The sequence below is a fragment of the Mauremys mutica genome, chromosome 18 (genome assembly GCF_020497125.1).
Source record: "Mauremys mutica isolate MM-2020 ecotype Southern chromosome 18, ASM2049712v1, whole genome shotgun sequence".
Lineage (NCBI taxonomy): Eukaryota > Metazoa > Chordata > Testudines > Geoemydidae > Mauremys > Mauremys mutica.
In genome coordinates this window covers 10548883-10654059 of record NC_059089.1, presented here as the reverse complement: position 1 = coordinate 10654059, position 105177 = coordinate 10548883, and the positions used below count along the sequence as shown (strand labels likewise).

Below are 105177 nucleotides of genomic sequence, written 5' to 3'. Positions count from 1 at the left end.
TGCTGCACAACAATGGAGCATTTTGGCCAAATCCTCTACGCTTATGAACGGTCAAGGGATTGTTAATGGGTCATGCTGAGAATAAACAAAAGAGCACAGGAATGTATATTTTATTGGTTGCTGAGGGCGTTTATGAGGAATATGCAACAACTACAGCCAAGTGCATTAGGCGATCACGTCTCTTGTGATCCTTTCTGACATTCTGCAGGTAAATGGCATTAGCTTTGCTGTTCAGACAAAGATGGCTTGTTATTTAATCATTAAGCAATTAGTGTCCACTGCCCAGATTCAAGTTCTGAGGCCTTGGTGCTATTGCTTTCCCTGTGAGCACCACAAAATGTCCTGAGCCAAGATTTTCAGTTTGGGCTCCTAAATCTGTATTTAGGTGCTCAAATAAGTGGACAGATTTTCAAAAGTGAGGCGCACGCAGCAGTTTCTATTGAAGTCAACAAGGGAAAGAGGTATGGAATAAAGCAGCTAAAAGAAACAAACAGTAACTGGAGAATCTTGGTACCTTAAGGATCATTATTTTTTCAAATCATAAATGTTGATTTTTATGATTTCACAGCAGGGGTTTCCTAGGACACTAGATGCTCAGAATTCTTTTCTGTAGGAAGCTGGTTTTTGATTTTTGTACAAGAAAAATCAATCCTATCTCATGCCTGCTGCATATAATACACTGTCTTAGGATGGAAAATTGCCAACATTCCCTGTAAAAGAAAAGGCTGGTGGTGTGTTTGGGGGGGAGGGTGAGAGTAGGGAAATCCATTAATTTTTAACCAGATACAGATGTGTTAATGTCTCTGATTAATAAAAGTCTCTACAATTCAAAAATATTTTAGAATTACCCAGTATTAGCCGCTGTTTTAGCTGATGGTGTCCAGCAGCGAGGTGCTAAGGCAGAGGTTGGCAAACTGCGGCCCGTGGGACTCTCCTGCCCAGCCCTTGAGCACCCGGATTGGGGGGTTAGCCACCAACCCCTCCCCCCGCAGCCTCAGCTCGCCGTGCCGAGCTGCCAGCCTGCCCCGGTGCTCTAGACTGCGGTGGCGTGGCTGGCTCCAGCTGGGGGCGCATTGCCAGGCTTGGTGCTCTGACTGGCATGGTAAGGGGGTGGGAAGCAGGGGGGTTGGATAAGGGACAGGAGGTGCCAGGGGGTGGGCAGGGAGCGGGGGGGAGTTGGATAGACATGGGAGTCCCAGGGGGCTGGCAGGGGGTGGGGGTGTGGATAGGGGTCAGGGCAGTCAGGGGACAGGGAGCGGGGGGGGGTTGGATGGGGGTGGGGTCCCGGGAGAGGGTGGTAAGGGGACAAGGAGCGGGGTGGGGTGGATGGGTTGGGAGTTCTGAGGGGAGCGGATAGGGGGAGGGGGTGGGGGCCAGCTGTTTGGGGAGGCACAGCCTTCCCTCCCCAGCCCTCCATACCGTTTTGGAACCCCGATGTGGCCCTCAAGCCAAAAAGTTTGCTCACCCCTGGGCTAAGCAAAAGCTACCACCTATTTAAACCAGAGAATTGTTTTCTGTCCTTCAGGACAGTTCCCCTATCTTTTTGTCAAAGACTTGAGAAGATTGAACCTTTGCAAAATCCCCTCCAGCCCTCTCCCTCCCCCCACATTATTTTTTTCTTTTTAAAGAGTTGGTGAAATGTATTAATAGCTTCTCCTGAAGAAAAATACAAAAGAATTGCTTGAAAAAACCCACACATCATTTCAGGACCAGGGGGGTGTTGAATAAGATTTTCACCTGCATTTGTCACATTCTCCACAATGGTGGTGTGAAAGTCCCACAGTTAGCAGCCCTCCTGCTGGGAATACCTGAAAGGAATCCCCTAATCCACAGAATTGTAAATCCACTAATGTGAAACAATTAACTCTTTTACAAGTATTGGACAAGGACACTTCAGGCTCTGTAAATAGGGGAATAAAGACTATAAATTTAACAGTTGCATTAGCTCATTGGGCCTGATTCTGGTCTTCCTAACAATAGAAATCAACGAAGTAACACCCGTGACAAACTATGAGAGGAGATAGCAGATTCAGCCCGATGAGTTCCCCTGTTGTATGAAGAAGCCTCTTTTCCTGAGCCCCTCCAATCTTATGAAGTGAGAAATGTCGACGCGCAGTGATTTGAATTTACACATATATCTGCTCCCTTAGGAAACAATATTCCCCTCCCTTCCCCCATAAATTGATTGATTTCCTAGAGCCTGCAACCCGTTGGGGGCAGGGAGGTTCGCTCCCTTGTGCAGCCAACGCGAAGGACTGGCAATACTGTGTTGACGCTTTTGTTTGTCTTTGGCAGATGGCGAGGCTCTCTGTTTATCGCTATTATTATATATTTGTTTCGTGGTAGCACCTGAGCCCTCGTCACCGACCAGGACCTCATTGTCCTTAGGTGCTGAACAAACCCAGAACAAAAAGATAAGTCGCTGCTTTGTGTGTTTATTCTCTTTACACATTCACATAGCTTGTGCTTTGCCCACTTATCAGGTTATACATCAAATTAGAAGCTTATCATGGGCCTCCGAACTGTAACCAGCAGTGCTGAGTGAATGGTTTAATTTGTACAATATAGAACTAAATTAATTAAAGAAAAACAACCCCCACCTACCACCTCCTCTTTTCCGGGAGCTGCTGCTCTCCAGTACAGGGTGCTCACTAGAGAGGGGTGCAACCAACAACATGCAAATTGTGACTCACTTGATGCAGAGTCAGGGCTTAGGGTCCAATATAGAGGTAAGGGCTCTTTGCAACATTCTGGGCTCTGGCTCATACTTGAAACCTCCTCTCGCTTCCCCACCCCCAAAGTTTAGGAGTGTTAGAATCTGGAATGGGCCCCTCTCTATTAGGCATCTTTGTCCCCTTGTTCCGTCTCTTCACACCATCTCTATGGTCTTTCCGGGGTGAGGAATGAGCAGGTACCAGTCCCTGTGACAGCTGCCATTCTGTCACTGAGTTATGATGTGAAACAAACATGTCAGCCACCAGAGACTCAGGCTAACCCCATCTTCTTTTCCTTGTATCCTCTCCTAATCACCTCAGGTTTGAATTTCTCTGGCCATCTGACCTCACCAAGAATTCACTGGGAGAGGAGAGGGCATTAAAGGCAGGCAGCTCTTTGTGGCTTTGTGCCTTTCTCCCTTTCCATTAAGAAACTCCCCATGAATCTTGACAGTTCCCTTTCTACCCTGCACAAGAGAAACTGGCATCTTCTTAATGTAGTCGGTGTTTACACAATAGGGTTGTCCTATCCAAAACGAGTAGCTCTAGAGGAGTGGTTTTCAACCCTGGGGGTCCACAGACTATGTCTACGATTTCCAAAGTGGGCTTCACCTCCATTTTAAATTTTTTAGGGATCGACAAATTTAAAAAGGTTGAAAACCACTGCTGTAGAGCATTGCTTGGGTAGGGCTTGCACAGAAATTGCACCAGTTTCATTAAAGGTCAAGTGATTTAGTGCAACTGTGTGTGTAGAGCAGGACTTGGTATTATAGGGACAAATTCTATCTCTTCCTATGCATGTGTCTACAATTGTGTTAAAAGGGCCCACTCTAGATTTACACCTGAGTTGCTAAGAGCATGATTGGGTCCATGTTTTCCACCATGATAATGTAAAGAATTTCTATAGAATTTAGATGTGTCTTGGTAACAAAATAAGGGATACATTTGTTTGTGAATTTGTCTGATGAAACTTAAGAAGACCCGAAAGATTATGCACCAGTTGGAATTTAACACAACGGCCAACAATGTGCTCTTGGTGTCTGTGCTGTGTGCACAGAGTTCCAAAGCTTTTGATTCAAGAAAGAATTGTTCAAACCGGAGTCCTCTGGCCAATTGCTTGTTTGAGTGAAATCCCAGATTGAACTCAAGTGTTGAGAGATACAGGCAGATTTTCAGTTTTCCCCAATTTGGGGCACTACCGTTTTGGGGTTTCCACACTGAGATGTCTTCTGCTTGATTGTCTGTGGAGCAGAGGACTCCTTGATTCCCTAAGACGCACCTCTGAACATTGGGCCCCAGGCCAACTCTACCTTGCAGACTTCTGCCGGCATAGCTGTAGTCAGTCAAGGGTGAGAAGAGGTGTGATACCTGACTGACACCGCTTTGCTGGCAGAAGTCCCTAGGGTAGGTGCCGTTGTCCTGTCAGAGCTGCGCTTTTACCAGTAGAGCCTGTTTTACTCCTGGAGGTGGTTTCACTAAACTCATACAAAGCACACAGCTTTGCCTGTATAAGCTAAACACCGGGAGAACTTTACCAGTGAAGTGCTCCTAGTGTAAACATGGCCTAAGGTGTCTTAAATAGAGCACCCAAAACTGGGGACACCTGAAATCTGTAAACATTTTGTCCTGAAATGAATAACTGCGTTTTCAGGGACAGTTTGGTGCAATTCCTGTCCCACAACTGCAGCAGTTTACTCAGTTGCTTCTTCCATCTTTTCAGAATCAGAGGGGTCGCCGTGTTAGTCTGGCTCTGGAAAAAGCAACAAAGTCTATAAGGTGCTGCAGGACTCTAACAGACGTATTGGAGCATGAGGTTTCGTGGGTGAATCCCCATTTCTTCAGTTAGTCTATAAGGTGCCACAGGGCTCTGTCATCTTTTCAGTGTGAACTTGGTATTGCAGGGGGCAGAGGTTCCTGAATTGCCAAAGTACTGGGAGTGTTTTGATGGGGCTGCTGCCTTTTCTGGTAGCAAGAGGCTCTTTATTCTTTGGGTCTGGGAGATGAAGACAGTGCCCCTAGGCAGGGATAGACACCATCACATGGATCATCAGAGAGAAGGGCATCTGTGCTTCCAGAAACAGGAGGTAAAGAAAGGAGCAGGCTGGAAATGAAGATGACTCCAAGCTCTGCACCTGACTCCAAGCTCTGCACCTGCCTGAATGCTGCTGCAGTTTTTCCCCCTCTGATTGTGGTGCATGGTGGTCAATCCCCTAACGCAGTCTTTCTAAAAGCCCCAGGGCAACCCCCGTGCCTTCCAGGAGCAGCTCAACATAGCCAGGTAAAGGGGAGAAAAGGGATGTATTCTCATTCTCACCTTGTCATTTCCTTGGGGGTCTCAGCAAAAGCAGAACTGCTATGCAATACCAACCGCTGGACCCTAAATAGGCTACAGCTGGGTCTGCTTCCACTGAGTCCAAAGGAGAAATGGTTCAGCCAGGAAGGAAAATTATCAGGATGCTTGTTTCATGTGTTTCAAATGTGGCCACCCAAAAGGGAAACAGCTGAAAACAAAAGCCATATCCTGTGCTTCTCTGAGCTGCTTCACCACCATTAACGGGTAAAGATTCACAGCTCCCTGGACAAGGAGATATTGTATCCGATTTTTAGATAGGGCAACCAAGGCACAGACAGGTTAAGTGATTTACCCAAGGTCACACAATGAGTCAGAGGTAGAGACAAGGATAGAACCAGGAGTCCTAACACCAAGGCTCCCTGCTCTAATCACTAGACCAGTCTGCCTTCTCCTATCTATAGCTAGAGGCAGATTCGAATGTTCTCTGCATTCCATGTGGGTGGGAGGATCCTATGGGTTTGGGAAACACAACCCCCCCTCCCTAATCCAAGACTGGCAGGGGGGCCACACTCCATGCATCAGTCTTCTCAAGGTAGGTCTCCATACAGGGTCTAGCTTGAAGCCCAATGCGGGGCTATTTCCCAGCTCTGGAGGAGTTTCTCTTTGTCTGAATACTCCTCAGCCAGGCCTGCTGGGGATGGCATCTGGCCCTGGCTCACCATGATATTTCTGCAGGTCGATTATCTTGCTTTTCGAACGCACTGGATCCTACCAAAAAGGCAGGTATGGAGAAAAACAGCCCAGGGCCCTTTCCACAGGTCTGGTCGCTTAACCCCTGCCACACCTCAGCAGCTGTGAGCACCATCTCTCTGGCCATGAGCAGATCATATGGGCCACATGCAGCTGCTGACGGCCGGTTTGGGGTTCTGACAGGGAGCTTAGTCATTGCTACCCCTCCTTGACAGTGCTCATGGCCTTCCCCCCGCCCCAGGATCAGCCATTTCAAAGAGACATAAAAGGCAAACTCAAAAGGCTTTGCAACTCCCACTGGGTTCTTGCATTGCACGGGCGTGTAAGTAGGCCCGTCCTATGCGACACGGCGGTGCATCGTCCCTGGGCTGCTGCTTTCCCCTCCACCGCCTTGCTGGAACCCTGCAGAATCCCCAGCGAACGGGCTGGAAGGGGAGAGGAGAAGGCAACCCACGGATCCTTTGCAGAACACAAGACGCACAAAAGCAGAAGGCCACAGGCCTGAGCGCCCCAGCGTAACTAGGCCCCGGAGCCCCATGCGGGAGGAGAAGGAGAGATGAGAGGCAGGTTGCTGCCACCCCATGGCAGCACGGCAGAATGAGCAGGGAAGGCTGCAGTCAAAATAAAAGTCCTTCCCTGCCCACGCCTTCTCGCAACTGGCAGGAGAACAGGCCTGAGCCTTGCCAGCCGCCCCTCCAGAGCAGGCACGCAGGGAGTGGAGCAAACAAAAAAAAAAAGGGTGGGAGCCCAAGAGAAAGGAGCTGCTGGAGGGTGGTTGCTCCTGTCTTTAAAGGGAAGGCAACCCCCAGGGCTGTGCATCTTCCCCGGCCTAAGAACCAAGTGTAGACCAGGGCCTGTAGAGAGCACCAGGAAGTGAAAACACTCTCTTGCAAAGGGTGCTCGGGTTACAGGGATTTTAATACCTCCTTGCGGTGTGAGTGGACTGGGCGCATGGATCTGGAGGGCCCACTCTTTGCTCGGCCCCCAGGGAACCATGAGCTTCCTAACACACACTTCAGCACACCCATGGTCTTTTGTTCGCTAAGAGAAGGACATGGAGCCTTAATGACCTGACAGCTGTCAGTTCCGCCTTGGCTGTGCAAGGGGCGGGGGAGAAGGGAAGCCAGCTGAGAATCAATGCAAATTGAGGCTAAAAGCAGAACATGAGGGATACTGTGTCTGATTCCCAAGAGCACAGGGATCATCGGGTTACGATCACAGTGGGATTGCTTACGCTTCCTCCTTCTGAACCGTGTTTATGGAACCGTATGAAAGCTTCAAGGGAGGGTACAGTCAAATCAATTGAACCGCTGGGGCAAGGGGAGACAGTCTCTTCAGATTAGAGAGACATTGATCTTTGCTAATTTCTTCTTCTAAAGACCCGAGTACTCCCTTCAAAGTCCATAGGAGTTTTGCCATTAACTTCAGCAGAAACATGTATTTCTGCACAACTCAGATCTGGGTCCAATAACCATTTATATGCTACCGGTCTTATTACCAGATAGAGTTCTTTCATTATGTTATTGGCTCTACAGAATTCTCTCTCCTCCCCGACCCCCACAACCCTCAGACCTTGTAGGTATTTAACACAGGGACTTATCTTATTGGGGTGCCCTGCAGCTTGTAAGGCATCTGGTCACCTTTGGTTCTCATCTTATTGTTATGTAGGCCCAATAGGACCTTGCAGGTATCAGTCTCTTCTGCCACTGCCCAAACTGCAGAGCATCCTCCAAAGACGATTCTCTGTGAAAGCCGCATGCAACAAGGGTCTGTCCTGCCTCATCCAGAGGGAAAAGTCTATGTCAAAATTAATCAAGGAACCAAAGGCTACATAGAGAAGACATTCTTGAATGGCCTCTACACCACTGCTACAAGCCTGGGTGCCAGTCCAGAGGAAATGGACTTGCTTATTTATGAGCCTAAATTCGATCTAGTTGGTATTACTGAAACCTGGTGTGATGATTCACATTATTGAAGTGTTAAAAATCAATCGTTATAACCGATTTAGGAAGGATAGAGTGGGGAAAGGGGGAGTGGCACTCTACATCCAAAAAGGCATTACATGTTTGAGTCACTGATAACTCAGAAGACAGTGATCTTGAAGGCCTATGAATCAGTGTCCTAACATAAAGCACAAGCAGGAGGTCTCAGTTGGTGTTTGCTACAGACCAAATCATGCTAGGGAACAGGGGAAAAAAGCAGTGTGATCATGGGGGACTTCAATTTGAGTAACAGATGCTGGAGATCTCATGTTGCCAATACTAAAACATCCTCGGAATTTCTAAACATGATCCTAACTCCAAAAGTATTGCAGCCAACACAAGGAATTCTATATTAGACTTTTTCTTCACAGATCAAAAAGAACTGATCACTGAGCTAAAAAAATAATGGTAGCTTAGGTACAAGTGATCAGGAAGATCACATTTATAATGTGCAAGCAGAATAAAGCCCAGACCAGTAATATTTATTTGATGTTTTTATAGGGACAGTTTCACAAAGTTGAAAACAATTATGAACCAAATCTGCTGGGAGCAAGAATTTAATTAGAAAAATGTGAATAATTAGGAATCATTTAAGAACATGTTACTATAGGGTAGTCAATAGGCGAACCACAGGCCAAATCTGGATGCATCCGCCGAAGTGGGTATTCACCCACGAAAGCTCATGCTCCAAAATGTCTGTTAGTCTATAAAGTGCCACAAGACTCTTCACTGCTTTTACAGATCCAGACTAACACGGCTACCTCTCTGATACTGGATGGTCGGACACTTTTGAATAGACTGCAACATTTTTTAGTCACTTGTTATTGCAATGTGAAAAGTGTTTCTCTGGAGTCTGATTCTTGACCAAGAAATTTGGACCCGGACAAAAAAATAAATTGACTACCCCCTACCTTAGGTGCCCACAAAATACAATAAAAATGAAGACCGTAGTAGTTAAAAAACTGACCTGGTTGAGCAGGAAAGTGAATAGAGCAATATAACAAATGGAAGAAAAGAGAAGTTGATAGTAATGAATATAAATCAGAAGTTAGGAATTGTAGAATTGTAGAAAACTGATAAGGAAAGCAAAGAGACACAAGGAGAAAGCTATGGCCAACAGAGTTAAAGACAATAAGGAGTTTTTAAAATATATTAGGAACATAATTAATCCTGACACTGGTATTGGTCCATTACTAGATAGAAATGGTAGAATTATCAATAATAATTCAGAAAAGGCAGAAGTGTTCAATAAATATTTCTGGTCTATATTTGAGAATCAAAACATAGTATTTTCATTTCATTAGTATTCTCAGCAGGATGCGAAACAGAAACTCCTAAAGTTAGACATTTTAAATTCAGCAGGTCCAGATAACTTGCATCCAAGCATTTTAAAAGAGTGGACTGAGGAGATTTCTGGACCATTAATGTTGATTTTCAATAAGTCTTGGAGCACTGGGGAAGTTCTAGAAGACTAGAAGAATGCTAATTTTGTGTCAGCTTTAAAAAGGGTAAATGGGATGTGTGACATTCTATAGCTTGGGGGAGCATCCTGGAACCCCATATTCCTAATTTTTTATAATCATGATCTTACCTATAAAGCATGCCTTGTAAGGTATCAGGTTATGATCTGCTGAAAGTCATTTCTCTATCCATATAGGTATATCATTAAAGCATATGAAGTTATAAGAATTGTGTTGTATGGTGGTCACTAAAACATGCTGTAAGTTGGGGAATCAGCCAGATATTAGCTCCCCAGAGGCAACAGCAAGAAAAATAACCAACACCTGGGTGGGGTATCAATCAACCCATCAACAACCATTGTCCAGCAAGGGAGCTACAATGCAATGACTCACCTGTATGAGGCCACACCAGGGGAATTGCTCAACGTTGCTGGGAGACTCAGCAATGCCCCCAACATGCCTGAACTGAGGGTATAAAACAGAGTGGCCACATGCTTGGCCCTTTCTCCTGCCCCAACCTACGCTGCAAGCAACTAAGACAGTGAGAAGAAGACAAGATTCCAACAGAGGAGATTGAGCAGTTTTTCTCACCCCACTGGATATTGCAGTCCTTAGTGTACAGATTTCACCCTTGTAATCTGCGCCAATCTAGTTGTTGCCCAGTCTAATAGGGCTGAGAGTTTAGACTGCGTGGTTATATCTTATTTCTTTTGGTAACTAACTGACTTTTTGCCTATCACTTAATGTCACTTAAAATCTATCTTTTATGGTAAATAAATTTGTTTTGCTGTTTATCTTTAGCAGTGAGTTTGTATGAAGTGCGTGACAAATCTGCTCAGGTTTGACAAAGGCTGGTGTATGTCCACTTTCCATTGATGAAGTGGTGAACCAATTAATAAAACTGCATTGCTCGTCTTGAGCAGTGCAAGATGGTATATTCCTGAGGTACAGTGCTGGGAACTGGGGGGGGGGGGGGGGATTTGGCTCTGGTGCCTTTCTCTGTGTGATTCATGAGTGGGCCTGGGAGCACATGCAATCTAGCTGTGCGTGGGGCTGCACATGCTGTTGTGCTGAGTGATCACAGCACCTGGAGGGGTTTGCTGCTGGTCATGAGCAAGACATTGTGAGAGACAGCCCAGGCTGGAGAGAGTTCAGGGGTACAGCAGCCCCACGGCCCCAGGCTGCTCCCCAGGGGGATCCCGTCACTGGATGACCCGAGTAATTATAGGCCTGACATCAATCCCAGGCAAAATAATAGAGCAGCTGATACTGTACTTGATGAATAAAGAATTAAATTAGAGTAATGTCATTAATGAAAATCAGCATGGGTTTGTGGAAAATGGAGCCTGTCAAACTAACGATTTTTTTGAGGTGGTTACAAGTTTGGTTGATAAAAAGGTAATAGTGTTGCTGTAATAGACTTCTGGAAACTGCTTCACTTGGTACCACGTGACATTTGGGTTTAAAAACTAGGATGCTATAAAATGAACACAGCACACATTACATGTATTAAAAACTGGCTAACTTTTAGATCTCTTCCCACCAGGCCCCACCTCTTCACCCCCCTCCCTCCAATTAAAAAAAAACAAAACAAAACACAGACATCCAGGATTGTCAAATGGCACCTGGACACAATAGCCAAAACCCGGACTGTCTGGGTGAAAACCAGATGGGTGACAACCCTACATGAAGCTAACAGCTTGGGTGTCGCCTTCAGGTGCGGACCCGCATTACATTTGAGCATTATAGGCATACAATGAACCTTCCACTACCGTCCGACCCGAGTTAGCTCAATATAGTCACACACACAATTAAAATAGCCCAATAACTTTCCAGTCACATACTGTGTTCATAAAAGTGACACATCTCCGTGTTCAGAACATTATTACAGGTCCACGTCTGTCACAGATACCTGCCTATCATACGGTGGCTTTGGGAAGTTTAATAATCCTTGGCTGAAAAGGTTATGCGAGGGCAAAGCAGGATTCTGCCTGTGAAGGATGATGTGAATGAAAGATGCTGTAGCCTTAAGTTACACTGTACAGTGTTGCAGATGTTTTCCACATATTAAAATTTATAGCTTCTTCTTTCCCCCTCCCCTGCTAAATGCACAAGCCATGAAGTGAAACATTATGGCTGGGGATTGCCTACGAGCCTGACAGAGTTAGCTCAGCTCCCACTGACTTAGTTTTAATTTAAACGTAGGTTTCTTTGGACAACCCCCGTCACTGTTTTTGCAGACTGATATCTTTGCCTTGTTTGGACGGAGACATACCCGTCACTCCCAAGGCAGTAGGAGCTCTGAGCACGGGCCCGGCTCTTCGAAGCTGGCCACCCAGAAACAGACGTCAGGGCTGGAAGCATGGGCTGAAGTGGCCTGTGCAAGTCCCCCAGTGAGTCTCTGGCAGCGCCACAAATAAAGATCGGCCTCCTGCTATCGGGAACGAGGGCCTGCAGGTGAGCCTCGGACTAGCTACTTTGATCTCTAGGCAGATGAATGAACCCGCTAGATTACAGCAGAACCGCTTTGATGGGCTGATCCACTTGATTGGTCATACTCAAGTCCAGCAGCACCAGTAGGTCATCGGCTGCTCACCACTTATGCCCACAACTGCGATTGCTCCTGTGCCTGCTTTGTTCCCAGCCCTGATCAGTTCCTGGCTCTGTCCTTTGGCTCGGAGTCCTGATTCTGGCTTTGACCCTCTGTGCTGTTCCTGGTCTCTAACTGCCTGCTGCTCTGATCACTAGGCATGACAGCCCATGCCCCAGTCATGATCTAAGCCCTATGCACTGGACCATGCCGCTCACGTAGAAGAACATGTTTTTGACTGTTGTGGAAGCTGAAAGTGAAGCAGCTATGCCAGGCCCTGGCATCCAGGCCCAGGGCTAGGTTGGTAACTCTCCAATATCTCAAGTGACAGGCAAAGTAAGATCAGCAGCTAGACCAACACTGGCGCTGGGCATTTAATATCCAGTCCATTGGCTGTACCTTCAGACAAAGTCTGCTTTGAGAGAAACTGAAACCATTTCCCCCCCCGCCCTGAAAATTCTGTCAAATCAAAAATGGAAAAAAAGAAAATCAACCCAAGGTGTTTCAGGTGGGCTCAATTTCCCGCCTCCCCCCTCCTCCAGATTCTCCCATTCCAATTAGCTCGAGTTGTAAGATTGACCTGCTGCACCATCTACCTGTTATTGGTGCTGGTTCCTACAGAAGACCCACTAGCAGACCCCAGTTGAGGGATCCCAGTGGAGCGTATTGGAATTTGCACCACGGTTCTGTAACATTTTACATATGGTGCGCAAACCACCACCGTACGTCCGCTGGAAGATGGCAGGTGGGAAATTCAGTGGGCACATTGTGTGTTGGCTCAAGGCCAATCTTACAAAAAACAAGAATTTTATTTACACATAGAATTGGAACAATAGTTACATTTGTTAGTTTAAAATCCTGAGGCAAAAACGCTGTGGTGAGTGTGTGAAACGCCATTCATTTAAATTATTTTTTTTTTAAACACATAAATGTGCCAAAGTGCAAAGCAGTACAGAACCATCAGAAATTCTGTTGTACAGAATCCAAAAAAGGGTAAAAAGGGTCACTGAAGCATTAAAACCATGAGAATTGCTGTAACAAAGGACCCAGGAGTGTTTCTACTACATTTTTGGGGGGAGATGGGGGGGTGATTCCAACATTTTCTCCATCCTAAGAGGTATTTTAAAATAAAGCCCCTTAAAACACACTCCATATATTCTAGGTTATTCTGGAGGTTCAGGGATCTTCCCCTCTCCCCGGTCACTAGCAGAGTATATTTAAATTTACAAAACTACTGAAAGTTCAGTACAATAAAAAGCGTTTTTAAAATGCAGTGCCAAGAAATAAAGGGTGTGGGGCAGGGGGAGCAGGAGAAGCAAAATCCACACACCCAAATTAAAGGGGAAAAGATCAGATTATTTGAGTGCACTGTTTCCCTAACAGCTTAAGACGAAGAGATAAGGTTAAAAATCCAACTGCCATCAAGCCAGCAAGATTACAGTTTGAACAGACAAAGGGGAGGCGGAAAGCAGGGCCGTTCTAAATGCACTTGGAAGCATGCACATGGTGAATAACCAAAATTGCTCAATCAAGGAGGAGAAAACTGATCTGTGAGATGAGGACATCTTCCCTTCCCTCCTCTCCCCCAGATGTGTCCCTCACACACAGAGGGAAGTGACAGGTGCCAAAACAGTGTTTAGCAGAACACACAACATTGAAAGTGCTGGAAAGATGGAGGCTCCACAATTGGATGGCAGGACGAGAAAAAACAAAGACAAAAGGAGGCAGCAAATAAAAAAAGGACAGATGAGCTATTTTTGGTATTCTCCAATAAATGCTCAATATAGAAACAATTAGCTTGCAAAAAAAATCACTATGCCCCTACCCTCTCTATTTAAAATAGAACCGTTACTTAAGAAGTTTGCTCTAGGAATTTAAATGAATCACAATGCACTAGGGTGCCATTCTCTGCCCAGAAAGAGCAATGGGCAAGGAACAATCTTTGACCGGCTCAGTTATGGAGTTCAGAGACCGGAGCGGAAGATGACCAAGGTCCTGGATAAAGCTATCAGAATGGAAAGCGATTGAAAGGATTGGGACTGATGAGAAAGGAGACAAATAAAAGGGTACAAGATAAAAGTAAACTAACAAACGGGATAGAGGTAGTAGATCTTCTGTTCACCCTTTCCACAATAGAACAAACTGAAGAATGAATTCAAAATGGATAAAAGGAAATAGACTTTTTCGACACAAATGCCCATTTACCCAGTGGAACTCACTGCCACAGGATATTGAGACTATGACTATAGTAGGATTGAAGACTGGATATTCTTGTTACCCACATAAATGCCCAGAGTTCTAACAGTAAAGATTAAACAAACAAGAATCTTGAAAGGGAGCCAACTCTATTTGGAGTCAGGAGAATGCTTCCCCTGGGGTCAGGGTTATCCCACACATGTGGGCTGCAGGGTATCTCGCACCTTCTTCTGGAGCATCTCTTGGGAGACAAAATATTGGACTGGATAGACCATGATCCAGTCTGGCAATTCCTATGAACCTTGATGCTACTTTAGAAAATGCTAAGCTAGGTTAGGGTGTCATCCAGGGGAAACTTATGATCCAAACTGGCTCCCAGTGATTTCAATGGCAGCTTTGCTAGTGGGCTCCAGTTAGGGTTGCCAGCCCTCCAGGATTATCCTGGAACTGCCAGGAATCAAAGATTAACCTTAAAGAGAAGGTCATGTGATGAAACCTCCAGGAATTCATTAACCAAAGTTGGCAACCCTAGCTCCAGTGGAACAGGACTAGGCCCTAAGCAGTTATAAACTGGAGCAGCAAATAGCCTTCCCCAGGAGCAAGCGCCCCTCCCTGGGAACACTCGAGGGGAGTCTCACCCAGGTTACCTGCCAATTTTTTGATAGTCAGCTTGCTGCTGCTCAACCGGGGCACCCAGCAAAGTAAAGGGTCCCATAACGATGCATCGAGAGGCGTCGGATTTTCCTGGCAGCAGCCAGGAGAGATCAGATTCCGCAGCACCCCCCAGTGGAGCGGGCAGGTGGAGACGCCGCTCAGCAAGGGGACGCCACCTGCAGCACGTTCTCTGCTCCTTACTGGGAAAGTGGAGACACATTTAAGGCAATGGGGCTTTTAAACTAACACAATGTGCTAGAGGAACTAGTTGGGGTGAGCAAGCTCCAGCACATGGGAAAAGCCAAGTGAGACGAAGGCCCAGGCCAGATGTGCTGACACAGGCAAAGCAGGCCTCTTGCAGCTGGTCTGGCTGGAAGCCTATGCCAGATGTCACAGGTAAGAGGCATGTGCATTATTTAAAAGGGAAAACTAGGACGACAAGTGCTGGCTGAGTAAGCAGGAGGGCTCAATTCTGCAGGGGCTCTGGTGCCACAGTTCAATCTCACGGTTCAGCTAGAGGCAGGAGGCGCCACCAACACAGGAAGAGCTCATTGAGCACCAGCAAAGGAGCTGCATAGGTAGAGAGAACCTCTCTTTCCCTCTGTGGCCAGAGAGGAACAGAGCAAACAGCTATCCTCCCCCAGCCCAAGCCTGCTTTTCCTCCCCACAGGGCCATCTCAGACTCTGCTGTCACCCCCATGACATTTCAACCCCACTGAGCACACAGGGGGTGCACGGGAGTTCCACAGCATGGCATTTAGCTCACCAGCTGCAAACAGCTCTGCCACCGTAGCCACCAGCCTCGTGAGCAAAGCAGCACCCCCACATATACACAGCACAGTTATCTTGGGTCACAGGAGCCCTTCAGCTTCACATATCCCCCCTGAATAAGGAAATTCCCTTGGGAGTCGCACTGGATTCATCTGTTCAGACACAGTCCTGCTGCACAGGGATTTGGGTTCAGAACCAAAGCACTGGGCAGAGGCAGCTCATACTGCCTTCTTCCAAACCCATAGCTAGAGAGAGACCTGGGGCATGGCCAAAACTCCGGTTAATCCAAAACTCATTCAACTCTATAGGTTTCTTTCCATTATCTTTGTTGTTTGTACAGCACCTGGCACAAGATGATGCAGCTGGAGGGCTGCAGCCGGTTTACAACCAATGGTTAGTGGGTTGGTTCCCCCCCCATACATTTTCTAGGAATGTTGTCCCTAGGACTGATTAGGCTCCAACCTTTTCTCTGAAGTCATGGCTATTCCAGTTCCTGGAGATGATTTTCCTCCTCTAGTTTCCTAGCTTGTCTTGAGCCTCCACACTAAATTGCAGAGAGCTCTGACTACACCAGGGATCAGACAACACCTGCTGGCCATGTTGATGAACTGTATGTTCTTAGCACAGCAAGGCACATAATAGAGATGTGAAATAAATCTAGCAGCTACTCCCCTCCGAGCTGATCCAAGCCAATGGGAGTTGAGGGAACTCAGCACCTGAGGATCAGACTCTACCATATTAGAAAGGTAGCTTGAGGGCAGGCAATTCACTAGTGACTAGGAAACACATACCCGCCCCCCCGTCGCAAAATCATTAGGCTACAGAATGAAGAGATGTGTCTGCAAACATCAGACCCTTGCTGGAAGTGCAGAACCACTCCTAGGAAAGCACACACACACACACCCCCCAGCCGTTAAAGGGCCATGCACATCCCCTGTAGGGTGACCAGACAGCAAGTGTGAAAAGTTAGGACAGGAGGTGGGGGTAATAGGAGCCTATACAAGAAAAATACCCAAAAATCAGGACATCTCGTCACCCTAATCCCCTGTGATCCCACGTGCAGAGTTCTAGGCCCGTGTACATATAGAAATCATTTTGCAAGAATCACTCCATTTTTCTCAGAATAATTTATTAAATACAGCATTAAAATTTTATTTGTTATGAATTCAGTCATTAAAAACAAGTTTGTATTTCATATATTTATGGACCTGGACAATCATTTTTATAAACTATCGGTGCAGAGAGAGACCGACCAACAGTGCCAGCGCTGCTAGGGAATGGTCATTTCCCCACCCTCCCCTTCCCCCAAAGCAGTTCAGCACAATTAATGACATTTGCACAGAAAAGCGAGCGCTGTCCCCCAGCAGCCAGCCCTGGGTTAGGTAGGGGCAGGTGGAAGCAGGGGTGATGGAAAGGTTTCGTCTCTCAAGAATTGGCTTCGGCTATTGGGTTCACAGCTTGAGACCCTTTATCTCGGGTTCAGCTCTCACAGGCGGAAAAAATGGCTGCAGCTGTAGGTGATCAGCATTTCTGATCATCACCCTGGTAGGCCATCAAGATGGGCACCCTCAAAAAAAGAAAGGGGGGAGTAGAGGGCCTCTGGTGGAAAAAAAAAGTTGCCCCTAAATGCCCCTAACCTCTACCCCTGGAGCATGCACATTTGGTTTGGTTTTGCACTGCAGCTTGTAAAGCTAGTTTTCCTTATGAGCCAAGGAACCCTACTCCAGTGGCAAATCAGCCTTTTCCCCAGGACAGTACAAGCTTGTGGGGGGAGCTGCAGACAGCTTTGGTGTGGTGAGAAGCAGAAGCAGGCCACAGTCCAAGGGGCCTTCCTGGCACTCCCATCGGCTGCACAGCAAGGCTCTTTGGGAGGAGAGCATTTCGTGGTACAGGGTTATTTCAAAGGGCAGAGCTTCTCCATCAGGTGCCTTGGGAGAGTTCAGAGGTAGTGTGAGACGCAAGTTTGAAGCATGATTGTCAGTTTCCAGCTGGCTGAGAGTGGGAACGAAGAGGTTACACCCTCCAGCTGATTTGACGGGCATGGCAGAGCTTATCCCCTTTATACCAAAGTGCTAGAGCATTTACAAGGGACAAAGCCCGTAGGGTGCTGCAGGTGGTGCTCAGAAAATCCTATAAGGTTTTTATAGACAATTCTATTCCTGCAAGAGACCTCCAGAGACTGGCTTTAAAAGTGCCATGAAAAGGTATTAAATTGTATAGCACGGGCCCCTTCCCCCCTCACTGCCAGGGGCTGTCCCCACTATGAACCCCGCTAGGGTTACTGATGAGGGCTTAGGTCAAGGCCCTGGCGACAGCAAGCCCCCATCTTGTCATGTGCTGGCAACGTTTTCGCTTGCAGCTGTTGGAAGCTGGCCAGTCACTTGGCAGCATGGCACTGCTGAGAGCCTGGCTGTAGGCCTTTTCTACCCCCTCGCTGCTGTGGCAGTACCTTCCCGAGATCTCCTGTGATTGATTTGGTGTAAAGTGGGGGTGCAGAGCAGGTAGGAAGGGCTTTGAGGAAGTCAGCTACACCAAAGGCCCATGTGGAAGGCTGACTAAGGCTGCTGAGTCCAGTCCCGATTAGAAACAGCACTCAAAAAACCCACCACATGAAATATATCAAAAGAAGCCACACGAGCCCGCTATTGCAGACAGTAGAGAACAATTCAGTAGCATTTTCCATAAGGCATCACAGGTGCTTCAATAATAAAGCAGTAAATAAAGTGTTGGATTACAGTACAGGAACACAGACCATTGTGCAAGGTGTCCCGAGGGCAGGCAACGTCTCTGCCTCACTGTGTCAGGAGAGCAGGTGTGAGGGGGCTGTACAATTCCCTCCCCCCCCATACACACACCATGCCCCACACTTCTTCTCACCGCTCGATTTCTTTAAAAAAGGACTTAAAAATCTCAGCCCAGGAGTAGCCGGTGGCCCCAAGTGGAAGATGCTTTGCTGCCAAGTCTGGTACCGCACAGACGGGGGGCCATGGTGCCAGCACTGTCAGGATTCCAAGCACGGGGCTAGTTGCCATTGCTGAGGCTGGAGTTGGCGCTGCTGCAGCTTTGTTCATAGGAAGGGGGGGCCTCTATGGGGGGGGGGAGAGAGAGGAGGGAGAGAGAGAGAGACACACACAAAAAAAAAAGTTTAGGAGTCAGATTGTACAGCTTACTTTGAAGGTTTCCTTCCCACCACTCTGCTCCTCCAGCTAGGGCCAGATCCAAAACCCACGGAAGCCAATGGCAAAAAAATCATCTCCAACTTTCCAGGATTAGAGCCCATAAAGAGACGCACAACTGAGTGTCTGTGTGGACAAGCTGCAGTTCATGCCCTGACAGGAGCAGAATGGGAGGACAGAGGAGCCAGGAATGACCTTGTGGACCAGAGAACACCGGAGATGCAGCCCCCAGCCCTGCCATCTGACCTGGAAGTACATGAACTGGTCACTTGTGAGGCTGTAAAGGACAGGCTGTAGCTACTGAAAGACTCATACCCCTAGAATGTGTCTGTTCATGCAAGAAAAAGAACTTTCAATTAGGCAGCCAGCCACCAACACAGGCACTTACACAGTCCTTCAGAGCTCTTTAAACGTTGAGCTTCACAACTCCCTGATCTGGTAGGAATTAACACTCAGTTATACAAGTGGGAAAATACTCAGTTTTACAGGTGGTTCCTATCTGTGTTTGACACGTGCGTACACAAGCACACCGTGTGCCGGAGATCAGAGAATTCTAGCAAGAGCGTCCATTGGTCTGTGCCTGCAGTTTTCCTCCTCCTGCTCCAAACCCAGGGGATAAGAGAAGGTGCGCACCAAACACCTCCCCAGTTCCTTTATTTCTGCCAATCAGATATAATCCGCAGAAGAGGGGAAGGAGGGTGGTAGTGCAATACTGATAGGTTCTTTGAGATGTGTGGTCCCTCCAGTAACAGGCAAGTAGCCTCCATTATTTCTTAAAGTGTGCATTCCTAGGTATATTCCACACAAGGGTGATTGGTAAACTGTGTTTGAATCAGGTGTGTGCGCGCAGGGGTGCAAGGATGCAGCTGGTATAGAGGTTGAATATTGCAGGCCCTGCTTCATCTGCAGACAAGGCTTGGACCAATGCCTAATGTTTCACAGAACTATGAATGGAGCTCCAGGTTAATGTCCAAATGAACGCAAGAGTCTTTCATGCTGAGAGCTGCGAACCACATTCCCTCCACCAGGAAAGGGATTATTTATGCCAGGTTAACTAGCTGGCATTTTGATTTGCCAATACAAACACGTAATAGCTGAAGGTGGAGAACAGGTCTCCATCCTCCATTTTTCTTGGGACTGATGGAATATGGGGAGTAGAAACCTTTCCCTTGGTACGGAGGTGGCACTTGTTCCACAGCCCCTTGTTGGATAAAGAATCTCCTCTTGAGTGGTCACTGAAGAGGAACAGGAAGGGGAGAGGTTTTTGACAGAGTAGCCGCAGTGGATGATTTCTAATATCCACTCGTCTGTTGTGATTACCACCCAGTTGTGGGCAAAGAGGACGAGGGGGCCACCAAATGCTCAGGGGGAAGAAGTGGATGGCATCAGTAGGGGTAGGAGGTTCTTGATCATCCCATCAAAAGTAATCCCTGGGTGGTGGACGTGCTGGAGTATTTTCAGTTGTAGCACAGGGAGATAATACCTACGTCTTTGTATCCTCCGACGTTTGCATGGTGGTTCGAAAGGGTGCTGGTGGTGGAGGAGGCAGATTTAGCTCATGCACTTGTGCTCTCTTTGGGGCACGGGTGTAAATGCCTGGGGAGCAGAGGATTGTCCTAGAGTCCTTCAGTGTTTGTAGAGACTTAGACTTCACACTAGATAGATTACACTCAATGGGCAAGTTCTCTAGGACATTCTGAGCCTCCTAGGGAAACCCAGAGGAGTGTAGCCAAGACTCATGCCTCACGAGTATTCCTGTCTCCATCCCACTAGATGCCATGTTAGAAGCATCCACGGCAACTTGAAGGGATGCTTTTGCCACCAATTTGCCATCCCCATTAAGTCTCCAAATCTTGAGGAAGATTTTGGACTTCAGGGACAAACACCCAGTAACTGTTGAAGTCATTTTGCCAACAGAGCCTGGTAGTCAGCAATATGAAACAGAAGGCTGGTACAAGATAATACCTTCCTCCCTAGAAGGTCAAGCCATTTAGAGCCCTTGTCCACAGGTGCTGCTTTAGGACGCTGCAGCCTAGATCTCCCGGAGGCTGCTTGTACCACCAGGGAGTTGATTGCTGAATGTGTGCAAAGAAACTCCACTCTTTGGCTGGTACAAAAATCTCACCTCTTGCCCCTTTTTGGGGTGGTGCACAGGAGGCTGGAAAATGCCATGCTACCCTGGCTGGTTCCAGAATGCCCTCAGTTACTGGGAGGGCTACTTGGCTGGAAGCAGAAGGCTGCAAGATGTAAGAGAGCATCTTGACCACTCTCTGCAGGAGCTCCTGATATTGCCTGTGGCCATTAATGCAGGGTTAGGGAAGAAGGGGCAATTTGCCCCTTCGGTGAAGGAGAGAAACACCCATTGGTACCTCCAGATCCAGCTTGAATTTCTTCTCTCTTCTACCAACCAGCTCCATTGTGTAGTGTAGAAGAGAGTCAATGGGACTCTAGATACCCTGGAGCCATCCATAAGTAGGGTTCCCATAGACCTGAACAGGTCCAATATGAAGGGCTAACCAGTTGTGGGGGATCCCAAGGAATCTCAACTATCCAAGGGACTGACTGTATGTATCTGGGTGGAGGATGGACTCCCGATCTTTGAGTCTGTCTGAACTCCCCTCCATATGTGGGGATGATGGTTCATCTAGAGCTTCCAACCCACCTAGAGAGAAAGCTGGTTCCTGTTCAACCAGCAGAGCCATCTGCACTGGTGGGTAAAGCTCCTGCCTATGGACAGGAGAGGGGAGCATCTCCATTTCCTCAAGGTTTCCTCCTCCAGTGTCAAAATGTCTCAAGACCTGAAAGAAGGGGAGGGTGAAGATATATACTACAGCAGTGGTCACCACCCAGTCGATCCTAGAGGATCTCTGGTGGTGTAATGGGGCTGCTGCTAAGGCAGGCTCCCTGCCTGCCCCAGCCCCATGCCAGTCCCAGAAGCAGCCAATGCAGCCCCAGGGGGAGGGGCGCAGGGGTCTCCCTCCATGCCTGCAAGCACTGCCCCAGCAGCTCCCATTGGCCAGGAACAGGGAGCTGTTGCCAATGGGCGCTGCGGGGGTGGTGCTTACAGAGAGGGGCAGCGCACAGAGCCACGTGTCCCCACAGGCTGCAGGGGCATGTTTGCCCCTTCTGGGAGCGGCATGGGGCTGGGGTAGGCTGGGAGCCTGCCTTAACCTCGCTGCCCCATCAACCGGGAGCTGCCCGAGGTAAGTGCTGCCTGGTGGGATGCCGCACCCCAATCCCCAGCCCTGAGCCAGCACCCCAAACCCCCTCCTGTACCCCACCACTCTGCCCCAGCCCAGAGCCCCCCTCCTGCACCCAAACTCCATCCCAGAGCTTGCACCCCTCACCCCCTCCTGCACTCCAACCCCCTGCCCCAGGCTCAGCCCGGAGCCTCTCCCACACTGTGAAGCCATCGGCCACAGCCCAGTGAAAGTGAATAAGGGTCGGGGAGAGCGAGGGAAGGAGGGAGAGGGGAAATGGAGTGAGCAGGGCGGGATAGATCCTGGCTTGCCCTTAAATTCAAGTGATCTTGGATGTAAAAAGGTTGGAGACCACTGCTCTACAGGGAGGTGTAGGGTTTGTTTTGTCTTGAAGGACGAGGTGTTCCTGTAGTTGGGACTAGCAGATCTGGCATGTCCTTAGTCCAGGAATGGGCTGGTACCATCAAAGAGTCTAACTGAGAACTCAGATGGTCTTGGTGTGCTGATCCTTAGGCTTATCAACTGGAGACGTTGTCAGTACTGGCAGATCCTTTCATCTTCACGCCTTATCCTCATGATCAGAGGGTTTAAGCTGGCTAAAGCCTTAGGATCTGGGCACAAGGATTCACTTGACTTAGACCAAGTCAGGGAGGGATTCCTTCTTTTGGGAGCAGACCTGGAAGGACATCTGTCCTTGTACTTATGAGTGCACCCCTTACTCTCATGAGCAGCCCTAGCTGATGATTATTTGGGTTTTGCAGCTCTGGAGCTCTTGCTTGGAGGGCCGTTGCTCATTGGTGGAAGCCGATGTACGGTGTGTGGGGGAGGGTAGAAGGAGTCTCCCTGGCCTGTACCTGAGGTCTCAACCATCTCCATAAGGGGTTTTCTCAGATGGAGATCTCCCTCCTCACAAAGGCAGCACCGTTGTTTGATGCTCACAGAGAAGGAACAGGGATAGAGATCCAGTTCTTCAGCTAAGCCAAACTTACTACTAAAAGACAAATGACCACCACCAAGACTACATACAGCATATTTATAGGTTTTGAAGAAAGACGAAACACAGGGGTATCTAAGATTCCGAACTCAGGCCATGGGGTGGTAAGAAGGAACCGGAGAGGTCTCCATCTGCACCGACTCTTATCCCCTCAGTTCGGAGCACAAGGAGGGCATCTGCGCAGGTTTGGACCGACCAACAGACACTATTGGCTAGAAATCTCCAGTCTCAGGTGCATGGCATGTGCGCAATACACATAGGGACCAGCCCTCAAAGTAGTAGTCATGGTTTTGCTTACCTGTGCAGTGGTTAGATTAGTACCCCTAGATCTTACCCCCTCTCCCTCCCAGTCAATCAGCATCCTCTCACTCCCCTTGCAATTCATCCATCCCTTGTTTGGCCTCAGAGAAACAGCTTGGGTCAGTTACACAGCCAAGATGCTGCCTAGTGCCTCAGTTTTTACCCTGGGTGCGAAGGGTGTTCTTATTGCCTTAGGATATTGGTTTGGTCTAAACCTGTTCTCTCACAGACCCTGTATGGACAGTTCTGGGATAGGCAGGGTTCCATGGATTTTCTCCACAGGTATAAAGGAGTTCCCAAATTCTTATATGCTGGACCATCTCAGACACGTAGAATTTCCCCTCTGAGCCAGACCTAATGCCCATTCACATCAAAGGAAAAACTCCCGTTAAAGTAGCTTTTACAGCTCTGTTAACAACTGCATCAGCATGGGCCCAGACATTTACACCATCCTGTTGGATCAACACCATCATCTTTTACAAAGATCTTCTCCACTTCCACAGCTATCCCCAAGATAATGTTGGCTGTGGGTAGGTAGCGTCACTCATTGTAGACATGTGACATGACTGTCATGGCTATAAGGGATGTGGGAGGTGGGATCCTTTACAGAGGCTACTGGACACAGAGACCCTGTGGTTTTCCTGACTGACCATGTGGCCTTGTCTCCTCCTACATGGCTCTCCCCGTGTCCTGGCCTGGCTCAGCCGTCATGGAAAGAACCACTAAACCACATGGCAGGGGTTCAACCACTGCTCTGGAAGCAGCAGGGTAAAGGGACAATTCTATACTCCTAATGGCCGCTAGATTGATTTCCCCTCAGAACCTAGACAGTGGCTCTTTCAGAGCTCTGGGAGGGAGCGCTCACCATAGGGGTAACCCCACGTGCTGTACTCCGGTGGCAAGATGAGAGAGCTGGCGGTGGGAACCGGAACCACTGTCCCCTCAGCATAGTAAGGGACCGTCGCTCCTGTCGCCAAGCAAAGTGTGGGGTGGTTTGGGGAGGCAGTCTGGTCTGAGTCCAGCCTTAGGTCCTGGAAGCTCAGTCCTGGAGCGTAGCTGAATGTCTGAAATTGGGAATGGCTTTTGGTGGGGATTGAAACGTTGTCCATTGGGTGATAGCCACTGGCAGCTTCCTCCTCTTCTGGTGGGGCGGACGGGACCACAACGGACGGAACGTGCTGGACAGACCTCGCTGGGGTCAGAGGAACCCGGTTCACAGCAATGTTGCCGATGTAAATAGGCAGAGTGACTAAAACCTCTGGCGACTTCAGGGAAACCTGGGGAGAGGGGAAAACAAGAGGCATCCAAGTCGGTCAATCCAGGTTCTGCCAAAGCACCAGCTGCTCCAAACACAGGCAGTTCCACCCATGGAGCAGAGACTAACGACACAGCTACAGCTCTAGGCCCAAATGTACCAGAGCAGGAGCGAGTTTCTGGGAGGTCCCCAGTCTCGCACTGGAGAACCCACATGGTCTTGTTTGGTGCCTTCTGAGAGCTCAGGGCCAAATTTCCAAGTACTCAGGATCCCATGCACAGAGCTCTGCTGAAAGCTTGGCCAGAAGCATCACCTTTATGCCTCTCTAGCCGGCTAACCCCAGACTTGCTGAAGTGTGGAGTGCTCCGTTAGGCTTGCTGCTGAAAAATGCGACGTAAAGCTGGGCATCTATGGGTGGGGAGTGTAGTATTCACCTGCACCAAAACTGGGAAGCGGACTGGAGCTCTGTAACCCAGGGAGCTGCAGACACACACACACACCCCGGACTGCTCAGCAGTCCGACAAGCAAGTCCTACCACATGGGTGTCTCCTCCAGAGCAGATGGTGTTGACTCCCAAGAGCACAGTATAGTTTGGAGAGCTTCCCCCAGACACAAACTCCTCTGGCTCCACCCTCCCCAAGGACTCTGGCTGCTCTGGCCCAGCCCACTGGAAGCACTCACAGGTGTTCGGCTGTTAGCAAGGGGCAGGGCAGTACTTACTTGGATATAGTAGTCAACATGTATGAGGCTGCAGCCGTGCAGCACAGACTGCGGCAGCGCGGGGACAAGGATCTGCTCCTTCCATTCCGCGTGCTTCCAGGCCTTCACCCCCGAGCCCTCCACCTCCGCAATGGTCCTCAAGTCATAAATCCAGCGCTTGGATTTATAAGCGACCTTCTAAAGAGAGGAGCGAAGACGGGATTAAGCAGAAAGATCTCTACAAGGTCCATTTCACTAGGCTTCCAGCATTGCTCAGGGCTGCCAAGAACTAGAAACCCCTTAAGCATTGCTGAGTGAGAGTAAGCAGAGGTCTGGCATGACGGACAGCAACATGGAGTTTCTGCCCAGTTTTAATTATGTGACAGTCACCAGCTTGGCGGACACTCTGGAGATTAAATCAAGGACTCCAGAGCTGAAAGCATGGACGACTACAGCTCTCTAGCTGGTGCTGCAAGAGACTCAGTGGAGCAGGCGCAGAGTGGAGGTGAGGATCTGTAACCCTCTGCCCGCTCACTGAGTTACACCTGGACTGCATTCAAGGGGGCTTCTCTCCTCCCACCATGCCCAAGTTAATTCTGCTTCCCCTCTAAGGGTTTGGTTTCCACCTGACCCCCAGGCGCACAGTAGGTGGTGGTGGGAGGAGAAGGGAGATGCACAAGGACTTCGAGTTTAGCAGGTCCCCCCATTGATATTATCATTGCGCTTAGCAGGGAAAGCAGGTCTTCAGACATTGCTCTCAGCACCTGTCTGGATGTGGTGCCATCCAAGCCAGCCCAGCCTCGGTCCCAGACCCTGCCAATGGCTCGTACCTGGAGGAGGCTGGCTACCACCGTGCCAGTGTCCCGGCCAGACTTGTTCTCGATGTCGGTGCGCAGCTGGATTGCCTGCCCCACAATATACCCTTTGAGGTCCGAGGTGGCGGTTAAGATGATGTTTCCACTCTTCACCAGCTTGTAGTTGAACTTCTTGGTGATGGACGTGGTGTTGGGTTGCTGTGGGAGGACAGCAGGTGGTCAGATGCGGGGGATCAAGAGGGAGTTTGCAGTTTTCAGATGGTCAAAGGGAATGAGGGTTTGTTCCTCCCCCCAAATCCTAAACACCTGGTCTTCCAACAACCGTGGTATCCTCTGCAGTTGGAATGAGGCTGCAAGTGCCTCTGGATGGATGTATTTGTCCACATGTGGGAGATGTGGACGAATACAACGCTATGAGCTACTGTACCCCACAGATCATCTTCCAGAGCAGGGCAGACTTCACTGGTCCCCAGAAAGCTGTGCAGACCCCAGGGAAACGAACACAAAGCAGCTGCCTTTCCCTGTACATGCGATCCAGTGATCTCCAGGGCCAGTGCCCAGGGAGGGCGAGTCTGTGCAGGCCTGGAGCATCCTTCTCACACCAGCAGTGACACAGCCACCCCAGAACAAGGGTCTGTTCATCAGGAAAGATTCCAGGCTGGCAGACGCCAGATGGTGTCATTAGACCCAAAGGGTCATTACAACCACCCCTAGGGTAGGGCCGGTTACACGCTCCCCCAGGCCTACACCCAGTGGGATCACCTAGAAAGAGGCTGGTTCTCATGCAGGTCTCTGCAGCCCACGCATGCAGGTGACTGCGATAGCCAGTGGGGCAAGGAGATGGTCCAGTCCCGTCCATAAGCTATTTATAGCCAGTACAACGTACTGGAAAGACACAGGAGGAGCAGAAAGTGGGGCCGCCCAGTGACCCCACACTGGCAGCTCCTCCAGCGCAGCTGCACTGTCCCCAGCCCTTCCATGCAGCTGCGTGCCCGGGTCTCCTGTCTGGGGTCTGAACAGCAGCTGGCGTGAGCCTCGGTTGCCAACGTTTCTGAAATAAATATTCTCTAATGTCAGAGGGAGCTGGTTTGAAGCTCTTCTGCTGGTGATTCTCAAAGCAGGGGCGACTGTGAGCCAGCTATTGTTCCTCTGCTCTGCCGTGTCCACCCACTGGAAGCGCTCCCCTCCCCACCCACATAACATGAGATGGATCATGAGGAAGGGAGGGGGAGATCAGGGGCCCCAGGCTAGGGGAGAGGTGGGGTCACACAGGGAGGTCATGTGCCCCCTCCCTTTCACTGGGGCAGCATACTGGTAAGAAATGAAGACTACTTGCACCACTGGTGCTAGTGGAAACAGGCCCATGGGATTTACAGCCCAGACCAATGATGCCCTGCAGAGCTTTGGGTGACAACGCGCTCACCCCTACTGCATCTCATCCCGTGCAGTGCACTCCATGAGCAACCCTCTCCTCCAAGCTCGAGTTACTCCCCTGGCTTTGTTTGCAGGGGCACACTGGATAGGGGGAGCGGGATGCTTGGCTTCCCCTTTATTCCAATGGGAAACGCTCCAGGGTGCGAGAGCCTCTCGCCCGCCCCCTTGCTGCTCTCTTACCTCAATGTCAGGGATGTCATTCAGGTTGAGCGGGCAGAGAATGTAGAAGACCTTGTTGCACTTGTGGTCCTTGGCGAATCGGGGCGTATCTATCACGGCTTTGACCTGATGAACCACCTTCCCAAAAGGGCCTTCAAATGACGTGGGGGCTGATGCTGGATTCACAGGGGAGAAGGCAGTCAGACGAGAACGCCTCGAGCCATTGAAAGGGGAGCTTGGCCTTACCCACCGAGCCTGAAACACTTTCCTGTGGCTCAAAGCAAGAGAAGAGGCCAAACCTTGCAACTATTTGGGGGTTAGGGTCTCCCAAGTGCATTTGAGCCTGTGCGTGAACAATCTGCGACCAAATTTGGTCCATTGGGATCATGGTTGCCTCCTTTTTACTGTAGGGGCAACCTGTGCCATGCAGCCATGGTGTATGGAGAAGTAGGGACAGCACTAACTCCTCTTATTTGTACTATGGTAGTGCCTAGGCGCTCCAGTCACCGACCCGGCCTCACGGTGCTAGGTGCTGTACAAAACAGTGAACCAAGACGGTCCCTGCCCCAAGGAGCTGACCATCTTCCTCCCACTCTGCTCTGGAGAAGTTTACAGTTCAGTGTTCCCACCAGTGCTCCCACCAGCTCCGGTGAGGAGGTGGGGTCGCTAATGCAGGCAGACTCCAGCAGCTTCCAGCTTCTTTTACCACCGTGTGGGTTAGTTAATATGGCCGTAGAGGCACTAGAGGTTCCCAGAGCCTCAGCTGCACTAGGCAAAGAAGAACCGCGTAGTTCCTTTTCGGGTGAGCCAGCAGTGGGGTCAGGAGGCACGACTACAATGCAGCTTCCATCACCACCACCACCACCAGGGGTGTAGGGAGCTGAATTTGGCCCGTTGAAACACAAGTCAGGGCTCCCATCAGTACTACAGCTCCCGAGGATTAGATTCTCTAATGGAGACAAACCTCCAGAGGGATAATTCCTTAAAGGGCCAGTTTACTCAAAGTTGTTCTAAAGAGTCGGGGTCAATTTAAGACCAACTCCAGCTGTGCATTGAGAGGCTGCCCTGAGGGCCGCACTTTAATCGAGGTTACGGTCTAACTGCTGGCGCTCACCAATGCTTAATATGCTCTTAGGCCTGGACTAGTCCAGGAGAATAGCTCTGGTTTGAAAACATTGGCGGACGCGGCCTTAAAATGTGACTTTGCACCTGGCACGGACACGCTTTAATGCCATCAAGAGTCACTAGCTGTTTGTGGCTGATTCTGGGCTCCCACCAGTGTCTCCAATAGGTACAAAAGTCACATTAAAAAAAAAAAAATCACATTAGCCAGCCAGCTCTGAATCCTCACCCCGTCTCCTAGCAGAGGCAAGGTCTTAGCAGCTTGACAATAAAGGTCCTTTCCCCACTTGGCCAGCATGGGATTTTTACCATATAAGCCAGAGGAGAGAAGAGTCTCTCTAGTCACTAAGTTTTCACAACCCTGAGCCCCAGAGAGCATCCCAAGCAGTCAGCAGTATCTCCACCGTACCTGGCAGCAGGAACTGGAAAGGGAAGCTGTGCTCGCCAGCTGTCAGAACCCCTGCAAGAGACCGAGCAAAAGGCAAGTGAGACAACCTGGAAGCATCCTGGACACTAGTGGCCTGAAACAGGATCTCAGTGCATTAGCACGAGGCTCCCCCACAAGACAAACTGCCAGCGGAGAGCACGTGCACAGGACTCATCCCCACAAAGCCTTCCTCTCACGCTCAGTGCATGCAATAGGCCAAGATCCATTTGCCTGTCTAAACACTAGCAACAGGGGCGATATGGGGCACGGTCCTTGGGGCAGCAGGTGCAGTGGTCAGAGGAGCACGGTCGATAGCTATTGGCTGGCCACAGGTGACTGGCGTGGGACCCAGGAAGGAGATGCATGTGAACAAGGCCAGGATGTGCAGCATGTTCTGCTGGCTGTCCTGGGCTTGGGGAAAAGTTCGGTGGCGTCAGGCCAGTATAATCTTAACCTTCCCCACAAGGAGCCCGTTTACCTAGATGGGACCTAACTCCCCCTCCTTCAGCCAGGTTGCTTTGCAGTCTCTGGCTCTCATCAGCCATGTTCCAGCTTTGGCCCTACTGAGCCCCATTAGGATTAAAGGCAGAGTCCAGATTCAGACTCCGAGACCCTAGGGTTTTGGTCCTGGTTTTTCGAAGACTTGGCTGAGATCTCACCAATATCGGCTTGAAAAGGACTTCGGTGCAGTCAACTGGATTTGTCCCACAGCCAAGTGCAAGGATCATACTGTGAACAAGGCCTGTAAGGCAATAATCAGGCCTAGAGACTGCAGATCCTAGACATGATCTTTGTGCTTTCAGCACGGCAGGCAGTCTCCCCTCCCTCCCTTCTGCCTGGCACCTACACCCCAGGCCCTCACCTGAAGAGCTGGATGGGCTCCGGCAGGGGTGCAGAGAGCCCTGAGGTGCAGAGAGCCATTGAACCACCCTGCATATAATGGAAACCACTTCAAGCCAGAGTGTGCGGCAGCCCCCTCAGCACCCCTAGTTCCAGCACCTATGGCTCCTGGGTCCCCTTTCATCCTTTGGAATGGGAACAGAATTCAAAAGACTGTGGCATGAGAGAGAATTGCTGGTCTGGTGGTTTGCCTTAGCAGTTACGGGTATTAAAGACGCTTGGTTTTGATCAGGGATTGGGAGAAGGATTTAGATTTTGTACCAGAGACTTTGTTTTATTTGGTTCTCCGCTTCAGCACGTCCTGCCCCTTTTCCAAACCCACTATTACTTTAACTACAGTGGCCAAGCAGCAACTCTAGTTAAATGTCTTTGGGCCCCTTTAATGGCATTGTAACCTACCGTGAGAGCACTTTGCAATCTGGAGAAACAAGCAGCAAATAGCGGCTAAAGCAATTAGCAAATCCTGCCTTTTACGTTTACAAGCCAACTGCAACGCTCTGTGGGCAGTTCTCACTTCTAGATTCTAACCTAGTTCATCAGCAGTTGATAAGTTGTAGTTAAGGGCAGATAAGCGATACTGTTGTACTTACTATTTAATCTCCAGCAATAAACAGCAAGAACCAAGAGGGTTTTACAGAATGGTTGTTTACATGTACACGTGATGTTTTTAATTGGCAGCATAGCTAGAGGAACCTGCTACCTATCAACTGAAGCTGTGCAGGTTCTGCAGGTTACTTCTACCAGCAAACCAGAGCCAAAACCCAGAACTGAGCGAGCTGGTTTGTTGATGCAAGAAATGGGCTACAAGACAGCTGCCCGTCACTCTGTTAGCACAACAGTAGGAGCCCATTTGTCAGCAGACTAAGCAGATTAATGGAGGCAGATGGGAAAAGAGACACGGACAGCAATGGAGTCTCTCTTCCCCGTTTGCAGGGAGACATTTTTGCAGCACGGAATCCTGTAACAGGGTTGGCCACTTCCTGAATGCCTGTTTGCAGTGAGGGTGCCTCTGTTCACACCTGCTTCTGTTCCTCCCACCCCTTCGGGGCCACACCAGAACTGCGCACGGACGTCTCTCCAGGTCAGCACCACCCCTGCCTGGAGCCAGTTTAACAGAGGGTTCGTAACAGTCCTCAGGCCCCCAAACCGAAGTCCATCGCCGCACAAGAGTCCAGACTTCTCACGACCAGAGGCCATCTTCCTATCTAGAGTTCAGCCCTAGCTCAACTCCCATCTAGGAGCCTCCTTTCGGTCACAGCTCCCTTGGTCTCAGGGTCTTTTTGCAGGAGCCCTTCTCCCTCTCGACAATTCCCTGAGCTCACCCCTTACTGCTGCTTCTTTGATCAGGGACAGCGAGCCCCCCTGTTACAACACCAAACAGAGGTTTCACTCACACCCCAACGTTGGAGGCGTTTGGATCAAGGTCTGCCCAGTTGCAAGCTTGGCTAGGAATTCTGTTTTTCATTCATGCAGCCGAGTGGTGGGGGCTGTGCAAGGGGGTGGGGGGAGGAAATCAGCTGCACACACGACTTGGTACATACAGAAACCAACAAGCCTCTCTGACTTTCAATGGAAAGACACACAACGTGACAAGCGTTAGGATCTTAATTCCTCCCAAACACCTCACGACTGAACAAATGTCTAGACACCTTATTCTTTAGAACAGGAAAAGGAATCATCCATTAGACATGCTGTTATAGGAATGGTTTCAGTCCTCTCCCCCCACCCGCCACTCCCAAAAAACACCTCCCCGCCCCCAGGTGCAGGCTAAAGTCTAACAACTAGTCCAGTCACTAGGTGGTGTTCTGTAGCCACTCTTCAGTTGCAGGCTTACTCAAGCCGTTTGCTGGGAATTACATTAGGGGGTGTCTGTGTGGAGTAGATTTCTCATTTCCTTTATTTGCCCAGCACTGGCACACAGCTACAGGAAGTTCAGACCAATCCAAGATAAAGATCATGCTATGAACTTGCTGGACTGAAGCTATTTAAAAAAAAAACCTACACACCACCCACTACGACTCTACCAATGTAATTCACACAGAGTGGCTGAAGCATAGACCTGGGTGACAGGAAACCTTATTGCCAATCCCCAGCTCTGCCGACTCACACACCAAGCCTCAGGCAAATTATTTCACCTGCATGCCTCAGTTTCCCTACATGTAAACAGAGTAATTATTCACCTACTCCACTGGAGTGGTTGCAAGGATTAGTTATTTGCAAAGCACTTTGGAGATGCCAAACTCTGTATCAAGCGTTGATTGCTACAGTCAAAACCTGCAACTGCTGTCTTGGCTTCTCAGCCCTAGCCACCCGGGGCTGAAGTGTGGTTGCAGCATCAGACAATTAGCTTTACTATTCTGTAAGCTTTCCAAAGAGGATACACAGGAGACAACACGTGGCCTTCCTCCGAGAGGCACCTGTGCCCAGAAGGGTTTCCAGTGGCGCACAAAGACTATGTATGAGAACAACTGAAGTGTGTGTGGCTGGGGGGAGAGGGGGAGGGGATGAAAGTCTGGCCTTTTGTGCCCTCCCGTAAGATGGAGGCTGGCTAGCTAGCTCCTGTCCCGGCTGGATGCAGACCAGCCCACCCTCGGGACAGCTGCACTTCCAAAGGCTGTACTGAATCTTGAAGTCAGTTACGCCCATTGCTGCTGCTCAGCCACCTTTTGTTCTAGTTTTTGCAAGCGATCAGTGCAGCGGAGAGAAAGGGAGCTCGCATGGGTGGATCTCAGCCTGCCTCAGGAAACAGACAGGTGAGCCTTAAGGTACCAGTGACATTTGTGATGCTCCCATTACCAAGGGTTCACTGAATAAGAACTCTATTTGTGCTAGGTTTCAGAGTAGCAGCCGTGTTAGTCTGTATCCGCAAATAGAACAGGAGGACTTGTGGCACCTTAAAGACTAACAAATTTTAGCATGAGCTTTCGTGAGCTACAGCATCCGAAGAAGTGAGCTGTAGCTCATGAAAGCTCATGCTAAAATAAATTTGTTAGTCTTTAAGGTGCCACAAGTCCTCCTGTTCTATTTGTGCTGTTGCCTGAAATTACTTTTCCAGCCCCTCCGCACAGAACAGGTCACTCGCTAGTCGTTATTGCTCGAGGGTGGGTTTGCACCATGCTTGATAAAGTCACGGGTGTAGGCTCAGTGAGGTAAGCAGGGCCATCCTGCCGCAGTGCCCCCAGCCCTCAGAATGCCACCCTGGGCTCTGCCAACCACAGCATCCCCTCAAGTGAGCCTTGGGAGACAGAAGCTGCCTAGAGGCTGATAGATTGAGGCCTGGCTACGGGCTATGAAGACTAGGGCCTGGTCATTATGCTGCACCAGAAACCGAACGCGAAGCCAGTGGAACGCAACATGCTCTTGAGTCTCCGCTTTGTCAAGCGGAGAGGCTGCAGGCAGCCAGCAGCATCTCCCCAGTTCAGGTTTGCTCACCAGTGACCCAGGTGAGAGTTGCTCCACCCTGTCCCTGCTCTGTCCTGCCCATGCACAGCCCCCTCCTTCTGGCAAGGGTAGGGCAGCTTTACGCCAAGAGACCCCCTGCTGGGTGCACGTGTATGCGGGGGTGCAAACTGGAGTGTCTGAAGGGTTTCAACTTACATCCCCAGGTAGAGCAACACGTATCCACGCCTTCAGGCCAGGCTATCAGCAGCTAAGCCACCACAGAGGAATGAGCCCAGGCTCCTGGCTGAATGGAGATGGAGCCCACAGTTCTCACCACTGTTGAGTGCACATCAGGAACAGCAAGAGGCTGCAGGTCACTGATGATTGAAGGATGCACCCTCACTAGAGGGAGGTGGATGTTCCTAGTGGATACTGGCTCACAGGAAATAAAAGCCACTGCACCAGCAGCTCTCCCTGCTGCCAGACAAAGCTCAGGGCTGCAATAGCAGCAGGTGTTACAAGGCAGAACCAGGGGTGCGTTAGCAGAGCAGGCAGAGCCTCAGCTGGGAGTGGCTCTACTGCAGTCTAGCATTTTCAGCAGCACTCAACTGAAATCATAGAATATCAGGGCTGGAGGGGACCTCAGGAGGTATCTAGTCCAGCCCCCTGCTCAAAGCAGGACCAATCCCCAGACAGATTTTAGCTCCAGATCCCTCAATGGCCCCCTGAAGGATTGAACTCTCATCCCTGGGTTTAGCAGGCCAATGCTCAAACCACTGAGCTATCCCTCCCCCATGTCAGTTTGGGGAGAAAGCAGGTGGGGTTTATGCTCCAAAGCAAGGAGTTAAAGGTGCATCTTCACTACAACCCCCCCTCCCCCAGGGCAGCAAGGCTCCAAGCTGGCTCTGCTGACTCAGGCTCACACTATGGGGCTAACAGCAGCAGTGCAGCCATTCCCGCTTGGGCTCCGAAACCCAGTGCGGGGAGCGGGTCATAGAGCCCAGGCTCCAGCTCGAGCCACATCTACCCGGCTATTCTTAGCCCCACAGCACAAGCCCCAGTTGGCGGAGCTGGGTTACGACATTTGTTGCTGCAGGGTGGGGGTGGGTTTTTTTTTGCAGTACCCAAAGCCACAGGTTTGGCAGGAAGCTTCAGGAGGTTGTGAACATTCCAGGGGACCCTGCTTGGCAGATATCGCAGCTGTCACAGCGCAGCGGTTCCATGGCACTGGCTTGCTGCCTCTCCGCCTGGCGAGAGTGGGGTGTTTAGTAGTCATGCCGTTCCTCCCAGATTCCTTGTTCGCTCTCCTTGGGGGAAGAGGAGTGTCCCTTCCTCCAACGCACACAGAGCAGGGAGACTCATTCTAATTAGCTGCCTTGTCTGACCCATTTGGGGAACAAGCTCCATCCTGCACTACTGCCACAAATCCCCCATGCCGTAAGTGGGTGCAACTCCAGCGACCTCAGTGGAGGAACACCCCCCTACTCCCCCCCCCATATCAGGGAGGGAGCAGAGTTGGGAGGCAGGGGTGGAGGAGCAGCAACAGGCTGTTGCAGAGGAACGTACGAGGGTCATCGCCACTAACTCCGTATAGCCTGGATGGCTGGAGTCCCGTGACTCACCAGCCCACCTCATGCCGGCATGGCTTAACTTCTGTGGTCCCTTCACTGAAGCCTCCATGAGATGGGAAGGGGAAGCATCAGCCTTCTTCACCCTGGTGGAGGATGTGCATTAAATAACCTGCCTAAAGGGGATAAAGCTTTGCTCAGGCACTAGTAGACAGTGCGAATGCGATACAATACTGGCCACTCTTCTGGTTTATTCTTGTTGAAGGCAAGTCCATAGTACAAGGTAGATTTGGGCAGATGCACTCTTTGGAATCCCACTAGAGGAGAGGGAACAGTCCACAGCCCTGTTCCTGGAAGCAGGCAGATTGCTCTCCTCTTGTTGGCACCACACTGGTGAAGAGGCCGGGGTGCCTCCATCCACCCTCTCTGCCAGGAGGAGAGTCCAGGGTCAGTGGTGAAGAGTTTTGTCCTATGCTTTGCTGCGACTTCTACATCTCACATCCACCAGTACAGCTCAACCAGCAGCTGTCACTCACCGACTGCCAGGCAGTCAGTCTGATGGACCTGCTGGTAGGAGGAAGGCCTGGATGACAAGCACCGCATGGATCATGAGAGGTGGGTGTGGGGGAGAGACTGACACCTCCATTCTCCGCCTAGCTCCCCCAACTGAGGCCTTTGGGCACCACCATAAGGTAACTGTTCTGGATCTTACTTGTATTAATTGTGCTCCCTGCAAAAGTTCTAAGAGCCAATTTTAATGAAAAAGGTTTTCCCTTAGATACAAAAAAAGGGGAGGTTTCCTCTTTAGTCTGCAGCCTGATGTTAAAAGTCTTGTTACACGGAACCAGCAGGGCTGAGAGATGCGTTTCTAGAGCAACATGACAAGCACCCACATGCTGTCTGGTACAAGAGCGTTTTAAGGGAAGCGGTGTGCAGTGTCAGTGTGTGTGTGAAGCTGGTTTCTAAAGCAAAGCCCACAAATTCAACCCCATTTCTTCCCCCTCCCACCCATTCTGGCTTTGATACCCAGAGAGTCTCCTCTTGAGACACTCTAGTCTGAATGATCCTGTTCTTACTCCTAACAGCAGCTTTAAAATAAGAACTATGGAGAGGAAGGGGTTGGGAGAGTTACCACCCTCAGCAAGTGATTAACTCAGGATTTCCAGAAGCCTGAACAAAGGGTGTAGTTTGTACAGACACAAAAGCTTTTCCTGAAGTTTACATGCAGCTAAAAATACCTCTGAGAAAGTCATGATGCAGCAGAGGCAGCTGGATTAGCAGGGCTGAGTGATGAGGATTCCACCTGCAGCAGCTTTTCCTCCAGGTTGAAGAGCAGAACTTGTGGCCTTTGAAACTTCTCCCCTACAGACTCCTGAGGGGAATAAAGGCTTGTCTACACTACAGAATTAGGCCAACCTACAGCCACCACAGTAATTAAATTGGCTACTGATGTCCACACTACCCTGCTTCTGCCAATGGTGCCTGTCCTCACCAGGAGCACTTGCACCAACAGCTGGAGTGTGTGGGCCCTAAGTTGTGCAGGGCTCACAGCTGGACAATGCAGCTGTGAGCCAGGCACGGGGCTCTATTTCACAGCAGGGAGCCAGCCAGCAGTGACAGTGTCATGGCTGGTATTAGTTCACATTTGGTCTCTGGCTGGGCTGACAGCTGGAGATCACAGGCTCTGGGGCTGACAGCTGGAGCCCCAGACCAAATGCAAAAAACCATCAGCAGCAGCCATGAAACAGACAAGGCCCCCCCGTTCCAGTTCTCCAGCACAAACCACAAGGGACCACCAGCAGACTCCAGTGCCCTGCCCATAGTCCTCACACCACCTCAGGAGCTAAAGCGGTGCTATTATCCCCACTGTACAGATGGGAAACTGAGGCACAGTGAATTTTTCACACCCAAGCAATGCAGATTAAATTTTAAGGGTAGACCAGGCCTACTGGAACAAGAACATACCAGTGTACTGGAGCCTCTCCCCGCAGGGCACCACAAGGACCCATGTGGCACCAGCACACCTCCCCAAGGCCAGGTGTGAAAACCACAAACTTCCTTGTCTTAACTTGAAGACTTTTTAAAACCCTAATGAAGGCACAACCAGTCTTCACCTCAGCCTCACTCCAGTTGCCCTCTGTCCACTTTACTCCCTGTGTCTCTCCATTGAGAGACCTCTGTCCTACCTACACCACACCCAATGAATTAAGATCACAGCACTAGCCTGCTGTCCACAAGCCATCGGTCTGCTCCCGTGATCTAGTCCTCTCCACCTCTTTGCCTTTTCCTTATCTAGGTAGGCCCTGTCTGCATGGGGAAGTGTTACCAGTTACACGGGTATAGACAGACCAGGGGACCTCCCCAAGTGTTAACACTTCTCCAGGTAGAAGACTGACTTTTTTTTGGGTTAGTTTAAAACCCCTTCCCAAGCAGCATAAGCAAGCAAATCCCCAATCAACCCAACCCCCAAAACACTCTTGTACCAGAGTAAGATTCCACACGGGAGACACACCAGCATAAGTGTAGGAGTTTATATTAAAGTTCATACCTTCTCTTCACCAATAAAAAGAAAGGCAGAGCCTATAGACAAGGCCTTAGATGGAGGGCTCTTTGGGCAGGACGGCCAACTGCATGTGTGATTTGTACTGCAGTATGGGAGACCCATCACGGACCAGGATCCCACCGTGCTCATGAGCAAGCAAACAGAACAGAGATGATCCTTGCCCCAAAGAGTCTTGCATCTAGAGACAACAGGTGAACACAGAAGAGAGCAGAAGGAAACAATGAGACACTGCTGGTCAGGAGGACAGGCGAGTTCTACTACTCTGAACGGTGCCCAGTAGTACAACGGGGCCTCAATTCTGGTCCCTACCATAACGACCAACCCAAGTCTCTAATGCAGCGATGCTCGGAGCTCAGCGGTTCAGGAGCCCAATTAGCAATCAACATTGCCCAGAAGACCCTACAGCAGTAGCTGGCTATTGTACTATAAACAGTATGACAGGCAAATATTTAACCAATATATAAAAAAATTCGCACAGCAAGTAAGTTAAGAACGTAGTGCAAGCTGATAACTTCATTAACAACATAGTAAAAGCATCCTGATTTAATTAACCACCAATCACCCAGTGTTTTAATATCATGTGCTGCAAGGAGCCGCAGGAGACACATTAGAGCCACGTACAGCTCCCGAGCCTCAGCTGGAGCCTCACGGAGCTAAAAACGTCTTTTCATCCCAAAACATCTTTGGGGACACAGGGTGCAGCACAGCGTCTGCATCTGTTCCAGTCCATGGCCTGTTCCTCTATTCAGCCCAGCCTGATCACGTCTCTGCGTACGATGGACACTGCTCATTGTAGGGAAGGTTTGTAGGATGTGAGCGCCTACCCCTCTAGGGCTGAAGCCGCCAGATATTATGAATACTGGCTTCTGTAAAGGGCTTGGTGCTCCGACAAAGAGCACTAGGCAAGTGAGGTGGGTTTCATTACCCTGATTACAGACGGTGAACCTATGGCACAGGGAGGTGAAGTGGCCATCTAGTCAGCAGTCGGCTTCTCAGTCTTACTGACCTTCATTATATCTGCATCATGTTCTTTGGCATTCTATCATCTGTTTGTCTTCTACAGGGTCCCCACCACTAATCTCTTCAAATGCAGCCAACCCCATACCTTGATTTTGCATCCTACTCTCCTCTTAACCCTGATCTACACCCCCAAGGTTGGCGTAACAGCTCTAACCCCTGGTGTAGATGTGGCCAGGTCAATGGAAGAATTCTTCTGTTGATCTAGTTACTGCTGCTCAGGGAGGTGGCTTGCTGCAAATAGACAGGAAAAACCCCTTCTATCACTGCAGGGCTGCACCTGCATAGTGCTGTAGTGCCCATAGCGCGGACACGCCGGTCTTCATTCCTCTGAGTCACTCCACTTTACACTCGCCATCTTTGGAGGAACTCTCCTCTCTACTGCTTCCAGCCTTCTGAGGTCTGCTTCAGGCCACAGAGGAGTGGGGAATCAAACCAGCGTGCTAACGTTTTCCACTTCAGTACCAAACCAGACTGTTTAGCCATCCACACTTGTGTGTCTGATTCCGTGCAGCACTTGTGGCGAAGGCTCACCAGCTTTGCACCTGATCTGGACAGAGCCACCGGGACTCAAGCTTCCTAGGTCCACACAAGATTCTACTTGCTCTGCAACTTCATCGCAGCTGCCTTTCAAGCACTTCCTGTAGCGCTCCCTTTCCAAGGCACAGCCACTCGGTCGTCTTGGCGTTTATTTTAAGCCCAAGGCAACGACACCGATTTTCCAAGTTAGTGAGGAGTATTCAATGCTGCAGAAACAAGAGCTGAAGAGGTGCCGGAACTATGGAAGGGACATTTTGATGGAGCTGACCCCGGCAGTTTGTCCAGGTGCAAGCATTCTAGACATGCCAGATGAACAGGAAAGCTTGCATGGCAGGAGAGATATCAGCACTGAGCCATGGTCAGAGGAAAAACAGCCTCTAATGTAGATGCACTTACTGGGTAATGAGGATCTAAAACAGTTTATTTTAATTCAGTGAGTTAACGGTTTAAGCACATCTGCATTAGAAGTTTGCTTTGATGATTAAGCTGGACCAGTTTAGTTATGCTGGTGAAAACAAAACCCACACGTGCACCCCACCCGAGAGCAGACCAGCTCTTAATCCACTAGCCTTTGCAAAGCACCAGACCCTTGAATGAACGCCGTTAGAGGAGTATTACGAAAGGAGGAGGCCACCTCATGTACAAAGCGCACAGTGACAACAAGGGGAGTATGGAAACAGAATTCCAGGAGATCACTCGCTCTCTTAAATGGGTTCCTGCTACAGCCACCTGCCCTCTTCCCCAGGCAGGACCCTATGCAGCTCTCAGGGTTCACCTATATAGGGATTAAAAGACCTGCGGCACAGCCATGGCTGGCCTGGGCTCATGGGGCAGGAAAAAAAGTCTGTGTAGATGTTCAACCCCAGAGGCTGAGCCAGAGCCAGCTGACCTGGGCCGGTCACAGGTTCTCTCTCAGTGTAGACATACTAACAAACAATGACTTAGGGCAGGGGTCGGCAACCTACAGCACGCGAGCTGATTTTTGATGGCACGCGGTGGCGGGCTGAGCCGCTCAGCCCACCACCGCTCTGGGGTCCCCGCTGCAGCCCCACTCCCCTTGCTTCCGGTTGGAGTTCCAGTGCAGGCCCCCTGCCAGACAGGGTCCAGGCCTCCGGCCCTGCTCAGCCCTACCCGCCACCAGCTCCACTCACCTCAGCTGCCGATCTGGGGTTCCCGCCACTGACCTCCTGCCAGCCGGGGTCTGGATCTCCAGCCTTGCTCAGCCTGCTTTCCGGCAAGCCACCTCGGGCTCTGCTCCAGGCCTTGGATCAGTGCTCTGCAGCCTCCCCGCTGTGGTCCCCCGTCCCCAGCCTGGGACAGTGAGGGTTGCACACGAGGGTGCAGCGCAGAACCCCCATTTTAAAATTGCTTACATCAGACCACACAGCATCTGGCCTTGTGCCTGCCTATTGCCATTTCCCCGCCCCCGAGAGTTGAAGGGAACATTTGACAAAATGGCAGCTCCTAAGAAAGCAAAGCTAGATGTCTGATCATTTCAGTCCGCTTGGACAGATGCATTTGGATTTATCGAAAAGGACTGTGCTATTTGTGCTGTTATAAAAGTGTTGTTTGTCGCACATCAAGTGTTCGACGACATTTTGAAACTAAGCACGAGACAACCTTGACGAAGCAGACAAGACAGAAATCGGTCAAAAAAGGCAGTAGCAGCCTATGAGAAGCAAAGCAGTGGTTTTAAAAGCTTAAGTGTAAGTAAAAAAAATCAAGCTATAGAAGGAAGTTACAAGATTGCACAGTGCATTGCAAAAACGGAAAGCCGTTTACAGATGGGGAATATATAAAAAAGTTTCTCAGCAGTTCAGAGATTTTGTTCCATGATTTGCTAAATAAAGATACAATCATATCTAGACTAAAACTGCCCACCTCTGCCAGAACAGTTGAGAGACGCATAAGTGAAATGGCAGAAGACATTAAGGAAAAGCAGACAACTGCATTGAAAGACACAACAGCAGTGTTTAGTGTTGCAGTTGATGAGAGCGTGGATATAAATGACGTTCCATGTTTGGCAGTTTGTTGCAAGATATTGTGCTTCTGATGAAATCCAAGAGGAACTTTGTTGCCTAAAACCCCCCTTTTTGTGCTATGCAGGGAAGATATACTGGAAAGTTTTGTAAACCATTTTGAAGAATGAGTTGACAACCTCAGAAAAAATAGTGTGTGACACAGGGCCGCCCAGAGGATTCCGGGGGCCTGGGGTCTTCGGCAGCAGGGGGCCCCGCTTCAGCAGTAATTCGGCGGCGGGGGGGTCCTTCCATTCCGGGACCCGCTGCCGAAGTGCCCCGAAGACCCGTGGCGGGGACCCCCTGCCGCCGAATTACTGCCAAAGCGGGACCCGCCGCCAAAGCGCAGCCCGGTCTTCGTCGGTAATTCGGCGGCGGGGCCCCCCCACTGCGGGTCTTCGGGGCACTTTGGCGGTGGGTCCCGGAACGGAAGGGCCCCCCGCCGCCGAATTACCGCCAAAGGCTGAGCTGAACTCAGCGGCGGGTCCCGTTTTGGCGGTAATTCACCAGTGGGGGGTCCTTCCGCCCCGGAGCGGAAGGACCCCCCCACCGGCGAAGACCGGAAGCGGAAGAAGCTCCTGGACCCAGCCCCGCGAGAGTTTTCCGGCCCCCCCCGGAGCGAGTGAAGGACCCAGCTCCAGGGTCCCCGAAAAACTCTTGTGGGGCCCCTGTGGGGCCTGGGGCAAATTGCCCCTCTTCCCCCCCGGCGGCCCTGGCGTGACAGATGGTGCTCCTGCCATGGTCGGAAAACAGAAGGGATTTGTAAAGTTACTTGAAGTTAAAATTGGCTGTCTGACAGTCAAATGTAACTATCATCCAATCAAGAAAACCTGTGTGCTAAAATGTCTAATTCAGAGCTTAATAATGTGATGAATACAGTGGTGAGAATTATGAGTTTCCTTGTTGCTCGATCTGCTTTGACTCAGACAATTTCAAACACTGCTAGAAGAGATGGACACTGCTTATAACGACATCCCACTTCACAGCAACATTCGGTGGCTAAGTCGTGGCAAGGTTTTGGTGCAAATTGTAAACAGTTTTGTGCTTTTTCTGACAAAAAGGCCTTGATTGCATCAAAACTACCCCGTACCGGATGATGACAAATGGCTGCGTTAGCTCCCGTAAGCTTCTAACGGGTATCACTGCTCACCTAAACAAACTCAACCTCGGTCTCCAGGGTACAGGGCAAACAGTCCTGGATCGTTATGAAGTCTGGAAAGCATTTGTTGTGAAACTCGCAGTTTTCCAGGGATATTCAAACTTCTTTCTGCTACTTGCGCTGTCAATGTCGATGAGATTGGAAAGTACATGCAAGAACGGGAATCAATTTTGAGAGACTTCAAGATTTCCAGCGATTTGGCCCAATGCTTTCTTTTCTAATTAAACCTGAAAAGTTCAACAAAAGCGACTTGGGTTTGTCTGTATTTCAGTGGATGGGTGTTGAAGATTTCGAAATGCAGCTCATTCAGTTAAAAAACACTCAGAATTGTGGACACCAAAGTTTGTGGATCTGCAGAGCGCACTTGAAGCTACTGAGAGAGATCATGGAGCCTGTATTCTGACCTGCTGGATGTCCCTGCCAGTGAAATTTAACTGTTTGAAGAAAATTGTGTTTGCAATGCTTTCAGCATTTGGATCCACATGCCTGTGTGAACAGGTATCATCATACATGAAACTGTCCCTCTCTGAGCCGGTTAACAACTGATCACTCAGAAGTCTGTGTGCAGCTTGAAGTATCCAAATACGTGCCAGACATTGGAAAACTCAGCAAGGAAAAGCAGGGCTGCTGGGGGGAGGGTGGGGGGCAGTGGGGCAATTAGCCCCAGGCCCCGCAGGGGCCCCACAAGAGTTTTTCGGGGGCCCTGGAGCGGGGTCCTTCACTTGCTCCAGGGGCCCCGGAAAACTCTCACAGGGTCCAGGCCCCCAGAGCTTCTTCAGCTCCGGGTCTTTGGCGGCAATTCGGTGGTGGGGACCCCCGGCCGCCGAAGACCCCAGGTCCCTGGAATCCTCTGGGCGGCCCTGAGGAAAAGCAAGGGAAAGTATCATACTAAACTGATTATTTAAAATAAAATCTGCATTTTAATTTAAAGCTTCTGAAACATTTTGAAAACCTTGTTTACTTTACATAGAACAGTAGTTTGGTTATATAATATATAGACTTATAGCGAGACCTTCTAAAAACATTAGAATGTATGGGCTTGGCTACACTTGCAAGTTGCAGCGCTGGTAGAGGCTTTCCAGCGCTGCAATTAGTAACCGTCCACACCTGCAAGGCACATCCAGCGCTGCAACTCCCTGGCTGCAGCGCTGGCTGTACACCTGGCCAGGTTGAGGTGTAGCGATTGCAGCGCTGGTAATCCAGCGCTGCTCATCAAGTGTGGACACACACCAGCGCTTTTATTGGCCTCCAGGGAATAAGGAGATATCCCAGAATGCTTTTAACTAAATTACTCTTTGTTTTGTTATGCAGCCTCTCTTTGTTTTGTTGTGAACTCCGATTGGAGCTCCGTTGAACTGCTTATCTAAAAAACAAAACACTGATCACAGCAAACAGGAGCTATCTGTACCTGGCTGTGAACGATCAAATGAGAGGCAAGCAGTTTGCTTGACAGAGAAACAGCATTGGATGCAGGCTGATGGCAATTAAGACTAAGGGCTCGCGAACATTTTGTGATTTTTAAATCCAGGGAAGCTAACACACAGTGTTGGCTCCAAAAATCCACTCTCTATCTTTCCCGCTCCCTGTCACAGTACACCACCCTGCACCCCCCTCTTTTGAAAAGCACGTTGTTGCCACTTGAATGCTGGGATAGCTGCCCATAATGCAGCACTCCCAACAGCGCTGTAAATGTGGCCACACACCAGCGCTGGCCCTGCACAGCTGCACGACCAGCGCTGTAACTCCCAGCGCTGCAACTTTCAAGTGTAGCCAAGCCCTTAGACTGGCATGCGAAGCCTTAAATTAGAGTGTATAAGTGAAGACTTGGCACAGCACTGCTGAAAGGTTGCCGACGCCTGACTTAGGGTCTCTGTCCAATGTGATGAGGGCCTGATGTGCTCATTACACTTGCTGCACTGGCCACTTGCAGTGGGAGGCACAGACTAAAGGCTAACGACCCAGGGTGACCCCATCGTCCACTGGCTGCCAGAGCAATTGAAATCTCATGGCCACTAAGGACCCCCACATTCCCAGAAGAATAAAAGACTGTCTGGTCTTTAGACATACAGGCACCAGAAAAGAAAAGGGGCAGGGAGAGAACCTTTGCATCACCCCTTAAACAGCACCGACTCGCAGTACTGATGCAGCTAAGCAGGGCTGATCTAGAGGGGAGACAAGGGGTTTAATACAGCAGCCAGAGGACCAATGACAACCCTACTCGCATGGGCCCCCTCCCTTCCAGGGAGGGAGAGGTTACAGTGCCTTTTGTCTGGGTGACCAGTTCAGACTGGTTTATAATTACATTAAGCTCCTGTGTTGTGGTGGTTTCCTGGTTACAAACCACTGCGCTCCTGGACAGGAGATTAGTCTGGCAATGCAGGTGGGACAGGACCAAATCATGGTTTAGGCCAGTGGTTCTCAGCCATGGGTCCATGGCCCCCTGGGGGCTGCAAGCAGGTTTCAAGGGGTCTGCCAAAATAAATCAGAAAGCAGGGCTACAACTGAAGCCTGAGCCACTTAGCTTTCCGAGGACCACTGTGGCATGGGCCCCAGGGAACTGCCCTGCTTGCTACCCACTGATGTCAGCCCCATGTGACACAGGTGGGCTGTGGAGTTTATAGCATGTTCAGGGGAGGGAGCACATCTGAAAGCTAAAGGCAGAGAACCTCTGGTTTAGACCATGATCCCAAGCCATCCTATATACCTGCAAAGCCCTAGGCTTGAGCAGTGTCTGAAGACAGGACTTGGTTCCATCTGCCAGACAGAGCACTGGGGACTCAGGAGTCCTGGATTCTTTTCCCAGCTCTGCCACTTGCCTGGTGGGTGACCTTGGGCAAGTCACTTCACTTGTGCTTTCAACTGTACCTCACCTTCCCCACTCATTTGAGAAATCATGGAGAGTGCTATATACAGGTAGGTATTGTTATGCCTGTTAGGCATGACTACAGCGTAGCTGCGACTGTTTTTCCTCATAGTGTAGATAGGACCCAATATGATAAGAGAAGCCTTTGAGAAGGCTTATTAGCAGGGGAAACTGGCTAACCAACTTTAACTTGAGATTCATTGTTAGTATCAGCAAAAACAATGAGGTGTCCTTGGGGCACCTTAGAGAGACTACAATTTATTTGGGCATAAGCTTTTGTGGGCTAGAACTCACTTCTTCAGATGAAGTGGGTTTTAGCCCACAAAAACTTATGCCCAAATAAATTTGTTAGTCTCCAAGGTGCCACAAGGACACCTTGTTGTTTTTATTGTTAATTAAAAGCAACCCCGACTCCTATGCAGTACAAAGCTAGTGCAGGCCAGACACGCCACCGGCACCTGCCCATTGCTTTGGGTATCATAGGACTGGAGGCAGCGTTCCCTCTCATTCCCCCCACCCATGTGTGCAATGAATTTTGTTACCTTCACCAATATGGAGGGGATGCGTGACAACAAAATTCACATGGTGGGGTGGTGCCCAGGGATTCCGAGTGTGGGAGGGGGCTCAGGGCTTGGACAGAGGGTTGGGGATTTGGGCTCTGAGGTGGGGCCAGGGATAAGGGGTTTGGGGTGCAGGCTGCCCCAGGGCTGGTGGGGGGGGAGAAGAGAACCAAAACGAAAGAACACACTCCAAGCACTCTCCTGCCACAGCAGCACTGGGACTGGGCAGAAGAGGCACCCCTCCCCCCAGCAGATCTGGGCCAAGGCTGGGTCCAGACCAGGGGAGGGGCACCCCAGCCATGGGAGGTTTGGACTGGAGTTGGGGCACCCCTCTCCCAACTGGGGAGGTTCCCTGAGCACCTGTACACAGGGTGCCTGGAGCCAGCCAGCAAAGGAAGCAGGCGCTTGGGGTGGCCAATGGAAAGGGGCAGCATGTCTGGGTCTTTGGCGGCGGGTTACTCCAACAGGGACTGAGGGAAGGACCCTCTGCCGAACTGACACCGAAGAACGAAATGGCATGGCTAAGCTGCCCCCGAAGTGTCGCAGATCGGGGCTCCCCCCCCCCCCCAGTTCGCCGCTTGGGGCAGCAAAAATGATGGAGCCGGCCCTGCCTGTACGGCCCTTAATAGGCTGCTGCACGGCCGTGCAGCTTCCAGAGAACTTAGCTTAGAAGTCATGTTAGCATGTGCATCACATCACTAGACTGAGACCAGATATGGCTGAAGTGTTTCATCCTTGTATGTAGATAGAGCCCAAATGGAACAGAGCCAGGTCATGACCTCTAAATTCAGGCTTCACTGTGTTGGAGAGGCCAGGGGCCAGCCCCCCCCCGCCACCATGGGAGAGGAGGCTGTTGGAGACAGCAGTTAGCACGGCATTCTCCCACCAAATGCATAAAAATGCTGCCGCTTTAAACAAAAAACAAGAGACTTTCAAGACTACTTGACAAACAGCAGGCCTGGCACTATGGTAATTTCTCTCAGGCTACTTATTAGAGAATGATGCATTAACACGCTCAGCCGAACCCTCCGGAGAGCAAGAAATTACACAGTGCCTTTTGTTGGTCCCCCTGCCGCCCATCACAATAGCACAACCCTCCTGTATGCTGTAATTAGCCTTCCAGCTCCAAAGATTTCATTAGAGGAGAGAGGGGCTCCTGCAGGCTCCTGATATTTACAGCGCTGTTAGCACGGCTCCGTCCCAGCACGAATTCTCTCCCAGGTCTGGTGGATTCCACTTAAAGCTTCTTGCTTCTCTGTAGGCATCAGAACTTCAAGCTTTTGGCAGGGCCCAGAAAGAGAGGAAGGAGCCAAAGTTGTGCTGTGTTGCACGACACTAGGGTTTTTGTTCTGGGTTTGCAAGGTGCCTGGCACCATGGGGTCCAAGCCTAGGACTAGTAATACAAATAGGACATCTCAGCAAGAGTAGCAGCTCTCCTCTAGGTTACTATAATCATGAGAGAGTCAGCCAGTGGCCTCCCACCTCGCAGGCTTTCAGATTAAACGTCATCTGCAGGTCATCCACCTCTCCTTACCAGGCTGGTAAGTTGCTTGCTGCACCTTACTAAGAGGTCAGGGCTTGCTGAACCCCTGGGGCTTCCTTCCAGGCAGCTATAGCCCAGGCGGCAACTTAGTGGCACAGCTCATCAACATGAAGACAGACAGCATCTCACCGGCCCCTCCAGCACCGAGCAGGCTCAGCCCCCTCTGCATGTTCTTCCCAGGCCAGAGCTGGAGGGAGTCTCCAGAGGTGCCACTCTGTTCCTGGTACCTGGTGAGGCCGGTCACCATAGTGAAGGTTTTAGGATGGGAGCTGCAGTCCCAGAGTGGATAGCTGATATCAGACAGTATGAAACCACTAGCCTTTGTGCAGCCTAGTGGTGACGGATAGCGTGATACAGGGGAGGGTGGCATCTTTACCTCCTTTTTTGAAACAGATGGGGAAATGTGAGGCAGGAGGAGATGAAGCAACCTGCCCAAGGTCACCCAGTAGAATCAGTAGCAGAGCTGGGAATAGGTCTCCTAAGCCCTAGTCTAGTGCTTTAACCACTCAGCCATGCTGCCTCCCATGCTGTTGCTCAGAGGCCTTGGGTGCATGTTAGATGAAGTTATTTCTGAGCCCGGAACAGAGACCCCATGCCATTCAACAGCCAGTCAGCCCGCCCTTTAAAACCTACTGAAAACGCATTATACTGAGCTTGGAGACACTGCTCTAACCCCCCATCTCTCGCTTGGGTGGCATACCCAGGTCAAGAGATCTCCTCCAGGGGAGGAGCAGCACATGACAGGCTATCAGGGCACTGGGCATGTGTGGGGGGGCTCTATGCTGCTCCCCCTTGCAGCTGGGGGTGTGAGGAGCATGGCAGGATGGAAAGAAGCTGTACCACTGCAAGAGACAATTGAGAATTGTGCCAGCCAGCAGCATAGGCAGAAGCCAGGCAACAAAAGGGGATTTAAGTCCACCTGTGCCTTCACACCCTCCCCTCTGGGCTGGGTTGTCTGTGCTCTGTCTCTCAGGAGATGCAGCACCAAATCTGCCCCATAATACGGGTGCGAGGTAGGATTTCTCCAACCCTGCACTGCCACAGAACATCCCCTTGTTCGAGGCGTTGTAACGACCTAGATCAGACTTGAGCTGCCATGAGATGGGGAAACTCTGCTGACTCAAGCCATTATCACTTCCCCTGGAAGTGCTCCTGCTCTTGAAGGGGGAATGGTTTTTACACCTGCTGCTCAGAACGGGCACATGTGGGTGCACAGATGTCCTGCGCATCTGCTCCTCCCCGCAAGAGCGAGCCCAGAATCACACCTGGACAGCAAGTGGCAGCTGCAGTCCTCTTGGGAATCTCACAAGCAGGCAGCTCTATACGGGCTGCCCAGCTTAATGGGACCTGCCAACAGGCTTCTACTGCCATGATGGATTCACTAAATACCTCCGATATTGCTGGTTTATCAATACTAGTGCGCTCACCCCCCAGTGCTCAGGGTGTCGTACAAGAGCAACGTCACCCATTTAATACACACAACAGGAAAAAAAAACGAGAGTCCAAGTCGAACAGACAAACCACAAAAGCCAAACCACGTGGGAGAGTCTGCAAATGCTCTCTCTCCTCACTACTGAAAGCAGACATTTAACTAAGCTCCATTAAAGGACAACATTGTAGTCAGGAGATGACCTAACTCAGTGTGTACTCAAGCAAAGAGCAGAAACCAGAGAGACCTCGGAAAGCCGCCTGCCCAGTTCCATTCCAAATCACCGGGGTCACTCACCAGTTTCCAGGGGCTTTTTATGTGAAAAAGCCGAGCCCATTAAGTCACATGTTAGTGCAAACAGGCCAAGGCTAAGAACGCAGCACGTGATCACATACTGAGCACATGGCTCTTCAAACCACAGCAAGCCACAAGCCCATTTCTGACCCAGAGGTAGCTACAGAATGAGGGAGTTCAACCCTGCTTTGTTCTGGTGAGATTTTAAGATAAATAAATTCCAGTGATTCCCTCTCACACCCCCTCCCCTAAGCAGAGGAACATTATCTTGCTGTGAAAGACGGAACTGGCTTTTTAAAAATAAAGTTTACACATTGTATTTAACAAGCATCTTCCCCGTCACAGTTCAAGAGCTTGTCTATGCTGTTTCTTTACTGTTTTAACTGCATTTGAGACAAGTATGGAGTAAGCCAGCAGTTCTCAACAGGGGGTCTGCAGCCCCCTGGGGGTCCACAAATCCTTTCTGGGGGCCACGGAGCCCCACAGCTAAAACCCCGAGCCCAAGCACCTCCTGATCCCTGGTGCCCCCTGTGGGGTTGAAACTAGGAGCAGCAGAGCTGAATTCCTGAACCCCAGTGCTCCCCACAGGGCAGAAGCCCTGAGCCCATGGGAAGAGTTGGGGGTCATTGCTCCCCCCACCCACGCCACCTCTTCTCCCAGCCCCCTGGCCGGGTCAGAGGCAGGAAGCCAGAGGCAGAGTAGTGAGGCAGCTGCTGCCCTAGCTTCTGCCATGGGGCAGGCAGATGCAGGGTTCCCTCATCTCCAGCTACTGCTGGGGGCTGAAGCTGCTCCTCAGCTCCCAGCCACTTTTGCTTATGCAGCTGCTAAGAGCCGCCTCGGCAGGGGACCCAGCTCAGTGGCTGGCAGAGCCCTCTGGGAACAGAGACCACAGGGGAGCTCCCTCGGCACCCAGCCCCCAGCTACCCCCCGCCCTGCACCCTGAGCTACCCCCCCGCCCTCACACAGCCCCCAGCTACCCATCTCCCTGAGCAGTTTTCAAACTTTTTGAACTGAGCTGCCCACTTTGAGTTCTAATTTTTGGTTACGCCCCACCCCCCCAATCCCCACTGCTCAGACAAGCTGGCTGGCCTGCTGCGGTGAGTGGTGGGGGGGGGGGGGGAGAAGAGAGATGGCGCTCCCTCCCCAGACCACACTCTGGAACTGGCTCAAGCCCTGCTAGCTCCTGAGCCTCTCTCCCCCTCCCCCGCCAAAAGAGTCCTGAATGCCCCCCTGGGCCTTGGAGTTTTTAAATAGCCTGTTGTGGGGGGCCTCAGAAATGGAAAGGTTGAGCTTCTCACCCCACCCCCCGCCCCAGTTTAAGGTGTACCTCCCTGTAGAATGGATGCAGGGTTACACTAGTCTAAAAAGGTGCTGTATAGCAACATACTTTCCATGCTATTTGAGAGAGAGTATTTTTATTTCTCACAATATTTGGGTCAGTGCGACCACCTCCCCTTCCCCTCCCCGTGCCCAGTGTGTTTAAATTAGGCCTAAAGCTCATGGAAATGAGATTTTCAAAAAAAACAACCCAATTTAATTAATAGAATCTCAGGGTTGGAAGGGAGCTCAGGAGGTATCTAGTCCAACCCCCTGCTCAAGGCAGGACTAATCCCCAGAAAGATTTTTACCCTAGTTCCCTAAATGGCCCCCTCAAGGATTGAACTAACAACCCTACATGTAGCAGGCCAACGCTCAAACCACTGAGCTAAGGGGGGAGGTGGAGGTTGTGAAAAACAAAGAAGATACCAGGCTACTTACAATGGCCTCTTCCAGACTGCAGGCCAGTTTCAATGGTTGGTTTTGCCGAGTTGTTGCAGTTTCCCTAGCAAGGTGCACAAAGGCAGGGCGGGGGGGGGGGGGGAGCTTCCAGCTGACAGCACCAGTGTTCCAAAATATTTGTCCAGTCTAAAATCCACAAGCTTGGGGATTTTTTTATTTTTTTTTTTAAACAGGGGTGGGTAGGGAAGAGACTGATTGGAAGTGCAGAGGAAGCCAGGGACTTTATCTACCCTAGGGAGCATCTCCCTGAATTCATGTTTTCCCCCTTCTGGTCACTGGTGGGGGGGAGGGAAGCATGTGGCTGAACTGTTAGAGAGAAAACAGTTCCATGAAAAACAGGCAAGATCCGTTTGCAACCTGGCCTTGCAGCCCACCTGCTGGGTTTTCTCTGAATCGGAACAAACATGCTGTCAGGCTTGATAAACTGGCTTCTTGCAAGAGTGAGAAGTACTAATGCTGGCGAAGAGCCAGATTTCCCCATTGCTTTGAATGCAAGTCTCTCATCTGCCACCCACCTCCAGACAGGGGGTGGCACCCTGACCTCCTGGCCTCACTCAGGAATCTGGAATAAAAATCAAAAAACAAAGCTGAGGGGAGCGGAGCGGTGGTGGAAGAGAAGAGAGACAGGTTAGATGCCTTGATCAGATCACTTTTCAGCCCAGAAACACTCCAGATTAGCACCCAAGTGTCTCAGGCGGGAGTGTGGGTTGGGCAGGAGGGAGACTTTGGAAAGTCTTGTCTCTTGGTTGCTTTCCACCTCCTGCTGCTTCACCACATTCTCCCCAAACTGCTCCCTGGTGTGTGGGTTTCAGAGGGCTGGGAGTTAAGAGACAACTGGTTAAAGGTCAAGGAGCTTTTACACAGCCCAGCGGCCTGCCCGGCTTGTGCCTTTCCCAATGGAAACAATGCGGCTTTTGTCAAGGGATCCCCAGAGATGGGGGTTATTCCGTAGCAGGGCGGGTAGCGCTGAGCAGCAGGGTTGCAGAAAGAGCTGTGACAGGGTCCTTGGACAGAAAACCGAAGCTGTTTTAATGAGACGATACAGTGTACAGAACAAAGGCGCAGCTACAGCCGTAAGACGAGCTTTCCTCTGCTTGTTCGGCTTTCGTTAGCAATGCAGGGAACTTCATTCATTTTTTGAGAGGCCTGAACAGTGATATTGGAAACCCAAACCTGAGCATCAGCTCTCCCAGCAACCCGGACCCCTAATAGTGTGGGGCAGGTGGAGAGGGGAGCAGAAGAGATGCACAGTTTATGGTGTAGTTACCACTCTAGTCCTTAGTCCCAGAAAATGTATGTAAATACATGCCCCACCCCCAGCTTGCATTTTTGCCAAATTCTGGCAGGGGGGAGGGGGAGTTGGACATTGGCTGTGCAAAGTCAGCCAGCCCAGAGAAAGAGGAAACATTCCAGAGCCAAGAATGCCTTCAGGGGAAGGCTCCCCCCCATCCTGCCTGCCAACTCCAGGGCCTCGGTAGTTCTAAGTGCTATTCCCTTGGCTGAAGCTAAGCTCCAGCCCAATTTCCCCCTGCCCCCCATTAAACTTGATATTCCTTCCCTCAGCCCCTACAGCAGTGGCTCTCAACCCCCTTGTGGCCCATGGGCCACTTGCAGCCCAGTAGGCACATAGCTATGGCCCATGTGACATCCTCAGGGCCACACAGGTGGCATACATATTGCGTGGATGTGGCTCCCATAACCGAGCTGCATACGCAGCCCACAATGGTAAATAGGTCGAGAACCACTGCTTTACGGGGAGTGTGACAGGGAAGTGGATGTCCAGGCTTCAGCCTCACATGAAGCCACCACTATGCTCCTCCAGAGCTCCAGCTGAAGTCCCCCCCACCAGAAGATGGAGATTCAGGCTCAAGATCTCCCGATCCAAGAGATGGGTACAAGAACTGCAGGGGCATCTTTGTACATCACAGGGGAGCAGAGCGCACAGGCTGCTTGTCTGCAGTTCCCTTTTAAGAGCTGGGCTGTGAACTGACGCATCTAAAACAAGGGCAGGACCATCCTAGGCTACTCAGCTGTCCCTTCTAGGGCTTCTTTTTTGCTCATCAGGAATAGCTTCTTGTGCACTTCAGCATCCAAGAAGGTGGGGGGAGGGTGTTCCCTCCTGACAAGGCACAAAGCATGAGATTGTGGGTTCTGGGTATGCTTTCTGGTGTGTCCCGAGGCACTGTACCAAGAATAACCCATATTTAGAAGTCACACACCTTCCTCCAGCACATATGGAAGAGAAAAGCAGCCAAATGAAAATTGGAGATTCCTTATAATATAGGCATTGTCCTTCGGACACCGTCATGCTGGACCTGCATAGGTATCAAAATAAAAGCTGTATGGCTCTTACTGGTGCACCCACACAGAGGGGTGAGGTAACTGGAGACACAGATGCGCGACTTAAAGGGGGAAGAGAAGACATCAACTTGCCTAAGCTTGAGAACTTGGGACAGCAGAGCTCACCAAGCGAGTTTACTGCACGGTCTGAACACACAGAGCCAAGATGCAAATGGAAGGATGAGCACCCAATGCCAACCGAGTTCCATTCTCTACCACCTTGAGGTACCAGCTTCTCTTACAGCTGCAGAGCTTTTCTCGGCTGCAATCCATCCTCCACCATTGCCCAGGTAGGATGACTAACACAGTGAGTCTGCGGTTCTAGCACATACCATTCATTTAACAGTGAACGCCCAGCAAATGCTGCCCTTAGCAAAGATCCTACACAAAGAGCTGTTTGTCCTTTCTCCCTCCCCCCACCCAGCCATGCCCAGAAGATGGTGAACCATTTCAAAGGGGCCTGTAACTCATTAGTTTGCCTTTGGCAGGCAGTTGGGAACGTCGCACTACATAGCAGGCTCTCACAATGATTAGACATTCTGCATATTCAAATCTACCGTTTGTTTCCACAGGACTGTACCTCAGCTGCAAACCAATGGACCAGGAGACAGCACCTGAGACGGAGGTCAGTAGATCTAGGAGTTGGAAACCACCGCCTGCCTCATCAGAAGGTCTGCTTGGGAAAGCAGGACAGAACAGGGACAGAGTAATACACCAATGGTGCACATGTAACACCAACAGACCACGGTCGTCGGTGGGCGGGATTGAACCTGGGACCTCTGGAGCTAAATGCATGAGCCTTTATTGCATGAGCTAAAAGCCACACGGCCCTTAGCAGCTGTAGAGCAGACTCATTCTCTCTTCCCCCCACCCCCCCAAGTGGTCTTGGTGCCCTTATATGGGACAGAGCAACAAAGATTCATACCACCTGAATGCCAGAGCTTTGCCAACCTAACTCCTGGTGTAATCCTGGCTAGGTCAATGGGGGGAGGAGGAGAAGAGAAAAGAGAACCACACTTCTCCTGTGGATTAAACTACAGTGATGGAAAAACCTCCCCATCTCTGTAGGAAGCATCTACATGACAGTGCTACTGCTGCAGTGCCATAGCACTCAGCATAGCCAGGGCCTCTGTGTCTGACACTTCCTGGGTGACAGCAACTCATGTGCCACTGGGGTTTTGAGATGCAAAAGGCAATAATACAGTTGGAGGTCACTGACATGACAACCTGGTACTCAGCTGTGAATTTCTATTTGAAATAGTACTAAGCCTCTTCCCATAATTGTACTACAAATTTGCAAGACAGCAGAGTAAGTGACAGGTGTGTGGGGAGAGAAGTGAAGTGACTAATGACTGCTTTAGAGTGCAGTTGAATAGCAATAAATAGCTAAACCATCTTATTACTCAACAGATCTGCTCCCTGTGCATTTTTGAGACACATCTGCTGACTTTACTGACAAAGAACCATTTGCTACTGCTTTTTACTCCCGCTGGCCCTGCAGAACCAATACAGCTACAGGCGAATAAGCTGCATTCTGTTCATCATGCATCAAACAAAACTGGTGGGTAAGTGCCAACTGCAAAAAAAAACAAACAAAAAAAACACTACACACACACACACACACTTACTTCCTGGCAATTGTAGGCAAGCCTCAAAGTGCCCAGCTTGACCCTCAAATCTCAGGTGGAGTCTGCAGGGCTGATATTTTACACAAAAATCCACCCTGTGTTATCTGAACAGGTGTGTAACATTTAACTGTGGACCACTAAGATAACAGAGCTTTACAAATTCAGTCATTTTTCAGTTTATGAAAGCATGAACTCAGATCAATAATATTTTTATTTATGAATAATGGTACCTAGTCTAAGACTCTCTATAAAAGTTTCCTGAGGCTTCATTTAAAAAAAAAAATGCAGCCATTTTAAAAAGGTGGACTTTTTGCTGAATTGTTTGTTCCTGTTCTAGTGTGGAAAATAGATGGACACTTTCTTGCCAAGCTTTGTACTGGAGGATTTTGAAAGACAGATGCTGGCAGGGGAGACTAGTGCCTAGCACAAGTAACATGCTCTAGGGAAATGAGCAAAAGGGACGGGAGGCAGGAGGTCAGGAGTGCTACATTCACCTACAATGACTGCACTGGCCTCAGTTCTATGCTGTATTTAAAAAGCACTGTACAGCATTACTTATGCTTGAGGAATAGGCGAAGATCACTGACCGACACTGGTCCAATAAAAGACATTACTTCACCTACCTTGGGACCAACACAGCCACTACGACGCTGCAAACAGTGACACACCCACGATTACACAGCAGAGTCCACATCTGAGCTGAGTTCTTACACCCAGGTCTGTGTCTCATGCCCCATCTGCCAGTCCACGCCACCAGCTCCATGCAAGTGGCTTGACCTTTTTCACCTCCGTTTCCAAATCTCTAAAAAACGGGGATAATATTCAACTCCTCTCTATGTAGCTGAGCACGCCTTAAAATGCATCAGATTTCACCCTTGGCAGGTATCAGAGGGGTAGCCGTGTTAGTCTGGATCTGTAAAAGCAGCAAAGAGTCCTGTGGCACCTTATAGACTAACAGACATATTGGAGCATGAGCTTTCGTGGGTGAATCCCCACTGCGTCGGAAAGGCAGGTATTCACTAGCTGTTTTTTAGCTGCCTTGCTCAGACAGTCCTTTCTACTTAGCCAATCAAGCAACAAATTGTAGGAAAGCCACCAAAATTAGGGTTTGACTTTACCTTTCTCTAGCACCTTTTGGTGGATCCCAAAGCCCCTTACAAACACCTAATTCAACACAGACACCCCTGCGAGGTCTGTATTAAGCACACAGAAAATAAGGATGAAGTGAAAGACAGCCCATAAGGTCTGTTTTCACAGGTGCTGAGCACATCCAGCGCCCACTGTCTTGAACTGGAGTTTAAGCACTCAACACCTCTGAAGATAAATCAGGTCTTAAGTGAGTTGTCTGTGGCCAAAGCTTGGGACAGACTCCAGGGAGTTCTGACTCCCAGCCACCTCCTATCCTCTTATCAATGTTAGCCAAGACTTTAGAGATTTTAAGGGCACTGGCTGGGCTTTTCAGAAGAGCCCCGGAAGCAGGGCACCCACACCTCAGTGGCCAGCTAACTCTTCCGCTGCTTTGGAAACCCAGGCTTAAGTCTTTGTTCACTCTGAAGACATTGAAAAGTCTGAGCTTTGTCATGACTTCAACAGTCCATTCCCCATCTGTGCCAGGGATTTGCATTCCTTCCTCCACCCCCCAGGTTAGTGCAGGGGAGCCCTAATTTAGAGGCTCCAAAGATCCCAAAGGCCACACCGTTTTCATCTACTTTGAGTGAATCAGGACAGAAGCACCCGTATGACTGTTTCTCCCTTGACAATGATTTAAAGATTTCACCCAGGGAAGTTTCACAGGCAATGCATGCCCCCAACGGACAGTTCAGTCTCCCCCCTAACACCCAGGTGGAGGCAGCCCATGCTTTATTCCAGAAAAATAGGAGGATGCCTGATGGCATTTGCTTTTTTTGCCTGAATCCCTCAATTAAACTTCTGGGGTTGGGACATTTCAAAGTCCCATAGTCCATGCGGCTCACTTTCCCTGTCCGTCACCTAGGCTGCTACATGGTTAAGCTTTTCCAGAGCAGCAGACAGTCATTCAGACACAGGATCCTCACAGAAATCATTGGCATGAAAAAGAAAAAAAAATTCACCACGCTCCAATACTCAGACTTGAAAGTGGTTACAGGTTAAAGTGACTTAAATGGAGTCTGAAGCCAGCCAAAAGCCGTACAGCCCAAGCGCAGAAAGCATCCAGCTTTCAACTCACTCAGGGCTGTTTTACCTGGAGTGCTTCATAAAGCCCTTTGGGATTCCGCAGCCCAGATACTCACCAGCCTGGCGTATGCACTGTCTGGCTTTGTTCTGGGCCATTTCCAAGAGAGACGGGGCTTTTCCTACTCCCCCTCCCATGCTGCATGCGGAAAACAAAAGTTGTGATTCAACCCACTCCTCCAGCCTATTGATCTGTGTGGCAACCCAACAGGAAAGTAACCCTGATGGTTCCTCGTCACCCCTGGGGTCTGGGCTGCAGAGATGTTTATCCCAGGAAACACTGCAGGATATAGCTGGCCTTTCCCCAGCATGTGCTAAAAGCTCTGCTTGCAGACTGCTGACTTAGCAAAAGCTGTCAGTCCTGTTTTACTGCCTCTTACCCATCTCCTACGAGGAGACGAAACCTCTGAAGGCCCATTAGTTTGTTTCCTTGCCGCACACACTTAAGTTACGACTCCATACGCTGCTGTGGCAGGTGAATGCTGGTACCGATCGGTTTCAATGGAAGCCTAGATACAGCGTGAATTATTTGTGGTGTTCTGACCTATTTACCGGCTGAAAGGCGGCATTCATTCAAACGCAGAGTCCCTGGAGCACACCCAAGTCATCCTGACTTGTGGCAGGAGCGAATACACAGCTCCTCTCACTGGGTGCGCATCTGCTAAGCAAGGGAAGTGTTGCAGGGACTTCGTTCTTACAGTCCTAGCACAGCTGCTCTCGACTGAATTACTACAGTGCACCCCATCCCTATGGTTAGGCCAGAGCACTCTACGGTTCCTGAAGCATCCTTCCTATAAGGGCCAGCACTGAGGCGGCAGGCAGGGCCTTTGTAGTTTCTAAAGACATGGTGCAAAACTGGTACAGCTGCAACACCTGTAGACTCTGACAGCACCAGACAGTTGCATTGGTTTTAACTAGACATGAGCTAGAAACCTTGGCCCAGAGGTTGCAAGCAATGTTTGAAAGCCACATGCGGCGGGTGCTGTGTTGTACTGCATTCCAAGACCTTTCTGCATAGCGTAGACAACCCCTAGCTGCAGTGATGAGCTACCAAAATACTAACAACCGGTTCCCTCCTCCTCACCCCATGAGGGGTCATGCCCCCCCCCGGGGGACTCCTGCCCCATCCAACCCCCCCATGTTCCTTGACAGCCCCCCCCGACCCATGCCCTATCCACCCCCTTTCCCTGTCCTCTGACTGCCCCTTGCCACCCCATCCAACCCCTTCTCTCATTCCTAATGGCACCCAGGGACCCCTGCACCATCCAACCACCCCTTCTCTCTATCCCCTGACTGTCCCTGGAATCCCTACCCCTAACTGCCCCTCACCGCCCATCCAACCCCTGCTCCTTCCTGACTGCCACCCCGGGAACCTTGCCCCCCTTAAATCCCCCTGTTCCCTGCCCTCTGACTGCCCTGACACTAATCCACCCCCCCAACTCCCCTGCCCTCTTCCAACACCCCCTCCCTGCTCCCTTACCATGCTGCCTGGTGGGGGACTGGAGCCGCGCCGCCTGCCCGCCCGGACCCGGCAGCAGGAACTGCGCCACCCACCCGCCCGGACCCGGCGGAGGCTGGGCAGGAACCCCGCTGCCCAGCCTGAGGTTGCAGCTGGACCCTGGGGGCAGGAGCCGCGCCACCCGACCCCAGAGTCTCGCCGGGATCGCCGCCTGGAGCCCTCCTCCCGCTGGCACCCCCGCCCCAGCTCACCTGGTGGAAGTGCTGCTTCTTCTCAGCCCTCCCAGGCTTCCCGCGCGAACAGCTGATTCGCGGGAAGCTGGGGAGGGGGAGGAGAAGCCGGAGGAGCTTCGGATGAGGAGGCGGAGTGAGGTGAGCTGGGGCTGGGGGAAGGGCAGGGAGCTGCTAGAGTTTTAGTTAAATTTAAAAGCCCTTTTGGAACTAGTTGTTCCTCCAGGAACAACCGGTTCTAAAGGGGGCTTCTAAATTTAACAACCGGTTCGCGCGATCTGGTGCGAACCAGCTGCAGCTCACCACTGCCTAGCTGTCTTGCATATAGCCCCGCTAACATGACGTCACCTGTACTCTGCATGCAGCTGAGCCAGTTTCAACATAGGGGTATTTCAGGAAATGGCGGCATTAGGTATCTTGTTGGTGCACACATGCAGAACCTGCATCGTAATAAAACACCAGCCCAAAAAAGGTATCCAAAAGGGAAGGACCCTTCCTACTAATCAGACACAGTTCTCCATTCACCCACATCCCCATCCCTTGGGGATCTTACCTTTATCTGCCAGCGAGAGCGTGCTGTTAAAGTACTGCTCCTCTACAGTCCACGCGGTGTCATTGGCCTTGTTGGACACGCCGCAAGAGCCAACACAGCTCACTTTGATAGCTAGAAGAAAAAAATGCACATCTACATCAATACTGCAATAGAGTTTTCAGTTGTCTTCCCAGGCCAGTCAAATAAATTCCATCTTGGGTCTCATCCCGCTGCCTCCTGTGGGCTCTCCTCCTCCACTGAGACACAGCCAATTTACCTTTAAGTAGAGCATCCATGCACTAGTTGCTGTGACAGTGCCCCTTTTACACACACACACACACACACACACACACACACACACACACACACACACACGAGAAGAGAGGTCAGTGGCTCTCAGTTCAAAGGGTATTTTCTCCCTTTACTCAAAAGTTATTGCTCTAAATGCAGCCTCTCTCCCCAGCAAGCCAGGGCATTCTCTAAGCTAGTCTCATCACAAGCCTCTGGGTAAGATTTTTCAACATCATCTAGGAGCTCAAACCTCCTAGAAAAGTCAGTGGGACTTGGAGGGGGCCTTTGAAACTTTTATCCCGTCTCCCATTTCTCTCCGGCTCCCCTCTTTTTCTGTTCAACTAATCCTCCTCAAACACACCCACACCAGGTAACTTGTGGTTTCAGCCTCAATTCCTGTGCACAGGCAGAGCAACCACTGATCCAAAGGTGGGTCGTTCTCAGCCCCAGAAGGACCCGTTAATGCAGCGAAGGGAGCAGAGAGCTGCAAGAGCTCCACAACCTTTGAACACCTCAGGGAAAAGGGCTTTGTCTCCTGTCGTTTGACGAGAGCCAGATGCACCAAGCCCACCAATAGCTCCCTCTGCCCCTGCACAGCAAGGTCAGGTCACACACTAACCTAGCAGTCATATGAAGAACGGAGAACCTGGGACACCATCTGGCCTACCCGTTCTCAAAGGGGCAGCAACGTCACTCGCTCAGCAGGACACAAAGCCAAACTGTTTAGGGGACGGGAGCCGAGATGGTCTGTATAGGTACTGACAGAACTCACTGTCCTATCTGAGCATCTCACTAACATTAGTGGATTTTACTCTCACCACACACCTACGGGAGGAGGGGGGAAGGGTTGCAGAGATGGGCAATTGAAGCACAGGTAGCTGAAGAAACATCAAGGTCACGCAGGGACTCTATGGGAGAGCAAGGAACTGAACCTGGGTCCAAGCCCACTCCAACAGCCTAGCTGCTAGAGCAAAGTCACCCACCAACTGCACTGTCTATTTTGTGATCCACACAGGGTCCAAATTCATGGGGGCTCCCCCAAGGTCACAGGCCGGTGTCCTTCTCCTTGCCCCACCGAGGGGCCACCAACCACCTGCAGCAACGCTCGCTGCCCCTGCACTGCAGGCCTAATCCCAGCCCAGAAGGGAGGCTGAGGTGGGTGGGCTTGAGCAAGTGGCATTGTGACCCTGGAGCCCAGTTTGAACCAACTGGGGAGCGGGAGGAGGAAGAGAATCAGGGCCAGCCCCGTGGGACAGGAGTTGCCACTGGAGGGAGTGTGCAGGATGGGCTTGCTCTCCACCCCCCACCTCCCTGAGGCCACCTGTCTGCACCTGGCCTATGACCCCCCCCCCCCCAAACCTTCCCACCACCCAGGAAATGCTGCATTACACCATCCTTCCCACCCTGGTGGTTCCGAAATCACAAACCTTCCCTTTCTAGGAGGGAAAGGGAGTAGGGGTGGAAAAGTCTCATGCAGGCAGGTTAACGTTCAGCACAGCACCAGGCAGGATGGCTGGCCAGGCTAAGCAGTGCAGCCACACAGAAAGTGGAGTCGGGAAGGAGCCTGGGTCCAACTGGTAGTGCCTCACACCATGCCCCAGGGCAGAGCTTTTTATGACCTTTTCACCCAAGGCAGAAATCCTCTTTTGCTAGGCTGCGGGGAGGGAACGTTGAGAATTCTTGGGGGCAGTAAGAATGACTGAACGCTGCAATTAGAACGAGGAGTCATTGTGGCACCTTAGAGACTAAAATTTATTTGGGCATACGCTTTTGTGGGCTAAAACCCACTTCACGGGATGCATGCAGTGGAAAATACAGAAGGAAGGTCTATATCCAGACAGAACATGAAAAAATGGGTGTTGTCATACCAACTCTAACGAGACTAGACTATTAATGCCACAAGGACTCCCTGTTCATTTTGCTGATACAGACTAACACGGCTACCACTCTGAAATCTGCAATTCTGGTGTCTTGAAAAGCACTTTGGAGGGGGGAGGGAATTTTCCTCACTGCTGATCCCTTACGGCTCACTCACACGCCAACAGTTCAGATGGCCGGAAGACAGTTCCCTGGCAAGCGAAGTAAGCGGCTGGTGTTTACCTTGGCCTCTTGAAACAAAGGCTGGTGCTTTGTGCCTTTTGTAAAGAGTTTTCGTCAAGTCAAGGGCCATTGTGTGGAGTTTCAGGAAGGGCTGATCAGACACTAGGGCAGTATATGCTGAACCCCTCCCTCTCACCCATAGGGTTTATGGATGGGCCTATGTAGGGAGTAGACCCTGGGCTTTACCACACAGCTATGACTGGCCCAATTTGGTGTTTAGTACATACCAATTGATCTCACACACCCCTCAAATCCTGGAAGGAAGTAACCATGCTGGAGACATTCTCCTCAACAGGATTCTAGAAGAACAGCTTCACTTGTTCACAGCTACGCTCGGAAGTCCCCAGCTGCACTAAGGACGTAACTTGATCTTTCCCAGATTATAGTATAATTAGATCCATGTTTCTAGACCAAGCTTCTGGGCAGTATCTCTGAGATCAGAGACTCTTTAAACCAAAACATTTTCACTTTGGGCTTTTGGTGGTAATGCCTTCTGGGCTGCTCTGACAGAAGGCATCAGGCAGAGCAGTTAGTCCTGCAAAGTCATAACGGAGCTGGAGTCAAAATATGGCTTTATATCCTGAACCATGGAGAGAGAGACAGACAGATGTAAAACTAGCCTGTTACACAGAGACTGTCCTCCTACAGTGGGAGCGCTACCTCTCTGCTGGGTGGAAGGGTGGGCATGTAGACCCTGATACAAGCTGATGGGACCAGGGTCCTCTCCTGGTTCTCCTCTGGTTCCCTGGCAGCAACTTTAGTGCTTTTTTGGGGTCCTCATCCTCCCCCACTCTGAGGCTTCCAAAGCTTCCACAGGGTTCCTCCTTTGGCAGCCTCTCTGGGTGACCCACTGATTCGAAGTAACTGAAGCCACTAAGTATCTGACTCAGATCTACCCAGCCCTACCTGAGGTGTCTCCCTTGTGAAAGTAGAATGAATTATATTGTAAAAATAAGACTGGATTAAAGAAATGCTGTACTTTAAGCAGAAAAATGTTGAAATATAGGTGTCAGGAAAAGAAACATTAAGGCATAAAAACAAACAATGAGCCCACTTGAGTTAATGGTGAAACATTAACCAGAGATTGGTAAAACTTAATTTCCTTACTAACTGTGCATGTCTAGCCCAGGTAAACTTATCAGATTCTGCTCCCTGTGCCCTTAAGTTTGTGCCCTTATCTGTATAAATAAGATAGTATCAGAGGGGTCGCCGTGTTAGTCTGGATCTGTAAAAGCAGCAAAGAGTCCTGTAGCACCTTATAGACTAAAAGACGTATTGGAACATGAGCTTTCGTGGGTGAATACCCACTTTGTTGGATGCATGCATAAATAAGATAATGTGAGCACCATGCAAGACACAAACTATCTCGGTGTTATTAGCAGAGTGCTGTGCTAATAAAACAGTGGTCTGAAACTGAGTCCTGAGTCTAACTTTGACACCCTCCATCCAATCTTGCATCTAAACCTGCCTCAGACATCTCCTAGCCAGGGGGGGAAGTCTCGTCATCTTCACTCATCTTGGCCTAAACTTACTCCCCTTCCACTGTTGTGATCCCACCATCCTCCCTGCCACGCAGGCCCATAACCTGGGAGTTCTCCTCAGCTCCTCCTCACACAGCAAAGCAAGCAGTGTCCAGATCTTGCTATAAGATTTTGGACCATGCAGCTTGATTTCTCAGCCAGGCTCTTCAACATTCACCTTATTGCTGTAGTCTCCTGCCCAGTGTCCCTCACACTTGTGTCATACCCTCCAGTCTACAGTTCCGGAGATCATCTCCTCTGACCACACCACTCTGAATCGTCGCCTTCCCCATTGCACTGCATTCAGTTTTCTAGTCCGTTTTCTCCCCCATTCAGACTCAAGGTGCCAATTTACTCCATTAGGTTTTTGTGCCTGCAGGGCCATAGTCATCATAGAATGAAGCAAAGAGCAGCCACCAGAAAATCCATTGGTTATCAGTTTTTTCTGCATTGACCAGTAGACAGACAGAATACAGCCCCCCGCCCACACACATACCCGGCATGGAGATTGGCATGTGTACGTAACTCAACTGGCTTAATCCAGAAGAGTTCTTTATATAGCATCATAAAGGCAATTCTCATTAAGAGTCAATACAATTGGGAGTCCAATGCGTTGGATTTCCCTTCTTAGCTCAGAGGCAAGGCCTTTCATAAAAGGCTACCAGGCTGGTTTGAGGGCTGCCTTCACACGACAATATTGCCCAAGCAGGTGGCCAAATGAGAGACTACATTGTCTGGCCATCAGTTGTGATCTCTTGGTCAGTCGGGCAGACACAGCCCTCAGTCTCTGAGCCAGTACAGGTCATCTGACAGGCCCACATTAGAAATTAATGGGAAGTGGGCTTTGGAAAAAATCCAACCCTTCCGCCCTAGCAAGAGGGGGTGCCCACAACAGGGAAGGGAATTTGAGGCTCCGCTACAACTGTTCACCAGGGCAGATACCAGAAAGAACAGCAGAGGGAAGCCCAGGTTTACTGCAGTCAGGACTCCAAAGCACACCAGCCAGGCGTTGAGTCACTCAGCCTTTGCTCATCATTTTGGAGTAGACGAATTCCACTACACAGCTGCCACGGTCTCTGGTCTAGTCCTTCCCATAGGGGGAAGCTCACACCAATTGCTTAGCCAGCCCATCTGTTACAGATGAACAGTTCCAAACCCCAGCCAGCTCCTCTCCCACCGCAGTTACATTTTCCCCCCACAATGAAGATGGTAATTTTCCTAACAAATTCTTAATCTTTATAGTCCCAAAGAATACATCAGGAAACCTCCACGGACCACTTCAGACATTCATAAGCCATCAGCATCTGTTGCAATGCCCAGTTGCAGAGGATTACTGCCCGGTTAGTTAGGGCCTGCCTGATCGAGAGGGCACTCAGCAAAGCGTTTATCATCTAGGCACAGATGAATGCATGTGGAACACAGAGGACACAACCAAGCTTGCAGTTTGCTTTAGTCTAGTGCACAGCTGTGGATGCTTGAGCTCCCTTTATCACAGGCCAGAACCATGGCATCTGTGGCACCTAAGGACTCCTCGGCTGTCTGTCAAGGAAATGGGAGCAAGTCTGTGGCCTAGCTAGGCCACAGTACTCAACTGTCTGCCATTTATTCCATTTTCTGTAGATCCAGTGGAATCCTGTTATAGTCTCCATTACGGAGATGTTCCCTCTGAGAGTTCTAGGCTCCAGGGTTTTTGCCACCCCAAGCGGGGGGGGAGGGGGGGAGGAGAAACCAAAAAAAGCCACCACATCCCTGCGATTGCGAGCGGCGACTGCTCCACCATGCCACTTTCTTCTTCGGTGGCAGGTCCTTCCCTCCGAGAGAGACCAAGGGACCCGCCGGCGAAGAGCCTGATGTGCCACCCCTTCTCCTTGGCCGCTCCAAGCACCTGCTTGCTGAGCTGGTGCCTGGAGCCAGTCCTGCTAGCCCCACACCCACTACAGGATGAGCGGTTAGACAGCAGGGTGTTCAGATCACACATAGGCACTGGCATTTCAGCACCAGCTTGCTCGGGTTAGGATTGGCTCACCAAGGCCTAAAATCCCTTGCCTGGAGCCAAGCAGCAGTTACACAGGTGGGAAAACCCTCTTGCCTTTGAAAGAGTAAAAAGGAGGAAAGCTAGAGCCGTCCTCATCCTTTAAAACCAAATTCCCTATGAGCAGTTGGGGCTGGTGGAGGACAGAAAAGGGCTTTGGAAAGATAACTGTGCACCCCCTATATTGCCAGCTCTCACCATTTTATCACGACTCTAGCGATTTGGGATGCTTAACCTGTCTCATGAAAACAATGCCAGGTGCCCACTCTGGAAAGTTCCCTTATTCAAAATGGCTACCACATCCTAATCCTCTCAGTGGGGCTGAAGCCAGCAACAGCCACTATGGCCCTACAGCCTGCTTGTGGAAGGGACGCTGCCCTTAAAGTTTACAGTGGGAGGTGGCAGCGTGGATGAGATTGGAGTTTGCCAGGCCCACAGGCAAAAACAGCTGCCACGCTATGACTCAGGGTCGGGGGCTGGACAGCAGACACTGACTGATGGATGGGAGCAGGAAGGAGAGGGGCCTAAGACAGGCAGAGGTAGGGCAGAAGCGGGGGTGGGGTGAAGGAGTCCTGCTGCTTAGGGCTTGGCTACACTTGCAAGTTACAGCGCAATAAAGCAGCCCCAGGTGCCCTAGCTCACTCCCCATCCACACTGGCAAGGCACGTAGAGCGCTCTGACTCCGCGGCTACAGCGCTGCTGGTTCTCCACCTCAGCGAGTGGAATAATGTTTGCTGCGCCCCTGCTGGTGCACTGTGGCGCCAGTGTGAACGAGGTGTTGCATTACTGTGCTCTGATCAGTCTCCAGAAACGTCCCATAATCCCTTTAAGTCAAGGGGCCACTCTTCTCATTGTTGTGAAATAGACTGCAGAAATGTGGAAATACCCTTTCAAAGCTCTGTTTGGAGAAGCCGGCAGCCCCAAGAAAAAACAAGCATTTACTGTTGGCTTTGAGTGAGTGAGAGGTGGGGGGAAGGGGGGTCTGAACTTACAAGACAGCATGCTGCCATGCTCTCAGTCCCCCCCCACACATATATACACACACACACTCCCTGTCACACTCCACCCCACCCCCACCCTATTTGAAAAGCACGTTGCAGTCACTTGCATGCTGGGATAGCTGCCCATAACGCACCACTCCCAATGCTGCTGCAAGTGCCACAAATGTGGCCACGCCACTGCGCTTGAAGCTGACAGTGTGGACAGACTGCAGCGCTTTCCCTACTGTGCTCTACAAAGGCAGGTTTAACTCACAGCGCTCCACATATGCAAGTGGAGCCATGGCCTTAGTGTCATGCAGAGAAGAATGTGAGGGGGCAGGAGGCGGTGTTCAGGGAAGCGCTGCTTCTTGCCAAAGGTTAAGCCAGTCTCACTGGTTTTAGGGGCTACCACCACCCATAGCAATGATTGATAGTCATTCAAAGCTCTCTAATGTGCAGCTGTAACTCATCAACCCTGTACCAGCTTGATGCACCAATCACCTCTGTGGTTCTCAAGTTATTTGCCACCCAGCCTTTTATCAAAAGACATATGCCAGGAGTACTCCTGGCGGTTCCCCTCCCCCTCCCCTCCTGAGATAGGGAAAGTGGAGTCTCCATCTGAGCAGCCGGGGAAAGGCATGCATTTAAAATTTGACTTTTCAGCCTGAAACCACCACAAGCTGGCCGAGCAGAGGGGAGTCAGAGTCAGAGTAAACACTATTTGGATCATTTTGGGGACCAACCTGTTTTTGGGGTGGGCTGACTCATGATTTTTAATCTCTTGAGACACAGTATTGTCCAGCTGTAGCACAACAGAAGTTCCACTGGATCGTTACCTAGTGATGGATGGGAAGGTGAACAGTCGTGTCCTGGGCACAGAAGTTGCCTCTCTCACTGCTATGGCTCTATGTCGACTGCGGGGTGCTAATCCCAGTGGCAGTGCTGTACTGGAGGGGCATTCATGGGTGCAGAGGTTCCAAACCTTCGGCCTGGGTGTACTTCCCAGGGAGAGGAAGGATGTGGGTAATTTCCACATCATACTATCCAATTTCAGCTATTTGAGCCACATTTACAACAAGCAAACAAAAGCTGCCTGTAAGGTGACACCAGCAGCCCCATATTTCTGCACTTTCCTGTTCCACTGGGTGGACTTGATATTCAAATAGTAAGAGCTCCAGGGTTCAACAGAAAAGAAAGACACCCAATCCCCCCACACGTACATAGAGCAAAATCCAGAAGTACCCTGCACTTGCAGAACAGCCACACCTACAAGATAGGCAGCGGTATCTGCATGCATCCAGTGATGCCCCACATTATGCGTCAGAGAATCAAGTGATGGTGAGATGAAGGCAGACAGATTGGCCACATCTAGCCATGTATTGAGGGTAAACAGAGTCAGCAGAGGAGCCTGAGCACATCCGCCTCCCCTCCAGGTGATGTAGGAGAGTGGCCAAGTTCTGTTCAGAGCTCAAATTGCTTGTCTCTGTTGATTCAGTGTTGCAGTGTCTCCCCTCAGGGAAGCTCCATTTCCATAGTAGGTGAGGGAAGAGCAAGGACAGACACATGCGAACGAGAAGCTGTGTACAGCACGCTCCCCTGCAGGAGAAGACAGAGCAGAGTAGCAAGCAAGAGACAGCGGGCTAAGATCTCTTCTACTTCCCAGAGCGCTAACAAGATGTCACGAATGTTCACAGAATGTCACCTGCTGTCCTGCATGAGGAGTGAATACAAGGCTCAGCAGGAAGTTCGGCAACAAAATAAAATGCAGAAGGTCACAATCCAACCCCCCACCCCAACTACTCTGATCACCTCAGAGGCAGGTCTTCCTCCTACAGCCACTTCTTTGTGAATGAGGATCCCCATGACAATGGGGCAAGGCATCAGGAGACCAGGACTCTGTTCCCAGCTCCGCCACTACTAGTGGTGTGACCTTGGGCAAGTCACTTCCCTGCTGTGTCTTGTTTCTCTGCCCACTCTCTGCTTGATTTTTAAGCTCTTCAGGTTAGCAAGCAGCTCTCAGTAGGTCTACACAGCACCTAACGAACAGGGGCCCCCAATTCTGATTGGAGCCTGGGTGCCATTTAGGGAGAGCAGGAAGGTAGTTCTCCCCCCACCCCAAGTTTCATACCACATTTGAGTGAAGTTTGCAGTAGGAGGGAAGACGCTGCCCCCACCATGGAGCTGCGGCTGGCTGCACTGCTAGGGACCAGTAACCTGCCTCCTGATCTGCTGCACAGAGCTGGGTGGAGGCTGATGTCGGGAGTGGCCTCCCTCATGTACCTGGGTGGGCAGAGTGCACCCCTTGCTCCAGCCCTTGCCCTGCCAAGATGCCTGGAAGAAACCGTACCTACCCACCCACTCCTTGTGCCCTGAGCTACCCCCTCTTCTGGCACACAGCACTCCCCCCTGCCTGCTGCCTCACTGGTTTGCAAACTTTGAGTGTCGTTGCCCCCCCCCCCCCGACAGGCTGGGTGGCCTGCTGAGGTGAGTCAGGGGATGGAGGTGGTGCTCTCACTAGGCCCCAGCATATGGAGCTGGCCCGAGAAGTTGAACTATTTCTCCCCCCTCCAGTATAGTGTTTTCAGGTGCCTAAGTAGCCCCCGGGATCAGTTAAAGTTACCCCCTCCCCCTGAAAATCTGAACTAGCACCCTGGCTGGAGCCTCTAATACAACCAACCCCTCGCACGGATGGGGGAGACTGGAGGGACCCCCTTTAGGGGATTTCAGACAAGGTTCAGGTCACTATTCTGGAGGGTCGGGGCAGGGAAGCTGCTGCAGTGCCACTACCAAGGTTAAATTGGAGCCGTTGTGGCGAAGGGATGGGGAGTGGCCGTGGGTTGGTGGGATGGAGGGGAAGGGGCAGCATGTTTAATAAGTTTGTTCTATCCCCATTGCTCTCAGTGCAGCATTATCCAAGTAAACGCTGGAGCCTGTCTACATACAGTGGGTCTGTAAAGTTTATCCAGAGTCCCCAGAGCTCAGGATGGATGCTCTTTAAACAGGGTTGTTTAAATTGCCTGAACTACAGGGTGCTGGCCTCTCCAGCCATCGTGTCATGTTAAACATGGACCATGCTCCCTCCCTATCACAGCTGTCCCAGGAGCTAGAGAGGGGCCTTTCCCTCATGACCCAGGGAGCAGGAGAAGGGCATTTTTCTCAGAGTCTGAGTGAGCTGCCCCTCAATTCTAGGATCCAGCAGGGAACAGCAAGTGCTCTGGGAAACTAGAGATTCAGCTTTGAGACATGGAGATTTATCTGAACATCAGCCAATTTTAACTTGGAGGGAGGATGAGAACTGGGCCCTCATTAGAGGACAGAGTCAGCCAAGCACCATGTTTTAAATTAGATTTTCCATGTGCGTACGTACGTATGTACACACACACACACACACACACACTTGAGACCAGGACTGCCTCCTCACATATCTGCAGCCAGAGACAGGCTTTCAGAAGAGTCAGTCAATAGCTGAAGGCACCAAAAATAGCAATAGCCAAGCCCTCACAAAAGAGAAAGGAGATAATTATCCTGAGCACCCATGCCCTGATCCATGAATAAAGTGGGAGGAAGCCCTCCATAACCAACACAATGTTGGCAATAGCAACAGTACATCTGGGTCTCATATGCACTAAGACTGGGCCTTATAGCGAAGGGGGGTTGTCAGTAAGTTGATCCTTCCTCACTCCAGTTCCAGTAGGGTAATAAGAGCAAATTAAGTGCTAGTATAAGATAGCACAGGCTGTTTTCAGACCCCGAGCACCATTATAGCCAATGTGACCTACTGGCTTGGGAGACATGAGAGGAGAGTTCTTTGCCCAGCTTGGCCATGGACCAGCTGGGCAGCCTGGCACAAGTAATATTGCCTCTGGTGACCCTTTCCATCCTTGGCTTGCCTAGCAAGACTGAGCTCTGCAGGGGGGGCAGGGTCTGATCTCACTTGGATCCTCAACTCTTGTGCAGTACATCTACCAATGTGATATATGCCATCATGTGCCAGCAATGCCCCTCTGCCATGTACATTGGCCAAACTGGACAGTCTCTATGCAAAATAAATGGACACAAATCAGAGGTCAAGAATTATAACATTCAAAAACCAGTTGGAGAACACTTCAACCTCCCTGGACACTCAATTACAGACCTAAAAGTCGCAATTCTCCAACAACCACCCACCACCACCACCCCACCAAAAAAAACTTCAACGAGAAACTGCAGAATTGGAATTAATTGCAAACTGGACACCATTAAATTAGGCTTGAAGAAAGACTGGGAGTGGATGGATCATTACACAAAGTAAAAACTATTTCCCCATGCTATTTCCCCCCTACTGTTACTCACACCTTCTTGTCAACTGTTGGAAAAGGGCCATCCTGATCATCATACAAAAGTTTTCCCCTCCTGCTGATAATAGTCCACCTTAATTGATTAGTCTCATTATAATTGGTAAGGCAACACCCATTTTCTCATGTTCTCTCTGCGTCTGTCTCCCTACTGTATTTTCCACTGTGTGCATCTGATGAAGTTGGTTTTAGCCCATGAAAGCTTATGCCCAAATAAATTTGTTAGTCTCCAAGGTGCCACAAATACTCGTTCTTTTTACAAATAATTAAGACATTGTCCCTGTCTACACTAGCAGCTGAAGAACCACATTTAGCATCAGTTGATAGGATTGAAGCAGGATGATCGAATGATAGTTCAGTAACATGTCATCCATCATTGTCAGCAATGGGTCAATTATCTAGCATGGCCAAATCACAACAGGGACTTGTCTCACACACCCTTCTGCACCACCTCCCAAGAGTGAGCATCAGTGAACAGAGCTGGCTTCAGAAAAATAAGGCCACATCGATTTGCCGAAGCAGAGGCATGAGATTCTGTATTCCAAGACATGCAGCACATTATAAAAATGCCACAAAGGTCTCAGCAAGTTGCTGTAACAAGCAGCATGTGTGTCAATACATCAACAGCTTGAAGAATTCATCTCAGAGACAGAAGTCAAAGCTCAAGTGTGCTTGAAGTTCTTGCCGGCCTGGTTGGGTGTATGGTAGGCCCCAGCATTGTAGGGAGGGGACATAGATGGTTGGAATTTAATTGAGGACTCTGGGTGTCCATCTACCAGCTGTAAGACAAGACAAGACTTTGGGAAGCTGGAAAGTTTGTGAACTACAAAAATCTCTAGGTAAAAAAAATGAGTTACTTTTAGTCTCTGCTCAACGTGTAGAAGAAAATTAAAATGGAGTACATCTCAAAAAGGTCCATGAAAACTTCATTGGTAGCAGAACAAAGGGGAGTAACTTTCAAAGGTGAAAAGCACCTTAAGTTCCCAAAGATTTAAAAAAAATTCAACCCCTTCATGTCTGAGGAGCAAGGAAAATCGATTGGAGAAAGGGCTGGGAAGTGTCAACAGAACAGCTGGCAACCTTAGCTTAAATATGTTGCATAAATTGCTAAAGTTGGGGAAAGACACTCCTAATTAACCAGCTACTAATTAATTTTTAGCTGTCCCCACCCTGCTGGGGCTGTCCTATCAATTCTTGTACATTCACACACACGTCATCCGAGCAAGGTGAAAGAGGAAAGGGTAAGCTAGATACCTATAGTAGGAGGTGCTGAGGCACTATTTTGGTTTTGCAGAACCAAGAGTGGTTTGGATCCAGATTCTAATTTAGCCTACCCTTAATTTGCAAGGGGGTGTGGGATCATTCCCCCACTTAAAAGCATGCTCTGGGAACAGGGTTTATGCTACTACAAAATAGGGCGGAAATGCTTAAGACTATGTCAGGGGTCCATGGGGTAATCAGGCCCCTAGCATGGCTGTTGGTAATATAGAAGGGGATTCAGATTCTACTGGTCTGGAATAGATGCTTGTCACACACACTGATGACAGCATTAAAAAGGGTGGGAGAACGTGACTTCTTGCGGTAACTGAACTTTGATCACTGTGACCAGAGGGACAGCACACTTCCCAGGAGCTGGATTTGTGTCAGATGTGATCACATGAATCATGGTTGAAATAGTTCTCTAGTCAGAGAAGTGATAAGAGACAAAAACACCCTATCACCTGTTCACAAAGCGATCACTCCCTAGCCAACCTGTCCCCATCCTCAGAGGAAACCTGCACAACAACATTTTCAAAAGTCGAGCCTGGGGGGGAGGGGGAAATCTTAAATTCAGAACTCTGCTGGATACCAAAAATCATGGACTGAACAGAGACCCTGGATTTATGGCTTATTACAACCGTCTGTAACCCACTAACCCCCCCTTTTTGTCCTACGACTGCAGAGGTGTTACCAGGCCACTCTACCTTGAACAGTCCTTTAGCTGAGGTGCTCTGAGCTGCTTTCCCAGACCTGAAGGAGACAGTGTAGCTCGAAAGCCTGTTTCTCTCACCAACAAGAGTCGGTCCAATAAAAGATATGACCTCACCTACCTTTTCTCTCTATTCAGGGTCAGACAGAGTTTATAGTCCAACACAGGGCTGCCCCGGGGGGGGGGAAGCAACTGGGGCAATTTGCCCCAGGGCCCCCCCCACAAGAATATAGTATTGCAACTTGTTTTTATGGAAGGGGCCCCCAAAATTGCTTTGCCCCAGGCCTCCTGAATCCTCAAGGCTGGCCCTGCAATGACAACATTAAGTTGTGGCTCTGACCCGGGCTACTTTCACCCCCGATTGGTCTTGTCACTTCTGCTCAGACCAGTTATGCTCTCTGCTCCCATTGTTTGGATTACTACACCTCCTCGGAAGAGCCACAAAGGGTGATGTTGTAACACAACCTGTGTTCAGAGCACAAAGACAGTCCGGTGCTAGAGAGGTATAAGATTTCCAAGAGCCAGATAAGTATAGTCTAGCTAAGGGATGATCAAGCCGGGGATAGCAATCCTTAATTAGATGAAGGATGAAGAGGCAGATTAACTCCTATTAATGTAGGACCCTTGGCCTTCACCCAGGCTAAAGAGGGAAAAGGTAGGCTGGATATCAAGAATGATGGGAGAGAAATGCAAATCTGAAATACTCACGCCACATTGCTTGGGAGAGTTGGAAGTGCACAGAACAAGGCACTGGAAAAATATAGTTTAGAGAACAATTGTGTATTGTAAGGAGAGGGATAGACCAAGCCCTAGAGGTTCCTTTTCCGCTTGATGTTGAGGAAAACCTTATGGTCAGCCAAGAGGCCACCGCAAGTATCAGCACACACCGAAAAGCCATCGTATGTAGTGGAGCTACTGGGCACTTAAGAAGCTGCCGGAGAACAATGCTTGATTAGCCCAAGATGGAGAACAGACATCGTACATTTTCCTGCCATTTATATTACAGCAGCAAATCCTAGGAAGACACTGCACAATTCTAGTGTGGCAACTTTAGAGTTCCTCTTTAACCAATATCATGGGTATTGATCTTCAGGGGTGGGGAAAAAAAGCCTATGTAGTTTTGTACACGAGGACCGGGAGGTAGACCCTGTACGGAGACACAGGCCATCACAAGAATGGCTGGGATCAAAATCCAGCTGAAAAATTCATGAGTCTAGAACAGCTATTACTCCAGCATGTGACTAAACTATTCAGTGACCTTCTGGGGTTAAGGATTCACTTGTTATTTGAAGGTAGATAAAGTCAGACGGGAATGCAATGCTGCCCAGTGTTCTCAACGCCTCTCATACCACAGCTACCAATATGCTCAGGCATGAAACACACTGTTCATTAGAGCCAGAGTCCCTCACCGAGTTCAGCAAAGAGTTCCGTCCCATGAGGCATGGCCCAACAGGACATTCAAGGTAGGACAGCAGCTGCAAGACAGAATGTGCTTGTTTTGCAAAAGGGTTGTGTTGGGCACAGAATGTTTCCTTCCCTACTACTCTACAATAACCCCCAACCACGATCAAATCCATCTCACACATACCCACCCACCCCATCCCCCACTCAGCAAGAGAAGCAGCTGTAAATGCCACTGTTTTCCCTGTGCTTAGGTAGCTGACCAGGGTGACCAGATGTCCTGATTTTATAGGGACAGTCCTGATATTTGGGGCTCTCTTATGTAGTCCCCTATTGCCCCCCCACTCTGTCCTGATTTTTCACACTTGCTGTCTAGTCACCCTACAGCTGACCAGATTTCTGACAACAGCCATGCTCACATGGATCGACAGACATTCGAGCACACGGCTACCAGAAACACACACTGCAGTCAGAGTACTGTAGTTTGCAGGGATCAAAGCCAGGGGAGGCGGGAGAGAGAGACCAATTCTAAAGATAGGAACCCTCCTCTGAGGAGCATCTTATGCCCCATCTCACCACACTTCCCTCTAGGAATCCCATCACCCTGGGTGAAGATTACTCTGATGCAGAGAGCCAACACAAGACCTACACACCAACGGTCCAGTGCCACTTTGAGGGGATTAGTAGGATTTTGCATAGACTTGGTGCTAGACTTCTGGATGGGTGCAACATTCAGCCCTGTGTATGTTGCATCATGCCTTGGGAAACAAGGGAGGTGCTCAAACCTCCAACCTCCACAGACTGCTTAAGAGAATCAGCTGAAAGCTGCTTCTTGAAAGGGACTAGGGAAGACAGTTACTCTTAGAAGCCCACCAGTTAACATGGAACAAACTGGACTAGCTAGTGGTTGGCTACAACAAATCATCATGGCCAAGGGAGTTGCATTCAGCACTAGCTCAACACTATGGCTGGACTGTGTCTGCAGAAGGGTTGTAGAAAGTCCAGATCAACTGCCAAATCCAGCCTGTGGCTTCCCTCCCTCTGCAGAATTGAGCTGCAGGGTCTGTATTGCTTGTGAACTCCACACAGTTTCAGTTTGTCCCACACAAGGGACAGAAATAGGAGCAAGTATTCTGGCTGAGTAAATTTGGATAATACATGCAAATATTCAAATTAGGCACCGCCTTGGGGCTACAGGCAATTTGCTAGTCCAGCCCAAGGGGCTGCATCTGGGTTTGTGCGGTCTCTGCATTAGCAATATCCAGACCATCTTCCCCCTGGGTTTTACTTCAAAGGAATCCTAAAGAGCATCCCCCTGGCCACACTTGACCCTTCCTTGGCCTTTCAGCACATTGCTGCAGAAGGTTACATAGCCCATGTCCATAATGCCAAGAAGCTGGTCAGGTAGAGGTTTTTATTTTCATTTGTTTTTCTGGGTAACTGCCTCCATGCTAAGCAGAAGTTTTGATTTAAGCAAATGCAGCTTTTTTCCCCCAAAGTGCTGTACAGATTCACCACCGTTGGGCTCTAAGTACAGTTCACTTGTCCAAATCTCCCCCGTGCGACACATGGGTCGATCGTCTCCAGTCTGCAAGGATTTTCTTCCATCACAGACAAATTGAACATGACAAGAGGACCTGTTCTCTTTCCCCATCAGGGATTTCGTCTGCATGCATCCCAGGGGAGGGGGAAGAAAGAAAAATCAGCTGCCAAGTTTGTTATAAACAGGAGTCCGTGTGTTTAAACTTCAGGCACTTTTCCCTACTTAGACAACACACTTATTTATAGCACCATGCAGGTTATCAGCACACTGGCTGCCCCAGGAGGAAGAAAGAAATGAGTCACCTTGCACAGCTGGAACAAAACCCCACCTGAGAATGTTTACCACACCTGGTTCTTTACACATGCTGCAAGGCGGGGAGTGGAATGTGAACCAATGCATCCCACTTCGACTTTGTTTTGGTGGTTTGGAGGGGGAGGGGAAAAGAAGAAATGAGAGAAAAGTACAACCAATGTGCGCTCATAATTTTCAAAAATCTGCCAGAAGCAACTGTAGTTTCTTAGCAACAGGCATTAAGCACCTTACCTTCTGGGACACGAGTCTAGAAACTGACATCCAGCAGCTTTGCGGGAATCTCTCATTTTTAACCCCCTTCTGTTACTCCACTGGCACAGGAGCATCTGTCTTCACAACAAAGATTTCCCATCCCCCACCCCCAGACATACAAGGATTTCTGAACTCTGAGACTGTGGTTTAGTTCCAAACCCTGCTTCTGTCAAGTCTTGTGGAATGGGGAAGTTACTTTCCCCTGATAACTCTCATTATCTCCCTTCATCTGACACACGCACAGTGGGCATGTCGGGTAATTACAGAGCCATGTGATCAGCTGCACCTTGGATTTACCCTTCTGCCTAATAATCCTGACTCCTGGAGACTTATTCCAATGCTCCAGATCCTCACGTAGGTTCATGGGCTTTTAGGATCAACCTGCTGCACAGATGTTTCCTTTACTCTCCTCCCCCACAAAGTTACCCCAGACTGAAGTCTAGGAAGGACAATATTCCTAGACCTGGGTTTGCAAGGGAAATGGGGGGGGGGGGAAGAGACAGAAGGAGAATCTGTAGGGCAACTTATGGTAGCCCACCACAGTGCCAGCCTTTCCCCAGTGGGTCACTGTTCTTCTCTCAAAATGTGTATGGGGTAGGAGTGGCAGAATCCCACCCCTGGAAAACAAGTAGGGTTGCCAGCTTCCTATTTGCAAAAAACCCAAACCCTAGCCCCACCCCTTCTGAGGCCACGCCCCCTGCTCACTCCATCCCCCCTCCCTCCCTGCTTGCTCTCCCCCACCTTCGCTCATTTCCACCAGGCTGGGGCAGGGGTGCGAGAGGGGGTGGGTGATCCAGCCGAGTTAAGCCAGTGTATACCGACACGGCCCTTATCGCTGTCAGAGAGCTGCACAAACACCCCCACACTCCTGTGAGCCAAGGCAGTGCTGTTACTTCCTGGTTTCGAGGGAACAGAGGCACAGGGCACACATCTATACGGCAAAACATCTGCAGCAGTAATCGTCTCAGAACCCAGACCAACCAACGCAGGCTCATGCTACGGGGCTAACAGTCATGTAGATGTTCCCGCTCGGCTCTGAAACCCAGCAAGGCGGGTACGCATGCCTACACCGCTAGGTCAGTTCACCCAAGTTCTGAGACCACAGGTTGCACCTTTTTGGTTTGGAAGCCACAGTACAGACATCCCCTAGTGACTTACCCACTGTCACACAGGAAGTTTGTGGCAGAGCTATGAACTGAACCCTGGTCTCTAGAGTCTCAGGCTAGCACCCTAGCCACTGAGCCAGGCATCCTCTCATTTCGATCACCAATGGCTCATTCTGATTTAGCTTAAATCTGATCTTAAATGGACTTTAACTAGACCAAAACAGGTTGCTACACCTGAAATAAGAGTGTCCACACCACAATTTGCACTGGTTTAAATTCATACCTTAAATTATTCTGGTGCAAGTTTCACATTTAGACAAGCTCTAATGACTCTTTAGGTCCTGGCAAACATTCCCCACAAGGTGCTTTAATGCCCGTCAAGTCTACAGCCTAATAAGCTGCCCCTTCAAAACATGTTATCCATGTATTGTTCTTTCCCTGTATGCACAAAGCAAACCATCCCATCCCTGTCCGGCTGCCAGGGCAAGCCAGCAATGAGCGAGATCAGCAATAAGCAGTTGAGAGGCCGAGAGACCTAGTGCTCAGACATCCTGGGAGCAGAGTCTTTTAAATCTGGCCAATACCAATGGCAATTTAAGACAGCTCAGGAGGGCCATGGGAAGAAAGCAATCAATCCTTTCCCCTCAGCATCAGCCATTGTATGTACCACAGACATTGGTTCAAAGGGGTGCAACCCCATATGGCACTGAGACTCCTGTGTAAAACTCCTGGGACCAATCAGCATTACACCCATCACCACAAAGGGCATTAGTCACTGAACAAGCCTGCTGCCTTTGCAGCCTCATTTTAAGAGAAGGCTTCAATAAGGACAGGAAATTTACACTTCATGGGTTTATTTTTATATCCAAGTAAACAACAGTTCATGTCACCCCTGATCCCCACTGCTCTGAATTTGTAAGTGAGGACACAGGTCGCAAGACATAAGACAGTTGTCCCCCCCCCGCCTTTTTTTTTTTTGACAGCACCATGTAGTGTCTTTCTGGGATTTAACTAGCAACTACTACAGTGCAGGAAATTGTACACACCCAGCTCCTTCATTTATGTTCACTTTTGCGTGGCCTCTTTTTCCAACATACCAACTTGTACCTTCTATGCTCAGAAGCGTACGTGCACCTGAAACACTAGTTAACAGAGGTACAGCACAGAGATGATGTCCCATTAAACACCTCTTAAATTAGCCCTTGCGAGACCTCAATCAGATTCTCATTCCTGCCTGCTGTTTGGGCACCTTCCTAGAATATCAGGGTTGGAAGGAACTTCAGGAGGTCACCTAGTCCAACCCCCTGCTGAAAGCAGGACCAATCTCCAGACAGATTTTTACCCCAGATCCCTAAATGGCCCCCTCAAGGACTGAGCTCAACCCTAGGTTTAGGCCAATGCTCAAACCACTAAGCCATCTCTTCCGCCTCAGTCCACTTCCTGGAGAAACAGGACCTGCTCTGAACTTCAGCCATGTCTATGCTAGGAGCACTTTACCGGTACACTATACCAGCAATGTACTCCTAGTGTGGATGCAGCTATACCAGCAAAGCTGCACTTTTACTGGTATGGTTTAGTCTATTCCACATACCCACTAGCAAATCCAAGCTATACTGGTAATAGCGCCTGACATAGCTGCTTCTACACTAGGGGCATCTGTCAGGTCAGGGAATCACACCTCCCCACACTTCTGATGGACAAAGCTGTGCCAGCAGAAGCCCGTAGTGCAGAGCCAGCCTTAGGCTGTGGCTACACTTAGCACTTCAAAGCGCTGCCGTGGCAGCGCTTTGAAGCGCTAAGTATAGTCAAAGCGCCAGCGCTGGGAGAGAGCTCTCCCAGCGCTGACCGTACTCCACCTCCCTGTGGGGAATAACGGACAGCGCTGGGGCTTTGACCACACTGGCGCTTTGCAGCACCGCAATTTGCAGCGCTGGAGAGGGTGTGTTTTCACACCCTGCTGCAGTGCTGCAAATTTGTAAGTGTAGCCAAGCCCTTACAGAACATATGGAGCTGAACTTCAGGCTCTATTCCCATTAGTGAGCAGGGTCTGACTTGAGTCACTGGGGCAGGGAAGACTGGGAACAAGGACATAACCTGTGCCTATTTTGGCAAGGAGTTGGTGAAAGGTTGAGACAATGTATTTGTTCACCTACACAATTTAAGTGTATGACTCACTCAACGTGGACTTAAAATGCTTGTTATGGATATCAGAGAAGCCCAAGGTTTTATTCTGAGCTGAAAGTCAATTACAAATTGTCTGGAAGTGGCAATCTACAGCTAATTTATGACCCCCAAATTCTTATACTTACAGTATCCCTCCTCTGCAGCCATCCAGCTTTCTAGAAGACTTGCACCTCCACAGGCTTTATATCAGAGGGTTTCAATCAGGCCCTACAATTCGACTCATGTACATCTGACTCCAGCAGTGGTTGCATGCAGATATCCAAGGGCAGTATTTGGTCCCAGACATGACTATCGATCCAAGAACTAGTTACAAATATCCCCTATACCATTAGAGTAAAACCTGTCAATTTTGGTGGCAGGCCTTTACACCACAAGTTTTAAAGACACACCCAGCAAAAGTCAAGTCACATCAGACACTGGAGTGTCACCTATTTTTAACTGGGCAAAGGAAATTCAGGATTTTGTCAGCCTGGGAAGAGCATCTTTGTGGTCAGACATCTCTGCTTTCAGATCCCAGAAAGCAAATCGGAAACGGGAGAAGAGCACATGCACATACATACACAAGTCTGCTAACTGGAGGCAGTTAAATCTTTTGTACATTTCTTCTCTAAGCACTTTTCACTTCCACACAAAAGTAGTTAGAGAAGCCACACCAAAGAGATCATCATCTTTCACAGCAATCCAGGGCAAGAGGTCATGGAATGGCCTGACACATACACAGATTTGCATTAAAAAAAGATTCAGACTGACCACAGTGGGAGATTGATTCTCCCCCAGTCTCAGTGAGTGCACAGCAACTTTTGAGTAGCTTGCTCTCCAAATTTAATAAATAATTAAATAAAAAAGACTTAAATACCGAGGTCTAACACCAAGAGCCCAGTTGCCACTTTTCCATCCGTTTTCTGTTCACTTTTCTGGTCTGTTTCTTCACCCTCAGCCTCCTTCTTTCAATCATTGACCAAATCCATTCTGCACCTCTCCACCTTCACTCCAACCACCCTCCCAAATCACACCAGTTCTCATGGAACCAACGAGAACCAGCATCACTGCCTACCAAGAAATGGTTGATCCCCCAACTCCCTGCAAAATACTTTAGATGTCTCTCTGTCAGAGAGGTTACAATACAATACACCAACCACCCACTTCCAAGTCTTCCCCACCACCATGGGAAAGTAACCATGAATAAACAGACTGACCCCTAGAGCAGAACATTCCCTAGATCAGGGGGACCCTCAGAATCCCGATATGAACTCAGCCTCCCTCTCCATGAAAGGATACGGATTTTCAAGTGGTAGCCAACGGTAAGAAAAGTTGCTCCTTCAAGCCACTAAATCCTCTCCCCTGCTTAGCAACAGACTTATGCTGCAAAGCAACACAACTGCCCACTCTTCCTGTTTATCCCCTGGAACGGTCATGCCCCAGTGTCCCTTCGGCAGCATAGCAGATGCCGGCCACTAGCTCTCAGGTCTACATTCCACCTGCCCAACGATGCACCAGACACCACAGATGGCTCCAGTTCTCTCGTTTCCATCAGCAAAGAGGAATTTAACAGCAAAGCTTTGCCCACAGGTAAGCCTGGGGGAGGGGAGGGCAAAAGGCGTGCACCACAGACCAAGACACACGGCACAATCTTGAAAATAATTTACATGGCATTTCCGATCCACCAGTGAACTAACCAGAGGGGCAGAAACCTCCTTTTTCTCCCTGTCTCAGCAGGCAGACTCTGCCACAGAGCTAAGGTTCTCTCATCCCACACATCGCTGAATTGGATTCTGAAACTGGGAAGTAGGAAACAGTCAGCCTGATAGACTGACACAGAATTACACTGATGTACAGGAACATGCAGTGGTGAGTGTTAGGTCAGCAAAGAAATACCCGGGTAGTTTGAATAGCTAGCTGGGTTTTGAATGCATGGGGGTACGGGGCCTGGGGTGGAGGACCTAGCCACAAGTTTTCCCCCTAGCATGGGTGCAAGTTAAGTTAACTAACCCCACCATCCTTTCCTAATATAGACAAGCCAGGAGAAGAAAGATGGTCTTGGGGATTGGGCCCTGCTTTGAGCAGGGGGTTGGACTAGATGACCTCCTGAGGTCCCTTTCAACCCTGATATTCGATGGTGTTCTAGCCTTGGCATTGAATGACATGGCTTCAATTCTCAGCTCTACTATCAAGTTCCTCTGTGACCTGGATTTCTGTGCCTCAGTTTTGCTATCTATAAAATGGGGGCTATTATACCTATAAGGATTAATACCCAGGGGGTAATCAGATAGCCCCATCACTGCCAGTACTTTAGTACCTGTATAAAGAGTTGGCATGTTTTAAAAAAACTTAAGATGTGTGTATTTGAAATGTTAAGGTATAAAAGTCTCACTTAGAGCCATTACTATAGTAATCTGGACAGCTAAATAAGTGTGTGTGAAACGCAGGACTTTTCAGAGCTGCTTTTAGAAGCAAACTTAGTTTCTTCATTCTTGGTCTGCCACTGGTGGTGGTGTGGGAGTCAGGGCTGTTCTTTTAACAATATTTTCCAGTTTGATAGCGGAAAGCAGAACTGAAACAATCTGCTTTGCCACTGGAAATCAGAAAGTTTAAAGTTGCTGAAAGGTTAAAAAAGCCCCTCTACAGCTGAAGCAAGTGGTTAAATAAAAAAAAGTAACACACCGTTGTAGTGTTTTCCTTACAACTCTGAAGCCATCTTCCCCTGCGCTGAAGCAGAGAGTCTTCCAATTTGACTCAGTCAAGATGGCAGCTTCCTGTTCTTTAGCAGGGCAGAGTTAGTATTTATGACTTCATTGTGGGACATTCCTTAAGGGAGACCTCTGGCTAAACACAAGTCTCTCTAGTTATGGAGTTGGCACCGAAAGGTGTGCAGATCAGAAAAATGTGTTTTGATCTGAAGGACGCAGGTGTGTTGGTATCCTTCTTTCAAAGGAGATGCTTGAGGTTTCCAATGTGTTGGGCAAGGCAGAATAACCAGGATACTCCCGTGCTGGCTGATTGTGGCATCAGACACAGCATCTGAGCACCAGACAATGAGCCATAACATGAAGTGGCCTCCAGTTGGTGTATTTTTGGGGGCAGAGATGGTGGGATCTCTGACTAGGCTCGTAGACACACCACCACAGCTAACTGGATGTCCCACACCGACAGCAGCCCATTGAGAAGACCCCTTCCTACAGTGGGCATACAGCAGCCTCATTGCCGTTAGCCAGAGAAACCAAACAGAAGCAGCTGTAAACCTCAGGGGCCAAACTACAACCCCCAACTCAGCTGCTTAGAGTTGAGACACTAGTTGCCACAAGCGCAATAAATAAGATATTAGCCAAGTCAGTAGGGAGGATGTATCGGAATGAATCAGTCAGCCTGCATTTTGCAGGCAGCTGCCACTGGCCCTTCATGCAGGCTTCCCGTTTGGACACATTCCGACTCCAGCCTGGGGATGGTATCACACCAAATCCTGCAGTCTAAAAATATACAGACTCCTGCCCTGGAGAGCAGAGCCAGACGTGCAGATTTGCAAAAGGGCTCACTCAAGAGGTCATAAGGAAACTGGGCCACCGACCGCCTCCCTCTGCAGTGCCACAGGGAGAGAGGCGATAAGGCTGCTCCACGAGCTGCTGAGTTAACCAGGACTCCTCTGCCTAGAGCAGATGCTTATGCCTAAGGCCATCCCTGCATGCAATTAAAAAACAAAACTTGTCTAGCAGCTGTCATCAGCTAGCACTTCCCAACAGTTTCACAAAACCCCTGCTCAGGTCCCATTACAGCCCAGGGCTCACCAGCTTGTTACCAAACACTACCCAAGTACTGAAAGGCCAGGGGCTGGTGAAAGTCTTCCCATCTTTGTTGCTAAAGCTTATGCAAGACTCCAAAATTTCCTAGGCTCAAGTCCACACAGGTTGCTACAGCAGGGCCGGGGGGCGGAGAGGAGGGACTTTTCCAAAATGAAGAAAAAGGGCTCATACCACAGATCTCGAGTGGTCAGTGAGGTTAAATAAAACTGTAACTGAAGACAAGTGAGAAAAATGAGGGGGGGAGGGAGGAGAGACGCTCTCCAGAAAACCCAAATTGCCTATGGCTGCGCCACAGGCAAACAGCAGTCAGTAGCCTGGGGCAACCATAGTTACCTCACAGCTGGCCAACAATGCATCATGGCTAGTTGGACTAGCTCAACAGAATCCTGTGATACTACAGCTCTGCTCTATTACTGGGAGCAGGTTCTTGGGAAGAGAGAAGAGTCAGTCCATAGGCTTGGGGGGGAGGGAAAGGAGAGAAGGAGGAGAGAGAAATCAGGGCCTATTGCATTAGAAGTCTCATGCTGAAAGAGGCAAGTAGCATTTCCTAAGGAGAATGGGTGTAAACCACCACCATCACCATCACTCTAACAAGTTCCGTACAATAGCCTTCAGAAGTGAGAATAACCGAAGCCCAATGGGAGAGGTGTTTTAAAAATCAAGACAGACACTTGTTTCTACAGCAACTGTGCTTTCCAGACAAGGTCAACAGAACAAGGTCCTGGCCCAGAAGGACTAAATCTAAATACTTGGAAACAGTCCCAAGAATCAGAGACAGAGGCAATGAGAGCAGAAGATGGAGGAGGGAGAGACTCAGCCTTAGGGAAAGCAAGGAATAATCATTTGCATTTCTGAAGCACCAGGGCTATCAAAGCACTTTGCAAGCAATAATGAAGACAGGGAAGATGCTAATATCTATTTTACAAACAAAGGAGAAACAGGTACAGACAAAAGTGGCTCACCCTGAAATCACACAGGAAGCCTGTGGCAGAGCTGAGATAGGTGATCTTGGTTCTATCCCCAACCACCCCCATCCCATTAACCATCCCTTGTTTATACAGGGAAGCCCTGTTTACGCTAAGGAAATTCTAAGGTAACTTTCCATCACTATCAGGTCAGTTCCATGGGTGTCTGCAGGTCTAGGGTCCCCAACCCGGCTAGCACTGGTAGAGCTAAACTAGCATTAGCAATGATGAGAAGGGGTTTAATTCTTTTAAAAACAGTTTTAGAAGATTCCCCCTAGCATAGACTGGGCCTTAGAGTTTGGAAGTTTTCAGAGGAAGATTCCAGTCTAAGTTGGGGTTTCTCAACTGGCAGAATTCCAGTGAATTAACACAATACAGGATTTGCCTACTCTGCTATGAAGAGTTTTGCAACGGTCAGATTTGCTAACAAGAAGGTGCCACAGTGCTCTTCCTCGACTACAGCCAGAGTGCCTGGCACAGCCTAGCTCCTCATAGTCCCCTTACCCTACCATCCCCACTGTCTGAGAAAGCCTTAGTGCTCCCTCTCCCAAGTCACCACAGCAGCTGTCCCCAGGCATCAGCCGGCCTGCTTGTCAGTTTCATTAGGCACAGTCCAACTAGACTCAAGGGAAGATGCACAAATCCCACTTTCCAACTGCACTCTGGAGCACAAGCCCTTCACCAAGGCACTGCTTCTCCCCATCACATCACAACTTGGGAGCCAAGTAGACTGAACAGTGTGAGAAATGGAAGAGTCAGAGGATCACCTGGACCCAGCTCTGCTGGGTTTTGCCTCCAAGCTACTCAGGTTGTCATCTCTTTGACCTCATGATTGAGTCAGCACCGGAGTCAGAGCTGTGTCAGCACATGGCTGGCACTTCTGTGAACCAAGCGGTATAGGTTTTTGTTTGTTGGGGGTTTTTTTTGGGCTGAGGGGGATATTCAGGGGGAGAGAAAGAACCTTCTCTGTGCAAAGTACCTATACACAATCTCTTGGGTCCTTTACAGTCAGTCAATAATTCTATAAAAAGAGACAGATACACCAAGACAGTCTTCAAACAATTCTCCCCGAGCACCATCCATATCAGAAACAGGGTCTTACCATAAATAAAATCAAAATCAGTTACATTTAACAGCAGGTGTGGAGAATTCAGATTTTAGGGCAAGTATCTCCCTCCCCAAACACACACTACAGTGACAGCTGAGTTTAACCCTTACACTTGCTTGTGTTTCAAATATCCTCCACTATGGTTTGGCCTCTAAACAGTCATACCAAGTTGGGACCAAGCACATAACACATGCTCCAACCCAGCTAAAGACTTTAGGCATGGCTGTGGACTTTTAACTCACTTCAGTCCTATTCACACAAGCTGGGACAAACTAGAAACAGGCCAGAACCCAGATATTTAACTTCACACTTCTGTAAAGAAGAGATCTAGTGAGGAGGGGGGGGAAAATGGGTGGAAGGGCAGTTTCTCTCACATTAGTTTACTGTGGGAACCAGTGTTGAAGACAGGGTAGTGGAGTAGATGGACCCTGGAGCGGAACCCATCTGACAACTCCTATGCTCCAAACCCTGGCAATTCCCCAAACTTTATGGGGAAGTTCAGACTGCCTGTGCCAACGCCTATCTCCGGAAAGATCACAGCTGACCTTTAGGTCAACACTCTGTGTCTGTTTCAGGGTTTCACACCGCCACCCATCACCACAGCATCTGAGCGCCTGCCGCATGAAAATCAACACTGTTGCCAGAGCCATGCCAGCAACAATGGAATGTGAGCAATTGTTAAAAAGAGGGTCTGAGCAACTGCTCCCCAAACTGGGAGTGTGGGGGGGGGGCGCACGCACACACACACACATTGACCAGATGGATCTCACATCTGAAACAGGTAGAGGAGAAACCCCCAGTTACCCTGGACGGGGAGACCGTTGCCAGAAGCCAGCTAGTACCCGCTATGCTTAAACACAGCCTGTTACCAAGGCCATTCCACCCCCGCATGCACGGAGCCTGAGCAGAGCCAGTTTAGTTCCTGCTGCCCATGATCCAAGGAGGAAACTCCCCCATCCCCACCCCCTCCTTGGAAGGGGAGGGGAGGAGGGAGAATGGAGCAGAGGGTGGGGGAAGGTGGTGAAATATTAGTCACACTCCTGCTGAAGCCCACAGGAGGAGGTAGAAATGAAACCCAACGGACAATGTAATCCAAGCCCTACAATCAGGAGAGGGGCTGGAGGGTCCCCCCGCCCCGCATAACAGAACTCTGTGAAAACCAGCCTCCTGGAAAGTCACAAATAATGAAACTCCCGGTACAAAGAGATCGGGGGGGGGGGGGGCGTCCAGATGTGGCTCAACAGGGTCATACTGAACTCAGCCTCTAAGTGCAGGGGCGGGGGGACAAGGGGGAGCCAGCAGGCGGGTGGCCGGGAATCCCACAGCCCTGGGGCGCGGGGGCCCTGCACTCGGAAGTGCAGTGGGAGAGGAGAGCGGAATGGCACTGCGGCGGGGAAGCTCGCAGCCCGAGGAGGGCGCTATTGGGGGAGAGGAGCCCAGGGGTGCGCGGGGGGGGGGGTGCGGTCCGGGTCTTCGGCGGCATTTCGGCAGTGGGGGGGGCCTTCAGTGCCACCAAAGACCCCGGGTGAGTACAAGCACTGCAGCTCCCTCGCTTTGCCCCAGGCCCCCTGAATCCTCTGGGCAGCCCTAGAGGAGCCCCGCCGCCCGGGGACCTGGCACTGCGGCGGGGAAGCTCGCAGCCCGAGGAGGGCGCTATTGGGGAAGAGGGGCCCCGCCGCCCGGGGACGGTCCGGGGGGGGGGGGCTGGCACTGCGGCGGGGAAGCTCGCAGCCCGCCGTGCGGGGCTCACCGCGGTACGGCAGGCTCCCGGAGAGGCGCACGGTGACGGTGCCGGCCAGCGGCTCCCCGGGGCTGTAGACGACCCGGCTCTCGCTCAGGCGGATCTCGAACAGCTGCAGCTTCCCCATGGCCGGGCCCCGCTGCTGCTGCTGCTCCGGGCCGAGCGGCGGCGATCCCTGCTGCTTCCCGGGGCGGCTCTACCTGCCGCTAGTGACGCGCCGGGCCGGGCATGTCCCGCCTCTTAAAGCGCCAGCACCGCCCCCGCCCCGCCCTCCCCCGGGCCGGCAGACACCGCCCGCGGCGGGGGCGGCGGATGCCTGGGAGGTGTGGCCCCAGACGGGGTGTCCCGCACCCTGCAGCTAGAGCGGGAGGGACCCCTAGTCTGATGCCCTGGGAGCTGGAGCCAGCCGGGAAGAAAGCGTGTTTCCAAGCAGGGCTCTGTTGGCTTCAGGGTGGTAGCCCTGTTTGTATCAGCAAAGACAACCCAGTCTCTGTCCAACTGCCCGCCTGGCTCAGGGAGATAAAACCAATCGCCTGCAGCGGCTGTGATCCAAATGCACCATTTCCTACCCTGAATCGTAAGGAAAGGGGAAACAGGGTGGGCAGGTGCCCCTTACAGATCAGAGCCGTCTGTCCTTTATTCCCTTGCAGTGCAGCCAGTCACCCTGCTAGTGGGGAGGATCATGAAGAATCCAGCCTTCCTCAGCTAGCGAGGGGTGGGCTGCACCTTGCACCAGAGGTGCCCGGTTGTGAGAATGCTCCGTCCTCAGAACCATCTACCTCCCTCCCTCCCTCTCCTGTGTCTCCATCCCGGTTGGATGTGCTGAGCAAGTCAGTGCAGTCAAAATAGCATTTATGTAGCAATTAACTGGTGTGACTTTAGTGCTAGTGAAAGGCTCCTCCTGGAGACTCAGGCCTGGGTGAGGACAGGCAGGTTGTGGACACTGGAAGAATTAACAAGCCCTGTTTATCCACAGAACAGGGATAGTATAGACAGCAGCCCTGCAAGCTTCCCCCCACGCTGCTCCGTTTCTCAGCTCGGACTTTAAAGAGACTCCAGTTGATATGACCCATTAGTCTGTCCTGGGTCTCTCTACGATGAGCCTGCCAGGAAAGAGAGGGACAAGAACTGTCAGTCCTGATGGTAGTTCCTGTGGTGAGAATGGCTATCCAGTAGAAATGGACTTGAAATTCCAATGAATTTCACCTGGATCCCTTAGCAGCCATTAGCTGGGAAAGGGAACAGCTCTTGGTTCCCCCAACCTGGCTGGATTCACACTGGTGATTAAGGCCTGGGCTCTGCTAGCACTTTTCTTAAAGTCTCCTGCCATTGCACTAGCATTGGTACAGTCCTGTAGTAGCAAAAGTGGGAGTGCTCTGTCCCACTAGTGATCCCATCCCTAGTGGCTTTCATCCAAGGTACTTTACCAATGCTAATAATTAAGCTTCACCACAACTCTCTGGAGTCAGTAGGCCTAGAATTATAGGGCTATAAGGGAGCAAAGGTCGTCTAGCACCAAGAGACAGGATTTGCATCTAAACCGTCCAAGACAGGTGGCTCTCCAGCCTCCTTATGAAAATGTCCAGGGAAGGAGCTCCCACCACCTCCCTAGGCGTCTCTGCCATTGTCCTTCTGTTCTTACAGTTAGGAAGTTTTTCCTGAGATTTAATCTAGATCTGCTGTGCTCTAGTTTGAACCGATTGCTGCTTGTCCTGCCCTCTGTGGCAAGAGAGAACAACTTTTCTTCATCTTTTTTAGCCTTTCAAATATCTGAAGCCTGCTATTGGGTCCTCCCTTAAGCTCCTCTTTTCCAGACTAAAGAGTCCATCCCTTTCACCATCTTTGTCGCTCCCTCTGGATCCTTTCCAGTTTCTCTACATCCTTTCTATACATCAGTGAACAAATTTGGACACAGTACTCCAGCTGAGGCCTAACCAGTGCTGAGTAGAGAGGTACTATCGCTTCCCATGACTTGCATGCTATGCCTCTGTTAATGTAACCGAAAATTGCATTTGCATTTTTTGCAACAGCATCACATTACTGATTCATGTTGAGGTTGTGATCCACCACAACTCCCAGATTCTTCTCAGCAGTGCTGTCACCAAGCCAGTTATCCCCCATTCTGTATTTGTGCATTTGGGTTTTCTTCCTTAAGTGTAGCACCTTACATTTGTCTTTGATTAATTTCATTTTGTGGTCTATAGCCCAGTTCTCCAAGGTGTCACCCTCTGAATTTTAGTTCTGTCCTCCAAAGTATTGGCAACTCACCCAGCAAATCTGCAAACTTGATTCGGATGCTCTCTATTCCTACATTCAGGTCATTAATAAAGATGTTAAAAAACACTGGCCCCAGAACACATCCCTATGGAGTCCCACTTGAGACCTCCCTCCAATCCGATATCATTATTATCCCCACTGTACACAAGGGAAACTGGCACAGAAAAGTGAAATGACATGCCCAAGGCCAAAGTTTGACTAAGTAGCGGAGCCATGAATAGAACATAGGCACCCCATTTGCTGGTCTATCCACTAGGTATGTTCCCTATGCTGTAATACAAGTGTAAGCTGTAAATTTTATCTCTCTGGATAATGATTATTTTTCTAATATGGACGGTTATGAAACCTCAGAATTGATTCTTTTGCCAGGAGCTACAAGGATCCATGGTTGCAGTTTGCTTAGCAATTTACATGACATAACTATATGGACCCAATGTCTTACCACTTGAATGCCAACTCACTCACCATTCCCTACTCCTCACCTCTTGGTTGATTATGTTCTGCCTATGGGGTATGTACTCATAGACTATTTACATACCTAATTGTCTGCTCATCTGCAGTTACATGTATGCACTGAAAGTACAATTCTTATCTAACAGCACATAAAGAAGCATGAGGAATGAAAATCACAACTAGAGTTATTGAAAAAAATACGTTATTAACATTTTAATTAAATTATTTTTGTTTAATTTGAATTTTTACAGAATTTTTTTGACAAAAATGTCTAAACAAAAATTTTAGTTTTTTAAAAAAATTGTTCTGAAATGTTTTTGTGGGTGGGGAGGTGTAATCCCACTTTCTCTTACTTTTTAAAAATATCTCCCTTCCCCCTTTTTTTTCTGCTGAAAAAAAGATACATTTAAAAAGTATGATGAAGTGAGATTCTCCCTACAATTTTAAAACAAATTTTTCATTTGGAAAGTGCATCAAAAAACTAAACGTGTTGAGGAATAGGAATTTTTTTCCTGGAAAAATGTAACCATTGTCAAAATCCCAGGTTAAAAAACAAATAACCGCATCTGTTCTCCTTTGGGACCAAAGACACCAGCCTCTACCTGGGGAGCAAAGAGTAGCTGTATTTATGAAATAAAATAAGGATACCAAAGTACATATGCAAAGACCAGCAGTAAGTGCAAAATATTATTAGTATATAATATAGCTATCTGTACGAGGGAAGGTGTAATGATTAAAGCACAGGAGTTTTCTTCTGAATCAGATCTAAGTTCCATTCCTTAGCTGTCTCTTCCTGGGTGACTTGGGCCAGTTGTGTCACCTCTCTGAGTCTCAGTTTCTCCACCTACCAACTCAGGATGATAACACTTATCTTGCCAAGGGAGGTTGTGATGCTGAATTTGTGAGGCAACCCGTGACTTCAGTGAGAAGTGCTATGGAAATGTCCCTAAATAACTACGTAATGACTGATATGCACATACACATAGGCCAGTTATGTGAACACATCAAGGTGAGGCAACACCTCTATCTTCAGTGCAATGGCTAAATCACAGGACCATTTCCAGATGATTTGTGGTTCCAGAAGTGTGCTGTGGGAGCGAGGCACGCGTTGTGGATTTCACATACTCATAGATTATCAGGGTTGGAAGGGACCTCAAGAGATCATCTAGTCCAACCCCCTCTCAAAGCAGGACCAATCCCCAAATCCCTAAGTGGCCCCCTCAAGGATTGAACTCATAACCCTGGGTTTAGCAGGCCAATGCTCAAACCACTGATGAACACTGTCACAATTCCTTGGCCTGTTATCTTTTCTAGGCAATGTATTACCACTGGAGAGAAAGCCATGCAGCGTAATGAACCTCCCATAATGTCATAAGCCAGGCACCTGAGCAACAGCCATGGTGGGAGAAGAAAATACTAGTATAAACAAAGCCAAGGTAGCCAAAGCTTATATTTATATTAACAAGATCAAGAGTCAGAGGGGAGCATCGACTAAAGCATCTCCCAGAAAGGCAGCCAGTCTTGATCTGAAGACGTCAAGCGATGGAGACGCCACCACTTCACTTGGTAGTTTGTTCCCGTGGTTAATCACTCCCATTGTTAAAAATCTGTGCTGGTTTCTAATTTGAATTTGTCGGGCTTCAGCTTCCAGCCAATGGTTTTGTTCTGCCTTTCTCAGCTAGATTAAAGAGCCCTTTAGTACCCAATATTTTCTCCCTATGAAGGTCCTTATACACTGTTATCAATTCACCTCTCAAGCTTCTTTTTGATAAGCTAAAGACATTGCGCTCTTTAAATCTCTCACCGTGGGCAAACTTTTTGGGCTGAGGGCCACATCTGGGTGGGGAAATTGTATGCAGGGCTGGGGCAGGGAGTCGGGGTGCGGGAGGGAGTGTGGGGTGTGGGAGGGGGTGTGGTGTGCAGGAAGGGGCTCAGGGCAGGGGTACAGGAGGGGTGCGGACTGCGGGAGGGGGCTCAGGGCAGGGGGTTGGGGGTGCACAGGGGTGCAGGGTGCAGCAGGGAGCTCAGGGCAGGGGGTTGGGGTGCAGGAGGAGTGTACAAGGGGGCTCAGGGCAGGGAGCTGGGATGCAGAAGGGGTGCACGGTGCAGGCAGGCTCCCTGCACACCTCCTGCCCTGTCCCCGGCCCTGTGCCGCTCCAGGAAGCGCTGCGGCCCCTGGGGGAACGGGGGAGGGCTCTGCGTGCGCTGCCCTTGCCGTGCCTCCAGGTACCTCCTCTGAAGCTCCCATTGGCTGCGGTTCCCCGTTCCCGGCCAATGGGAGCTGCGGAGGGCAGTGCCTGGAGGCAAGGGCAACGCACGGAGCCCTCTGCCTCCCCTCCCGACGGCCGCAGGGACGTGGTGCCGGCCACGTCTGAGAGCGGCGCGGGGCCCGCAGCACCACGGGGGGCAATCCCGCGCGCCGGATCCAAAGCCCCGAGGGGCCGGATCTGGCCCATGGGCCGTAGTTTGCCCACATCTGCCATAAGGTCTCCAGCCCTCTTCTTTATTGTGGCTCTTTTCTTCACCCTTTCCAATGTTTCAATATCCTTTTTAAAAGGTGGACCATACACAATATTCCAGGATTGATCTGACCCGTTCTGTATACAGTGGTAAAATCATCTCCTCACTTCCCTGTTTAGCTGTACAAGGATCACCTACTTTTGCTACAGCACTGTACTCAGGACTCATTAGGGTACCAGATGTCCCGATTTTATAGGGACAGTCCCGTTTTTGGGGTCTTTTTCTTATATAGGCTCCTAGTAACCCCCACCCCTTGTCCCAATTTTTCACACTTGCTGAGTTGTGTGTCTACGATGACCCTTAAATCCTTTCCAGATACAGTTCTTGCTGCTTTCCAAGACAGGGCCGCCCAGAGGATTCAGGGGGCCTGGAGCAAAGCAATTTTGGGGGCCTCTTCCATAAAAAAAAGTTGCAATACTATAGAATACGATATTCTCTTGGGGGCCCCTGCGGAGCCCGGGGCAAATTGCCCCACCTCCCCCCCCCCGGCAACCCTGTTCCAAAATACAGTTCCCCATTCTGTAGGTGTGGCCTGCATTCCTTTTTCCTAAACGTGAAATGTTGCATTTGGCTGTATTAAAACATATTGTGTTTGAATGGGGCCGGCTTAACTAGTGATTCAGCTCCTTCTGGAGGAGCCCCCGCAGCTGGGGTTAGCCAGCCCGAGCCAAGAACACGCCCCTCGTTCCCTGCAGGGTGCAGCTGCACAACAGCTGCAGGTGTAATCTTCAGTTCAGGCAGACACACGTGCACTAGCTGTGGTCCAGCCAGCGCTCCAAAAATACTAGTGCAGCCCTGACGGTGTGAGCGGTGGGATGGGCTAGCTGCCTTAAGTATGATCCTGTCTGAAATGCTAAGTACATACCTGGCTCGGCTGGCCCCTCCCACCCTCCGTGCAACCACAGCTGCACTGCCCTTTCCATCCTTTATTCACAGTGGGGTGAAATTCACACCCGTGCAAAAGGCCAGTGAAAGGGACTATGCTCTGCTTACATCCTATTTTGCGGGTTTAAGTGGGGTGTCGGCCCTCAGCACAGGGGTGCACTTCACCCATAGATGATCCCCTACTCCCACCAGTGGTTCAGCTGGGCCTGCTCCTGTGAGTAAGTGAGACTTGCACAATTGACCCAAAGTTAAAAAAAAGAAGCTAATTTAAAAGTCAATTACGTCTGCTCCTCCCCACCCCCCGAGATTTAAATACGTATCAAACTTACAACAAACAGCGCTCAGGGTTGACTGGTTTCCCCACTGGAGAGAAACTCTTTCCATTGCAGTTCAGCCTTTCCCCCGGAAAGAAGGATGATCTCGCGGTTCAGGAGCTCGCCTTCAACGTGGGAAGCTGGGATTCAATCCCTGAGTTTAGGATGACCGGACAGCAAGTGTGAAAAATTGGGACGGGGGTGGCGGGTAATAGGAGCCTATATAAGAAAAAGACCCAAAAACCGGGACTGTCCCTATAAAATCAGGACATCTGGTCACCCTACCTAAGCCACTACAGACTTCCTGTGTGATCCCGGGCAAGTCACTTAGTTTCGCTGTGCTCAGTTCCCCAGCTGTGAAATAGGGACGATGGCACATCCCTATCACTCGGGTGCTGTGAGGCTAAATACAATGATGAATGCAAGATGCTCAGGTACATATGGCCAGATAAGTACCTAATATAATCAGAGACATGGCTGCCTCTCTCAATTAATCTCCAGCCATCCACCACCAGAGCAATGGTGAAATTGCCACAGATACCTGCTGTTTGTATTTATATTCTGTCCCCTGCGTGCTGGCTCCCACCTTCTTCTATTTTCTGCTTTACGCCCTTCCTGAACCCCCTTTCTTTTAGTGTTGGGCCGGGGGTTCCACTTGTTTTCCCAGCACAATTAATCCCCTTGTTCCCTACCATCCCTTTCACCAAGTCAGAAGCAGCGCCTTGGTTCTCAGCAATTTCTCTGTCCCTCCAAGAGTCCAGACTAAAATCAATCTCCAGCCCTGACAAGCTTGTCCAGGTAGCAGTGATCACTGTTCCCGGGTACACACTCACAACAAGCCAGACTCCCCAGTGCCTTGGGCACGACGTAAAAGCAAAGCCCTGACTGCTCAGGGTCATTGAAGAGTCAGCCCTCAGCACTTACTGTGCGAATCTTACTCCAGGCCCTGCTGGCCCCGCTGGGGCCTAGTCTTCCTTGCGCAGCTCTGGTGGCACAAAGCAGCCAGAAACCCAGCTTAGCTGGATACCTGGGTCTGGGGTGTCCCCTCCCGTATGAAGAATGGCTTAGCCTGTCTCCTGAGCCCCCAAGCACCAGGGTGTGGCCAGGGGAAAGGGGACATAGTGATAACTGCCTGCCAGCCCATCTCCTCGGGGCCAGCTCTGAGGACAATCTAAGTCTGGACCCAAGATTGGCAAAGCTGCGTGTGGTGCCCAGGAAAGGGTTAATTTCTCAAACAAAGCTGCTTTCAGAAGCTGGAATGAACCTTGTTCTGCCTTCAGGGCAGGATCAGCCAATGAACGTTTCTCCTCATGAGGAGATGCTTCTAGATTAGAGTCGTGTTGGGGGGTGTCTGATAAGTTCAGAGACCTTCCTTCCCCGCTGAGCATTTCAGCTCAGAGCCCCAGAGGAGCCGGAGAGGGAAAACCCTGACTGGGCCCTGACTAGCTCATCCACCTGGCCACAGCAGGGTGTTGTTCCCCACAGGACAGTTTCCTTTGTTCAGTTATCATTTGATTTGATTTTACATGAGGTAACATGAGAGATTAAAAGGTCATTGGAGCCTAGTTCAATTGGACTCATCATGAGACTGATGAGTAATGCCTGAGGAACCTGTACAACTAGCAACAGGAGGTGCAATTAAAAGGTACGCCTTGCCTCCACACGGGTGATAAATGCACTAACAGTTCTCACTAGGTGGAGTAACCTGCATGGCTACCGCTTGCGGAGGTCCCTGGTGTAAAATGAGTGACCAAGCTAGGCCCTGTCTACACTATAAAGTGCACCAGTGATTTCCTAACCAGCTTGGGACACCAGCATCTGACCTGGTTACAATCAACACGACCGAGTTGTGTCCACGGCCGCTTGGGTCCCTCACTGCGTTTGTAGCAGTGCCTTGTGGGCACATCAGGTCTGCTCTCCCACCGTGCCTTAGCAGGGGGCCCGTTGGCCAAGAAGGGCCATGCACAGAGAGCAGCCCAGAGGGCAGTGCAGTCTGTGAGGTTGTACGGCACAGAGATCTACACGGCAGCAGGACCAGCCAAACGGGTTACACAGAGTTGTGGTACAATGAGTGGAACTGGAGAACGAGGGTCAGGTTTCAGGAGGGATCGGGAATGCATGCTGGGCCATGCTCTTACCAGACAAACATGAGCCTTCCAGCGTAACACTGGCCTCTATGGATGTGTCTGCACAGCACAGGAAAACCCGCAGCTGGCCCAGCCGTGCCAGCCGACTCGAGCTCGCAGGGCTCAGGCTGTGATGCTGTTTCATTGCTGTGTAGACTCCCAGCCCGGGCTTGGACTGGAGCCCTCGCTGTGGGACTTCCCACCCTGCAGGGTCCTAGAGACCAGGTTCTAGCCTGAGCTCCAGCGTCTACACAGCAATGAAACAGTCCCACAGCCTGAGCCCCGCAAGCCCAAGTCGGCTGACACGGTTGTTCTTTGCTGTGTAGACATACCCTATGTGTGCTCGGTAAAGATATCGTCCCTGCAACTCTGCCTGCCCATTGCATCACTTGCCACCAATGAAACCAGGAGAGTCCATCTCCGCTGAAAACGAATAGCGTGCCCAACTGCCTACAGGCCCCAGCCACGTACCAGGCTTGGCCGTTGGCAGGGGTGAAACACTGCAAGGTGCCATGGCTGCTGGCTGTGCATTAACCGTGTTGCATGTGTGTTAGAGACAACTAGGTCATTCCGGCTTATTTCACCAGTGACTATTGACCCACCAGAGCCTCTGGGTTTGGATTTGGATCTGAATCTAAACTTTGCCAAAGCTCAACCTATTATATAGGTAGCCCTGAGCTGAGACGTTCTGATCCAAATCAGAGCTTCTGGGGCCACATCCTCAGCTGGTGTAAATGGGGGTTCCTCTACTGAACTCAAGGGAATGACTCCCATTTACACCGGCAGAGGATCTGGCCTCTCAGCATTCTGGTTCTAACCCTTCTCTAACAGTGATTCTATCCAGTGTACCTTCTCTACTGGGTCTAATCTGGGGCTTGGGCTGCCCACGACCCCAGCAAGTTCACTGGGGATCAGAACACTTCTAATTGACCTTCTAATGGGGTAACTGAAGCATGCAGCCGACTGTCTGTCAGTGACGGCCTAGGTATCTTTGGTCCTGCTCCTGCACGGGCGGATGGAATGGACGACCTCTCAAGGTCCCATTTCTGTAATTCTATGGCAATCATTGTTTGGTATAGATTTTTAAAAGAATAACAACACATGCGTTACCTGGGGGTTATCTATTACAGTGACCCTCAACCTTTCCAGACTACTGTACCCCTTTCAGGAGTCTGATTTGTGTTGCGTACCCCCAAGTTTCACCTCATTTAAAAACCACTTGTTTACAAAATCAGACCAAAAAATACAAAAGTGTCCCAGCCCCACTGTTACTGACAAATTGTTGACTTTCTCATTTTTACCATGTAATTATAAAATAAATCAGCTGGAATATAACAATTGTCCTTACATTTCAGTATATAGTACAGTATATAAACCAGTATAAACAAGTCATTGTCTGTATGAAAAGTTAGTGCTTTTCATGTCGCCTGTTGAAAAACTAGGCAAATATCTAGATGGGTTGATGTACCCCTGGAAGAGCTCAGAGTACCCCCAGGTACCCTGGTTCAGAACCGCTGATCTGTTACCTTTTGCTCCAAGTATCAGAGGGGTAGCCGCCTTGCCTCATTAGTGGAGTTAATGGAAATTGTAATAGCTGCCTCTGTTGTAAGTCAGGCCAGCACCATCTCTAAGCACTGCCTTAATGCACCATCCAGTTCTCCAGCCAAAAAGGTTCCTCCGGTGCTTCCCGGGTGCCCATGTGTATTTCCTCCATCTCCATGATGACAGCAGCTGCCGATTCAATGGTGTACGTTAATGTATAGACATCTTGCAGTTTTATAAACTGTGCAGATTACAAACTTGTGGCAATTAAGAGTTGTGGAGTTGGGGATCATGGCAAGAAACTGCAGCCTGGTTTAGGTCCCAGGCTGCAGAACGACTGAGAACTCCCTCCTTTAACAGCCCTTCCCAGTGGATCTGGTCCTTGTTCCGCTGGATTCTAATAGTGGGCTCAGTATGAAAGTGACTGGGTTGGACCTTTGTCAGTGACGGGGCTGGATATTTTTAAGCAATCAGACCCTCTAATGTCAAGTAGATTCTGCCTTGAGTTGCTGTGTGTTCTGCTCCTGCCAGTTCCATCCCCGTGTGTCCAGCGACGACGTCTCAACTGCCATGGTCCTGCCCCTTCTTGCTGTCCCCACAGATGAGGCTAGTCAACGTCACGGATGTTTTTCATCGCGGTTACTGTCAAAGGTGGAAGTTCCAGGGCAGGCCAGATGACGGCATCTCAACACCCTTCGCAGAAGACAACGTGCAGAGTGACCTCTTCCTCACTCTAGCTGAGCGGCGAGGTGGTAAAAAGGCCTGCAGCTGAGATATGCCATTATTGTTTCTTGTTTGTATTACACTAGCACTTAGAGGCCACAGCTCAGTTCAGGGCCCTAGTGTGCCAGGTGCTGGACAAACCCATAGGCTCTGGCTAGACTAAGATTTAAAGCTGTGTTGTTAGACCATATTAGCGAGCTTCATTGAATGCCTTTTAAAACACTAATCAAGACAAGGCAAGGTGTACTGTACTGTAGCCATAGATGCCGGAACTAGGGCTGGGAGTGGGGGGCTGCTGCTCCCCCTGGCTTGAAGTGGTTTCCATCATATACAGGGTCTACAGTTTGGTTCAATGGCTCTCAGCACCTCACTATACAAATTGTTCCAGCACCCCTGACTGTAGCTGGTTGAGTTTAATTAAAAGGGAGGGGGGGAGGGGAGTGCTAGCGCATAGACCCTCTAAGCCCTAAGGCAACACATAATAATAATATAGCAGTTGATCCTCTATTGTGAGGGAGATCGGAGCCAGAAAGAAGAAAGCAGGAACGAGCACTCACTGTTAATCCCTCTGCCTCTTAGATGCAAGAGCAAGGAATGGGGAAATAGCCACTTGAGCACTATTTTGTGACAGCACAGCATTCCTGATTTAACGCTTGCCAATGAAGTGAGCAAGCATCATTCCTCCCATGTCACAGGTAGGAAAACTGAGGCACGGAGCACTTAAGAGTCTGTACCGTAGTGAGTCAGTGCCACTGTAATTAGAACTCAGGCGATCCCGGCTCAATCTACTAGCCCACGCTACTTCTGACAGCAGTGACAAGTGCCGGAAGTGGTCCTGGTGACTCAGCAGGTGATGTTCGTCCCCATGAGTCAGGACAGATAATGCCTGTACAGGGCTCTGAAGGTGTCAAGTAGTATGTAAGCATTAAGTACTGGGATTAGCCAACCATTGGCCCAGCGCGTATGATGTTAAGACATTTTGCTACTGGAAGCACTGGCTTTGGCATGAGATTGAAACCAAAGTTCCTGACCCCTTATGGGCATTGGACATCATGTGAGATTTTCTCACAAGAGTCGAGGTTCTAGTCTCACCCTGCTAGCCAAATTCCAGGCAGGGTGACTACCTTTTGCATACCTGAAATTCCCCCTGCATCTTCATGGGAGGTGATGTTCCTTCATTCCTCACCTAAAGAATTAATAAGTGCTGTGGTACACTGCTGTGTTCCACCCCAGGCATGGCTGCATTTCAGTGGCACGCAAAATGCTGCTGATCTAGCATGTCTATCTTGTAAGCTGTTTTGAGAGCCTTTGGGATCAAAGGTGTTCTAGCAAATGAAATATTCTTATCACAGACCTTTAAAGGCAGCACTACGCTTATGAAGAGAGAGATCTGATTTTCAATGGGACTAGTTTGGAGCAGTTGCAATGCTCATTAACTTCAGCTGAAAGAACGAGCCAGTCAAGCTGTACAGCCAGGAATAAGGACAAAGACGGTATTATTGACATTTTAGTTCAGGTCTTAACCCTTAACACCCTCTCCGGGCCAGAGGCTTTGACTAATACTATTGTTAAATCTAATGTCCTCCGTATAACCTGCTTTTATAACCAGTTATCAACTGAATTAAAAGGAATGGAATATATAGTTACGAAAAGCACCTGAAGTCTGAGGAACTTGGTGACGTCTGTCCTGTACAACACACACACACACACACATTTTTCATCTGAGCATTTCTAGATATGTTGCAAGGCTACATGGAAAAAAAGCTTGACTGCCGCCCCCTGGTGGTCACAGACAATACTACAACCTGCCTGCGTTTATGTTGCACTAGCCAAAGACACCATTTCCAGGCCTGATGGGAGCTGTTTGTCTGACTTTCTGCACCTCATCGCACACAGGTGGCAGTGCTGAGTTACTGCCAAGTGTTTTGCAAATCTCACTCCTGCCATGCAGCCTATGGGGCGCCCTTGGCTGTCATATTCAGCTCTTGAAGCAGTTACTTGGACTGAGTGGGAGCAGTGTGCACGGTACTGACCCGTGCATAGAGAATGACGAGCTCCCTGCCCCGAGGAGCTTACGGTTTAAACTCTGGGTCATGTGTGCAGTGTTCCGCTGTCACCAATACACAGCGCAGGCTTCCCTCCAGCTTGGAAACCCTTTCTGTTGCAAAGCTAAATATCCCAGGAGGTAAATGGGTTAAGGCACGGGGGGGGAAAGACGTTTGAGTTCTTGAATTAGTTTGATAAAACCTGTAAAAGTCAAGTCTGCAAACCACACTCCACAAAGATCCCCCGCCCCTGTCCAAAATAAGGAGCTTGGGTGACCAAGTGGCCAGAATATTACACTTGGAGTCAGGAGGCCTGGCTGCTGTGCCTAGCCCTGCTAGTGGCTTACTCAGGCCTAGCCTACAGTAGGAAAGGTGTGTGTGGGGTTATAGTGAATCATGAACTGCCAATGTGATGCTGTGGCCGAAAGGACTCATTGGCTGTATCGACAGAGGAATCCTGAGTGGGCCTGGAGAGGTTATTTTGTACTGGCCACTGGTGCGCCTGCTGCTGGAATCCTGTGGCCGGTCCTGGTGTCCGCACTTGAAGGATGCTGGGAAACTGGAAAAGGTTCAGAGAAGAGCCATGAGAATGAGTAAAGGATTAGAAAAGCCTACAGGGCACTGACAGAGAGCGGACGAGCAGAGCCACTCCCCAGGCTGCAATGGCTGCCTACCCTAAACGAGGAGTCACTGCCTTGGGCACTTCTCACTAGCAGCTTCTCTTCTTAGGCAAACTCCCTCCCCCCCAGCTTCACCTTTTTACGCTCCCCTTCTCCAAGCAGCGCATGCGCTCCAGGTGCACCTAATTAGCAAGTGCAGGGGCTTGTTAGGCTCGCTGCCAGCAGGATGGGGTGTCTCCCATCCCCACTGCCCGCTGTTTCTGGTCCCTGGAGGAGCTGTGGTGACCCAGCCCATGGAGTTGCAGACAATCCCAGCCCCACAGTGACACATAAACCATTCATGGACTTAATACAATAGGTTCCCCCAAAGGTATTGCCCGGCACAAAGGTTCAAGGGTGCCTGGATTATCGTCTATAAATAATGACACGAGGAACAGAAATTTGATCCTGGAGGGCTGGTCGGTCTAGCCGACAAAGGTATAGCACGATCCAATGGCTGGAAGTTGAAGCAAGACAAATTTGGACTAGAAATAAGGTGCCAGTTTTTAACAGGGAGGGTAACTGACCGTTGGAACAACTCACCAAGGGGCATGGTGGGTCTCCAGCACTGGACATTTAAAAATCAAGACTGGAAGTTTTTCGAAAAGCTCTGCCCTTGTTCAAACAGGAATTAACTCAGGGAAGTCCTATGGCCTGTGCCATGCGGGAGTTCAGACTAGATAATCACAACGGTCCCTGCCGATCTTCTCATCGTCCCCTTTTTTACCCTTTTGTTTAAACGTTGTCTTTGGGGGATGCAAACGGGGGGTGGGGGAGAGAAGAGACGGCAGCCACTTGATGCAGTGACAGGCACCTGGACACACCGGAACAGCCTGGCTGCTGCCGGTTCCCTGACAGCTCTTACAGAGACGCCAGGCGCTAAGCGCCAAATCTCACTCCCTGTACTTTTTGCAGAGGCAGGGTCCTGCGTCCTCAGCTGCACCATGGATCTGCTGGGCCCTGAGGAGGAGCTGTTTGCAGTTCCCTGATTCTGGAGCCAGCTGGGCCACTGGCATCGTTCAGAGCCGTTCTTGTCTCCGAGGGGCTGTCTGCCAGCCAAGGATACCGAAGTGTAACAGCGCTCTGGTGGTCTCCTGCCACCTGGGAATGCCCCAGCATGCTCCCTCTGCCAGGGGCTGCAGGGAGCGGTGCACAGTGATGGGAGTGGGGCTCGGGATTGACATTGTATAGCAGGCTGTTACTGATGCTCTCTCCTGGCAAACTAGAGCAATCACAGCCAATTGGGCAGGGGTAGGGTCTCAGCCATTCAGGCTGCCCCATATGAACGGCTGCATCTGGATTCCATAGGATTTGCCTCATCAGATCAACCCACTATCCAAACAGTATCCTCTGGGAGTGCCCACTGCTCAGAGGACGGTGAAAGAGCCCAGCATGCTGCCGGCCAGTTGAGCAATGGATGCTGTGTGGAGGAGGGAAGGGGATTCCTTCCCGATCCCCCGTGGTGAGGATCCGCGTATGTCCTGCAGCATGGTGTCTGATCACTCACCTCTTTTACCAGCACATGCAAATGTAAGTTATCCAGCTACAGTACCTGACTCTCTGGGTGGGGAGGTGTAAGTTACATCTCCTGCTAGGCTGGCCATCACCCGGTCCCCTGGAGATGCTGTTCGGAGGACACACTGAATGGTCAGATCTCCAATGGCCCTGGCTACTTCCCACACAGTGCTACAAACATAACAGGCAGCTTGGTCCCATGCACACCCCACACTTGTTTTTTGCCAACACTCCAGGGACTGAACCAGGGTTCTTCTTAAGCAACAGCGTCCGAAGACTTAGGCTGATCTTTTCAAGGTCTGGTTTCTCCCGGTTCCAGTCCTTTACTTCCGAAAAGCGACTGCCACCTCCAGTCCTGGAGTGGTTTGGTTGGCGTAGGTGGTCGCTTATGAGAGTCCCCGTAATTCTCAACCCAATAGAGGGCGGTTTGCTGCGAACCCGAAGGCTCGTCTATGTGGTTGTTTTTCAACACCGGAGTGTTGGCTACTCCCACAGGGTGTTTCGCTGCCCAGTCACCCTGTGGGGCGGGGCAGCAGATCCTCTTGGTCACCACCATATAGGTGGTGTCCGGCGGGCACCACGGGGAGGTTAAGGATCAGATGGTTGTGCTGCCCCCAGCAACTAGACCCAGTTAGGAGAATCAGTGGCGAACCACGTCTTTTCCCCCTAAAAGGATGCAGACTAGTGAGAGAATCAGCAAGCCTCCAGAGGAGAGGTGCAACCTCCTTATCCAGGGTTCTGCAGAGCTAAAAGCACAAGCTGCTGCAGCTTAAGCAAAAGAACTAATCTGGGGACTGGAACAACTCATATCCTCTGAGGATCAGTGCAGAGAGGGCCCCGTAACACACACACAAGTGGGTTACAACTACTTCCCACCCCTGTAACTCCCCCCCGACACACACACACTGGGGGCCTCCATCAGTGACGTCCAGGATGAATCCTGTCACAGAAATGGACCTATGGCTAGAGATAAGCACAGACCTAAACCTCAGCTCCAGGTACCCCAGAATGCTCAGGAAGCTCTGATCTGAATTTTAAATCTTCACAGTTTGAGACCGTCTGTCTACCACATCCTGTGGTGGGGAGTTCCACATGCCACGGGAATAGTTTCTTGATGTTTGCTCTGAATTTGTCAGCTGTTCATTTCAGCAAGGACCCCCTGGTTCTCGTACTGCAGGCAGGAAGGGAGGAGGAGGGCTGGGCGCGGCAGGGGCTTCTCTTTTCCACAGACTACTGGCCTCTGACAAGCATTACTGAGAGAGCCACACCAGGCAGGAAGCTGCCGCCCAGAAAGGAGGCCTCTGCTGGGGTGAGAGAGAGACTCACTTGACAGAAAGAAGGGGGGTTGAGGGAAATCGTAGCCGCTGATGGGAGTGACTTTGAATCTGGGCCTAATACAGAAAGGGAGGTGCCTGAGCTTACATACTAGGTAAGCAGGTGTTATTCCTGTCTGCACCTGTTGGGGGCAGCAAAACATCCAGGGAAGCACATCTGTAACCTGTATGTTCCCCAGGGACAGTTACCTACACAGCCCATAAGATCTGGGTTAGACGTGCTTGTGTCCTGCTAACAAGCAGCCTGCCTAGGCACCTACAAAGTAAACAGCTGGCCTTTTCCTTCGCCACCCGCCGGCGGAAGGAGAGCAGTCAGGCCTGCAGCAGGGGGAGATGGGAGCTTTGCATTTGAGAGGCGCTTCTTGCAGGGTCAAACGCAGGCTAGGGGGACCTGGAGCTGGTTTGAGAGGAGCCCACCTAGTTCTGGCAGCTGAATCCCAACCATGCTGCCCCTGTTGCAGGCAGGGCCGCCCAGAGGATTCAGGGGTCCTGGGGCAAAGTAATTTTGGGAGCCCCTTCCATAAAAAAAAGTTGCAATACGATAAAATACTGTATTCTCGTGGTGGCCCCTGTGGGGCCCTGGGCAAATTGCCCCACTACCCCCCCCCCCGGGCAGCCCTGGTTGCAGGAGAGGCAAGCGCCCTGCTCAGGCTGCAAGGACCAGGCTCATGAGACACTAGCCAGGAAAGGAGATATATTGTGCAACCCAGGACTGCACCCTTATTGTCTGAAAGCTGGTGGGAAGATCTTGGCCCAGGCAGGACAGAGTGGCTGGAGCCCATGAACAAGACGGATCGGTGCAGGCTGGGTGGGTGGCCTGCTCCGACTGTGCTGAAGAGCAGCTGTCGTTGTTAAAACAGAGATTCTCCCCTCTGCACCTCACATTCAACCGAGTCACTGCTGGGGACACAAACCCACAGGGGAAAGGCTAGTGGCTAGAACACTAGGCCGGAACTAGCCAGGAACGGGAACGGCAGTATTTGGACTCAGTTCCAGACGGCAGCATGCACAGGTGTGCGGCTCTGTGGTTTTGCCTGGGTCCCACCTCTGCTCAATGCAGCTGGCTGAGCAGGGAACGCTTGAATGAGCAGAACATTCTGAACTCTCTCCAAACCCACTGCTATCGCTCGCTCCCCAGCGTTTCACACACCGTCAGGCAGGGCTCCCAGCACCTAGCAACGGAGGCAACTCGGTCCGGAAGCCTGAAGGGAATCTTCAGCTTCTTTGCATAACTGCATGCAGGGCTAGTCATTGGTCAGATGGTGCCATTGGCTCCCATAAGCTGGCACCGGGCAACCCATGTTAGTGACAGCCTGGTTAGAGGACTTGGGAGCCAGGAACTCCAGAATTTTAACCTTAGGCCTCCCCCAGACTAGCTGAACGAGCCACTTCTCTCTGGGTGCCTCTGTTTTACCATCTGTAAAGGGGAGGTAATGATGCTTGCCTGCCTAGGTGCATGGATTAGTTAGTTCAGACTGCAGCGTTCACAGCATACGCGCAGAGAAGTTAGATAACATTCCTTGCTGGCAGGTTGCGATGTAACACGACTTTATTTCTTAGCATTCAGAACAATAACACACAAGAACCCCCAAAAATCAGAGCGAGAGACAACAGGCTGTTCCCTAAGGCAACAAGACACAGCTCACTCCACCTTGTTTTAAATTGTCTCTATCCAGACTGGTCCGGCTGTCTGCTGACCCAGATCACCTGGCTTCCCTCCAGGCGCCCTAGCCTGCAAGCAGGACCAGGAAACGCATTACACTTAAAGCGATAGCTTGTCCTTTTTAACCACATTCCAATACACCCCAAAGAGCCATATTAAGTATTAGCAATCTGCACTTCTGCTCCTCACTGGGGCCTTTGGATGCTACTGCAATATAAATAATAGGAGATAAATATTCACCTGCAGCTCCAATTCCCAGAGATTCCAGTGCCGGGCTGCATTCCTACCCCTCGTCTGGGCTGGCCTTAAAGCTGTCTATTGACAAGGAGCATTTGCTTTCACTGACCTGGCATGCAGTGATCAGCAGAGGTGGATTAACTCTGACCGCCCCAAAAAGCGCCCTGGCCTCAGAGCTGCCGTGTTTGTCTCTCATCTCCACAGAGGTGTGGCCAGCCTGGAGGCTGGAAGCCATTTCTCCAAGTT

At 50.1% G+C, this 105177-nt stretch overlaps 1 protein-coding gene across 1 annotated transcript; it reads right to left on the bottom strand.

Annotated features, from left to right (window-relative positions):
• Positions 1 to 16518: 16518 nt before the first annotated feature.
• ARRDC1 (arrestin domain containing 1) lies at positions 16519 to 86834 on the bottom strand. Its single transcript, XM_044992871.1, has 8 exons — positions 86648 to 86834; positions 59028 to 59138; positions 28975 to 29025; positions 27465 to 27619; positions 25866 to 26048; positions 25057 to 25233; positions 23946 to 24357; positions 16519 to 18496 (listed from the first exon to the last, which is right to left on the bottom strand). Exons 1-8 carry the CDS (start codon positions 86763 to 86765, stop codon positions 18432 to 18434), a joined length of 1272 nt encoding a protein of 423 aa, XP_044848806.1. The 5' UTR covers positions 86766 to 86834; the 3' UTR covers positions 16519 to 18431.
• Between the last annotated feature and the right edge of the window lie 18343 nt (positions 86835 to 105177).

Bases quoted from the DNA above. Each gene is read 5' to 3' on its own strand.
- ARRDC1 (XM_044992871.1), bottom strand. From the start codon at position 86,765: ATGGGGAAGCTGCAGCTGTTCGAGATCCGCCTGAGCGAGAGCCGGGTC. The intron at 59,139-86,647 runs GTGAGCCCCGCA...TTTTTCTTCTAG, and splicing joins CGGGAGCCTGCCGTACCGCG to CTATCAAAGTGAGCTGTGTT. The intron at 18,497-23,945 runs GTGAGCGCTCCC...CCCCCCCCATAG, and splicing joins CACGTGGGGTTACCCCTATG to AGGCCCCCCCTTCCTATGAA.